This window comes from Coloeus monedula (assembly GCF_965178545.1).
Source record: "Coloeus monedula genome assembly, chromosome: 2".
In the NCBI taxonomy this organism is placed as follows: Eukaryota; Metazoa; Chordata; class Aves; order Passeriformes; family Corvidae; genus Coloeus; species Coloeus monedula.
In genome coordinates this window covers 84,868,041-85,012,219 of record NC_138782.1, presented here as the reverse complement: position 1 = coordinate 85,012,219, position 144,179 = coordinate 84,868,041, and the positions used below count along the sequence as shown (strand labels likewise).

General features: G+C 40.7%; 3 protein-coding genes across 26 annotated transcripts; 2 read left to right on the top strand and 1 right to left on the bottom strand.

Annotated features, from left to right (window-relative positions):
- The first annotated feature begins 5,459 nt into the window (after window positions 1-5,459).
- Window positions 5,460-12,432, top strand: PRSS35 (serine protease 35). Its single transcript, XM_082300390.1, has 2 exons — window positions 5,460-5,535; window positions 11,130-12,432. The coding sequence occupies exon 2, from the start codon at window positions 11,146-11,148 to the stop codon at window positions 12,382-12,384; it is 1,239 nt and encodes a 412-aa protein (XP_082156516.1). The 5' UTR covers window positions 5,460-5,535; window positions 11,130-11,145; the 3' UTR covers window positions 12,385-12,432.
- A 17,578-nt stretch (window positions 12,433-30,010) lies between these two features.
- On the bottom strand, window positions 30,011-93,249 carry SNAP91 (synaptosome associated protein 91; the record flags this gene model as incomplete). 24 transcript variants are annotated; one of them, XM_082299715.1, is made up of 28 exons in its annotated part: window positions 30,011-31,386; window positions 34,193-34,297; window positions 34,368-34,451; window positions 35,966-35,989; window positions 36,852-36,963; window positions 38,150-38,180; window positions 39,535-39,684; window positions 40,966-41,103; window positions 45,386-45,469; window positions 46,294-46,377; window positions 46,841-46,912; window positions 47,013-47,090; window positions 47,297-47,554; window positions 48,080-48,187; window positions 54,291-54,461; window positions 54,604-54,618; window positions 58,398-58,525; window positions 59,693-59,802; window positions 61,583-61,610; window positions 62,966-63,036; window positions 66,174-66,215; window positions 67,376-67,482; window positions 68,848-68,959; window positions 70,122-70,215; window positions 71,812-71,914; window positions 73,739-73,814; window positions 74,862-75,004; window positions 93,120-93,249. In XM_082299715.1, the coding sequence occupies 28 exons, from the start codon at window positions 93,247-93,249 to the stop codon at window positions 31,372-31,374; spliced, it is 2,673 nt and encodes an 890-aa protein (XP_082155841.1). The 24 variants fall into 24 exon arrangements, with proteins under 24 accessions (XP_082155841.1, XP_082155840.1, XP_082155859.1 ...); XM_082299714.1 differs by lacking the exon at window positions 30,011-31,386 and adding an exon at window positions 32,638-32,730; XM_082299733.1 differs by lacking the exons at window positions 30,011-31,386; window positions 35,966-35,989 and adding an exon at window positions 32,638-32,730 and having other exon boundaries at window positions 47,297-47,529; window positions 48,076-48,187.
- A 47,238-nt stretch (window positions 93,250-140,487) lies between these two features.
- On the top strand, window positions 140,488-143,316 carry RIPPLY2 (ripply transcriptional repressor 2; the record flags this gene model as incomplete). The annotated part of the gene is made up of 3 exons (XM_082277296.1): window positions 140,488-140,802; window positions 140,941-141,005; window positions 143,151-143,316. 3 exons carry the CDS (start codon window positions 140,488-140,490, stop codon window positions 143,314-143,316), a joined length of 546 nt encoding a protein of 181 aa, XP_082133422.1.
- Between the last annotated feature and the right edge of the window lie 863 nt (window positions 143,317-144,179).

Sequence of the window (144,179 nt, the reverse complement as noted above, 5' to 3'; positions counted from 1 at the left end):
AGCTCCATGTGTCCACTTGATTTGGTCACAAACTTGAGAGCTTTAACTCAGAAATGGGACTTCATCTGTTTGTGCTACTACAAAGTGAGGTTTTATTCATGTCTATTACTTACCCATATATCTAGTTCCTAAACTCATATTGTGAAAATCAGGTCACAATTAGAGGCCTCAACTTTCACATCCCTCCTTCTTTTGGTCATCTGTAAGTTCCTGTGTCGATGACAGCGCTCTCATTGCTCATATCCATGTGTCTGGCACCACAGTACTTTGTACACTCAATCCTAAGTGGATACCTCGCCAGCCTGTACTGCTATAGTCCATTGGTCTGTGCAGAATTCTCCTGAATTCTAGCGTTTGAGGAGAGCTAGCAATGCTGTTTGTCGTCCTCTCTGTCCCCATTGTGTGCACTGTTAAACAATTACGCAATGTATTGCAGGTTTTGCATCTTTTTCAAGTTCTCAAAGGCAGGGCCTCTAACAGAGGTCTGTTTCATTCAGGGTTTTAGTCTAACTGATCAGCACTGTGTCACAGGCACCTCTGAACAGCACAATAACCAACCCCACTGGTCCACAAAACAAAAGGGCCTCTGTGGCAACAAGCTGCCACAGAAGAGACACTACCATGGAGACTATTCGTGATCCTGCAAGAAAGATCCATTGTATTTCACATCCCTTTGTTCTGAAAGCAGTAGGAAATATCTCGCGTCCATTCATCACGAGCCAATGAGTTATCCCAAGTTTAGAGTTTGGTAACAGGAAAAGTGTTAAAACTCACCAAGGATAGTCTGCCTGGGATAAGAAGAGTAGAAAGGAAGTGAAACATGTATCAGCTGAACTGGAAGAGTACCCACAAGTACTCAAGATTCAACTTGGGAATTAAAGTGTGAAGAAAAGGGAGTTACCTGCACTATTCAAGTAATCGTTAGTTTTGGAGTGAAGTACATGTGTGTATGGGTACATAAGTAGAAGAAGGACTGAATAGAAAAAAGGAAGAGATTAAAGGTGACTTTTTGTGGGTTTTGCCTAAGGACAATGCATTTAACTTTTAATTTGGTTATAGGCGTTTGCATTCTTTTTTACATCCATGAACATTGTTTCAGTTTTCCTGACTTGCACCTGTCTGTTTTCCCTTAAGTAATATGTGGAAGAATATTTTGTGGGTAGGTGCACTACAAGGAATACAATCCGGAGGTTGCAGACAAGGCATGTTGATGCTGTGATCAAACAATCTTTGCATGTGTGCAAGACCCACGTGTTCATCCAGCACTGGAGGGCCAAATGACATTCCAGGAGCAGCTGCCCAGCCACTGCATCCACACTTAGTGTATGTTCCCCACAGGGAAAGTTGAAGTTCCTATCTCAAATTTCTACCTGAAAAAAAAAATCTCTGAGAATCTTACTTGGAAACATTTTGTAACCCATTTTATGGATGATTTACCCCAAGATAAGAATACAACAGTTCTGTGAATTCACTCAAACCTAGGCTACAAATCTGATGGTAAAAACTTGGGGATTTTTCTTTATGTTCTTTGCAGATATGCAGGAAGAATTTTGATAAAAGTTAGTGCATTCTTGACGTTAATGCAGATTTTGTTTTATTCTTTTCTCTGACTTCCAGGTTTTTTTTTAGTTTTAGGTGTCACTCTTTTCAAAGTTGAGAACATCTCTCAGTTAGTATATGATCTCAAATTTATTTTTGGAACATGAAAAATACCAAAAGGGTTCACTAATCTTCTGATGAGATAAAATTACTTCTGAAGGATAAAATTAGCATGCTGGGAAATTTCCAACAATTATATTTTTACAGCCCTACCATGTATATTATACAGTGTATTTTTAAAGAATCAGTACTCTGAAATATACATGTCTTATGTCTTCTGCAAAGTATATTTTGAAGAAAATTTTTATGTGATAATTATTTTTTTAAATATCTCATTATTTATGAAGAATTATCCATATTGTATAATCTTATTATTATAAGAAATAAAATATTAGTAATGAGAGGGGCATCCTGATTTTAGCTGGGATGGAGTTAATTTTCTTCCTAGTAGCGGGTCCAGTGCTATGTTTTGGATTTAGTATGAGAATCATGTTGGTAACACACAGATGCTTTGGTTGTGGCTCAGCAATGCTTGTTTTAAGTCCAGGGCTTTTCAGTGTCTCATGCTCTGCCAGTGAGGAGGGGCACAAGAAGCTGTGAGGGAGCATGGCCAGGAGAGCTGACCTGAGCTGGCCAAAGGGATATTCCCCACTACAGAATGTCATGCCCAGAGTATAAACTGGGGGGAGTTGGCCTGGAGGCACAGATCACTGCTCAGGGATGTGCTGAGCTTCAGCCAGTGGGTGGTGAGGTCTTGTGCATCACTTGTCTTTCTGGTGGTTTATTCCTCTGGTTTTTTTTTTTTTGTTTTTTTGTTTGTTTGTTTGTTTTTTTGTGGTTACCTCAATTTTTCTCACTATGAATATTATTATGGGTTTTTTTGCTATAGTGTCTTATTTTATTTCAATTATTAAACTGTTCTTATTTCAGTCCATGGATTTTAACTTTTCCGATTCTCTTCCCTATCCCACTGGAGTGGGGAGAGTGAGTGAGCAGCTGCGAGGGGCTTTGTTTCTGGCTGGGGTTAAACCATGGAATAGAATTGAAGAAAAAATTGTTTAAAATAATTTAAATTTGAAATTTAGATTCCAAAATCAAGAGTGAGGGGACTGATGGGTTGAAAGCACACTGATCCCGTCACCCAGAGTTCAAGAAAAGAACCTGCACCATTTGTATTTTATGAAAAACAGGAAAGGAAGTATGGGACAAGGGGATCAGTTTTTCTACGGGTGACAGGTTACCAATAACAACTTGCTTTGTGCTGCACTATTCAGCGTATTCATAAAGGGTCTGGAAAAGAGATGAGTAGTCAGGTCACAGAGCCTGATGATGCTATCAAATTATTTAGGTTAAAAAAGACGAGACAACCTTGATTATCTGCAGAAAGTTTATGGGAGTGACTGAGCAATAAAATGGCAGTGGAGTTCAGAGTAGATAAATGCAAAGTGCTGCACAAGAAGAAAAGGGCCCTTACTTCAGGTATGAAATGTCAAGATCTGATCTGGTCATTATTTTTCACAAAAGAGCATTCTGGAGTATGAAAATGGCCCCATGGGAACATCAGCCTGGTGATCACTAGCTGAAAACAAACAAACAAAAAAACTGCTAAGTGTTAAGAAACCAGCTGAGAACAAAACAAATAATGTCTTTTTGCTGCTGCAAAAATCCGTATTTTGCTTGCAGCTTCTGTATAGGTAAAGAATCATAGAAATATTGGTTGAGAGGGACCTCTGCAGGTCACCCAGCCCCAACCTTTCCCTTGAAGCAGGACTACTGCCAACACTAGATCAGATCAGCTGTGGCTTTGTTTATGTTAGTGTTGGAAACCACCGAGGACGGTGATTCCACAACCTGTCTGGGTAATTTGTTCCAGTGTTGCATGTTCCCTTTGGTGAAGAAATTTTTCCCCATGTCCAATTTGAACCTCCCTAGCTGCAGTTGCTGTTGCTCAACATAGCTGCCCAATGCAAGCAGTTGTTGCTCCTTGTTCTACTTGCCACTGCCAAGAAGTGTTTGGCTGCACCTTCCTTCAGATGCTTTTCTGGTCCCTGAACTCCAGCAATAGGATGGAAAACAGGAACGTTTTTGATGTAAAACACAGCTAACTTAAATAGAATTCTTCAGGGTGGGAGAGGAGTTACAGAGCATATGATAAAGAACTAGTGAGCATCAAATGAAGCTAGCAGTAGCCAGGTTGAAAAGACACTAAAAGAGGCAAGATTTTGCACAACATATGTTTGACCTGGGGAACTTTTTACCAGAGCAAGTTGTAGATGCTACAGATCTATGTAGGTTAAAGAGAGGAAGTACCTGACAGAGAAATCCAGTGAAGGTTACTAAGGTCATAGAAACTACATCTGCTTCAGAAATTTCTGAGTTTGAAATATTGGTGGCAGTGAAAGTGCTGCAGGGGACTATTACCTTCAGTAATGCAGCCTGATATTGTCTAGCAAAGCCCATGGTCTCACGCAGTGTGGAAGTTCTTATGTTCAATAAATTGCTTGTAAAACTTAACTAACTTACCCTCATTCCTGTCTTGCCTTGTTAATTACACTGGGAATTCTTCTGCTCATTTACTTAGGCACATGAATTTTATTATTATTATTACTATTATAGTTATTATTGTTATTATTATTATTTCACTTTGTTATTAGGTTGTGGATACAAACAACAACAAAACCAGAGCTGCAAACGAAATTTACATTTTGAAGAAATGAGCCTCAGTCTTCAAAATGAAACTGCAGGCTGCAGTTTGCTGGCCAAAGCCTTCTTTCCAACCTGTTTACATAATTGGTTCCACTAAATTTTGGAAGTTAAGACTTTTAAAGGAAGGATATGCCTATGATTAAAACAACGAAGCAGCACTCTGGAGATCTCTCTGATCTCCAGCAATGCCACAAATTTCCTGCTGGTTCTGGCAAATCAATGGTCCTTCATTTAGCGTGAAACGAGTTTTCAGCAGATGAGCTCAATGGAAGTGCTCGGGTTAAGCACTTGCAGAAGTGCTTGGTGAGGGTGCTTTTCACTTTGTTAATCTGTGTGGCAGTATGGCTTTGGGGAGGACCCTGTTGTAGTGCCAGGGGGTGATCCAAGGAGAAGAGACCACCACACAAAGCTTTCTGCCTTGGGAGGGGAGACCGCAGGGACACCGAGGGAAAGGAGGAAGGCAAAGAGGAACAGAGTGATGAGGAAAGGAGGAAGGTGCTTCTCACCTGGCCTCTGAGGCCCTGAAGAGCCAGGGATGGTCCAGAGGAGGAGGGCGGGGGGGGGGGGGTCCCTTAGGAGCGAGGCGCTCCAGAGGAGCGAGGCTGGGAGACAGGGGCGAGGGCAGGGAGGAGCGGGTAGCCTCGGTCCGTGGGAACGCCACTCCCCGCTCCTCGCCTTCCCCAGGAGCGCTCCGGCGGGTCAGGGGAGCGGCCCTCCCCGCTGCCGCCTTGTCCCGCCATCCACACAGGTGGAGCGGTGCGAACCCCGCCGCCCTTCCCTTGGAGCGGGGTCCCTCCGCCTCGCCACCCCGGCCCGGCAGCCTCTCCCGCCCCGTTCCTGTGCGGGTCACCCCGGCCCTGCGCTCGGCGCCGAGAAGAAGCCGCTGCCGGGGCGATGCGCCTCCCCGCCCCGCAGGCAGAGCCCGTTCTTCCCTTCCCATCAGAGGAGACACCGGGATCTGCCTCCGCTCCCCTCGGCCCTCCCCCTCGCGCCCTCCCGGCTTCCTCCCTCTCGCCTTCTTTTTCTTTCTTTTTTTTCTTTCCCTTTTTTTTTTTTTTTTTTTCTTTTTCCATCCCCTCCCCCGCCTGGGAAGACCTGGCCGCTCCCCCCGCCCCGTCCTCAGTAGCCGCGGGCGCTGGGCGGCGGACGAGCGGCGCGGAGCGGGGAGCCGGGAGCCTGAGCCCCGAGGCTGCGGCCGCCCTCCCCTCCGTCCGTCCTGCGGGGTGCCAGGTATGACCAAGACCCTTCTCGGCGTCGGCCTCGGGGGAAGAGGCAGAGAGCTGGAGGGGGCAGGAGGGGAGCTGGGGATGGGGGCTGAGGGGGACTGCCCGGTGCCGGGGACCGGGCAGTCCGAGGTAACCAGTGTCTCTAAAGTGATAGATTTTTGCGGTGTCATTCTTCCTACGCGGGTCGTTTTAAAATATGAAGGGGCTGAGCGATGTAAATACCTTGAGTTTGGCAGCTGAGATGCGTTGTTTAAAAGTTCCTGCCTCTTTAACCTGATGCATATATTTTTGATAGGACTAAAACGCCACGCGTTTCTCCGGTCCTTGTTTTTCAATATTTGGAGCCGGTTTCACAAGACGGCTTAACGGGACTGAGGCAAGGGACATATTTGTTGGGTTTTCGGGGGTTGCCTCTGTGCTGTGCCTTCTGCGGAGAGCAGGCAAGGAGCCTCTTCACCCTTCAAAACAAACTCTCCTTTAATTCTGATTCATCCCCTCAGTATTAGCGCTACCATCTCCGCGCTCCTCTGGAATTGACACTAATTTCATCCAGACTCGTCACTGCTGGAAGCAGATTTATCTTGGAATAGCAAAAATGAAAGAGCCGTGCCAAGGTATTTAACTTGCAGGCTTTGTAGAGGGAAACTCCTTTGGATCCGGCGCGGAAAAGCAGAGCCTCCTACGGAGAGCAGGACACGGGGATGGCTTAGGAGAGATAGAGTTAAAGACTTACTCCCCAAATCCTCGTCTTCTTCCAGGATAGCCCTGGGCTTTAACACTCGAACACATAGGAGCGGCCGGCAACAGCGGAGAGGGCAGCGGGAAGGCGGCCATCCCGGCAAAGCCCTCCCGTCCCCGCCGCTCCTCTGACCGGTTCCCGGTCTGTGCCCGCCCGCTGCCGTCCCGGGGCCGCTGCCCGCCTGGCAGCGCTGGACCCCCGGAGCCGTTCAGCAGCAGAGCAGTGGCCTGGGCGCGACCTCGTTCCCCTCCGCCTCCTGCCGGCCCGGAGGAGCGGGGAGCGGATCCCGGCCGCGGGAGGGTCGGGAGGAGCGGCCGGGGCGCGGGGCTGCAGCCGGGCACGGAGCCGCTGCCGGCGCTGCGGGAGCGCCGCCCCGCGGCCGCGGCGGGCACTGCGCCAGAGGGGAGCCCCGGCCAGCGCCACTCAGCCACGGGCCTTTATTTCCCCCGCGTGTGGGGTTTCAGAAACGAGCTGTGACGCCTGCCGCGTACAATTAGTTCTTCCTATGAGTACTGAAGCTGCCTAAGTTTTGTAAGAGCCAGGAGCCGCAGTGGGTTTTTTTTCCCGCAAGTCAGAGAGGAGGACAACATTCATGCACTGCTGTACTAAGTGAGCACACCTGGAAGAGGGAAGGGAGGAGAAGTGGCAGGTAAGATTAGGGCAATGGTTTCTTCCAGGGAGTGAGAGATTTCAAAAATTTGTTGTCTATTTTGCTTTGTCAGAGTAGAACTTTGAATTCCAGCTTTCAGGTCATTTCAAGAATAAGACCAAAAGCAGTTAAAGGAGATGGTTACTATAGCAGCCTCTGGTTTTTTTATTGCCTGAAAATTGCATTTAAAATTGTGTAAGCTTAGTTTGAAATGTGTTAACTCTCCTCCAAGAAGAAGGAAACCCCAGAATAGAGGCTGCACTGAACAGACCAAGATAAAACACTGCCAGGAAACTGGACTGAACTTTTCTTCTCTCTGAGCTACACTGATACGTAAATTCCCTCTGTGGTAGCCTGAAGAGAAACCTCTTCTAGTTCTGCTTGATTCTAAGCCTTTTCCTGAGCATCTGAGATGCATTCAGCTGGAATAAGGTAGGTTATAATAACAAAATATTTGAAGGATATCCTGAAAAATTAGGTAGTTCTTGTCCTGTGGATGCAAGAAAGGTTTAATGTTGGAAGCAAGAAGTGAAAGAACTGAAAATAGTTTTACTTGTATGGATACGCCTGGCAGCTGGAATGCCACCAAACAGGGAGTCCTGTTATCAGCTGGGTTTGGAAACTAGAGGAAGAACTTCAGCATTTTCATTTAGCTGGGAATCTCTCTCACTTTCTGGTTTCCATCTTGTCTTCTCTGAAGCAATTCATCCTGCCTTAAAGAGCTGACTCAAGAATTCCAATTACTGTAAGACAACCCAAAATCTGTATGGGAAAGGAGTGAAGGAAAGGAGAGGGCAGAGGGGCTTGGAGGAAGAGTGGAGAACAGCATGGCAGAATGGGTAACATATTGAGATTGAGGGTTTTTTCTTGAAATCAGCTTGAAGCCTTCTCAGAACATTTCCTCCTTCCTCTGGAGGCTGTATTCTTTCTCCTGTTCTCCCACCCTGCAATGCTGTCTTTGCACCCATCGACACATTTACATCCTCATCATCTGGCAAGAGGAGCCCTGTGTTTCCCGTTTGCCAGCAGCCTGTACTGGACCATGGCAGCTGCTGACATTGCCCATGCTTGGAGTCAGCCTCCCTTAAACAGTAGGGATGGGGTTAGTAAACAGATCTTAAATGCATGGCTGGAAACGACAAAGCTGCCTAGCAGGACCACTGCTCTGGTCTGTAATGAGAATTACCATGTTTATTAAGTTCCTTGAACTTCTTCCAGTTATCCTGAAGTGTAGTTAGTTCATTCCCAGTGACAAGTGGTTCATTATAAATGAGGAAAATCTTGGCTTCCAAGACTGCCTTTGTAAGCAGTGAGCACTTGAGTATCGTGTTTCAAATGGAAGGCTCCAAGGCATCTATTGAAGGTTCTGTGCTTTGACTGTTTTCTTTCTTTCTAAGAGTGGCAGAAGGGAGCCATAGTACTCCACTCATTTCCTTGCAGAAAATCTCTCTATAAAGCAGAGAGAAAAACATGGACTTCCCTATAAACTTAGTTATGAGTGCATCTGGGAAGACTTCAGCCATCACAGTGGAATGACATCAACCCAGACTTTCTGTATGAACAAGCAGTTAGTGACTGAACTTTCCTTAGGGCTCACAAAGTTCAGCTACAGAGGAAATCAAATATCCAGACCCTGAGGAACAGCTGAGAAAGGGAGGAGTATTCTAGGGAAAAATAGAAAAATCATTCTCAAGCCTAACATTAGAACTGTCTTGTTCAGCAGGTATATCAGGGCAAAGCAAATTTAAACCAGCTTTTCTACATTAATATAACATTAGTTATCCTCAAACCATGCTAGTTTGTGACAGGCTGGAAATAAAGGAGATGCTTCCTCATGCAACATGTAGTTAAGCTGTGGAACTCCTGGATGCAGAACATTACGGCTACAAAATTTTGTATGTATTCAAGGGAAGACTGTCAAACTATGGAAGAGAAATTAATTAAGGTTTCCTTACACTACAGAAATTACCTCTGCTTTAAAGTCCACCAGGTACAACTGCTTGTAAGTTAAGAAACCACGAGGGAGGAGGGGCATACATGGTTGCACTCTTCCTGTCCTCTACCCTAGGCAACCACATTTAGCCAGTGTCAGAAACAGGATTTTAGGACAGGCAAGCCTTTAGTCAGGCCAGAAAGGTATTTTTAATGTTCTCGTTATAGTATTTTTTTATTTTGGCACCTTCTAACTTACCCATAGATACGTAAAATAGTCATTCTTCCTCAGATTTAGTGCTAGTTGAGCGATAACCGAACCAACACTTTGAAGGTAACTTTGTATATCAAAGTTAATGTTTAAATGTGCACATTTCTGCTATACCAATAAGCTAGACTGGTGTGAACAGCTGGCATCCCTCTACAAAATCTTGTGCCTGGGGTGATTCTGCTCTGCTTTCAAAACTTCCTGATATCTTTTCATGTGACCACTTACACCCCAGAACTCAGACCTGTGATCACTGTAATCTCCAGAAGTTCTAGGAAAGTCTACACATCTTCTCCAAAACCTGAGTTAGCTACTTTAAAGCCAGGGAGGGTTTCTTTGTGCTGTGAAATGTGGTTTATATATGTGTATATATATATATATATATATCCTAGTAAGTGGACTCCAGCTCAAAGTTGTTGTTCCATTCTGGCAAAGGTGAAAAGTGTCAAAGCTATGCTAAAACAAATCCACTCTCTGATTTTGGCATCAGAAGCAACAAGCTGTGGTTGAACTGTAGTGCTTATTTTAAGTTTTAAAAATTAAAATTATTACTTACTATAGACAACAAATCTGTCTATAGAGTAAAGATGCCTCAAAAATCATGTCACTGATCCATTATACAACTTTGAAAGTGATATTCCCTCTTCTTTTTATATGTTGCACATATACCCCTATTTCTCATGCTAGATCTTCAGCTAGCCTGTAGACAGGCTGTTTCACTGGAGAGCACCACTTTTATTATTCTAAACTAAAATTAAGGAAAGTGGTTATATTTGGCCTGGCCTACACTGCCATTGCAATGTTAACCAGAGAGCTTAACCACATACAAATCCTTGAATTGCTTGGCTTTTAAAGTTTAATCATAGACCCTTTCTTTCTTCACTGCTGAGGTTTCCATGTAATTGGAATGAAGGATGTTGGAACTGAGCACAGGTTTCCCAGTGGCAGCCGCCAGTAGTTGGATAATGCCACTGACATCAGTGCTGCCAAAGGAGAAAAATGGTCTTTTAATGTTTTGAGCTCAGAATCAAGAGTTCTGGGTTCAGTTTCTGGCTCTGCCTCAGACTTCTAACAATTTTACATTTTTCCTGCATGTTTCTCAGCTACAGATGGGAATAATAGTGTTTTTTGTCTTTCCCATTTAAAATATTAGCTCTTGGCGTGGTGCATCACCCCATGTAGGTGGGGCATTCCACATGTGACCGTAAGACACAGCACAGTTCCTACAGCCTTTGTGGGATCCTGAAAAAGGCATGTGATGAGTAACCAGGCTTGTCCCTCCTACTTGGCTGAGCTTTGCTGCATGTATATGTAACCAGGAGACTCTTCTACACCAGCAACATTCTGCTTTCCTCACTTGTCTGTCTGTCCTAGAAGACCTGGTTTCCTTGGGATAGCAGCTAGCAAAGTGCCATTTTTCATACAGACAGATTCATAATTCTCAGCTGGGTGGGTAATGGAGAAGCACTGGTGACTTTTAAGTCAGTTAAAGCCACTTTTTGACCACTTCATGAAAGAGCACAATTGGCCTGGTTTCCCAAGAGTTCCTAAGTCTCACGAGTGTAGTCTGTCTATCCATCTCTGCTCGGCTCCCAGCTTTTGAATACACTGAGGGTTTTCAACTATGTTCTACCTTCAACCATATAGCTATAGAAAAGAGAAGCAGAAACATAATGTATAACTGCATTCCTTTGGAATAAATAAAACCAGGATGCTTGACCAAGTGGAATGACTCAGACTGCTGTCCACTGAGGGAAAAACAGGAGGTTTCATCTTCCAGTAGGTAACTCAGCATGGATGCTGGCTGAATTATCTGCACCCATCTTGCTAGAAACCATTGGAAGAGTCAGAGGCAGTACAGGGAATATATGAGGCATTTCTATTTTGAGCAGAGTGTAGAATTCTGTTCCATTAATGTCAGTTCTAAAACTGCATGATTATACTTAAAGATGTTAAGATAACTGTGTATATTTCCAAAGTGTATTTTCAAATCTCTCTTTCTTGTTTTAGAAAACAATAAAATAAAATGGAGCACATGTTACTGCTATTCATATTTTTCATACCTATATTGGGTCTCAGTAATGGAACAGAAACTGAACAAGATTTTACTTGGCACTTAAAGAAGATTCCCCAGATTGTGAGAGAAAGAACTTTCTCCCTTGACAGCCCTAAATTTGAAGCAAAAACCAAATTAGAGCTGAACAGTGTATGTGGAATTGAATGTCAAAGAAAACTGCCAGTGCCAAGCTTGTCTGACTTGAAGAACCTCTTATCCTATGAGACTGTTTTTGAAAACGGCACACGAACCCTGACGGAAGTGAATGTCCTCGGAGCAGTGCTTGACCCAGCTGGGAACACAACCACACGAAGGCCTTCAAGAAAGAAGAGGCAGATATATGGAACAGACAGTAGGTTCAGCATCTATGACAAGAGGTTTATGACCAACTTTCCGTTCAACACAGCTGTGAAGATCTCCACCGGCTGCAGTGGCATTCTCGTTTCCCCCAAGCACGTGCTGACAGCAGCCCACTGTCTGCACAATGGCAAGGATTATGTCAAGGGCAGCAAAAGACTGAGGGTGGGCCTGATGAAGACGAAATCCAGAGGCAACGGCAGGAAACACAAAGGTGCTAAAAGAAGTAGGAGAGAAATTTCTGCGGCCAAAGAGGATCCCAAAGCTGCCACAGAATTAAGACAATCCAAAGGTGATGGGAGAAAGCAGAGGAGATCTGGGAGGAAGCAGGGGACCTCAGATGGCATGCCCTCCTTCCAGTGGACCCGCGTGAAGAGTACGCACATCCCGAAAGGCTGGTTTAAGGGTGTCTCTGGGGATATTGCCCTGGATTATGATTATGCTGTTCTTGAGCTCAAGCGTCCCCACAAAAGGAAATACATGGATCTGGGAATCAGCCCAACAATCAAAATGATGCCTGGGAGCATGATCCACTTCTCAGGTTTTGACAATGATCGGTCTGGGCAGCTGGTCTACAGATTTTGTAGCATTTCTGATGAGTCCAATGATCTGTTTTATCAGTACTGTGATGCTGAGCCTGGCTCCACAGGATCTGGGATCTATCTCCGTCTTAAGGAGCCGAACAAAAAGAAGTGGAAACGCAAGATCATCGCTGTTTACTCAGGCCATCAGTGGGTGGACATCAATGGTGAACAGCAGGATTACAATGTAGCAGTCCGAATTACTCCTCTCAAATATGCCCAGATTTGCTTCTGGATACATGGGAACGATGAGAATTGCACACAAGGCTGAAGAGAGCTGAACCTCCCTTGCTTAGCACCCGCACTGCCATAGAGTGAAAGTCGGCCGCAACAGTTACTGGAGGAACATCGCTCCGTGTCAGAACGTTTTTGAACTCAAAGCTCACAAGTAGTGCTATGGTGACTTGAGGAATGCTGAATTGCTGGGGGGGGATAGAATTGTGAGACAAAATATTTCTAATTGTAATCAACCTAGTACGCACTTAAAATCCCAAACTATATTTATGTTTGCAATTGTGATAAATTCAAGTCATTCATGAGGAGAAAAAAAAATGGCTGCACTTGTTTGTCAATTTTTTTTTCCCCAGGGGAAGGGTTGAAAGATCTCAAACTGATGTTATTAAACAATATCTATTTTTTTCCAATGGATTTACTTTTCTCAGGGTTCTGTTCCAATTCTTCAAATGCAAGTTGTGCATATAGCATGTTACTGTATGTGCAGAATGATCCAGAGAACTGCATGAGAACAAGACATTATTCTGGCATTCTCTAAAGACCACAGGTCCATGTTGAGAAGCAGCTCTATAGTTAATGATTGTTAGTTTGGAAAACTTGCTCTTCTGGTTGCTGCAGGAACACTCCCATGGAAAATCCAAATTTATGTAGCTGAGGGTTACACCTTAAAGACAAATTCACTTCATTGCTCAGTAAAAACGGCAAAAAAGAAATCAACAAACAAAAGTTTCTATGCTTGGAAGAAGAAGACATATCTGGACATAGTTTAATGCCTTTAAATATTCTTTGAGAAGCTATAGAAATCTTAAACACATGCATTTGCCTTCCAGTTAGTATTTGGAGAGTTGTAGGTTTAGTTTCCAGTCAAATGTTTAGCTTTACCATTGGGAGAAGTCACTGACTCCTGAAGTGGCTACTTGACAATCATTTGGAGCTTCACAGATGATATATTTTTTGGGTGCTAAACATTTCTTCAGTTTTTATAAATTACTTTTATACGAGTTCAGCTTCATAGATAGGATAGTATGTATTAGACTGGGAGTTGGAAATCAGTATTTTAGTTTGGATTTATACATTTTTGAAAAGTGGGTGGTTTTAATCACATTATATTCAGACTCCACCTCAACATGATTTGCAAGGTGAACTAAAAATTTCTCCCAGCAAAATTATAGCACCTTCTGAATGGTAGAACTATCCTGTGCATTATAAAAGGTATCTTAGATAGAAGCAGTAGTTAGCAAATAATTTGGTTCAATGTGTTTGCAGAACCATGTATTTAATGAAGACACAATCTGAGCTTGACTTTTACACATCTTTAAACACAAACCACCTTCTTAAAAATTGTTGTTGATTGCTATACAAGTCTATATCTTTTATTTTATGTCAAGATTTTGAAGTACACAGAATTGTTATGGTGCTATGTTACTCTAATAACATAAAAAGATACTGTGTCTTTCTGATCATATCCTTTGGGTTTCTATACTTTTAGAATATTCACCACCATAATATTTACATTTTTTTACCATAAATTTATGCTGACCAAAATACATTTTCTTCCTGTGCAGGAGAAAAAAATACAACAAAATTTTAAAATATTATTTGTTTGTTGGTATCTTTAAAATGTGCTTGTAATATCTTCTGATGGAATAAGATGATTTTAAATAACCCACTCTTTTTGTAGATGATTGAAAGCATATAACCTGACACACTGAATGTGCAGGCAACTTTGTCCTATTATTGCCAAAGCATAAAAATTTAAGACTTGCTTCCATATCATAACCCTAACAATATTTCATTAATTGGAAGAGATCTCACTTTAAAGGAAACTATTTCTTTTAATGTCAACCTTTCCAGGGAACACTCAACTTTTCTTCTTTTATTATTTTTAAATTTTATTTTGTGTGATTGTTTGCAGAAAACTAATAATAATTTTTAAAGTTTAGAAATAAATCTCTAAGATTTTAGGGTTAATTATTTTTTATTGTTGTTAACATCTCTATTAACACATGTGGCTTTGCTGACAGTAATTTTAAATCACCTCAGTACAGTATTTAATACTCTTACTCTATGCAACAGACCTATAATATTCTTTAGTCAGCTCTGTAATGTTTTTCTTAAGTGCCTTTTTCCTAGTTACTGTGACAAATAAGGTACCACATTATTAATCTAATACAAGACAACCCAAGTCCATGGATTTTTTTACAATTGTCATCATTGTTGATTTGGGTCTAAAACTGATCAAGATAAGGGGACTTAGTAAATTCCTTGGTTTGTTGAGTCTTATTTAAGCGTGCTCCTTAGAAGAAGAAATAAAACCTATTTCTCTATCAGTCTGGGAATTGGGAGCAAGGTAAGAATGAAAAATGTTGATGTCAGCTTTCAAATGGTCTTTTTATAATAATCATCTGCTGTAAATATCTCAGCCACAACCTGAGGTTCTCATACCAGGTTGATAAAAACCCTTTGTTTTCAGAGAATAAATACTAGATGCTCAGTGCTTAATGCGGTGGTGCTAAGAGATTAAAGAGGTTGGCCAGAGCAACATGAAAATTAATTTCAAACAAACAAACCAACCAGCCTCTGTGTCTGAGTGCACATGCACAAACACGTGCAAATAAACAGGCTTGGAGAACACACGTAGTTTTGATTGAGTCAGCACCTTCAGGCCAGGGAATGCAGGTACAAGAAGACACAGACAAAATGTTTTTCCTGTTGTCTCTGCATGCTAGGCAACATTTCAGTCTTCCAGTTGGTCTATTAGAGAAGGAAATGCTCTGTGTATGTATTGTGACTATCTATTACAAGGACTTCTGGAATAGTTCATAAATCAAGTACTTACACGCAATCCCAGGAGTTCAGTGTGCTGCATAGAGCTCTTAGTACCCACCACTGCAAATGGGACAAGAATTTCTGAGCCATGACCATCTCAGATTTTCTTAAAGACCTGCAGTTACTATCTAGTTATCAATGAGAAAATAGGAGGAGGAAAATACGATCTCAAGAGATCAGATCTTGCTGTTGTCTAGGGCACTAGCAGCAAGGCTGCGTTTCCAGCCCTTGTGATGTTTCCCTAAAGGATTTTTCCGCTGTCAGGTACCAGGCTGTACATCATTTTTTTTCATCAGTACTAATGCTTTTCTATAAGAGTTGGTATAGTAGACCTTTTTATTTAACTGTATTCCTGGCTTTAGGTAAAAACAAACTCCGGCAAATCTCTTTTCTCCTAGAGGGCTACTGGAATTTATAAAGTGAATAAGTAAGTTTTTTCGGGGCCAAAGATAAACCTTGTATGCAAGCTATTAACACACCCAGACCAGGTTCTGCAAGGTATTTGTGGATGTGTTTAATCTGAGCCTCTGAGACACACAGTGGAAGTCAAGGGGGTTATCTGCAGTGTGAAAAATTTAGTCTCAGTTTTTACTAACTTAGCAAAAGAAAAGCACAACACTACATAGGAAAATTATTTGTTATATGAGGTGTAGAGTACCCAATACTGTAATAATTGCTTAAAGAAACTCCTTGACTCAGTTTATAACTTACCATCTTAATTTTGCAGATTGATGTGTCTGTATGGAGTATGAGTCAGCACGAATATGGCTTAAGTAAAAAAAATAACTCATCCACATGTGGAGGAAAGAAGCAGCTGGGGAGTTCTTTCTAGTCTGCTGATAAGGGGTGACCTGGCAGCAAACAGCAAATAAAACAGAAAGAAAGAACAAGTAGATGGTATGAAAGACCAGGAAGATGGAGATGGTATGCAAGGGATAAAGAAAGTGTGCAAAGTAACAGATGAAATGACTGCAAGGTAGCAGAGGGACCCATTGTGAGAAAGAGTAGGCAGCTGGTCAAGACTTAATGGTATGAATTAAGATGTGAAATTCACAAGTTTCATGAACAATTTTTCACTGTTAAAGACAGGGCTTTTCTTCCCAGCCAATAGCAACAAGGAAGGGGCTGTGAGAGGACTCAGGTTGTGGCAGGGAACACTAGCAGGCAGGGGGTTTTGACCCTGATCTACAATCCATGCCTGAATTTGCAGGGATTATGCTTCTGTTCATTTAGGGTCCTTGGAAAGCAGCATATCTGTGTCCTGACCAAAAGTCTTGGCAGTATGAACCTCCCAGTACACCGGATCACCAAGAGTGGAGTGAGTAAAGGGAGTTTCTCAAGCCCAACCTTTTGTTGGAATTCCTGTAAAGGCTGTTCTCCACTGGAAAAAAAATCCAACAAAAAATCTCAGACTTGTGGCATTTAAATGTTGGCTCCATTTTTTGCATGTATCTAGAAATTCTAGGTAATAAATTTTTTTCAAATGTCTTCTGTTTGTGTTTGGCATTTGTAGAAATTTAATCAACTCCTTCTAATTTTAAAGCACAGATTATTGCAGATACTTCCATCTACAAATTCCTGGATTAAAGAATGACATGGTGGGGCGGGGGGGGGGGGGGGGGGGGGAAGAATGTTATTAAACTGAAAGCTTAAAATTTCACTCTAATCTCAAAGGATTTGGAAGTATATTGGGTACCCTTTGCACCAGCCTTTTGCTCCAAGTGTCAGAGCATTTAGGTTAAAAACCTCCAGAAGCAGCTGTGAGGATTCTTTCATGTTTTTTGCTTTTTTAAGACTGACAGAAAACTTTGTATTTTTAACTGTGCAAAATGACAAGCCATTTGAGAAAATAAATGCAAACCTTTGCTCTGTTAAGATATTATATGATGCACTTATTATGTCAATAAATATTTTCTGTTGTTTTTCTTTTCCTCTGTCATGATGCAGTTTGTTAGCTCTGGCTGTGTTACACAAACTTCATTTTCTAAGTGCCTGTAATGATTTATCAGTGAATCATCTGGGACTTGGTCTTATAAGATATTAATGTCTCTATAAATTTGTTCTGGGAAAAAAACCTCCCTGTCTTCAAGATTATTACTCCATGAGCAAATTTGATGAGTAAAAAAAATTAGTTCTGCAAGGAAATGACTCATAGTCTCTTCTGCAAGTTATTACTTCTAAAATAAGTAATTAGTTCTGTTTCTGCTATTTGCTATAGTTCCACTTTCTGCCTCAGAGATCTGTTGAGCCAGGCCAAATTAGAAGTATGTAAAATATTATAATATTGGTTCTTAGAATTATCTTAAATCTGTGCCCTTGAAACTGGTGCTGATTTTATCTCTGACAGTAAAAGGAGAGATTTTTGGCAAGGCCAAGGGCTGCTGGAAATATTTAATGGAAAGTTAAGAAATTATTACAGCTGTGATTAACAATGTGTCTAATACAAGCAATATTTACCAGGGGTCTGGCAAGGGTTTACCCACCAGCTCTTATATGGGTCCTCACATGGGGGAGAAGCTAGTGCCACAGGGAAATAAATTGGATTGAAAGATTTGTGACCTGGAAAAGAAGTCCGTTTGGGGCTGGTAACAGGATCTAAATCTTTTCATTGCTGAAATCTACTTTGTGCCACCATCTGGGAGAATGTCTTGGTGCCTGAGAAATGTTTCTCAGCCTCTGTTCAGGGAACACAAACAGAGACCCAGGGGTGACAGCTGTGTCCTCTGCAGGCCATTCCCAAGCCACTGGCACGGATGTGGTTTCTTTGGTGGAAGATATGTTCCAACAAATGTTATGAGTCGCACACTCCCAGGGGCCCTGGGGGGCTTGAACTGGAATCTTACCCAAATGTCTATTCAGCCCTAAAATGTTCCCATACAACCCAGATTCTTGTGCAGGTGTTTGCCAGTCATACTCCCATTTCTCATAGTCTTTAACAAATGCTCAGAAGGCCTTCCCCAAATAATAGACACTCAAATCCTCCAAAGAAGTGGCACTTTATGCTGTTTATTATGCAGGTATTCCTGATGAGTCCTTCATTCCTTCTGCTTCAAATATATCTTTAGACCCGGATAATGGCTAATCCTTCAGTTGTTATTGCTTAGAAAATAGATCAGATATACTGGAAAAGCCACAGAAATATTTACTTGTTCTTCTTGGTAATTATGAACACACCACACTTATTGCAGTTGCTATGGCTCTACTTCTTTTCCATGTGAAAGAGTTTGAAAACTTTGGATGAAACCAAATTGGGCTGGTTTTCAGACAAATTACTCCGCTGCCCTTTGGCTGCAGTTGCAGCACTCTCCCACCCCTCGCCTCCACTTTAATTTCCAAATTTATGGATTAAATGCTGTTTAAAGCTTTGCTTAATCAAGGATGAAAGCAGCCAGGAGACAGTACACAGCAATGGACCCTTTCTGGCTGTATCTCTCTGTGGACATTTTGAAACAGGCAGAAGAAGGGGACAAAAGAAGGCAAAGGTGAACCCCATGAACAACAGAAAAAAAGCACAGTGCCTTACTGAACGGAAGAAAATGTGATTTCTACTTTTTCCTATTGTCAAAGGCAACACTAGTTTTTGTATTTACAATTCCTTTGTGTTTTCTTGAATGATTCATCAGCTAAATATTTTTGGCTGTGTACAGGAATGAACTAACGGTGGTGGGGATACAACATGGCCTTGAGCACCAGCAGGGGCTTCCCCTCCCAAAAACACACGTAATAAAAGAGAATGCTAAATTACCCCAAAGGAAATTACTAGTAATACAAAGAGGGGGCAAAAGTCACCTCTAAGAAAAGCACCAATGGGATATTTGGGGAAAAAGTTGATGCATGAAGGCAATGGAGACTTTATAGCTACACATGGCATATGGGTTTTTCTGCCATGGTTGTCTGTGCAGGACATTGATGCATTCCAGAGTGGTGGTGAGTTACATGGTGAAAGAAAATCCACCTGCTAGTTGCCCATCCCACCACCCCGCAGCAAAAGGGACCTACTGTACTACCAAACTCTTGCTGCTTGTTGGGAGTTTGGGCTCAGACCTGTCCTTCATAAACAGTGGACATGAACAGAGGCTTCCAAGGATGTGGCCACTGACAATTCAGGTTTTATACATTTTGCTCTGCATCCACATGGAGGATGTATGATGCCGTTTTTAATAACAGTGAGTTGAAACAGTAAGCTCTTATAACCAAACACTGCATCACATTCTCCTCTCATTCACAGTGCTCAGTGTTGAAAGGAAATTTGACCCATTGCATAGTATATGTATTTACTTGTTATAGAACATTAAACACCAGCCAGTTTTGACCTTTAAATTTCTCTCACAAAGAAATAAAAAGGAAGCCAATACTCAAAAGGGAAAGTAGCTTTGTCAGTGTTCAATTTACTGCTCAATTTACTTCACTGCTTGCCGATTAACCTGGTACAACAGTGATCTGTGATCCAATAATGCTGCTCATTCAACTGATGGGTTTGAGTCCTTCACTTCTTGAAACTGCTTTTTCCTTACCAGTTCAAACTAGATAAAATCAGGCATCTGTGTGAAAACAGTGTTCACAAGCTTAAAAAACCCCACAAAAACAGCTGCTACTAATTGCATTTCATTATTTCATATCAGTTTCCAACTTCATTTCATTCTTTCTGCCTATCTTGGATTATCTCTGAGAGAGAATTCCACTTTTTGATTTTTTAAATTGTGCTCATTTTGGATTTCCACCTCATTTTCTACTCTAACACCAAACACCTAAAATTAAATTAAATTAAATTAAATAATGCCCAACCATTGCTATATAATGAGGAACTTTTGTTGCTGTTTAAGAGAAGCCACTTCAAAGTGCTAATAAGGTACCAGCTGCAAACAGAGAATGAAAGGCAAAATTATTGAAAGCAAACCAATGTTTATAGGTCTAAGACAACAAATCAAATCTGGAGCTGGAAATGCTTTTGTAAGCTTTGAGTCAATGTAAACACTGAAAGAATGCCAGCCGAAAGAACAATTTTGTGACGTCCTTGGAGAACAGCTCTGGGCTGCCCTGACAGCTCCTCCTGCCACGGATGCTGACTGAGGGAGAGGCCACAGGCTCTGCACCCCAGCAGGAAGCACAGGGTTTAATCTCCTAGGCACATCCTGCTCTCCAGAGGAAATTGATTTAATTTCACTGGTTTAAATGGCTGCAAAAATAGCAATGATTTGATGCTATTAATCAAATTATACTAACTGGGCTGTAAATGGCTCCTATCACAAGATTCACTGTAATGACAGTATCAAATAAAAAGCAAATGATCCCTGAGAGGGATATCTGCCTGTGTGGGATCCACATCTGCTCAACACCTGGAGAAATCTGGCAGAAACTTTCTCGGTAGCTGGCTGTGGGTGACATTTATTAGACCAGTTATTTAAGCCTACTGCTAAGCTAATGTCTTGTTGCAGCAGCACAGTCTTCTAGGGCTAATCCAAGGACAAAGCCTGGAAAAGGACAGCTATAGATGTTTCAGATAGGTCTTACCTGCAGCATTTCTTCACATACCATTTGCCAAAGAGAACATCACCACTCTACAGAAAGGGCAGAGTCTTCATACTCCAGTATATGCAATGCACCTCCCTTCCCTTCCCTTCCCTTCCCTTCCCTTCCCTTCCCTTCCCTTCCCTTCCCTTCCCTTCCCTTCCCTTCCCTTCCCTTCCCTTCCCTTCCCTTCCCCTTCCCCTTCCCCTTCCCCTTCCCCTTCCCCTTCCCCTTCCCCTTCCCCTTCCCCTTCCCCTTCCCCTTCCCCTTCCCCTTCCCTTCCCTTCCCCCCGACACGATTAAACAGCACGAATTTGAAACACTGTAAGTTTTGGAAAGAACTTAGGAAATGCCATGCTTCACTATGTCCCTATTCCAGCCTTTTTTAACACTCAAGGTGGAGCCAGGGCTGTGAGCACAGCCTGTTTGCCAAACCTGTGCTGGCCCTCATGCTCATCTCTTGCCACAGCTGTCAGAGCCCACATAGCCAGAATTACACAGTCTTGGGACAGAGGAGTGCAGCCACCTACTTTTCAAGGCCACAACGTAACTTTCTTTGTTTAATTTGGTAAAGACTAGGCTTCCAGGTTAAGTATTTTTAGACACATAAAAAGTCACATTTCTAGATCCAGAAGCCAGCTCCCTCTTCTTAATTTGAAAGCAAAATTTTTAAATTTTTAGGCTTGTCTGGCAACATCACTGTGGAACCAGCCCCTTGTAGAAACATGATAAAGATACAGCTCAGATACAAGATACAGACTGGTGAGAAACAAGGTTGCCTATGAAGCAGATAATTGCTTAAATAACTGGAAGACTCACAGCCATTCTTAAAAAAGATTTGACAGTGGTTTTTTCTACTACCTATTGACTGTGTGCATGGAAAAATTTGGTTTGGTTTGGTTTTTATTTTAGTAAGATTCCAATGTGATCTCTTAGCAGAGGGATTTTTAGGCAGCTCCACCAATTACAGTATTAGGATTTCAGCAGATAATACTACATGCCCTGGGGCAATACAAAGGCAGTAGTGATGCTGATGATGATCAACCTCCTACTGATGGGACTGGTTTTTGAAAAAAAACCAAACAAAAAACAAACCAGGTATTCTGGCCATTAATACCCACAAAACTTTACATGATAGCAGAGCAGTTCAGGGCTGTGTCCTGCCTCTCGTTATTGCCCCTTCCATATTCACAGCATGGTTCTCTTCCTTGCACAGGTTTCTTTCCCTTGCTACCTGTGTCACATACACATGCCATGAATGAGTGCAACTAGCAAGGAAAAGAGACCTGTGCCCTCAATCTGTTAATGCTACCACCATCCTTATCAGAGGCATCAAAAACTCTTCCTTCTGCCATTTCCAGCTACTTGCATCATTACATTTATTGGGAGACACCCTCAGATGGGCACATTCATCACGCTGCAAGCAACTTGCTGCTGACCCCCAAGTGCACAGCTGGGCTTCTCACACCAAATGCACAGCTCCAGATGCTTCTGTAGCGGGGGCGACCTCAAGCTTGCAATCCAGAGAAACAAGACATACACAGCAGTGGAGTTGTAAGTGTGATACTCAAACACAAGAGGAGCTGATGATGCTGCCACAGCCTGTGAGACCCTGATCTTGTGCCCATGCACTGCTGTGTCCTGTCTCCTCCCTCACCTCTCCCATCACTCTCCAGAGACCTGTAGCTGCTTCTTGTTTCTGTCTCTCCTGCCAGGTGCATGAGCAAGCCACACACAGGAGAAACAGAGTTTGAGGATCCTGCATTTGAAGGTCTGAGGAGGATGAATAGTCCCATCTCCTCCAGAGCCACTCTGCCCTGCTATCTCTGTAGCGTGCTGAATTCTCCCGGGACAATTCTTGATGCAGAAAGAAATACAACCAGATGAAAAGCAGCATGTGGAGAGACAGTCAGGCCACAGCTTCCCTCTTCCTTCCCAAATTTCTTCCATTTCTATAAAGATTCAGCAGTGCACTGAGTCTTATTAATGTCACAAAGAGCCCAACAGTAATGCTCTATAATGGTACTATTTAAACAAATTTCTCCCTTTTAAAAATTTTTAAAATCACTTCATTTTAGAATTTTTATTTCTGTTCTTCTTTTATTTTTTTTTCCAAAATGGCTACACACTATGAACCAATGTATGTTGAAACCACAGCCCACCAGGAAGGTGTTTGAGAGCACAGAGGGGCATAGGATGACCATGGCCCAACAGTTCAATTCTGCTGGGGAAGGCAATGTGCCACAGTTGAACAGAGTGCAGAGACTGAACCAAGATTGAACTGGTATCTAGAAAACTTGATTGGCAAGGAAAGTTCAAAGACAGAGGGCATAAACCAAAAGCATGACCATGATAACTGTCCAAATACCATCACTGCTATTGCAAAGAACAGAGAGGGTATCCCTGTGGACAGAAGAAATAACAGTTCAACATGCAGCAAGGAGTTGCCAGGTAATAGAGCAAAAAAAACCCAGCAGCTCTCTCAGGATGAAGGTGATGATGTTCTTCAGTGGTGTTTGGAAAGGCTGTGGAATGACAGAGGTGTTCTAGAAAAATCTGCTTTGTATTACCCAATTTTGGTTTTAGAGCAGGGGAATAGAGTAGATATATGTGATTTCTATCTTATCATTCTGCCTAGCAGTCTTAAAGTGGAAACTTCATGTGCTCTAAATGCATTGCCTTTGCAGTGGAATGCAGAAAGCTGTGTTGGTCTCGCTTATCTGTAGCAGAAAGCCAAATTTTAAATGAAACAGTATGCATAGTTATACTGATCTTTTATATTGGCAATAAAATGCTTTGGCTAAGAGAAGAATATTGTATTTCACACTAGAGTCTGTCCCAGGAAAGCACAGATTGGATCAGCTTAGCTCTTTAGTTTGGCTAGGGAAAAATTATTTCATTTCTGTTGTGTCTCTCCTCCATCTCTGACAGATCTATCAAAATACGGATTTACAGTTCAAGTTTCCAGCCACTGTAAGTTCAGTTTCGAATGGAAAAGCACAGCTGGCATGCTGAACTTTATTACTAGAAAAATAATATTTGCAAAGCCTGCCAGCTATTTTAAAGGTCATTAAATGACAGAAGCACATCCATGACAGGCTCTTCATGCAAACTGTGCTGAACTGGGTTGTAATTACTTCATACATGAGACCAGCTACTTCATTATAAGATTTCCAGAGCAACCACTTGTAACACTACAGTGGTGTCAAGTTAAATTTGTTAAAATATAAGTTAGGACTATTCCTGTGTTAGCCTCAAAGGGGTAAAGGTACAGCAAAGACAGCATTTTCTGGTTTGAGATGGGAGATTTTCCTTGCTAATGGCAGAAGCAGTCCATGGGATACAGCCTGGCTTAGGTGTCACTGTTTCCAGGGCTTGCAACTCTTCTGCAGTTCTCTGTTTCTCTAAAATACCCAGCTGAATGGAATGTAGATGATTTGCCCCTTTTCTCAGTACATGCTCCTCATCTAAAGAGAGATGGAGGTTGTTAGTGATATGTTTGCAAATTCTTGGAGGTATTTCTAAAAGCTGTTTTAAGCACAAACCACCAAATCCAGCCTTCAACACCTGCTGGGGGATAGAAAAAAAAAAAAAAGCTGTCTGAAAAATCCACAAGCCAGGCTAAATGATGGTGTAGGATTAGAGTCAATCTTGATGATCAGTCATGAAGCCAAATGTCTAAAGAAACAAAATGTTTTAACAGATACATAAGCCACTTTATTACAATAAATAATTTCCAGGATTCTAAAATCCCAGGGAAATCATTCCTAGATGCAAAATACGGTATTTTGGGTGGACAGAACAGTGTAACACTTCTCTAAATTACATTTTCCTTCACTGAATGTATATGTGCAAGACATATATATCGAGACCTAATATTACATCTTGGTAATCATCAAGAATGTAATCTGTCAGGCTGTGTTTTAAAACCTCCAGGAAAACACTCTCCACTTAGGAGCCACAAGGTGCACTTTTTTTAGATAACTGAAAATACTGGAAAAACCAGGTAGGCTTAAGTGTACGTGGACACAAGTATTACCTGTCCCCCATAACATGGTTAAAGAGCTACTCACGAGAAATAGGTTTATTTAGTATCTCAGACTAAGAAGTGTATGGAGCATTAGAGAATTATACACACACGTTGGTTTTATAATTACAACTTACAGTCCTAAAAAATAGCTGAGCATTTAAATAGAAAAGTCTGCTTATTGTCACTGTAATCTTTTTATGCTACTTTGAAAAATAACAGTATTTTTTGTATGGTCTCAGTTAATCAATGAGAGTCAACTCACTTGTCTGTACAAGGACTATGGTAACAAAGTGTTTTCATGGGAATATTTTGGATTTTAAAATATAAAGTTCAAAAGAGAAAAGAAAATTATCCAAATAACCAGCCTAATTTAATTTCACGAAAGTTTAGGAAGATGCTTAAAAACTGTCCATGCACGAACCCAGATGCACTGCTGGGTGATCTGTATACAACTGGAGTTAATGGAGTTTTATGTCAATTCAAAATTAGGTTCAGTGTGCTGAATGCTGCCTTGCCTCTCTCCCTGTCTGGGCCTCGACCATGCCTTAAAGAATAAAACATTTCAGCCATCCTAAAGGAATCACAGGGCAGTCAAATATTTTGACAGAGAAGTGCATTTGCCTTGGAGCCAAAGGTTCTTTAAGCAAATTCTATGCAAGCAAATCTTGAAGAAAACAAAAAGAGGCAAGCAGCTGGATTTCCATCAATACCATTTCTGAAATGAGAGTGACAGGAAAGTAATTTGTGCACAACACCGCAAACTTTCACAAAGAGAACTGCAATACTTGGGACCCAGGCAGCAAGGAAAAGTCACCAGCGACCTGCAATCTTAAATGTATTTAATTATCTATATTTATTTGTGTAATTAAATATATATTCAAAATCAGGACAGCTCAAGTCCCACAAAACACAGAGGTGGGAAAGCTCAGTGTGTCTGTTCACCCCTGAGCAGCAGGGGTGCTAGACAAGGTGCTGGATACTGTCAGGATGGGATGGAGGTGAGCTGGGAAATGGGGATTTCAATACACTGCTGGAAACATCTCTTTTCAAGCACAAAGCGGATGATGTGCTCTATCTCCCAAAGGCATGTCCACAGAAATAGATCCTAAACCAAAATCTCAAAGTGGCTGCAGCCTTGTGAATTTTGTGCAAAGGCAGATTCAAAGATGCTGTATTACCTAAGTCAGAATTTTGATAGTAAGACAATCCTATTTATGAAGTATGCTGGTCTCAGTATTACTATTTTTCCCTCTCTTTCTTCCTTTGTTAAAAACTTAGTTTTTCCATGTTTCAAAAGAGAAGTAGTCTGTTTTCTCTCTTGATATTTTTCAAAACAAATTCAATACTGCTCTTTCAGTTGGCTGGAGACAGAGTGGGATTATTCCAGATTGATCAACCTGGACTGACAGGGTGTAATTACAGACTCATCGTAGACACATAAGGCATAATCTTAGAATTATCTTCAGAATTTAACTTGTCCTACTCTTGCATCTCAGTAGCATTTTAAAAAATCCCTTTTATTTATATGCAGACACAGAGCATGGAAGGCTATTTCTTTTAAAGCTCAGCGTCTGCATGGAGCTGTAAATTGTTCTTGTGTGCAAAATCTTTTTGCTGACATTTAATATCCACACTGCAGGCCTGCAGCAGCTTACAAGGCTGAGGGCATAGAGCTGCCCCCTCCCTGGGGTTACTCTGTGCCCACAATGTTCCTGTGCCCACCATCTTCCTCAATTACAGACAACCGGCAGCCCCAAGAGCAAGAACACACCATCTATCCCCCACACCACTCCCTAGTGCATCCATCCTGGCCCTCTTCTCCTTCCCCTCCTTAATGCAATACTATCCCCTCTCCCACACAGTTAGCCTCTTTCCAGGCCTAGATAGGCAAAAGTACAGACAAGGACCATGGAAAGGTGATGTTCTTGAGAGGGCAGAGGAGGATCCCTCCTACCCTCTGTCACCAAGATCCCATCAGTCCCTGCATACTTTCATGGGCAACAACTAACCTATCTCCAACTACCAATTTAAGTCTGAAAAATTGGCTCAGATTTTGCAGGACGTGTCTTCACTGGTGCAGTAAGAGGTATGAAATCTCTGCTTCCAACAGAGTGGGAGAGTGCTTTGGCAGGACCTGCAGGACCTCTTAAAAAGATGGCTACTTTAGGGTTTTAGGATATTGAGGTAAATGGAGAAATCTCTTCCATCATAATAAACTATATTTTGAAAATATAGCTCAAACTTCATCATGTTTGAATGAGCATTTGAATGTAGGTGCTTTACAGTGCTGTGCAGGGTGGACATTCACCAATCCTTTCACAGGTTCTCCAACACCATCAGAGAAGATGTTTGCTCTCTTTAGTTCTTGCAGTGGATGTCACACCCATACACACATTTCTTCACTTGTTTCAGTTTCTGTTTCTGATCTACCACTTTTGGTAACTCCCAAAGGCTACTATTCTTACACCTCTAATTGCATGCAGAGATGCCTTGGGAAATGAAACAAGCATTGGGCTTCTGCTGCCCACACCACTTGCACAGTTTAATTAAGGGAAAGGGAAGAGGTGGTTAAGCTTTAGGAGCCAAGATCTGGAGCAGAAAAAATAGCAGTGCTGTCTGCTTTAAAATATGTATAGCCTCTCTCCTTCTGTAGTCCTATCTCTGAAATTCTTACTTCAACCCTCCATTATCACCCAGTGTCTGCCACTTCCCACACTGCTCACAGCACTAGCAGTATATAACACATGGAAAAAAGATTTTCTACTTTAATAAAATTTCTGTTATATTTCAGGTCCTGGAAGATCTGAATCACTAACTCAGTGTATTATCTTTGTGTCGCTGCCACTACTCCTACCACAGCAAGTTTCAGTTGGCTTGTATAGGCATTAAGAATTACTGTGATTTTTTTTTCTCCCCCATGCAGAGCAAGTTACTTGAGCATGCAGCTCTTTTTCTGAGATGAGTGATGGGGAAGGGGGGCAGGAGCAAATGTTCATGCCACAAAGACATAACAATGTCAGCTGTGGCTACTGGACATTTAATGAACTAGATGCTGTCTGCCCCCAGTAAGTAGTACTTCATAATACTGAAGTCTCAAGTACATTTACAAAGCAAATCTTCCCTTCTTTCCCTCTCTTTTCCCCCCACCCCAAAACATCTTTTGCTCTTGACTTTCCTGCTTGTTTTTAGGGCAAGTCGCTAGCCTTTGCAGCTGCCTTACCAAATCTTAAGAATGGAAGTTCAGGTAGCAGCCTGTTTGTGCAACCAGCCTGAAAGGCTAAGGTGGTTCCCAAGATCTTAGAAGACAACAATTTGGCTCTCACCATCCAAGCTTTCATCTGTGGAAACACCAGCATCAATTCAGAGGTCATCAACTCAAGCTACAATACATTTACAGCTAAAATTTTCAAATAAAGCCAATTAAAATTAATGAACAAATGAACAAAGAAGAGGAGTAGGAGTCAATTCTAACTCCAAACATTCAAAAAAATGAGTCAATTCTGCAGAATGAGTTGGATTTTTTTTTCCAAACCTCTGCAGTAAGCTGAATTCAGGTTCTCCAGGTGTTTACCACTCCTTAAGGCACTCATGGCTTAAGGGTGAGCTACAAATCCTCATGTGGCCAGAGGTGCCCACTTTTAAAGAAGCCAGCACACAGGACAGCAAGAACTTGGATAAGGGACATATCAGCTGTCTGAAATCTGTCCTCCCCTCATGAAAAATGCAGGGAAGGAGACAGTTTCTTGTCTCCACAGATGGGAGCACTCCTTCCCACCCACTCTTCCCTACAGCTCGTATTGAAAAGTGGTTAGTCATAGCAGGACACAGACACGTTCGTGCCTGGGTGATGAAACTCAGATGATAACAAGAACATGTTCTTGTCTACAGGCCAGGAGAAAACCACGTGGTTCCCTTGCAAGCCAGATTTTATAATGCCTTTGTGCCAGGGAGAGCAAGTCATTTTTATTTAGCCTTAGTCAGCATTTGGGGAAATACACGGGTTTTACTTCCCACAGTAAACAAGCTTCTAGATGCTCTTCCACCAAGCTTCCTTTTTGTCCAGGCTTCTATTTGTTTACAGAATAACAAATCACACCCCCCCTTCCCCCCAACACACACCCCCCACACACCACACACATGAACAGCTGTTGGCCATGAGATCTAGACAAAACTAACCAAAATCAGGACCAAGGGCTGTGGACATGGATGAAGCTAATGCAGAAAGTCAATTACTCTGCAGCAGGGGCACATACCTGGCAAGGAGAAAACCCTCACCCTGAGGTCTGGCCCCTTGAAACACGTGACATTGCAAACACTCATTTGCAATTTAGTGAGTAGTAGCTCAATTTGAGTAGGACACTAATGAACTGGTCTAAATGTATTTACTTGTTTGGCTATGATTCTCCTCTGAAAATGCTGTCCTCACTTTGAGAAGACATGCACAACACAGTGCTAAGAAGTTGAGCATTTCCTGCATTTGGCAAGACACAGCACTTAGGCAGAGTAGGAAAAACCATGGTGAGCCTTTCTGGGGGTGCAGTTACAGACCTTGTTTGGGTCTTCATGCTCCAATAGTGAGGAAACACAGCAATTTGCTGAGCATTACATATTTTTAATCCAGAAAATTGGGCTGCAACTGTGAGCTCATCGTAAGGCTGAGATATAAAACCAATGCCCCCTTTCTCCTGCCCTTGAATGCTGCAGTGCCAGGTGGTGGCACTGTCACACGGGGGTTCTGGGGTCCCCCAAGCGCAGCCCTGCCCCCCCCACACCCTTCCACCCAGCACCCTTCCAAGGAAGGCCTTTATGGTCCCAGGGCAGTCCCTGTGTCCAGGAGTGTGTTCTTACTCTTGGTTGCCATACACTGGGGCACAGCTGAAAACAGCTGGGAATGGCAGTGAAATGAAACTACTGATGGGGTTATTCAGATAGGTAAAAGAAACCATAAAAAACAATCCTCTAGCACATGCTTGGTAATTCATTGGCCATAAAACTTGTGCAGTGAGTGCAGAAAGCTGTAGGTGTGGCATTTAGGGACGTGGATGAGTGGTGGAGGTGGCAGTGTTAGGTGAACAGTTGGACTCCATGATCTTAGACGTCTTTTCCAATCTAAATGATTCTATGATTCTATAAAAGTCATTCCCATATGCAGCAGACTCATCAATCAGTAAACACATTTTTCTCCTCTCAAAGTATATTATTGTGTTCAACATCTTAATGATTATGAAACTGGCAACAATATATTTACTTTGATCAAGGTGTTTATTGCATCTCAGAGGGCACACATGCACTGGGGTTTTCTGTTTTTCAGGGGGGTTTTTTGTTTGGGATTTTTTTAAACTGAAATACAAAGAAAAGCCATTTTGAAATTAGCTTTTTATAGAACTTTCCCATTACAGTGTATGTTATCCCCACAGCAAATTCAGATACAACCACTTTTAATGGTACCATACATTGATTAAATAGTTCATTTGAAAGACTTTAGGTGAATCTTTCCAACCCAATATGCTTTTACAGAGAACTGCCAAGCCACTTGTAACACTGATCAACAGTGACCTCATTGAAGAGTCAAGATCTTACACCAAGCCATCAGCAGAAACAGTATGAGAACAAATAAAAATTAAAGAAACACAGTATGTACAGTAAAGGGCATGGATCTCTGGATCAGAATTAAATCTAATCACCAATAGTACAAAAGCTACTCACAGCGCATTCGGGGCAATGAGAAAACACTATCCTAAGGCATACACAGGTAAGCACTAAATTAAGAGATGTACGGAAGAACTGAACAGAGATGGGTAACATCACTTGTAATGTTTTGACTACAGATATACCAAAAAGTCCTCTCGTATTTGAAATCCCTTAATGCCAGCACAACTATGGTTGCTTTTTCCCAAATACATGGAGAGAAACTGACCCTTTACTTAATTTTCAGTGCATTTAGCAAGAACTGATAAATATGCCAATTATAAATGCAAAAACTTAAATAACTAAACGAGATTTTAAAATAAAAACAGCAATAAATATGTTATTCTTTCAGATATGATTTTTCATTCTTGGTAAATCATTGAAAAAGTATTTGCCATGGAAGTTTTCCTTTATATTACTTTAAATTATTTTAACATATACAGTGCCACAAAAATAAAACATTTTTTTTCACGACAATTGAGATTCCTGTGACTGGAAAAAAAAGTATTCTGCACAATTTCTTAAGTATTTTCTTTACTATCTGGTGTTATCACACTATGTTTTGTAACAGATAAAGGAGAAATAGAGGCCTAGGGAAACTTTGGGTGTCCTCAAAAAGTTATATACATTGAAACCTTCAAAAACCACAGACATTGCTCCAAATGGCTCACCAAACAACAGCTGCATAATCTGCCCCCGTGGGATAGGTTCAGAAAAGCACTAGAAGGCATCAGAAACATACATCCATTGTTTAAATTGTAAAACACAAATAACCCAAGTACACAAATTTCGAGAGAGTAGGGATAACAGCTAAGGTAGTACACATTCCTAATGTTCACTTTCACAGCTGTGCTACACGTTTCAGGAGGAAGAGAAAGTCTGAGTAAGCACTGGGTTTGGTACTGGTGGCTCACTTTGAAACTCTGAGCATCCATTTGTAGACTCCAAACTCACGTTTTTAGCATCCAGTCAGAAAAACCGCAGCTGTGAATATAGAAAAGTATTGGATGAAAACTGATACAATGAGTTAGTAAAGCATGTTCTAGAAAGAGCACCAAATCTGCTCATCCCTTCACAGCTCAGGGGATTTGCTATCAGACTCTAGTGAAGCAGCAGTCTTCCCACAGCCAGTTATGAATCTCTCTATCATGAATACAAGTTGACAGCAGTGAGTCCCAGCAGTGAAGGTGTATCTCCACTCCTGGCCATCCCCTGGAGGTGTACCTGCCAAGTGCCAGGTACACCTCCCTAGGGCTGGAATTTGGAGAAGGGTGGAGCGGGACTGGGAGATGTCTAAGAGCAGCCTGAATCACTGCTGCCAGCTCCAGTGCAGAGTGGGCTCAGGACAAATTTTAGAATTAAGATCTAAGAAGGAAGAAAAGTGACTCATGAAGAAGGCTTTAAAGTTATGTAATGATTGTCCTCTCCTCACCTTATTCTAGTCACATTATTCTAGCCTTCATTATAAAATGCATACCTTACTTCTGCGCCATTATTTTTTAATTGGCAATTAGTGTTTAATTCAATTTGATATTTTTACCTGGCCCTCCAAAACTGTAAGAATAATGTTTTGGCCTTTATTTCCTTCTATTACGCAGTACTGTTTTTTTGCTTCTCCTCCATTTTTCTTTACATTTACTCCTCTGTTCTTCCCCATTATTGTTCTACACAGCACTGCTCATGGCCTTAGCATTTAGAAAAGCAGTGCCTTGAAATATTGTATGGCAGGGGAGAACATCAGCTGGTACCAGTAAAGAGATGCAAACAACCTTCCCTTGATGACAAGAATACATTTTCCCCTTTTGATACCTTCACACCTATGATACCAAATCTTTTTCAACACCCACAAGACTGGAAGAAGCCTCTTCGGCACCTTTTCCACCCCCCAGTATTTGTACCCTGTTATCACTCTACATGTTTCAGTATTAATTTCAAGAAAAAAACCAAACATGAATCCTTGGACTGAATGGAAACAAGGCAAAAATTGAAGTTATACATTGATGATACTTCTTTTTTTTTTGCCAAAAGCAACTGTCAAGAAAAGTTATCTATGAGTCAAGCTTTCAGGCTAAAGTTAGAGACTGTGGACAGAGAATTTGGTTTTCATTACAGTGCATGTTCCTAGCTCCACAGCTGCGATTTTATCAGTCATTTTCATCCTAAACAACATCTGTATGCCAGACATGTACCACAGCGTGACATGCTCGAGCAGGCAGTCACAGAATACCTTATCATTTACAAGAAATCCTTGATGTTAAGATCCGCTAATGGGTCCTTTGTTGGAGGTTTCTTGGGGCTCTGAGTAGCAGGAGTTGGGCTTGGAGAAAGCTAACAGACGCCAGCCAGGAAGGCAGGAAAAAAACAAAGCAGATAAGAATACCCAAGCATTAGACAGACATAAGCAGTTCTCACACAAGCACATTGCAAGCATACAAAGTTCTCATTTGTCTGCAAGTTCAGCGTGGTGCTGTTTTGCTCAAGCATTGTTTGGGTTCCATCCTTACTACAGGGTTAACAATGTTTGGCAAGTTTAATAGATAAGGCTATAGACACTGCAGATCTGAATGAGCATAGCTTCAGATCACTCTGTCCCTGTAGGACAAAATGGTGTTAGGATCTTCAACCCAGACAGAAGACAAGACAATTGTTAGATGTTAAAAACCAAGGTGCAGAGCAAACCGAGTGCATCCTGCAGGGAGCGACTGAAAATCCCTGCAACTGGCAGTTAAGTACAAATTATTTGACACTGATAATATAAATAAGAGTCCAAACCAAACTGGAAACATGACTAGATTATACTAGGTTCCTCCTTTGATAGGTATAAAAATCATCAGTTATCCCATAGAAAATGTCAGTTTTCAAGTTCCATGCAACACTTCTGGCTGTGGTGGTCAAAGGATTCTCCCATTCTGTCCTTACTCCTCCCCATTCCTACCTCAAGTCAGGGCACAAGAAGTATTTTATACGTAGCCCTGGCACCTTGATGACCGCTCTTCTAGAAAAAAATTTCTGTGTCCCATATTATTATTCTTGGTAAGTGCACATACAGTTTAAGGTGGGAGGAAAAGCAAGACTAAATATATTCCTACTTAGAGCAGTTTCAAGTTCTTTCCATTTCTACACAGAAAACCTTGACAAGCTTCATTGGGAATGTAGTTCCTGACTTAAGAAGTGTGGTTCACTAGATGTTGATTGCCTAGTATTTGCAATACAAGGGGGGTAGCCTGGTTTCCAGGGTTACCAGTGAGATTTTACAGCTGCAGCATCAACTTCCATCTCCCTCCTTACTTGAAAGTCAAGATGGACTTGTGACTTAAAAAAAGCAAAATACTACAGCTAAATAATTTCCTGCCTCTCCTCTGGAAGGGCCTTTCCTTTTCAGTGTTATTACAAACCAAACTCTACTTTGAAATAACAGCCTGGAACAGGCATCATAGCTTATGCTGCATCACCTGCTGAGTGTAGCTATAGTAAATTTTGGTAGGCTGTGAACAGAACAGCAATGCCCGTGAGTTCCACCTTGAGCTTTACTCAAATATCACCCAAAACTAGATCTTAAATGTAGTTAGCTGAAGGAGATTTTCAAACTCATTCCACTGGTCTCATACAAGGCAACTGAAATAAAAAATCAAGGTGGTTCATGTGGTCTGCAGCAAGGCAGGCAGCTGATCCTTTACTACATCTCATTTACAGACCTAGAGCTAGAGTTGAGCTGAGACAATGCACACACACAAGCTACTTCCTAGCGACGTGGAGAGCAATTAAACATTCATGTAGCAGCAAGGCTCACCTGTACACCAGGGCCAGTGGCGGCTCCAAAGGGGGGCCTCATCATCGGCTGCCCGTACATGACCGGCTGTTGGGGCATCATGGGCACCCCTGCACCTGCTGGGGGCTGGAAACCAACACCGAGTCAGCAGGGGTCTGGGGGAGGGAAGGAGAGCAGTGTAGCAAAAGAGACTCACCATCCCAAATGCTGCTCCTGGCTGTGGGACAGGTGGAGTACCTCCTGCGGCAGGAACAGCACTTGCTGGAGGCACAGCTCCCGCCTAAAAAGTAATTAAAAAAAAAAAAGGCAAAAAAAGAGCAAAAACCTAGCACCAACCATCTGGAAACCACACAGAGTCTCCAGCATTCTCAAAGCTGTTCTGGAAAGTAGGACTGTTATGCAGCACATATGCAGCCTCAAAACCACAATGCTTCAAAGAATGAGGGAGCTGAATGAGTCCTTATGCACAGCTTGTTTCTTCATAAGAAAGCAAGGATGACAGACTCCATTCTCTTCATGAACAGAGTGCATTTACTGACTACAACTCAAAATAGGCCCGAGAAAATGCACACTTTGCTCCTCCTTCTAAAAAGTGTAATAAAGCATCCCAATTTCAGCTAACACACTATGGCACTTATTGTAGCACTGTATTTTAGTAGAAGCTTAAGCGGATTGTAAAGCTAAGGGAAATAGCTGCTATAATTAGTTTGCAGTGAAAAAAAGAATAATTATGTACCAAGATTCACTGAAGTTAAAGAATAAGTTCACGCACTTAAACCAGGATCAGAATCATTACATACTTTACAAAGGACAGTTTAGTTTATCTTGATATGCTTTTCATTCATATGCTGGACTTGTTATGATTTTCATTCAAATAATACAAGGCAAGAAAAATTTTATCTTCCACTAGAATTCAGGAAGAGAGAACTGTTAGTTTATGAACTCTATTCCAGTCTGAAGGTTTTCTGGGGAGCATTTCAGTTAAAAAGTGTACTGTGCTAAGAGAGTCCCCAAACTAAAACCAAGATCTGGACATTCAAGTATGTAAAGCAAGAAATTAAACCACACGGGTTGATGCTATCAGATGCAGTGATCTGACTGCTTTTACAGGAACACATTGTAGCTCAACATCCAATTAGGCAGATGCCAAGAAAATGGCCACACAAACTGAATCTGCTTTTGCCTCTAAGCACTAGGTCACTTGAGGAAATGGGCTTTGATGTGATTCTGCTGATTTTAAAACTGGAATTGAAAGGTCACAAGGAAGGGAAGAAGAGACCAAAACGTAAGTGGTTCAACAGTGACATGAAGAAAAGCTTCATTTTTGCCTTCGTATTTACTCTGCCTGCAGACGTGGGTTTCTTTGGATTCAAAAAGTACCTAAGTGCATGATTTTTAAGAAATATATACAACACATATATTTCATGAAATGCTATCAAAACCACCCAGCTTCCAGAAAAACCAGTTACTTATCAGATGGTAAAATCACTACAAGATCAGGCTGATGCTACAGAAGCTCGAAATTTCAGCCAGTACAAGTCATCAGGTAGTTCCCATCCAAGTAAAGCAGTGGAGACATCATTTTCAAGCTTACAGTACAGAAATGGTTAATCACTACTACCATACTCAGCCCATTGGCTGAGAATTGCCTGTTGGACAGACAGTCCAAGAGGAGCCATGTTAGAAGCTTCTAGCTAGTTTTAAGCCAGCAGTAATAACTGTAGTGCAGGTGAGGTGTTGTTAGTATCTTCATGTTTAGTAAGTGCAGTAAGAGATCAAAAAAAATTCACTTACACTGTACAGTACTGCCCAGCCTTTCTATTAAGAAAAAAAAGTTGACGTTACAACTAACACATTAGGTGAAGTACAGGGAATTCTTGTATCTTCCCTAAGGTTATGGAACATGCTCAGGGTCCTATTAACACCTGGATGTGGCAGCAAGGAACTGAATTGGTCATGGCCCCCCTTCAGAGTTCTTTCTTCCCTTTGCCAACACAACCTTGTTCAAATGGAGGCTGTTTTAAGCCTTGTGAGACATTTGATGAGTTACGACCCCTCTTCAGATTACTTTTGTAGCTTACTCATGATCAAGTTGCTCTTGTGCCAATTTTAGATTTTTAGCTCAATTTGACCCTCTTCTCTCAAAATTAGTGCCTTCTGATGCTTTTTTAGAGGGTAATCTCACCTTTCCCAACTGCTTTACCCTCCTAAATAAGCTATCCACTCTTGATCTACATCAGTTACCTGATCAGTATGAATACTGTGTAGTCTTGATCTACTTCGTTCAATAAAACTTGGGAAAAACCTATATATTTTCTCTCCTTATAATACATCAGCTGTGGATCGATAGTGTTTTATTTTGGGTACTTGACCTGGGTCTGATCCTGGCAAGGCTTACATGGCTAATCACACACTTGGAAATGCCCACAGGTATTAAATGTACATGTAGAGCAGTATCTTGATACATACACTAGTGTATTTTTCATTTACTACTCGATGGTTTATTTATACCAGCTGTAACTCAGTTCTTAAAAAGTCTGACTTGAAACACTCATATAATTTACACTGAGGTAAACTGTTTAGCTTCAGTAGACTGGAGCAGTGCCTACATGTATGCTTGCACAGTCTCATCAAATACTGCAAGTCCAACACCAGTGTTGTCTATGGATTAACCACCTACCAGTGGACCACCTGGGACACCACCAGTTGACCAGGTTGCAGGTGCTACTTTTGGCTGCCAGTTCGCTCCTCCTGTTAACTTTTTCTCTCCAGCATTCCACTGAAGGTCTCCCCTAACAGAGAGGGAGAGAGGCAGGCTATTATTTGCATACTTCCACAGTGAAAATCAAAACCAGTTGCAGCACACATTAGCATTAGACGTGCAGCTACATTAGCTTATGGTGTATGTAGTTATTAACAGAAAGATATACTTTTAGTGACACTCAGTTTCAAGGGTTGTTAGCAGTGGACGCCAGAACACTCTATGCTGAAGTCAGTTACATGGTTATGGCCTTTGTGGTGAGAATTAAAGAGAAGTTTTACTTAGTATTGACTGAAGGTAACATATCGCATATACCCTTGCAAAGTAGGAAGAGGGACTGCTACTGCCTATTCTACTGGGGCCAGGCAGGAGAGCTGCCTGCTAGATGTCTTTGAAAGGCCATTTCAGTGCTGGAAATCTTGCTCAGACAGCTGAAGAAGGAAAGTATTCAGTTCTGCAAAAAGTTGATAGATACAAGACAAACAAATCATTCACAGAATAACAGGGCTGTTGCAAAACCAGGTTTTGTTAGAGGCTGCTCTACCCAGAATAAAACACACTATTTGAACAAAGTAGAATGAAGGAAGCTACATTTTGGGGCTAAACCTCACAACGTGTTTGTACATATCCCTCCTATCGTCTCCACACAGGCACAAACCATTTTGAAGTCTTGCATACAGAGGAAGACTCAGGGCAGAAGCAAGCAGTTAGATTAAGAAGATAAAAAAAAAAATGCAACGTTGTAAGTATTTCTTTTTGCAAAAAGAAGCTTATCATGCCAAGGAATGAACCTCTTTTCTATTTTGGAAGTATTTCAATGCCTACACAATAAGTACATCCAGCATCTGTAAAATATAACAAAACTATTACATATTAGCATAGATTATTGAGGGGAGCTATACAATTTATTATCTGGACTATTTGTTCATTAAAAGCTGCTTGGAAATCAGCTATCCAACATGAAGGCAGTAATTACAGAAAAAAATATTTCTAAGACTCAGATTAAAGACAGCAAGTTTATAAGCTGTGTCGGGAACACTGAACCTTAATTATTCAGTGAACCTGTATAGAATAGAATGCTTTCTTCAGAATTTTTCTGGACTGGGAGGTTGGGGCATAAAACCAATTCATTTTTTCTTAATAACCACTGAAATAGATGTAGGGCTATACAGCAGAGTAGAAAACTTCCTTTTATCTTTAAGCAAAGTTGAACTTACTTTTTAGAAGTAGTACCAGAAATTCCAAGATCTGAAAATTGTAAGAAAAAAAGGAAATAAAAAAGAAACCACATGTTTAGTAAATTGAAGCCTGTCAAAGCTTAGATTTCACTGCACCCGGGCTTATCAAGAGCGAAAAATTTTTGGCTGTCTTCATTCAGACAGCATCATAAGACTGGCCACATCTACCTATTCTTCAGGACAAACGTCTGAGAAACCCTGTGGATATCTTGCAGTTGAGAAAGTCATTTTTGCTTCATAAGCAAACCAAAGTAACTATATTTAGGTCTACGAAATGCTAAGTTTTTTAAGAGCACCAAACTATTTACCATGAATGACAACACTAGTTTCTGTTCCTCATTACACACATGGAAATAAAAAGCTGTATTCCACATACACATAAATCTGGACATTGCCTGTGAGTTTCGAACTGTTTTATCTGCTCTGTCATACATGGAAACTCCAAATGGTTTCTGTAATTACCCTTTGGAAGAAGTCTTATGCTGAATTTTAAAGAGTACTCTTCTCACAGGACCAGTATAAGTCCTGTAAGTCATAAATTGCTATTTGATTTTCTCCTCCAAACTTGGATATACCAAATGACTTGCAGAAGACGTTTCAAGGGATTAAAAGTCTTGCTAACTTCTAAGCACAGTATTTTCTCCTACACCTAACAGCCATGTCTGCATCATAAGATCAGTTTTACCTTTGTTGTGGTGTGTTTACATATACTAAGAGAGTATTCCTTCTATACAGCCCTCCAAAATACAACTTCAGCAGGATTACACCTTAGCCTAGGTGGGCCTCTGTTAGGTTTTGAGGGGGTTGCAGCTACTGATATCTAATTACAAAGGCCCTAGGCCTTTTCCTACTACAGGAACATATTTTAGTTTAACATTTCAAGAACCTGTTTGGTAAGTTCTCTGTCTGAGAGAAGGCCTGTTCTTGAGTGGACTCATCACCCCCCACGGCTATTCTTTCTCTCATTAAACATGAAGTCAGCTATTTGTGTCCACCAGCTTTGCTGCTTAAACTCCAGTATGCCATCACACACTTTGGACAATTTTAATTTTTCTACTACAGAGGGGCACATCCATTAAGAGTCTGATGTGCCTCTGGAATGTACCTGGGATGGTCACACATTACAAATCATACCTACCAAAAAAATGCCATTATTTGACTCAGATCTTGGGCTCAAAGAAGGACAAACCCAGGCTATGTGAATCAGCTATCTGAACCAAGCCTTATTCTTGCCAATAACTTCCCCAATCTCCCCAGCAGAACAGGAGGAGAGTGAAGCAAGCTAAAATATACAGGTATTTGGCTCCATGGAAAAGCAACATAGCTGCATGCCACACCACTTAAAACCAAAATTTTTCACTTACTGCCTACTAAGTTTGCAAGAGACGAATCAAGATCACTTCCAAGGCCTTTGCTTGCTGCTGCAGCAGTGACTGTTGCTGTGGCTGTAGGTGCTACAGGTTGACCAGAGGGAACCATAGTTGGCATAAGAAGATCACCTAAGCCATCAAACACTGGAAGTGAAAGGAAAGTGAGTTAGAACAGCAACTGTGATCAAAAAAGCACTGCCTTCTACTCTGCTGTTGCTCAATGAATACGGCACAGACAACCACATCACAAGTCTTACCAGAACACCATTTGACATTAAAAGTAATGCCAACAAGGGCATGCATGTCATTTTACTAGACATTGAATGTACAGTAATCCTCAAAAAGCTATACCAATGAAAACTAACATGAGAAGACATGCCTAAAAGGAATTTAATTGGAGCGTTGAATCTACATATATACAGCACCACTTCCACATGACACTATTTTTCTTACAACCATCCTTACAGAGATGTCAGATACACACACATTTGTCAGGAGATATTCATTTAAAGGTTTTTAAAATGAACATCTTGCTGCAAACACCAGTCAGAATTACTGTGGCAAAGGCAGTCTTATACCTTGACATCTCACAGCAACAGGATTGGCAGTCTCAAGATGTTACTATTCACTTGCAAGCAGCGGGGAATCAGGAAAACCTATTAACATCTTATGAGATCAGAAGGAACCAGAACCATCCACACTGACAGTGCTGTTCTCCTTAGCCCAGTCATCTAACTCAGAAGTTTGTTTCTTAGATCCCTTGAAGTCAAACTGCTTGGTACATCTCATGCCTGAGTTCTATCTTCTGATCTGTATTTGAGGTACATGCTAATGTTAAGTCAACAGGGAGGGGTAGCATGTGCACTGGCAAGCAACCAAATAACCAAGCAGCGTACTATTTCCATCTTTTTTCTTGTACGGAGTTAGAACTCACCAATTTTAAGTTTGTAGCAAGGACCCAGCATGAAAAATATAGAATGGAAGAGATGCAAACAAAATGATAGCAATGATAAAAGTTTAAGCTCATAGTCAGGCAAAGAACTCTAGGCCAGCTTCTGTTGTGTGTACCCTCAGGTGCCATGCAAGCTCCAGAGCACCTTCAGCAGCAGTGGCAAGATGACTTGCCTGTATACTTGATTTACAGAGTAGTGTTTTCCTTGGGTAACTCCTGATTCATGCTATCAAGCACATGCAAGGATGATGTATAGACTAGTTTGCTTTTTACTGACACGCTAGAATAAAAAATGGATATAGAGAGCTCTTGGGCACACACCAGCCTTATCACCACCCTGAGGTTCTTCCAGTAGAGAAAGAAAAAGGACGTCACTGATATTGCTTGTACTCAGAGCCCAAATATGATGTCATTAACTCATCTACCACACAAAACACATTAGAAAATTCACAGGAAGAAACCCTGTGGCTCACCTGATGCATCAAACGAACTGCCAGTTGTTGGAGCTGTCGTCCCAAAAGCTGCATCAAAGTTAGGCTGTAGTAATCCAGTTTGAGCTGGAGTGACTGGGGATGGTGATGGAGAGGGAGCAATAAAAGAACCTCCAAAGCCTTTAAAAAACACATTAAGAGAGGTGAGGACATTAGAGTCAGCCTTGTTAGACTGTGTTTACCAAAACCTCAGTCTACAGAGGGCAGAATGATAGAGACAATTATTACTAGATCATTTTAAATAACTCAGTACTACGCAAGCATCCTTGGTGTGCCAGGTATGACCATGGGAATTGAAAGATTTTCTGACAGTCACCAATAAAAACATTAGCGATTTTAATTCAGATTTTTGGAGAGGCAGACCAACAGAGTAGAGAAGACAATACTTCTGTCTCTATACACTACTGTTCTAGGGAAACAATATCACGGGCAGTATGCAACAAACTATTAGTTCAGAAAAAAATAAACAGAAGAGTAACTTGAGAAATGTATATGATCACTCATCAACTACTTTGGAATCTCAATTCATAAGGCAGTGTTTTACTAATCCAGTTTAGCCTTTCTCACCATCTTAAAATATCCTGGTTTTCCTGGTCAAGATGTCTTCAAGCTGTCCCTCTGCCCCCATGCCAAAGCAGGGTCAATTGTACTCAAACCAAAACCCTCCATGGGGAAATGAGAGTGGTGTGCCATCACTGGGTTCTGGGCAGCAGCCCAGCAACTTGCTGTACCATCAGAGACAGGCTTTAGGTGTGGAATGCCTGGCCCATATGAACAAACACATTGGCCCCAGACACAGCTGGGAGAGGGAATGCAAACCTGACTGTGCACTGCAGGTCCAGGAGAAGGCAACCTGATTAGAAACACCTCAGAAATTGCACCTCTCAGCTGAAGCTTTCCAGCTTCCAGGTAATGACCGAAAACACCCTGATCATAACCAGAACTGGTCCCTTCAGATGCCACCAACCAAGAGCACCAGCTGGAGCCAGGGAACCAGGAGGAGGAAAAGCAGAGCAGCCTGCTTTCTGCACTCAGAAATAAAGGATATGTCAGCAGCCTAGGTGAGCTTCCCTGTGTTTATTAGGCTTACTTCAGTATAATGGAACCAAGAAGCCCTTATAACCCAAATCCAGCTCACAGCAAGTCTCATGCTCACAGTCGCTAACCCTGAATATGGAAAAATGCACTGGGATCAGAGACCTGCCCTCATCTCTCCATGGTCTGTTCTTGACATGAGTTTGTCATGAAATAATGTAGGTTGGAAGGGATCTCTGGAGGTCAGCCAGCCACACAACCTGTTTAAAGTCAGTCTAATCAAATCAGGTTGCCCAGAGATTTGCCTTGGCACTTCCAAGAGATCTTACTGACTCTCTGGGTGGCCTGTTGTCCTATCAGACCATTACAGTATTTAATGAGTTTCTCACATATATTGACTTTTTTTACTATCTTTGTGCACCTCCAAGAAGAACCTGGCTAGTCTTCTCTGTATACTCCCATGAGTTTAGACATCTATAAGGATTCCCTTTTGCCTACTCAGGGCTGAATGAGCCCAGTTCAGCCTCTCTGCATATGTCATATGCACAAGTCACCATCTATGTGGCTCTCCACTGAACTCTGTCATGCCTTGATCACCCACATCAAGAGATTCTCTAATACATTTCCAGATTACCCGTGCCCAGCCACATTCCCTATTTCCCTTCCAGCACATACTATGGTGGTTCTAGTTGTCCAAGTGCCAAAGCTTGTGATAGTGATGCTTTCTCCAGCTGCCTAAAAAAGGCTTCCTCTACTTACCTCTTCTTGAGCAGGTGGTCTGCAGCACATAGCTGCTGAAACATGACTGACATGTCACTAGATCATCACCTGCCCCAAAGCAAAGCTCCATGCATTCAACTATCTGCACAAAAGTACTAATTGCCACAGAATCAGACCAGAAGCAGATTGACCAGACCCAAGGATGACAAAGGCAGTTCACTGCAGCTATTCCTAAACCACAGGAGCCATCTAAAGAGATTGTCTTTCCACTTCCTGAGTGAGAACAAGGAGCCTGGCAGAAGGGTATGATCCAGTTAATAAGATTTTTTTTTAGAAAGTTCTGTAAGCTTTTGCAAAGCCCCAGAAAGTGTCTGCTTTTCCAGCTATAGCAGAGAGGACTCCCCAGCTTCTGGTGAATATTTGTATGATGACTGGTCTTAATTCCATAGCTTTTAGCCTTGCAGAATTAAACAGTAATACCAGGCACAGAAGCCATAAAAATTCTTTAAAAAACAAAGTTCCTAGTTGTCTACAGATTGCAGAAGACCCCAAGAAAGTCTGCAGAAACAGCAGTAATTGAGTCAGATGTGTTGCCTGGACACCCCCAACTGCCTGATTTTGAGGTTGCTTTTACACAGTCAAGGAAGATTTCATGTAAGAACACGTTATTAGAGTACATAGTGGGACACACAAGGACACAGTTTAATTGGATAGAAAGATCTAGAAAGGAAAATGGCTAGACTGTTGTATTTATCAGCATAGTTCTAGTTTTGTCTGCTGAAAGGCTTGGAGCAGGAAAACATTTCTTCGAAATTTCCTAAGCAAGCCAAGAAAAAGCAGGAACTTAATTGACAGCAGAACACTTAAGAAAATTATGAATAGTAAGGATACTCATTACATTATGCATATAAACACACAGTATAACCAAAAAGTCATAAACCATGAAGGACAAGCCTTCAGCCACCATATGAACTCCAGACACTCTTAAATTTAAAACTGATTACACTGCAGGCTATACATCTGCCATTATCTAGAGTGAACAAATGCTTAGCAATATGCTGCAATGTTTATAGACTCTCTCTGTCTGCCAAAAAAAAAAACCAAAAACAAAAATCAAATCTACTTAGAGCCCTTTGGAATGTATGTTCAAAGCATAAATAAAATAAATTTTTTAAAATCATCTATTAACCCCAACTGCTTCAAGTCTGCTTGAGTATTTTGACTTAGAACATCCCTTTTATAATTTAGGTTTTGATTTAATGCAACTCATCAGATTCAGAGAGCACATTGATGAAGTGTAAGCCATCTGGAGCACAATTCCTACTTGCATTTAAGCTTAGTTATGGTTAATGACATAAAATATTTTGTATTGTAATGTTTGCATAAGCAGAATTATCTTCTGTCCTACAACCTCATTGCACTCAGTCTCCTGACAACACATGTAACTGCAAAAGACTGTCATGATTCAGAATCTAATAGTCAAAACCTAATCTACAGCCTTAAGCCATCCATAAACTAACTAATACAAAGACCAATTGAAGCAATACGGAAAAAAAAAAAGTAGTCTTCTACCTTAAAATCTGAGGCAGTCTGTCCTAAAGCTTTAGAATGCATTTACACATTATGTCCCAATTTAAGAATCTGGGTTGCTGATTGAGAATGGATGCGTGCCTTATTATTATCCAGACAACTTCTTCCTTCCTGTGGCACAAACAGACAATCTCCACACTTTGAGCAGGTACTTGAAAATGTAGTGATAACCTACCCACCAATTCTACAGATTGTGCTGATTTTGGCTGGGGCAGCATTAATTTAAAGCATGACACAAATTCACCATTTAGAAACATGGCAGAATTTAAGGCAAGTCTTCTACAATCCAGGAGCGCATGTGTTGGGATTTTGCTCTCTACAAACTTCAAACTGGGATGGGGATGAGTCACAGCTGTTCAGCACAATCACTGTAGCCACTCCAATACATGGTATAGCACAAATTTTGGAGAATAGTACACACAGAATTCAGCTTAAGCTGCTTATCTGTAGGATGCAGACTAAAATAATACAGTTATCCAGCCTTTGATAAAGGGTGTGACAGTGATGCCACATTCAGCACTAGCAGAGACCTCATCTCACCCAGTATAAGGAGAGGGTCTCTATCACTTCTCTTCCCTTGTGCTCTCATTGTCCCACTCTCCTTGGCTAAATGCAAGGCTGCTGTCAGCCATTTAAGCTACTAACATTTAAGTGTTCAACCTGCCTCAATTAAAGCAACCAAACTGAATGAACTCGAAGTTTAAGTAGCAGTAAGGAACAAGAAGCATAGCCTGAAATATTGCTTAACTTTAGTACTGCTGAAGACAGCAAAAGAAACTTTAGGCAGACACTCATACTCAGTGAACAGTACAAAAAAATAAGGCTATGTGGGAGGTAGGAAAACAAAGAACATGGAAAGAAGACAGGAAGTTAGCTTGTACTTCAGTATATTGCCTCCCTTACAAATCACTCTAGTTTTAACTAAAACATCTAAAGTACTAAGAAATCTTGTGAACAAGTATTTTATTCCACTATCTACACCCAAGGAACATAAAAGATTTCAAACACATTTCTCAGTATTGCTCTAAAGTAACACGTTTTTCGAATTCTTTATTACCAGCAAGTAGGTCTGCAGAAGCTGAGGAACTAGAAGCAGCCTGGGTTGTTGGCTGGGGTTCAGAAGCACTACTTCCAAAAGCATCTAAAGGGAATTCCAGAAAGCATCAAGAAAAAGTGAGGAGTTCAATATTAAATACATCAATTCATCAGTTATCGTAAACAAAAGATGACAAAAGAATAACCACTTCATAAATCAGAAGAAGAAAATGAAACTGCTTGGCCATCCGTGTTGCAGAGCAGTACCATGGATGCAAAGTTCAGGTGGAAAAAAGGATGTGCAACAAACCAGCACTTGAAAGATATCTCTTCTCTTTTATTTGGGCCTCTTCTCAGATACAAATCCCAGCATTCAAGACAACTTTGGAGATGAATGGATTGGTTGAAATCACATGAAATCTTTTTAGAGGTATTTCTCACTAATGTTTGAAATTCACTGCCTCTAAGCACCACTTCTGCTTTTAACATGCCTAGAGCTGGTGGTGCCCATCCTAATTTCCACCTTGTCAAATCCAACAAAGATCCTGTGATTCAGATATACCCACTTTGAGACAAGTCACCCTCAAAACTTCAGCTGCTTTGAGAAACAGAACTGAGAGAAAACAGCATGACCACAGAGATTAGCAAAGAAGAAAAGGACAGAGCAGACTTTCACTGGACAGCTGAGGAAGAGCCACACATGCACTGACTGAGAACAGAATGGCAAGTGTCATGACAACAGAACGACCACGCTGACAGCTGATTTGCAGTTCATTACGGTGCAGTTGTAAGAACAGGACATGCCAGACTCAGCCCTAAGGCCACACAGAAAAGTTGTGAGAAGGGGAAAGCCGCAGCTTTCGCAAAGCGCAAAGGTAGTTGAAATGAAGTGATTCAACTCTGAAGTGGTGAGGAAACAAAAATACCCACCACCAAATAGGTCAATCACACCTGAAGAATCCACCTTTGCTGGAGAGGCAGCGGGTAGAGGAGAGGGGGCTGCAAATGCATCCACTGCAGTAAGCATAGGATAAATAATATTTAGTATCAGCAAGGCAACAACGATAGCTAAATATTTCAAAGCTACACGGGCTCCAACAGTTAGAACCACAGATTTGGTAAATTTGGGTAAGAGTCTCCAGAACTGCAAACAGAAAATGTTACATTTCTCACACAGCAACTGAAAACCACAGTACTTTAAAGAAAACATTGCTTATGAAACATTTTCTTATGCTTAGAGGAGGATTTCCCCTCTCAACAACACTTACTTACTGAACTTCAGTGTCAGCCACTTCATGACTTGCATCTTCAGCAAGTGCACATCTTGTGACCAAAGCAGCAAACCCAAAACTTAATATTTCCTAGTATTTCAGTTTAAAGGTGTAAATTGGCAGTAAGTTGATTTTTTTGTTTTATTTTTGGAAAAAAATCCAAGCCCAGGAAGTCTGTGGAATGGCCTGTGAAAACAAGCACTCACCAGATAAGAGATCACCAGTGAGAGAACTCTCAGGCACAGGAGAAGCTCCAGGTTGTGGAGATGAAAATGTATCTTCCAGAAATGAAAGAAAAAACAAGAAGTATCACTCAACTCAGTTTACACCATTGCACAGCCTCAAAGCAGCAGAGTATCGGAAGAATTCTCTCTTTACCTGTACCAAAGAGATCTATGCTAGGAGTAGCATCTGGCTTAGGCGCTGCAGGTGCATCAGGAGCAGACTCAAATAAATCTAAGGCCAAGAACACAACACATCTTTAACTCATTTTTGAAAGGCAGGACTGAAACAGAAGTTTCCAATTTTGCACATCATATTTGAAATTAATAGGCTCTCTGGTTTGAAAGCCTAGCACACAACACGCATGCAACAACGAATTGTTCATTTGGTACTCCTGACAGATCAATCCACCAGAATCAAAGAGTTAAAAACAAAATTACCACCAAATATATCTAGAGCAGGAGGAGCGGAGGTGGTGGCGGTAGCAGAAGTGGTGGCAGTAGTGGTAGTGGCAGTAGCTGTAGTAGCAGTAGCAGCAGCAGCAACAGCAGCAGCTGGAGAAGGAGTTGTTGCAGGAACTGGAGTGGCTGCACTAGTTGTAGGGGTAACTACAGGAACAGCAGTCTCTGTTGGCTTCATAGCAAAGAGGTCCAGCTCAGGAGCAGCCTCTGCACTACCTTCGGATGGGGCAAAGGGGTCTTGTAAAAAGGAGAGGGGAAATATATGTGTATGCATACTTAGGATCAGTGAGGGAGGAAGTCAAGAACAAAGCAACTATAGGCAATGCACATACTGCAAATACACGCACGCACACGGAGGAGGTCGCTCTAACGTCTAGCTTACTTATCCAGACATGTTACTTAAGTTTTTCTAAAATAAAGACTGTCTGAAAGGCTGAGCAGTTCTAGTTACTAGAGGGGAGAACTTTCAAAGGCTGTTTGATGAGGCCAAAAAAACAAATATAGCAAAAGACTATCCAGGCTACTGCTTACAACTCAGCACTGACAGAACCATTCATTAGCACTACCAATAAACACAAAGTCACTGGGACTTGGAAACAGGCAGTTTTGTTAAGCATGCTCTTCAGTCTAAGGTTTGTTTTTACCAATTGCAAACACTACAAAATTTTCAGGAAAACACACTGCCATGTAGTTTAAACAAAAAAGAAAAAACAAAACAGCAAAACAGCAAAACAAGAGACTATCTAATGACATAAAACCCACCATTTCCTGAGCATGCATCAAGAGCTGCTGCTACAGGGGTTGGGGTAGCTGGTGCTGCTGCCCCTTCAGCTGCTGCAGGGGCTTCCCCAGGAGAAGCTGCAAAGGCATCTTGGGTGCAATTTAAGAACAGAAATTAAAAAAAAAAAAGAATAAAGAGAAGAAAAATATAATAAAAGAACCAAGTTAAATTGCATAGGTAGATCCCCTTATACAACATGAATTACTCCAAAGCAAGACAAGTCATGCAGCGCAAAACGCTTTGTCTCTCCCCCAACCCCACACAAGCAGGTTCTAGACAGGGTTTGCAGATGGAGCTTCTTGGGTTGCCCACAATAAGCACAGTGAGTGTAAAAGAAGGCATTATTCTCATTGTATAAGGGTTCAGAGCAGCATGCTCATGTACTACCCAAAATTAACTAATTAACAAAATTAAAACTTAAGAGCAGATGTTAACAACTTGCATGCTCAAAGCCTGTATTACATGTGACTAATCTGCAACTGTGAGTTTACTTGCATAGTGCTTTGCACTGTTATGAGTAACAATCCAATTACTCTGGCAGATATATGCATCTACCATTTCTAGTCTTTGAGCCAAGTCAGTCATGCAACATCTGAAAAATTGAACTTACTTGTTTCTTAACAGTATTCCAACTGGATCTTTCTGAAGCCATAACCTGATGTATAGGTTATATTTACTCAGCTTGCTTCAAACAGATCAAGATTGTTCATCTTAACTGACGGCTGGCCAGCCATAGCCTGTCTGTTCTTTCAGGATCACTTCTAGGCCAACCAGTCAAGTTAGGGAAAACAACTAGTTTGGGGTTTTGGAATGACTTGCTCATGAGGTTTCTTTGAACGTTTTTTTTGTCTGCCACTTGCTTTTTGCCTGTTTTTTTCTTTTTGTTTGTCAGTTCCTAAGTGGCATGCTTACATTTCAAGCTATGAACAGCATTATTTCTAGGCTTAAACCAGCATTTGTGCTCTTAATTCTATGAAGTAGCCCTAATGGACAGTGCCATTTGGACTATCCTCATAGGCAAGCACATTCTTCACAAAAAAACCCCTGCACCATGAGGATTAAATACTTCAAGATGCTTGTAAAGGACATTTTTCTACTGCTACAAAAGTTAGCAAGTTTAAAAAAATCTGTTAGGGAATACTGCAATTGCACTGTCAAATTAGCACAGGAAAAAGCTTAACATGCTTTAACTTGAATGTCAATTTTAAAATGAAAACAACAATTTTAAAAACAAAGTCGTGCCAGGTAATCTAAAAAAGCTCAAAAGAACATGCATATCGAAACTTCAACAGAAGAGAAGAAAGCCCACGAGTCTTCTACAATAGAATTAAAATGAGTTAGTAGCAAAAAAGGCCTGCTAATAAGCCATTTCAAATATAATTCTATTTTCCAAGTAACAGGGTTGTTCAACAACAAAACTGGATGGCAGTTGTCCAAGTAAAAACATCAGAACATCCCAGTGTTGTATGTATACCAGACACTGGCGTGCACCACAGGGAAGGAATTCAGCACTGAACTGAAGAGTTTTGCATCATCCTGCTCGAGAAGATGTTTTGTGTAACGCCATGTGTGTTCAGTTTTGCTCTACAGGGTCAGCTTTCAGATGAAGGGGCAGCGTGGGCTCTTTTGAAAAAACATATTTGTGCCCACACAAGCTTGTAGGCCAACAGCACAGACATTGGTCAACCCCACTTATAATTATTTCCCAGAATGAAAGGATGGACTCCAGATGACATCTAAGGCAGAAAATCAGAATGCATAGAGCTAGTCATTAGTTCTATGTTGGGATCACTTCAGCCTCAGAGTGACACCTACTCCTGTCCAGATGTAGGCTATTGAAGTTCCACATGTAACAGTCATAGATATTCAGGTGGGCACAAGTTCCTTCCAGCCCACAGATGCAAGGAAACAGATAGTTTGGCACCAGCTTTATTATTTACTGACAGTTCTGAGTAAGGTTCTTGCCAAGCGTTGTAATTTTTTATAGCATCAGACTTGGGTTAAATGGCAGGTGGGATAAACACCTAACTTCATACTGGAATCTAAATGAAAAATGTCATAGTAAGAACTCTTAGTTACTCTGAGAAGTTCAAGAAACCTACATGAACATAGTGACAAACCAACCTGAAGAGGTGACCCTACAACCCTCAGTTTAAACCAAGGGTTTGCCATTGGGTTTTTCTTAAGTTAGCACTTATTCTTTTCAAAAAGCTCTGCTGCTCCCGCACAGTTGCCCTCTGCTAAAATCCAGCATAACATGCAAAAATGGATACAATTAAATCTGCATATTTTACTATTAAAAAAAGGGACAGTTTATTTTCTTTTTTGTTCCTCCATATTGGTGTAGTAACCCTACATTTGCACATTCAGCAATGCAAGAGATTTTCTCCCTTTAAAGCTGTTACTGTATTCATTACATTTTTGCATCTCCTGTTTCAAAAACGAATTCAGCTTTTGACTTCTAGAATCAAGTAACATATGGTCCTCACTTGAATTTCTTGACATCCTGAAAACTTAAAGGGATGTTGCTGAAACCTTTGCAAGTTCACACTGCATGGAACATCTACCAGGAGTGACAGGTATGTATTATGTACTGCACTACACTTGAATTCATAAATATAGCTCTTACTGAAATAATGTGCAAACAAGGGCTTTTCAAAGTTGTTAAATACTGAAGCAGTGCTTCCCTACATCTTGTCTGCAGACAAAGTGTTCTTGCAGAGTGATCTCTTTCATCTCATAATTTCAGGCTTTATTTGATGCCACAGCATCAATACATGACAAATTTACTCACAGAGATGATACCACTGACTTATAATCATCAATGTATTACGCAACAGGTGAAACAATCCTGTGGAAGTCACAAGTAGAGGAAAGATCATTGAACTAAAGTGCACACAAGAAACTGTTTCCAGAGTTTTCTCCCTCTTCATTACTTTTTGATATAGAAAATCTGTCCTGAGTTAAAAAGAATTATTTCACTATGCTCAGAGCTAGGAAATAATAGTAATTATGCAAAGTGTCTGTTGTTTGTTTGGGTTTTTTTAACTATGTGCTAGCTTGCTATACCAGCATGTGCCAGCACAAGGTACATTCATTAGCCCTTTACTGCCAAAAGTCTTCATCACTTTGCCTGTAGTTTCTTTACAGGGAAGACCATAGTTCTGTCCACTTACAATTCAAGTCATCTTAATGCCTCATAACTGGCATTTGCACAGTGTCTGCCATGACTTGTTACTTGCACTGATTACAGAGTAATCCCACAACAAAATGTAACTCAAGAGCACACTACACATGTGCAAAAATACCGTGCCCAAATTCTATTACTGAGTGCCATATCAAGGTATTTTGCCTTTGTTCTATCTTTGCATTTCTCCCTCTCAGGAATGATTCCAGCTGCACTTTGAAAACAGCCTCCTCTTGCCCATCTTTGAAACACAGTAAGGAGTTCCTCAAGTTGGCCCAGGTAACTGAAAGCTTGTCTATTAATCAGACTGAGTTCTTTAAAAAAGCTATGCTAGATCAATCCTGCATTTCTCATCTGCTTTCCAATACCATATTAGCAATGAAGACATAATGCAGAGCTTATCTCTCCAAGACAAAGCCCAGTCCTAGGCAGCATGCAGGCTCTTATCAGCTGAAGTGTCAGCCACACAGTGCAGTCAACAGTTATTCCAAAGCCTCCTCTGCTGCTTCTTCCTTCAGCTTGGCTACCTCCTTCCTGCAGCTGTCAGCTTCTTTCCCTACACAGACACTCCCTGAAGACTCTTTCTCCTGAGATCACTGCTCCTGTACCTTCTCCTACCACACCTTACCACAAGAAATTGTGTGAAGCACTGGCAAGCTGCAAGAAGTTAAGGTGACCTTGAAGACTGTATCTCCAGCACACCTCAAAGGTGAAATACCTACTTAATAGGATTAAGTGTAAGCATATCTAGCATCACAAAAACTAGAGAGTAGCAGTGTCTGCCCCAAAACTACCTCTTCTTGCACAGTCTTAAGGTAACAAGAAATGTTAGTATATGATGCTAGAATACAATTACAGCACAGCCTTCAGGGGAAAAAAAAACAACAAAGAAAGAAACAAAAAACCTCAAACCATGAGCAGAGAGATGGAAGTTCAATGTAAACTCATGGATCTTAAAAGGGTCTTGAAGTTTTTTTGAAAAGTGGGTGTCTTGAAGGCACTGCAAAAGTATCTTTACTGCTGAGTGTGTTTAGAGATTTCTCTTCTTGAGAACCAGAGGTTTTCTGCTATCATAAATAACAGAACCTTGCTTCATTCTGAAGTGTTCCAGGGGAAAAAAAAAATCAGTATGCATCTAATATATATTCCACTGGAGATTTATAGCATTTGAGAGACAAAATACATTCTCTTTAAAGGAAGAGATCAAGTCACAGAAGTCTGCATACCACAAAAGTGAAATTCTTTCCCCACTGAAGGGTGAAGCTCCACTTCTTAACATGTGTCACTAAGTTATCTAATGATCAGTTAAATCTCTAGAAACTAAACACATCCAGGTCTTTGCCTGACAAGCCTGGAGGCAGGCATGTGATTTGGCAGCAGCTGTTTTTCCAGGCACAGAGTAGTGGAAAAGGTAGAAAAGAAGATTGCATCTTGTTGCTGTGGTACTGGAACAACAAGCACAAATAGGTGTTTTTCTAATCCTGTTTCAAGTTCACAGTGATTTCTATCCATTTAACTATTGTTTCATTTTTCAAAAAGTCCTATACCTATTACTAAATTAATTACTAAATTACTAAATTAATAGTGCAATTTGAAGGTGTGGTATCCAAGACTGGCTCAACCTCAGTGCTTACATTACCAGAAGTTTCACACTCTATGCATCTGCAAGGTTGTTAATGAGCACAGGCCCTGGCTTCTGCAACAGGCTCCTGAGAGCAACCAACATCAGACTCTCTCTCGCTCCTAGTGGCATCCAGGACCTTGCCCATGACAATTTGAAGCTACTTCTCAACTGGCTGATCTTGTGGCACTTGGATTATTATCAATCTTTGTAAAAGGAGGGGTAGGTAGCATGTAGGAGCTGTATTCCTTTCTTACAGCTTTTCAGCACTTTAATGGGGGATATTTTGGTGCTGTCTGTTGAAGCCAGTCCTAAACAACCTTCTAACTGGGAACTTTCAGTCTTTAGGAAACACCTTTGCAGTCAAGCTGTTTATGTATGAGACCTCTCCGGCACTCCTGTCAGTAGAAGTGATAGATAAACAAACCCCACAGAGAAGATACTGGAATTCAGTCTTGATAGCAAATAAGTTATTACTTATTCCTGACATCCCCCTGTCATACTGGAAGTATGCATGAGAGAAGAGAAAACTAGAAAAACAGAGTGGTCAGGTGATTTTAAACATGTTAACAGTTTGTAAACGAGAAGACTTCTCCATTACTGGGCTAGTATATTGTTCAAAAGAAATGTAACTTTTGGCATGCTGTTGGGAAGCCTCCTGCTCCACAAGAGTAACAAGAAAACTGACAACATACAGTGGGAAATGTATTCTTACTCAAATGGATAGCAGATAACATTAGAAATTGAATGAGCAGGACTAAACACTAAGAATATGTTTCCTTTTTTCCTTTACATATTATTATTTGCATAGGTGGCATTTAGTACAAATTCATCAGCACTTCAATTTACTGCAAATATTTGTGAAATAAAACCCAGATTCAAGACTGCTGAAGTACAGTAATTTCAGCTGGCTCTATACTCGATTTACAGGAGATACCCAAAAGAAACACAACACAGCCCAAGCATGACAAGTAACAAAGGGGCAGGACACTGTCACATCCATCCTCTTCAACTATGAGAGCACAGCTGCTTTTCCTAGAAATTGTAGTACAGTGCATATTTATTGAATAATGTGGAAAAAAATTCCTGCTTACTCCCATGTGGACCTGAGAACTACTGTTCTTAGCTGTTCAATCATATGGTAACTCAGTCTTAGGATTTACAGTTTCCCATATATTTTTCCATATATATGCAGAGTCTATTAGCTAAAAGCACAGCAAACAGAAGTAGTTGGGCAGTTTATATTTCCTGTTCCATCTAGCACCCAACACACAGGCACTTCTGATACAGCTGGTTAAACCAGAGGCCTTGCTACACAGCTGAGCTCAGTATTGCTTCAACTGCATCATGAACTGGTGTAGAGGACTACAGCAACCCAACTAACCTCCAAAGAGATCCACTTCAGCAGTGGCAGCAGTGACAGTGGTAGTTGTAGCGGCAGCAGCCGTAGTAGTTGTAGTATCAGGGGTTGGAGCAGTAGTTGCAGTAGGCTCTGAGGCAAATGGATCTGAAATCTGTGGCTCAGAGGTAACACCGGAAAGTGCAGCCAGATTATCTATATGCAACCATGTAATGAAGATCAAACAGGAAAGGTAAGGGGAAAGGCAGAGACCACAATCACTCAGCTCCAGAAAGCTGGAGCTTTTAGTAAGGAGTCTTCACATACAAAGGTCTTAGAAATCAAAAATACTACTCACCCTCTCCCAAGAGGTCTAGTGATTGTCCATTAAAATGACAGCAGAATAAAAAAACAGAGCAATTAGCAGAACTGCCAGATTGAAGATGTTCTTTAGCCAAATGTTCATTCTAAATTACATGTCTAGGTTATGTCTACAAACATAATTTCTACAATTGCTTTTCTAACATTCAAGAAGTTATTCTGACATGACAAAGCTCAATCTGTTTAACAACTCTTCAAAACAGAACCAGTACATGCCTAGAACCCTTCACAGAACAGGCACTAAAGCAAGGGTACCTTAGCAGCGAGCAGCTTGCAAATACAGTGTTAAGTTACTTCAGGATATGATAAATGGCATCCCTAGTCCCGAAATATATTCCGAGAGACAAACAGGTGGTGGTTCTTGGACTTGGGACAACTGTTAAGTGCTAAATAAATAAATAAATAAATAAGTAGAGCAGCTCCTCTTTGAAAGCTTTTTCTGCATTTATGATAGAGCAAACATGTTCTGCAGAAACAACTAACTCTGTTAACACTTGCTATAAGGAGTATGAATGTTGACAGCATAAGCATAAGCAGACTGGCTCTGCTCCAGCTTTGGTTCCTTAGTCAACTGTTTCTGGAAGCCAATGAAGCATCTCTAATGACAGACTTTCCTACAATTTGATGTCCTCTGAGATCAGCCAGATTGAGCTCAAACACAGAAGTTTTGCCTACATAAAAATCAACCACAAGATATAAAAACATGTGAAAACTAATGAGTCTGTCCTATCAAATTTTTATTCTGTAGTTAGGATAGTCTGAGTTCAACAACTATTTGTTTACTAACCAGTAGCTCAGTGCTGCTCCTAGATTCATTGCACACATAACAGGGTCATGGGTTCCTCTGATCCACACTGAACAGCAAGCAGAGTCCTGATGCTTGACTGTGGGTCAGCATTTGGAAGCAAAATGATTTGAGCAGGCATAGCCCTATCTTCACAAATTTGTCTTTATTTTACAACACTTGTAAAAGTGGCAGGAAAAACCTACATTTAGGTTCTTTACAGTGTTCGTAATTAGTTCCTCGGGCAAGCTCTACTTGAGACTGACTGCACAACTGAACTAAGTCAAAACACCATTCTGAAAGAGCAGAAGAGTACATTAAAAATGCAGCACTCTGGTATCCCATTACTGCACACCTGGTGGATGTCTCACAGTTAGACTTGAGATAAACAAGTGTTGGCAAACTTTTAAGTTCTATTAGCTTAGTATTCAATACCTTCTTAGTATTCAGTTATGTTATAGAACTTAATACAGTGGAATTACAATTATCCAGCACCGCAATCTACGCTTAGTCTTAATATGGGAATGATTAAAACCAGTGGGGTTTTGTATAGTAATATTAAAGGAACAATATTGTTAGCAAATCCATGTTCTAAGGCACACAGTAAGGTAGTTCAGAGCAGAAATTCAAGTCAATTTGCTTTTACATCCAAGAGTCAAACCTCACAAAGATGCAGACTTCGACCTACTGTCTTTTTTGTAATACTATAGTCTACTCTGCCTGCCAAATACCTATCTCTTCTTGCAGTATGCTGCAGGCAGCATATTACCCTATCTTGAGAGAAGTGTAGATTTTCACGTTATAGTTCATTTGCTAGATGACATATTGTGCATTCAGAAATACAGTAGGTATACAACAAAATACACAGTGTACTGTACATACCCCTAAATATAGTCCACTATACTGAATATACAGGCAAAACACAGAATCAACACTACCAGTGAGACTGAGGAAAGCAGGATTATTTATTGTTGACATGTATTGATTCTGCACCATGAAGTATTTGATGTTCACATTTTCCTGGCTATTCTGAACTGCAGCACTTCTTCCAGCTTCCTCCCTCTACTACTATTTTCTCATGAGTTTCCACATTAACTTGCTGTAGCCCAGAAGAATAAGCAGCTCAAGTGGCAGGGAGGCATGGTTACACATCCTCCCAAAAGTCCTGGGTGGAAGGAAGGTCATCTTGTCCAGCCTCCTGCTCAGAACAACAGTGCTCCCAACACCAGATTAGGTCAGTCATGGCTCTGACTAGTCAGGTCTTGAACAATCTCCAGGAATGGAGAGTTCACTAGCTCACATCATGGATCTGCCTCAGTACTGCCCTACCCTCCCAGTGAAATATTTTTATTCTTTCAGAGAGTTAAAAAAAAAAAAAAAAAAAAAAAGCAAGCAAGATTCCAGGGCAGTATCAGGTCATCATACCTGGACTACTGCCAGCAGTAAAGCAGCAGACAAAGCTGAAGCTTACTAAGTTACCAAAATGCTATCCTGAAAGATAAGTAGTCTTGATGAGGGTAGTGACAATTCTGGCCACAGGAAAATAGTTAGCTGTCCTTTTCTGTCATGGAGCAAGACTAGGTGCATTACTAATCAATTTTAAAGTTTTAGTAATTCAGAGGAATAAAAAAACCTCAGTTCCAAACTATGGGTGTTTTGTCCAAAAAAGAAAAAAAGCAAACCAAATCAGCCTACAATTTCCATGCAAAGCAGTACTTTAAATATTACTGGCTATTTATTTATACTTCTATTATTGCAGGAATGAGCAACTGCTTAAAAAAGTTAGCTCTTTCATGCTCTTTCAAACATCTCAAAAGCTTGTATTTCAGTGCTTGGCAATGACGAAGTAAGACAAATAGGACACAATCAAAATACTGCAGAATAATTAGTCCCAGGCATCTTAGAATAGATGATTCTTTGGTCTTGCTTTCTGGGTAAGATTACCTCTCTGTTAATAAAATTGACATTTGCTGGGGAAAAAAAGAAATTAATTCAACAGATTAAACTGGAATATGCAATACAATGTCTACATGGCAGCCCTAGCTATCCTCTCATAATGAAGTGGCTGAAGTACAATGTCATCTGTAATGAACTACAACTAAGAACGGAAGCAGGGACTGCAGAAGCCACCAGTACCCAGTATGAGCACTGACAGCAGAGTCAGCATGACTCAGTGTTGCATTCCTGCTGGCAGAGGGCTGATGAGTTCATTAAGCTGCCACACAGGATCTCCTAAGATTACCCCACAATGGGTTTACAACTGTGCAAATTAAATCACATTTACTGGCCTAATTCCTTGTTTTAACAGGACAGGAGTGAACACTGCCTACATTTACTGTGGTCTTCCAGATCACCAGCTGCTAGGGCTGCCTGGAACAACAGGGTCAGATTTCAGAGAGCTGGTTAGCTATTCCTGTTTGAAAGCAGTTAGCCCTCTACTTCTATTTCCATATTATTATTCTAAGTACACAAGGAAGATACTTTATTAAAATATGTTACAGCTTCTCAGAGGTAATCACACTTGCAGCAGAACTAAGTTGCAACCATTTGCTTTACATGCATTTTTGTTTCAAAAGCTATTTTTGTTCCTCCTCCTATTGATCTGTGGGCTTTGCTCTATGAACAGAAGAGCTGGTTTCTGCCCCCACCCTGCCAATAAGCACATAAGCAGTTCTGGTTCTTCTGTTTTGAAGTGCCTACCCTACCTGCTCACCTTCATCCATCCCTTTCTGCTCACTTTTAGTCACATTTAGCTGGCTCCCCCAGCTTTGCAGTCAGGCCCTTATAAGCAGATTATACTATTATGCATATGCCTGGAAAGAAAAAGTAGCCTTATGCTGCAAAGGGATGCCTGACTATCAGGTCAGCAGAAGCCTGGGAGTGAGTTGGGAACATCCTGCGCTAGCAGAGGAAGAGGCAGACTTCAGCTCAGCCAGGCAAGAAGATGGAGACTGCAAGAAGAGATGCTGATAGTGAGGTTTCTCTACCTCCCCATGAAGTGCCTCCAGCAGCAGCAGCAGCAGCAGCACCCACAGGAGCAGGTGCTGGAGCTGCCTGCCCAGTACCAGCAAAATCTGGCTGAAGATCCAAAAGATCACTGGATGGTTTGGAAGAGCTGCCAAGAAAAGGAAGAGAGACATTAAATACTGGAGGAATTTGCCATTTCAATCAATTTTTTTTAAAAAGTCATGACTGGGTTATAGGAATTAACCTTAGTTTGGATGAAATAGAGACATTTTTTTCAGGCCTTAGGATTAGAGAAGTGGCCATAAGTACCTCTAGTGTAGTGAGTCCCAAGAATACATTACAACACAGGATGGGAGCCTTAACTTACTTCCATTTCCTGATAATGACCTTGCAACAGACTACAAGACGTACAATTATTTTAAAAAAAACCCAAATAACCAAATAAAAAAAAACCCAACCCAAACCCAACTAACCAAACCAAAAGAAACCCCACTACAACACCCAAACCAGAAAATGCAAAATCCCAGGTGGTCCCTAAAAACAGAGAAAATAACTGCTGTGACTGACACCAGCACCATTCTACTTCCATATTACACCAGGCCATGTCAGAAAGCAAGAAACCTGCATCTCCAGGCTATAAACAGGCTGCAGGTAGAAGAGAACTGGCAAAATTTCTGTGGGTTACGGCAGTCAGGTAATTACTTAGGAAACCACACCTTGTTCATCTAGAACATTTAAATAACAAACAATAGAAGCTCTTTCTTCAGGGAAGTTCTTCACCTGACACTTAAATTAGTTACATCTTACAGACTTTTGGGTCAAGCTTAGAGTTTTTACGCCTCTGGAGTTCAATCACCTGGCTCTTTACAATGAGCAAGAGTGCTTTGTTCTGGTTTTGAATTGAAAGCAAGGTTCAGATTTTCTCACAGGTAAAATGTTTATTTTTTTTATTTTAACCTTCAGAAGTTCATTATCTTTGTGCTTCATTAACTGATTGGAAAAGCAGGAAAAGAGAATTCAGCAGTTTAGAAAGGGATTCCTGAAGGTCAGCAAAGACTACTTGGGATTTGCACATTACTTCAGTTTTTCAATTAGAAGTTTCTGTATAGTATTTTTGGTTTTCGGTTTTTGGGTTTTGTGGGGTTTTTTTTGTGTTAAGAGTTTATTTGTGATCTATACTGGTAGAATAATGTAGATCATTGAAAACTGATGTACACTACTTGTAAAAGAAGCAAAGCCTTTCAGGCAAGCCTCCTGTTGTATGACTTTGGAACCCACACCAAGCTCAGTAACTGAAATACACTTTTTAACTTACCTGACTGGAGCAGCTGTAGATGAAGTTGCAAAAAGATCAACTGGAGGAGATGTATCAATAGTTTTTGCTGGAGTAGAACTAGGAGATGTAACAGTTGTGGCTGGAGAAGACTGGAGAAATATTTTAAATATACATTCAATATCCCAACATTTCTTCACAACCAACTCATGCACAGATGCACATACTTTAAAAACCCAATTTTGACATGAGGCCTTTTTATTGTGAGCTGTTCTCTCCTCTGAAAGAATTTAAGGAAGACCGGGCTAAGTTTTCAGATGGTCGTAGAGCTGAGAAACCCCAGGGTGACTCCAAAGAGGGAAAAAATTTCTACAAGATTTGTTCTAAAGGGGTTGTTTCTATAACTGTCAGACTCTTCATGTTGTCTATGGAATTAAATAGTTGTTTGCCCTCAACAGCACCTTAGTAGTCTAACCACAGAAATGGTGAGAGAAGAGAAATGGTTAGAAACTAGTTAAAAGTGTGTTTGTAAATCTTCAGAAGAGCGCTTAAAGAGCCATCAACAGCACTCAAGGTTAAGTCCTTGGGAAGATACAAAAGACAGCTCAGCCTATGACTTTGCTTCATCAGCTCCTCCAATTCTGGATAAAGATACTTCAAGTATGGCAAGGACAGCCACCCAGGAGAGTATATCTCAATTCCTCTGTGAACTTGAAGACTCAAGTTACCTGGTAGAGCGTCGATTTAATTCTAAAAGATACTATAAGCTTTGGTACAGCATCTCTCATGCTAGAGAGAGCCTTTTCCTAAAAACTGAAAACAAGTCCTAATTTTAGTACTGTTTGCCATTCTGACCACTTCTAAGAAGGAAAAAGAATGGCAAAGGTGAAGAGATTTTCTTCTGAGTTCTTCTACTGCCATCTCATCATCATAACTCTAGCAGATGGGTGTAAGCTTTCTAGACTCTCCTCAAAGCTTTAGTAAAGTTTGAGATTATAAGGGTCCCAATCCCTCGTGTGCATGAAGGAAGATGTGGTTAAAGTTTTAAGAACGCTTTCTGAACCACCATGTAGTTCTCACTAACTGCTCTCGTATTAAACAGAAGAGTTGGAGGGGGTATTTTTTGCTTGGTTTTGTTGTGGTTTTTTGTAAAGGGCTTTTCAGAAAGAAATTTAAGAACTTTCTCTAGAATCAGACACTGACCCCCCTGCCTTAGATTCAGAAGATTTCATTGAGTTTTTCCTGCACAACACCCATTATGAGACACAGCTATAGCACCTGGCAATGCTCCAGGGATACCAGGAGATACTATTACTAACACCATAAAGCTCATTAGTTTATCTGACACTCAAACCAAGGCATCTCCACTGGCAACCCTTGCTTTAAATTAAGATCAGCAGTCTCACTAATAAAGGTCATTTCTGAAACTAAATATATTGGATGAAAATTTTCTTTTCCTCCTTTCTTCCTGGCTTTTCACATGAACATGGTTTTAAAAGAGTCAGAACTTCCTCCTAAAAAGCTGCAGAGCAGAGGGAGTGAAGGAGTAAAATATTTGGAGGAGAAATACCCTGGAGCAAGTTTCTCAGTGACATGAGAATTAAGGTGGAGTGAAAGAAAAAAAAAAAAAAAAAAAGGGAAACGGAGATAAAAATATGTGTATCTTTTATGCTTTCACAAGGAGCAATCATCACACCCAGGTAAAGTTCCTTAGCATCCTGATGGTACAAGCACCGCAGCCCTTCAGATCAGTGACATGCTCTTACAGGGCCATTATTTATAAAGCCATTAAAAGATGCAATTTTGTCAATTACGTGGCAAAGTCTAAAAAGTAGATTAAGAGATGGAAGTTTAACTCTTTATGCCCTTACAATGTTCTAAACTATATCACCTGAAAAAGAATTATCTAGTATAGCAGCTGGCAGTATTTACCTTGCTCAGAGGAGAAGGGGCCCCAGATCTAGAAAAAAAAAGGGGATTTTCAGATAAGTATAGTTTAGGTCATCAAAACTCCTGCAAAAAGACCAAAACCTAATCATGAAAGTTCTTTGAAGACCTCTTCAATTGCATGCCCTTTACGTTTCTCAAACTTCCATGTGCCACTTTAGACAAGGAATGCAAATTTTACTTCAAATCTTAAATTAATCTTTTAAGCTAACTAGCATCAGAGGATTATTCTGCCTTTTAAATAAGCTCTACTAAATGGAGGAAAGGCAGAGATGCATGCAAGTATCTTGCTTTGGTGCCTACAGGACCCAGTAGGAAAGAGTTACATGGGCAAGGTGTCACTATATTAGAAAACCATGCAACAGCATCAGAACACCACCAATACTAAAGCAGTTATCTAACATAAGTCTTCTGAGGATGTATCAGCAAATTTTCAAAGTCTGCTTTCTTTTAAAGAAAGTCAGAGTTACTTGAAAATAACTGCATTTAAAAGTATGAAAACAGTGAGTTGGAAAGTTCAAGCTGAAAGTTCTCCCACATGCACAAAAATCACACTAACAGTAACTGACAGAGCCTTAATCATAACTTAAAATGCACGTCAGTGCATCTGTTTGCTTTCATTATGAGGTATGAAAATACTGCTACATATTTTTAGAGCTACTTTGATCTAAGAGATGAAAGGAGGAATTGAAGATAAAGCTGCACCAGTATTGAACTAGCATCCATCCCATAAGTTACTTGAATTGGGTAAGTCCTAGGAGCTGTAGAACAGATTACAAGATTTGCAGATCTTCTAATCACAGAAATGACAAAAAAATAACTTAATGACTATATACAAAAGCAAAGAACAGTTGAGCTCAGTTCAAAGAAAATATCTAAGTGCTCAAGAAAATCTTTGAAAAATACACATAACCATGCCAGTAAGCAAGTGATATGTAAAGGTATGTACTTACCCTTCGCTAAATTGCAAGGAAAGCAACAGTAAAAGAGAAAACAGAGGTTTAGCTTAATCCTTCCTAGATTTAGCCATGGCAAGTATCTAGCAAGAAGATGCAAAACCATTAGAAAAGAAATAGATTTTGATGATAAAAGCCTTAGCAGCATGCAAACCCCCAGTTCCTTCAAGTTTTCCTGAAGTAATTTTACCTAATTTTGGAAAGTGTCTAGTTGCTCTGTGTGTTTCCCCCACTACCAGTAATTAAAGAAAAGGTTGCCATTAAGATGACTTTTTAAAAGGAAGGAAAAGCCTTGTCTTACTTATTTTCCAGCTAAGTGACAGAAGGAGGTTGGTGGAGGCAAACCTAAACATGAATTAATCTCACCCTGTCACTCCTATGCCTAGATACATGGTACAACATATATACCTACTTGTTGCCAGGTTTTTTTCCTTCCAGTGAGTTTAGATGTTGCTCAAGGGTCTCCATGAGACTGCTGGGAGCCTTGAAAGTGAAAAGAAAGATACACACCTCAATGTACTGCAGTGATCTAACCATACTTTGAAATCCAGCAGCAACTTCCCTGAAGCCCACTGTGTGTGCTCATTCAGTTACTTTACTTACATCAGTGTGGAAATAGTGCATTTCCATGCTAGAAGTATTCAGGCAAAGCCAGTTTTTAAAAAGATGTTACTGCATCCAAATTTGCAGAGGGAAAACGTCTACCTCCACTATGCAGCACCTGAAGCCTAAATCCAGGATGTGCTGCTCATCATGCTTTAAAATCAGTGTTAAACACTGACAACAGCACAGGCATCCACAGAGTTAATGTCAAGATTCACAGGTTCAAGGTCACACTTTCAGCTTTGCTTGTGGTCAGACCCCCAACACCTCTTTCATGACCAGAGGGTTAGAAAGCATTTGCAGCCTAAATGAAACAAAGTTCTTTCCAATGCCCCCAGAAGGAGCTACCTTTAGCTCAAGACCCCCAACATCAGAAAACCTTATAGCTGTTCTTAGCAAAATGGTACCCTGACACAGGTTACTGTGCAGCTAGATCGAAATGCAGAAAGATTATTATTTTAGACATCTATAAAAAACTAAGCTTTTTCAGGCCTCCCCGATTTTAGGTTTTATTTTAAGCAACTTTTTTGTGGTCAGCAGCCAATACCCACAGGCACTTGCTGTTACAATGGCAGACAGAAAAAGTAGTTGTAAATGCACACTGGGCTTAGCTATTCCAGTATAAAAATAGAGTCTGGATAAGTAGACTCCTAGAAGATCTACAAGCAGAGAAGAAACCCTTGAGAGGTACAGTAGCATATAATAACTGAATATTTCATCAGCGTTACAAGTTCATCAGTTCATCAGTCTCTAAACAGGGAATTCTCTTTATCAGTCTCTTTCAGATCAACCACAATTCCTGACAGCAATATCTATGATGTTTTTCATAAACAACATCTTTAATTTCAGGGCAGACATAATTATCAAACAAGTCAGTTTGTGATGCTTGAAAACAGACTACTCACTGCTCCTATACTGAAAAACCAGCAGACTGGCTGCATCAGGTATTTCAGGATGCATAGCACCTGCTAGTACCAGTGCACAGCTCAGTGTGCATGCAGTGTCTGCATATTGATTTTAGCATTAAAACCAGTAACTTAACACATCCAGAAATTTAAAACGCTCAAAATAATCTTAAATGACATATTGAGTTTAAATACGTCCTACGTACACAAGCAGTGAAGAGACATCTTGACCTTGCTGCTTTTACAGGCATATTTATTAACTTTCAATTCATTTGGGCATAATAAGAATTGGTTAAACATAAGTGACCTAGTTAAAAGAATTCTCCAGCAGAAAATAAAAGAAGAACGGTAAAACAAACTAAAAAAATCCAGACGGATTCAGACTTTTACATATTCAAAAAGGCTATATTGTAAGATACAAGTTGTGTGACTTTAACATGCAAGTAAAAGCTATGTTTAAAAAAAAAAAATTAAAAAAAAGGATTGCATGATTTACTGTTACCAGTTACTTCTAGACACTTTAGATAACTTTCCAATATACTAGTCAAAGGTTTCTTAAAAACCAGCAAGGTAATACAAAACTTATCTATCCAACAGAAATCAGAGAAGAAGCTTCAGAAAATTTCTACCCAGATGCACCAATTTGGAAAGGAAATACTACCTAGTACCCAATTTGCAACACTGAACATTGCTTAATGTCTTCTAGATGCTGTTTTAACATTAGATAATCTATCAGTCAGCCTTGTGCTGGAACCTTAGATTTGGGTTCCCTACTAGCTACTAGGGGCAAAACTGTCATACTTTAAGAAATGCTAGTAAATAAAAATGAACCAAGATTTTTTTCTGCAAATATGCCTTCTCAGTCTCCAAAACTTTGTAGCCAAACTATGAAGTCCAAAGAAGACGATTATCAACTTGGATTGCACTACTGGGACCACTTGTCTGGATTTACAGAGTATGTGCACACAGAGTTTCAACACAGCCAACTTCTGCAGAATACCAACTATTGCCAGGGCTTGCTATAGAAATTTAGGTATACCATTGATACTATGCAGAATTATGTACTAATTATTAACTGAAATTCAGTTTTATTATTCACCTTTTATTTATTTCTCTCTGAAGTATGCTGCTGAGGTCTTATACATAAACTATACAGCATGTTTCAGGCTAGCCTTAGCAAGTGAGTGCCAAGCAGCCTTTGGGAGAACACAGCTGTGACAGACTACCTGAGCAGAGACTGAAGTGGTCAGGAAGTTGGATGAGATTATCACAGTAGATCCCTTCCTTCCAAAAGAACCATTGTATTTTAAAGTGTTGGCTCACGGGGTGGAAGGGACCATCCGGCAGCCATAACTAAGGCGCTGCTGAGCAAGTGCGGCACTGACTGATGATGCAGAACAGGCTGGCACAACACAAGCAGAAGCAGATAAAAATGCCACAGAAATTTATAAAGCATATATCATTAACTGGGTTTAAGGTGATCTCTTCTGGTTTAAGGACTCAGTTCATCACTGACTGGACTGTGTTAAAAAAGAGCCCCTGAGGTACAGAATTAGGGGAACATACTGTGGCAGCTGTTTCAGGATTAGGTCTGGTATTGCACATGCTGCTTTTCTCTGCTGAAGGAGTGGCCAGACTTTATAGGCCCATTGTATATGAAATCCACAAAGATTATAACTCTCCACCTTCTCATAACATCTCACTTTCAGAATTTTTAAGTGGCATTCAACTAAGAGAAACACTATTCTGATGCTGATTTAAACCAGGCTTTCAAGAGGCTATCGAGAACTGCATGAACAAAAACTATATGAACAGTTGGGGTTTGCAGCTGCTCAGTAGTTTGGGTTGCTCTTCTGTTCCAGTTTTACTGGCATCAAAACTGCCACAGGTGAACTCTTCAGCATGGACCTCTTCCTCTAAGTAAATATCCTCTTCACATCAAACACAAAGCCAGGCACCCAGGCCAATTTGCAAGTGATACTTAAAATGGACCAGCAGCTACAGCATCTTAGGTGGCATGCCTTCACCAACATTTGCATTCCTGGTGTGCTTTCCTAATTACAGAACTTTTACTTATTACACAAATCCAAAAAGACTGCAAGAGAAGCTTACCTGTGTAAGATCAGGTATATCACCTTTGTCAATCCCAACTTGCTGTGGAGATAAAAGAGTAAAGGTAAAACCTAAGTGCATTATTCCACTGCAGCAGGCATTAATTTTCTTCAAGCTATAATGCACTCTGTCTTTAGAAAAATACTACAAAGTTGGAAAGCAGATGTCCATCTTTCCAGCAGCTACCTTCCATAACCTGCAGCAGGTTTTTGGTTTTTTCCCCCACAAATTAAAAATCCATTTAAAATAAAAGGATAACAAGATGGAGCAGGATTTCCCACATGTGAAATTCATACTCTATACTGAAATACACTGGCCATATACCATTGTCTCAGAGGACAGGAAGTTAAGTCTAAGTCTGCAATCTTCTATTAATTGCCCTGTTGCTTCACCATGGTTCTTCAGAGTGACTGCTAGTTCAGCTTTTGCAGCAGAGCAGCAAGCTCCAGTGCACCTTGTAATCCTGAAGCAGAGTCACTATAACCCCTGTCCAGAAAAGCTGACCTAGGTCCCTAAAGTACTTTACTCCCTCAAGTTCAGTATTCATATCTGACATTACAAGACATTAGGGAATCTATTAGGCTTCTCCATAGACAAGTGAATTAGCAAAGAAACAAACTTTTTATTAAGCTCATTACTGCTGTTCCGTTATAATGAAGTATGAAACGTGGAAAATGTGCACCCTGTGCCAAAGAGCCAACTACCACAAATGAGAATCCAGCAAAGGAGTTAATTAACCATGTAATATTCCTATTATCCACATAAGAGGATGATAACAAGGAACAAAACCAGGAAAATCTCACATTACAGTTAACCTAATGTTGGCTGCAAAAACTAAAAAAACAGATTTAAAAAATCTGCATGTTTTTATTCCCAATTGCTGTATCTTCCTCTAATATTCAAACCTGTCCTAGAAGTATGCATTTATTACAGCATTTCTCAGAAATACTGGTACATTTGAAGTCATGTCATCTATTAATTTAACCAGGAAAGTTGAGTTTGGCTGCACCACAGAGCCATGTAGAAGTCTTAAGCAGGGCTTAACTACAAGACCTGAACAAGCAGATCCAAGATCCAGATCCGTTTATACACACTGAGACAGATGCTTAACAAGTGCAATTAATACTTTGCATTGGTGCTAAAAAAAAAAAAAATCACCAAGTACTTAAGTGCCAGACTCCAGAAGACTGAAAGCCACTTACCTCTGCAACTTTAAGAAACTCTGATACCCTGGTCATTCGAGTTAGAAATCGTTTGTAGATTTCAAGAGCATCTTTACATTGTCCCTTTTTCATTTCAAAAAATTTCTCTAAAGAAATAATGCAGTAAATTTCAGTTAGAATGTCTCACATACGGTCTTACATCTGCAACTCTAGTCTTCAGAAGAATCACCTTTCAAGAATATGACACTACATTAACATTTACTGCTTGGACATTAATCTAGTGGCATCCCTCTTGCCTACTATAATTTAGAAGCTGGGCTTGCTGAGCTGCTAAAGAATTATATAGACCATCAAACTGAACCCCAACTAGCCACAGCATTGTGTGTGATGTCAACCACTTTTTTAAAGACTAGAAAGTAAGCAGATGAAGTAGCTACCCAACTTAAAGTTCAAAATAATTAAGGATACTTAAACATATATTAATATATGTCCTCTCCAAATTGTCTTCACTCAAAAGAACTGCACTTTTTCACTTAAGTAGTTCTCTAAGGTCCACCTGTGTCCATTATTAAACACAGCTGCCACATATTTCAACCTGAACTTAAGCTTTAAGCAGCAGTAGACAGTGAAATTTCAATTGAATTTTTATGCCCAACCCATTGTGTCATGCTGGTGATCACACCAGGCTGCCTGAGCTTCAGAACATGCTCATGCCTCCTTTACACTTTGTAGGCTGATGGTAGGTAGGGTTCTGGAGGGGATCCCATTTTGGAATTCATGCTTTCAGGCAGATCAGGAATGTTATTCAGGAGTGTATTACTTCATACAAGGCTACCACATAACTTTATCACTCTCTACAACTACCTGAAAGGAAGTTATAGCCAGGTGAGGGTTGGTGTCTTCTCCCAGGCAACCAGCAACAGGACAAGAGGACACAGTCATAAACTGTGCCAGGGAAAGTTTAGGTTGGGCAGTAGGAAGAATTTCTTCACAGGAAGGGCAATTAGACATTGGAATGGGCCGCCCAAGGAGGTGATGGAGTCACTGTCCCTGGAGGTGTTTAAGGAAAAACTGGATATGGCACTCAGTGCCATGGTCTAGGTAATAAGGTGGTGTTTGGTCACAAGTTGGACTCGATGATCTCAAAGGTCTTTTCAAACCTAATTGATACTGTGATATATAACAGAAGAATGTGGGCATCTTAAAAATGCAAAAGCGTCTAACCTTGTGGGACATATTATGCATGCTCACACAGCACAGTACACTTCCTTAAGCACAGAGATAGTCAGTGTCTTTAAAGTAAGCATCTACACACTTTTAAGGGCATGTGATGATCCAGCCTCAGATGACCAGTAATGTAAGAGGGTGCAGCTTAAAATTTTCTCTAAAATCAGACTAGAACAGTCAAGATAAATGTAGCTTTAATGGAAGTTAAGTAAAAAAACTGAAGCAGACCTGAAACTGATTCTTCACTCGCTTATGGTATGTGAGATACAAGCCAGGTTACTTACCTAGTAAGTTAATAACCCCATCATTGTAGCAAGCAAAAAGTTTGATGAGATCTTTAAACAGAAGCATGAATGCAGCATTTATGACACCATTTGTCAGTTCATTTGGATGAACCTACAAATAAAATACCAGTTATTTACAAAACAAGCATCAAATGCAATCTAATATTTTGGCTCACACCAGGTATTTGGTGCTGTCACAGACAGAACCAAGCACTGAAGTTTTCATGCTAAGACACTAAACAAAAGCTTTGGTTAGCAGATCAAGGACTGCTTTCCTCATCACTCCAAAACAAACTCTACAGCAGAGGAGTATCCACAGCAACATCTTAGTCTTGTCTCCTTCACTTATCACGAAGAAGAGGAAGGCAGAGATGCTATTAATGGTTTTAATGAAATGGACAAAAGATGTCAGTTTACAGCAGAGCTTAACAAAAACTTAATATTCTATGAGATAATGTATTTGGATTAATGATGTCAAGATCCTTTCTCACATCAACTTAGGAAAGAAATATGTGCTCATTTATTAAAAGGTCTTTCTTTTCTTAAAAATATCTCCTGAGAGCACTATCACAATTCCTATGCCATTTAAGGAATGGAAAGCACATTGTGAGACATGTACTTCTAAGCCTTTCCTCTGAGAGCTGGAGTAGGCTCTGCCTTCCACCTCAAAGTGTATCTTGCTGCCCACCAACAGAAGAAGCAATTCCTTCAAAAACCTCTTTGAAATGTCACACTGTGCCTCCCACAACAAATGATTTTTGTTTTTATCCTTAGGTAAAATAAACAATCCCATCAGCATTCATGACATGATAAATATATTGCATACACTTATATATATGAACAGCCTAGATGAAACTTTAGCCAATTTAGTTCACAGCTGAAAACAAGATGAAGATTTTGAGGAAGTCAAACAGTGTTCATGTGGTATTGTAATGGGCTTTTCCCTCCCCCCAAAAGAAGCTGTTTGCCAAAGACAGAAAAGAGAGTTTTCAGTCTCCTTGTTTTGTCCATTTCTTCCCCCTCACTGATGCAGAAGATGAAACTCCAAGTTCCCTCTCTACAAAACCCAAAGTGCAATCTTTACATTTCATACATATGGGCAAGGGCCATTCTTTGGCCACAATACCTCAGTGGGACACTGAAAAGGGGATTTTTTTGGCCCTCCATAAGGGATGATGAGTAAAGCATTACCTACAAGGTGAAATGTGCTCATTATAATGAATCATTTATAAGTAACTGCCCAGTGTTAATGCTAGGTCAGCTTCAATACATACATCAAATTCAAGTAGTGCATCAATTTGTTCCTGTAATATTGGCATACTCTTCAGCAGCTTTTCAGGAGCCATTGTTCTCATTACACCTTCCGCTCTGCAAGAGGGAATACAGATTAGAAACCATGCTGTTTCCTCTCTCCCTTCCCCAAAACTAATCTGTTGTCTAAAATTTATGCTTGAAGCACCTATAACTCATTTTAAACCATTTCAAAAACACAGTCTGATTCTCCTTCTCATGTCATCATGAGAGCTGGCATGAAACATACTTCATCCAGCCACTCTTTCTGACAGCAGGTGAGGAAAGGTTTTGTGTTAGAGTGATGAACAGAAGAGATTGATCTCTTTACGGAAAGATGACACTGGGAGCTTAAATTAATAACTAGAAATACTACCACAGAAGTACTTAGACTGATACACTTTGTGCACAAAGTTTGTTATGTGTAACTAATGACAACTCATTGCTGACACGTCCATGGATGTGTAGCATTTCTTAAGAGTCATCCATAGTCTCATAGCAGTCTCCAAGCATGGTCATTTTTATCTCTGGTTATGACAAGCCTGCAAAACCATGGTTATGTATTGCCCTGTTCTGGCTGCAGACAGGTGTACATATGCAGACTGGAAATGCATACATACTCTTACTTATTTTATGCTATACTCTGAGGCAGCACCTTGTTCTGAGCACCAGAAATAACAGGCATAGAAAGCCTTTCCAGGAATTTACAGAAAGACAGGAACAGTAGGATCCCCAGCAGCCCAAACTTACCTTTATTTAACATCAAGTGTGCAAGAGCAAACTCATATGATCCCCACTAAGGGAATGGCATCCACCTACACAGCAAAGCTGCCACAGTAGGCCTTACACTTTCTGGCTGTTTGAGAAGCAGGAGAGAGCAGCCTGGTAGTGATGCCTGCATCAACAGGTCAGAATCCCAAGCTGCAGAACACACCAGAACTGCCAGAAGGATCCTGTATGCAACTCATGATTAGCAGGAGCATCTTTAATATGCAGTCAATTAAGCTGCACCTTCAGTGGGTGTTAAGCCACTTGCTGTGTCATCTGTGCTTCAAGAGAAAATCTAGAGCCCTTAAAGTCCCAGCTAGCAGAATCAGAGACCAGAAAAAAGTTCTCATAAATACCAACATACTACTCTGGGCTGGGTTAACCTTTTTTTTTTTTTTTTTAACACAGTTCTTGTGGGAAATAAAGCAAGCAGTTTGCAATGTTATTTTGTTCAGTTTGCAACTGTTTCCTCTGTTGCCTGCTAAGAACTTCAGGTGTTCACTTTAGGCTTTGTTTGCAATCAGCCACCTTTCTTAGGGCAAGTGTCTGGAGAGTAATGAAACATCCTAAACATAGTTTTAGAGTGTTTCCTTCTCCAAATCCTAAACACAGCCTCACTGCTGCAAAATTTAATTAGGGTCAGATTTAAAGCTAGCACTAAAAGCTCCCAGTTCGGCGAGGCACCTACTTTTGTCTTCCGTATTTGCCTTACTACCCAGTATTTCCTATCCTCTTTGGGCAATTTTTAACCAACTACAAGTACTTCAAAAATCAGGTTTTTCATTGTAGCTACACAAAGCATATAACAACAAAGTCACTGAGAAACTAAAATTAAGTGTAATGCCACAAATAAGATTTTCATGGGTCAGGCAACCCTATTAATTTACGTATCTAAACTTCGCTTACCCTTTCTTCACTCTTGCAAAGTCAAACGCCATTTGTCTGTAGGAAAATGCTTTTTCATTCAAGTATCTACTATAACGCCTTATAAAGGTGGACATGTCATAACCTGCAAAAAACAGTTACGCATTTTACATTTGATTGTCATGCTTGTTTAGAAGTTCTTTAGTAAATGATAATACACAGCTGCCAGACCCCAAGATTGTGTGATTTCTGTTACACTATGCAGCTTCACATACAGAACAGGCAGCACAAGACATCTTTCAGCTTCTGAAGAAAAACCAGTAGTGGTTCACCAAAACAATCTACCACTGTCCTCTACTTCCAACAGATTCATGCAAGGCACCAGTAGCATGGTGCCTGGGGAAACCTGCTGGAGGTCTCTACATAGTTATGGGGTAATATTACTTCATGGCAAAAAAGTTACCCCTCTATTAACAGGGAAAAATACCAATTTAGCAAAAAGTTTCTACTGAACTGGTACAGTTCTTGGACTTCCAAGATAAAGCTCAAGTTCAACTTAAACACTTTATATTTTATGTATATTAGTCACTCTGACTCTTACATGGACCTTCAAAATTCCCCTGACTAGGTTTACCGAACAAAGAAATTATGATGGAATCCACGGAGACTAGTGCCTTCCTTGAACTGTTAAATCAGAAATCCTCAAGGCACATAATACCGTACAAGGTACCTCAAACTTCAGTGCCCTTTAAACCTATGATATCTGAGCAGTTAGTTTTACAGCCTGTCCAGCAGTGTTTCTTCCTCTAAGCCACAGAGATGTGTGCAGAAGGCAACTCATCTTCTTCGATTCAGGCCCCTTTTGGTTACCTTTCTAGAAATCCACACCCCTCAATTCAGTCATTGACTATATTCTCCCTTAATATCTCTCACCATTAAGTAACCCTGCCAACTCAGGCAAAACACTACCAAATCTGATGCCTCATTATCTATAACATACCATGTATTATCTATGAAATGGCAATTCAAGTTTAAAGAAAGTAGTGAAGAACACAAATGCATGAATCTAATGGAATTAATTGCTGCCAAATATATATATATATATATATATATATATATATATATATACACACACATATATCATGTTTTGCTTAGATGAACACACTCTTAGTATTTGTTTAGCTTTGTTCCTGCCCTGTTACCATGTCTAAAAGATGCTAAAGTTTTTTTGGCATCACATGTCTACATCAAGAGATGAAGTAATGTGGCATTGCTTTGAATTTTCCCATTATTGTAGCATTCCTGTAGTATGCATACAATCTACAAATATTCTCTGACAGCTGAAGAATTATATTTTCCCTCTTTTCTGGTAGAGCCACCATGAAACAAGCTTTTCCTCTGTTAATTGGAGGCACAGGAAAATTCACTAATAATTCCAGCATGAAAAGTAGAAAAGCAGGCTTTGTAAGATTCAGAGGGAACAAGTCCTTAATTTCTGCCTAGACCTTTCTAAATTCATGACTCAAATCAAATCAAAACCAACCAGCTCTTCTGGTGCCAACAGCCCTACCACTAAGCAGTTACAGATAATGCCTAAAAAGCACAGTGCCCCCAAGCAACTGAATCACTATTTAAGACTGAGTAAAACCCAAAAAACTAAATGGAAAATTATCCATTTCAACTTTTAACACCCATAAGAGCTAAGGAGATAGCTGACCCAGCCCAGATTTCAACCAGCACTTGAAGGATTTGTACAGTTTCACCTTTTGAGTAAAAATATTGCAGGAGATGAGAAATATTGTTCTGAATTTGTTCAGCAGTTCACTTGTGCTCCTGTATTTATTAAGTACTTATAAAAAGTCTGCAGTAGCACATTTTAATATTATTTACATCTTAAGAACAAAGGAGCAAATTAACAATAGTATTTTATTTAAAATCTTGTTGAGATTACAGACATAAGTAGGCTTACCATGAGATCCACTTTTGTCCAGAAAATTGCTGAGATTGAACAATGTGTTTCTAGATGCCAGGTACTGAATAAATCTCTGCAACACAAAGTCATTTTTCTTATCACATGCTGCATCTGAAGGTTTTGTACCTTCTAGAAGCATGATTACTTTCAGCATACAACATGAAATCACTGATTTTTGTCTTAGCCTGCAATACCTTCCTCAAAACTTTTTTTTGTCCATTCAGATTAACTACTTTTAGTCAGAATCTCTAGTAAATGTTCTACTGTATATATAAAAAATAGATTATGTGCAAAATACAAAATACATTGCAAAAGGAGCAATAGAAATGTTTAATGCTCAGGGATTTGAGGGAGCAAAAATTTATCTGCTTACAAAGCACATATCCAGGCTAGTCCCAGACTTCTCAATCCATCAGCCCTCTGTTTCAGCCAAGCTGAAGGCCTGTTTTAATAACAAGCAAGGCCCCCCATCAAATACAGGGACTAACAGCCTGAAACAGAGAAATCAGATAAGAATGTTGACCAAAACTTGGAATGGAAAAATAGGAGTAAAAACTTACACTGTGAGAAGTTCATTGCATGAAAACACTTTATATACAGCAGGGAGGAATTGTTTCACAGTCATACTGAAATTCTTTAAACATGCTGTCTCCTTTTATGCAAACATATGTGCCCATTCAGGTCAATGAAAAGCAAGGATAAGGAGAACTTGATCCAAAAGGCTAAAGTTGAATTTACAGCTCTAGAGATATTTTAACATTTATGCAGAAAAAACAAGTATTTGGATGGCAGTATACACGCGCCACAACACCAACTCTGACCTTAGTCAAAAAATCACAGGTAGTGTTTAATCCTGTTTAGCTCTGTTTTCACATTCAGTGCATAAATTGTCAGCATCCTGGCACAGGCTGCATCTTGGTCTTATGTTATGGTTTTATAAATGGAGAGACAGAAAACCAGTCCAACTCTGTTGCTGAAGGTAAGTTTTCATCAAGAGTCATTCTTGCCCTTTGTTCTCAGGTCCTTACTGGTTCAGACAAGATGCCTCTGCACTACTACCACTTTTGGCTTGGAGTGTGTTCAGTGCCAATGTGGCCTTGTGAGAGCTGTTAACACATACCTCATTGCCATGGACCATTAGATGATGTGTGGTGACTAAGGCTTTGAATACGACCACCCAGCTACTGTTCGTTGCTCGTTCAAAAAGCGTATCAGCCATCTGAGGGATATTCACATTTGTTTCATTAGTTGCTTGGATCAAGTCTGTAGGAGAGAGAAAAGGAAGGCATTAGGTGCTAAAAATATGACAGAAAGTCTGCAGCATGGACCAGTTCTCAGCCCACCAGGCTGCAGGCCGTGGTTGTGACAATAGGAAGTTCAGTGACTACATTCCACATTTAAAGAAAAGAAACAAAACCAAAAAAACCCCAAACTGAAATTATATTAGAACATGCTGACAGCAACAGTGGTCTAATTCTTTCATCCAACAATTCTGTCCCGAGCTATGACCAAACGTTTCTCCATCTTTATCCCAGATGAAGTTAGGGTGCACAACATCGTATGACTTTACTGTTTGCAGGTTTTTAAGTTAATTGTCACAGTTCGTTACCTCTGGGTTAGAGGAATAAGTACAACTGAATTCTTCACTTACAGGTAGCATGTCAAGCACACTGAACCCAGTCACATCAGCAAAAAGAGGTATCTCCAGAAACAGATACTCTAGTCATCATCCAGAGGTTGTTTTAATCAGCAAGCTCCAGCACACCTCCTAGAATTTCTACAGACCCAGAAAGCAGAAGAGTGCATTCAGGCATGCATTAAGACCTCCTCAACAGTGAGAAAGAACACCAGGAATGACATTAGTTTATACTGAAGCAACTGCACCTTACATAGAAGAAATAAGGCATTAGACTGTCTTAGGGAACAGTAACATACAGCTTGGTGTCCTGGACATTAAGAAGATGTAAACTTGCACAGAAGAGTGCATGAAATTAAGGTAAGCAGTTAAATCATAAACAGTAGGGCAGTAAGCTTTCCACTATCCTCTATATCCCACATCTACTGATAGGATCTGTGATTTACTACATCACCTGTCATCTACCGACTCCAGTTAGGCAGCCAGCAATTACCTTCTACGAGTTATCACCTATTTTTGAGACACACTTGGAAACTGCATACTGCAACTGCATGACCAAAACCCGTGTGATGCCACATACAGCCCTAGGAAGACTTCAGGAGACAACTTTATGCAACAACAAGAGCACCAAACACAGATCTAATTGTAGGGCCAAGGCTTAAAGTCTGAAGGCCTAAGCAGGAAAAATTTAAAAGTTTAACTACTAGACTAAGCATTATCTGAAATGAAAATACTTGTCTTTTCCTCAGAGGAATCATTGTTAATGATTTCTTCCCCACCCCCAGACTAGAAATTTTCCTCCAACTATTCAAGTCATTCAGTGATTACAGATATTCTACCTCAAAAGCAGACAGGGTATTTTATGACTGATCCATGCACACCTAAACTATGCGAGTCTACAAGAGGAGTTCAATCCACTAGGACAGCAGGGTCACCACTTTGCAGACTTCCTTTCCCTCCCCTACATAATCCCATGCAATGGAGAGCATTAATGCTGCCAAGAGTGGAAAGTCAAGGCTCAACATTAAACTACTGATTCTGCCTTTGCAGGACAGGAGAAGCAAAGAGGACAAGTCTGTCTAAACAGATCAGTGAGTCACATCAGATACGGAGACCCACCTGCTGTGTAAAAGAACCCACACTGCTGCAGCAGAAGCATTCAGAAGTTCAGGTTTTGTTTGGTTGGTTTGGGTGTTTTTTAAAATCCTAGCACGTAATCTTTATGGGTTTTTTTCCTTCTATTACACAGACTTACTTAAGATCTAAGAAATCTCAAGCTCAGAGTCACAAGCTTGGGAAAAACACAGTGCTTGCTTGCACATAAAACTGTCTATTGCATGTGCATAAAAGCTGCAAGTTGCCTTCAGTTTTAGGCCAGGAGAATGATTTTCTGGGATGAGACAGGAGAAAAAAATTTTATGATCTTTTTGCTAAGTTTGTATTGAAGATGTTTGTTGTCATGGCATTTTGTTGTCTTGGTTATGGATGTTGGGTTTGAGTTTTTTGCAGAACACCTTCTGAAATGTGTTTATTACTATAACCTCAGCAATACTACCCTTGAAGGAGGAAATTCTGCAGACCAAGTATTATAGTAGTAAAGCCATGCTATTGAATGACAACAGTTCAAGATCACAGAGCTCTAAGAATTCTCCTTGAGCTTGTTGTACAAACAGGCCAATGATCTTTCACTCTGTACTGCTGATTAATGCATTACAGAAGACAGTGGTTTGTAAAAACCTAGAAGCAAGTCACAAGTGGCTTGCTCACTGTTTACCCTGCTCAGAGACTTTACTGCAAGTGACAGCATTTGTCTTATTAATATAAGGAAATGCATCAAATTTGTAAGCTTTCCGTCTTGGGCTTCAGTATGTAGATTTCTGTGAAAGAGGGACACTATAAATTGTGTATTCCATCGGTGCACTTTAGATAATGAAACCTCAGAGGAATTCACCCACAGAAATTTTGGCAATGGAGGCAACAAGGCACTGCTGTATGATGCCACAGCACTGCTTCTGAAGTCACTCAGTCATTCCTGTCTCCTCTCCAAAATGCTGCAGGGTACAGCATCTCAGACTGCAGCCCTGAATGTTTTAGGACATGAGTAATTATAGTGTACAAAATAGAGAGGCATGATTAAAATTAAATCTACTACTTTCAGTGCACAGAAAAGAATTAAACCATGCATGAAGATGTCACTTGTCATCTGAGGCCAGAAAAAGAAGATTGAGGGTGGGGGAATAATTCTTGCAGAACTGTTTCCCATTTAGTCACACCACAAAGATAAGGTATCCAAGTTTCCTGGATTTCTTTCCCCAATACCACAGCGTCTCAGCTTAACCAGCAACCATCAGCATCTGGAGTGAAGCAACAGCACAGCTAACTTTAACAAACTGAGCAGCAGAGTTCGGTGGCTAAGCTAAATTTTAAAATAAGAGTCAGAAAAATTAATTTACTTTAACATGGTAAGGAAGAACAGACACAAGGAAAAAGAAAGCATATACAGGAAAAAAAAGTCTAGAAACTACATCTTCAAAACACACAGATTCAGACATTTATGGGTTGGACAGTTTACAAAGAGACAATAAAGCTTAGTTTTCCAAGGAAGTCACAGGTACATTTGTTAATACAAAATAGGGAATATTAAGAAGTAACAGATGAAGAACAACTCAACAGAACTCATATGAAGCAATCTTGCAAAATTGATTCCATTTGGGGCACACACAAGTAGGGCAAACAAGGATTAAAGGTACCTTCCTGAAGCAGTTTCTGCTACTGCAGGCATCCAGTACACTGACACCTAATTCCCAAACCCAGACACTGAGCTCAAACACCAATTCCAAGCACAGTAAGAAATCAGGAATTGTACTGCAGTAGCAGCAAGTGCTTTTATCACAACTTTCACAGAAGTGATTGGAGAATGAAGACCTATATATGCTTTATTTGAATCCATTTGTTTACTGTGGGACTAAATTACAATTGCCAAATCACAGCACATGATTTCTCCTATTCCCTCTCCTCACATTTTCATAGCTGCTATTTTAAAGACTTCTTCAATTAAAGACACGTTTTTTAATTATAATTTTACTTTGATATACTTTTTCTAGTTAAGCTTTGAGATGGAAAATCAATGCACATAGAAGAAATAAATGGTTGTCAATTCTCTGACACCATAACTTAAATCTAAACAACAATCTTTAAGCTCTTGGACAGACCAATTTTTACACCCAGACTTAAGACAACTGAAATTTAATCATACTCTAGGTTTACTTCTCTTCCCTAATTAACACCTCCATTAATAAAAAGACAAACCTGCCTAATAGAGGAAGAATGGGAGAGGCTTCAGTGAGGCAGACTGAAGTAAATTAAGCTCTCTCTTCATGGCATTTTGAAGAGCCCACTAAAAGATGGGACTAGCTTAGTGTTTATTAAGCCCATAAGGTGAAAAAAGGGAACAGTAAGAACATTTCAAAGGTTTCAGAATTCCAGACTCTTTCAGTCTCATTAAAAACTAGTTTCTAGTTTTTTGTTTTCTTAAAGAGAGAGATTATACAATACTTTAAACAATCTCTCTTAGTCCTCTGCCTTTCCAGATTGTATTCTGGATCTGGGCAGGGATTTTTCCTGGTTTGTTTCAGCCTTCCCCCCCCCGCCCCCCAACTCTTTAATAAGCAGACCTGGGATTTCCAGTTCATGATTAATTATTCACAATTTACATTTCAGTATGCAGAGAAACAGCAGCAGCACACAAGACCTCCCTGTTCAGAGGAATATCAGTGCCAGCTCAAGAGCAGCTGTCATTCCAGACTGAATTAACACACAAGCTGCCTCAGCATCTGAGCTGTGTCATACATTCAGTTCCCAAACTTTGCCAAATCTCTCCAACAGTATCCCCCTTACAGACCTTCCTAGCTATTACTCAAATGCTACAAATAGTCTTCAGGATGTTTTTTTCTCACTTGTAAGTATTTAAATAATGCCTTGAACCCATTGAAAAGGAAATGCAGGATTGTTCCAAATTCAGGCTAGCCAAGAACAGAAAGAAGTAGCTCAGAGTAAGAGTTTTCAAGCATCAACTAAGAAAGTTAAATAGGCAAGTAAGAGTACAGTTCCTCCCCTGCAAGACAGAACTGTATTAGGAAGCTACTACCGCATTGTGCTAACCAGTGCAAGAGCTGAACTTCCATATCTACAGACACCTGACCACAAAACAGTACTGGAAAGCAGAACAAAGTTACCAGTTTCTGCTTCCACAACAATTGCTCATAAGAACATTAGATAATTTGAATGTTGTTGGCTTTGACTATCAGGCAATTCAACGGAAAAGAGTTTGGAATTCATTTCTGAGAATATAATTTATCATTTATTCTTTTCACTTCCAGCTCACCCTGTCTACACAAACACACATGTTGATCTGGCTTGTAACAATCACCCCAAGCAGAACAGCAGTCCATGCTGTCTCGTCCTTCCTCCCCAGAAGTCTGCCTCAAGGGTTGCTGCATCTCACCTTGATGCCAGCAAGCCTACCCTTTATCAAAGTCCAGCATCTTTTAGATATTGCCTTGGAACCTCCATGCCTATGCCAACTCAACAAACCTAAACACAATCTTCCACTGAGCACGTGCTCTCCAGGTACTATAGACTCCCAATAATGCAGCTGTAGCCCTCGGGGGACTGCTACCTCCTCTCTCCAGCCTTACTTCAAAGATCTCCTCCTACCAAAATATATCTCAGACTCTTGTGAGGACAAATACTTGCTGCAGATCCTGAAGTTTTAGAGGTCACAAAAATCAATCTTGGAACCACACAACAGCACCCCACACCAAGTTTTTATATACAATTTCTTCCTTTCTGCCTACTCACAGGCATATTTTACTACCCATAGTATTAAGTGTTTTGCAGAACCTATCAATCACATGAAGGGTCTGCAGACAGGGTAAATGACTGAGTACGAGCAAATTTCTCTTGAAGCATCCTCCAATTTCTCTGCCTGAGAGTTTAATTAGCCTTAGAATCATCTTACTATCTCACTACTCCTTTTTAAATACAACGTTGCACCACCTCCTATAGCATCAAATACCTATTTTGAAACAAAGTGAAAAATCTACTGCTCATACACATTGCTGGATTTTATTCCAACATACTTCCATATGGTTTGCACCCCTCCTTAACCAACATATCAAGGCAAGTTATTTGGCTTTAAGTCACCTGCAAAAATCACCCTAGCTCATTAGCAGTGTTACCTCAGTTATGCTGCACTTGTGTTCCCTCTGGTCCTTAATTATTTATATGTATGGCTTTTCCTCCTGAGAGGTTCAGGTTCAGCTCTCTTGGAAACAGGAAATAAAAGCCAATCACCAGATGGTCTTCTACTGGATCTAAAAGGGTGCAACCACAGCAGCTGTCTCTCTAAGTACTTAATAATGGGGGCAAGGCGTGATTAAAAATATAGATCTTGCTTTAAGCAATTCCTTCAAGTTTCATGAACTATGAATATTTTTTACATAAAAGAGAAGTTCCCAGAACTCAGAGCTCCACTGCCTCTGGGGGAGAACAGCACACACGACCTTTAATGTTTACAAGGGGAGTAGTACAACTGAAAGGAGACACTCAGGCCACCAGTTTTAAGGAGCTGTCACTGAGGTTTTAAGTATAGTCTTTAAGACTGCTAATTAATTAGCAATTAATTTATTTTATGAATAAAGTCTGAGACCTTGCTGACACCCACGACCCAACCAGTCAGAAGAATAGAAGTTTCATTTTTACTCAGGAATTACATATCTGGAGTAACAGCAGATAGGCTACACAAAATTTCTACTATAAACATGCTACGGAAAGCACCTTTTTAACCTCACACATATGAAGCCAGAACACTAAACAAAGGGGAAGAAGCCCCATGGTCCAAGAATTCTGCCTGCTTTCTTCCCAACTACAGCTATCACAGCTTTTTTAAGCATCATCACTGTAGGAAAAGTATTAGCTATTAAGCATGGAAACTTTTCCCTGTCCAAAGTCATAAGAAGCTCAGTCTTGAACCTCGTTTGTACAGAATTCACTCACTTTGAATACCAAAGAATCTGTCTCAGGCAAAAATACAAGTTCAGCAAAGTGGAGGAAAGATGAGAAATCACAGCTTTAATGATCTTTTCCTCTCACCCACAGAACCCACTTCCAATCCTCCTTCCACACAAATCCTGCTCCACAAGTAGCTCAACAGAAACATGCATTTTTCTGCTCAAATACAAGAATTAAGCATTTCTGCTTAAGTTGATATGAAACACCAAGTAATTCTGGAGCTAAATGTGCCACTTCTCTATTTTATTGATTTACTGGAAGTAAGAGCTGAGCCACAAATCATCATTGCACTACCTTTTTTGTATAGCCCTTAATAATTTAGGATACGCAAAATTCCATTTGGTGGACACCAACCAAAGGTTATAAAGTTAAAATATAATAGCATTGTCTTGGAGAAATGCTACTTCCCATCCTATTGTAATATGGCATCTTAGATGCCAAACTCTAGGGGTAGAAGAGACATGGAAAAACTGCGCTAACATTACAAATAGCTTTTGACCAATAACTTTGCATGAAAAGGAACATTCATCCTGCATGGCAAATCTCAGACTGCATTCTACAAGACATTTCCTTCAACACTTCAAACCTGGAAGCCTTAACCAAAATACACATTAATTTAGAGATGAAACTGCAACCACCAGCCAATCTTCTGCCAAGCCTTCAAATCATTTATTCAATTTCCTCTAAGGGAATTGTTCTCTCCCTCCATGCAAGCATTAAAGTGACAGTTCTCTTGCATCCTAGCTCTTGCTGCAAACAACAAAGCAATTTTAAAGGCATTGTAGAGTCACAAGATTATTGCTTAGAAGGATAACAGTCAATAAAATCTACTGAAATGACTACTGTCAATTGCCTACTGACATTAGGGACATCCACAACCTGATACCAGGATTCCAGCTGTGGCCTATGATTATCCTTCCATGAAAGTGACCAACCCCTAACATTACCTGTTGGTTGTATCAACTCATAACTCTTGTCACTTGGGTGCTTGCTGGAATAGCAGTAACAGGATCAACTTCACCTTTTAGCGGAGAGTACAGCTACACTAGAAACACAAGGATTTCATGTTTGCCTCAGTTGCACTGGGCCATTTACTGTAATCTCTGCACTATGGCATTTTCTAATCAGCCTTTACATGCTGGGCTGATCTTACACTCCAAGCATATCTGTCAGAAAGTGATAATCAGCTGAGGCATGGTAGCAGAGCTCTTTCAGTTGCCATGCTGGAATCTGAGAAGAATTCTACACCCAAATTATCTCCTTTCCTCAGAAGACCATTTGTTTTTAATAAACTTGTAGAAATGAAACTATCACTAGCCTATCAACTCTGCCTAGAACAGCAATTTGTAATCCCCTAAAAAGCTGAACAAGACTGAAAATATATTGCAAGAAGCCTGATGTTCCAGCTCCAGTACTTAGCTGTTACATGTTGGGAATACATTAACAAAACAAAAAAAATTGGGTGGGGATGAGAAAATGTGCAAGCAACTTCAGTGCCATGGTAATTAGCTACAGACTTTATGCTAGAAAGAGATCAGTTGGGTAGGCAGCCTCAGAAGATGACACATCTTACTCAATACCCAGACCATGGTCCATGCTTTTCCTACTCCCTCAGCAGGATTATTCTCAGAGCTGTCAGTTTGTTCATCAGTGGATGCCACAGAATGACACAACCTGAAATTCTTCACCAGGAATGAAATGCCCACAACCATGCAGGCAGCCCTGTTGAAAACATGAACATACCTGTAGGAAAAAGAAATCAAGAGTCATGCAAACCTCTGCACAAGCCAGTGCAACAGTATGACCTCCTGGAAGCACACTGAAGCAGCTCCAACTAAGAGGCAAGTACTTTCTAACACGGTTGCTATCATTTCAATCCATTGTCTTGTATCCATGGTATCTACCATGAAGCAGAAGAGTTCCTAAAACCAGATGGCTGCCTCATATGTGAATGTTGTGCCTTAAAACAGTCTTTTTAACGAAATGACTGATCCTTCATAGTTAAGAAAAAAAAAGGCAAAATACGAAACCGTGCAATTCCTTGATGTCCATTCCCTTGCACTACATCAGCTAAACAATAATCCTTTGCTTCTGCCACACAGGTGAGTTTAAGTCTCAAAAATTCTCAAAAAACTAAATTCTACTTCCAATAGATTTGACTCTTCAACATGAGCCAGGCAGCCTTTCACATAATGCAGATTTCCTGATGTTGCAAAAAAACCCAAAATCTGCTAAATTCAATGGAACATCCACCTGAGAGGTAGAAGATACAGTGAGGACTACTAACATTTAAAAAAACCTGACAGTATTAAGTAGCTATCTACAGTTGGAAGTCACCAATGCCTCTGGATGATGCATTTGCCACTGGCAGTAGAAGTCTCCTATCAAGCTATTGATGAGTGAGGAAGTTGGAATCCATCACACAGGCTCACACCCAGGCAGTGAAGCTTTTTGCCGAGTCAGATCTCTGGATTGGAATACCCAGAAGTGCCAATTTAATTTCTAAGCATGATATAGAGCATGATATTTGAAAGGTAGTTTCTCATAATACTGTCTAAGCAATTTCCAGCTTTTGGATTAACAAGAAGCAGCTCTTTAAACTCACCTATTACAAACACAGCAAACCTTGCCTGTTAACACTCTTGCCATTCACAAACAAAAAAGCAATCTGAAATTTAAATCAACTTAGCAAAACCAGAAAAACTCTAACGTAGTCTTTCATAGTCATTTCATAGAATGAAAGATCAGATCAGAAAGTCACAGGCAAGGCTCACATATGAAAATACCATTGTTTCACTTGCTCACAACAAAACACAACTCATGATAAAATGTAAATGTTTTCTAAACACTGGCACACTAAATATGCTGAGTTCCTTCTGGCTTGCTGTCTCTTAACAGAATGTACATTTTCCTATAAATGCATTTAGATGAAACTATAAAATTTAAATTAAGAGCTACAGGCACAATAAACATACTTTGGATTCCAGAGTCATGCAACAGGATCCAAACCCAAGTCTCCATTTGAAAAGGTTGGATTTGAAAACTTCAGGGTTGCTAAAGGACTGATGCAATGACAGGTTAACGTTTTCATCTATATTTGACCTATATGTAATGAGAAACAGCAGCCTTCACAGGCAGGAAACAGACCAGCTGGCTTGTCCCTTTCACACAAGTCCTACACTCCCTGGAGGAAGAAGTGAAAGGAAGAGTCCCGTTAAAATCAGTTTGAACTCACACTGAAGTGCATCTACGTCGGCTCCTCAATAATGCTTAAGACGTGCACCCTCCTAGTGCTGTCCTGCACTGTGGCAGGATCCCTGATCACTGCCTTCTTCTGAGGACCTTCCTCTAAACTTGTCAACTTGCATACATTTAAACAAGGTGGGCGACAAGTCAGCATGTTTTATTCATGCTTTGAGCAGTCATGTCTTTCTCTCACTTCTGTGGACGACCATTTCAGAACATTCTGTAAACTATCAGAGTGATTTAAGATATATAACAAAACTATGCCAGAGGCACCAGGAGCCTGCCAGGCTCTGCAGGCTAACCCCTGACCATCTGCTATGGAAGCACCTGCTGCCATCGTGTCATCAGCACTCGTGCCAAGCCAAGAGTCAGTTTGAAGTGATGTACTGTACTGTCAGTAGTCAAGCCACAGCCTTGTATCACTTCTTAGGACAGAAAAGTTTAAGACACTTTCTTGAAAAGACGTGTCCTTTGGTCCTTTATTTGTATGGTACAACAATCTTAGCTCAAGTAGACACCAAACTCTCCAATCTACCCTTAACAGTGTTTTGCATCTCAGCCATAACCTAGTCTCCTAAACACTTAGAAACAATGAGCAAAGAACATTGTTTTCTTTTTCATTCCTTCTCTGAGTCAGTAAAGCAACCTTGCCAAAGCATATGGCTTAACTGTTTTGTTAGAGCTCTGTGGTCCAATTGCAACACAGAAGTTCCTGCCAATTTGCTTTTTACCTGTGGTAATTTTGCATATTGGCTTACGACCAAAAGGAGTTGATTGCCACAAGTCACACTCAAGCAGACATGTCCTGTCAGCAACCTGCAGTTCTCAGTACACATGGGTGGCAAGGTTTGGTGGTCTTCAAGCATGATCATGTCTATCTACTCACAAAATCCCCTCTACAAAAACCATCGTAACACATTTGAGTTTTATCAATAGCTAGAAAAAATAGACTCTAGGAAAGGCAACTGACTGACATGCTGCCTCAGCTCAGATGGCCAGAGTAAAAATTACATAAACACACAACATTAGCATAACATCAGGACCTTTTAGCATCCAATCCCTTTCATTAAACTAATTAAGATAGAGATATAACCTACAACAAAGCATGACATCACATTATCCTGGGCAGAAAAGAGAAACAGGAGGGCATTTAGGCGTGGCTGGTCCAGAAGGAAGCGCTAATATTGTGCACTGCCATTTCCTGTGCCTACAACTAAACTGTGAGCCTCAGATGCCCAGTGAATGCCCCATTTGCCAGCAGCCTAGAAAATGCTGTTCTAGTATTCCACCTACATTCATTTCAAGGCTGATGTCCAATATCACTTGTGATGCTAGTGCAGATGGATAGTATAGTATATTCCCCCTCTTACTGAACTACAGCTCTCAACTGCTTCAGTAAATGTGTTTCACAATCTAAAGAGAAGACTTTATGAGCACAAGCAAAACATGTTTTGTATTGATTTTGAGTATTTTCAGCCAGCTCTGAAGTAAACAGATCAAAATAGCAAAATTAAAAGCATTAAAAACTGTTTTAAGGGTCTAGCACATGGTTTGCAAGATTCCAGAAAAAGCAGACCTTACCATACTCTGCAAAGTGACAAGCTAGCCTGCGCCAAGTATTCCAGTTGTCTTCCAGCAATTGCCAACATCTGGTTTATTCAGGTTAATTTAAACCACCAGCTCTCATCCAAGCAAAATTTTGGACAGAAGGAAAACCAAGCATCCGTGCTGAATCTGATGGGGTGTGATACTCTAATATCAGCTTACCAGTGAGGCTTCACACTGCAATCTTGCTGGTACTGCTGACTCAGAGGAACAAAAGTACTGCTGCAAACCCTGCACTACAGACCACTGTCCGCAAGGTTACCAAGAAGGCTTCTTCTATCATCTCATTTAGTCTGAGTTCGGGGTTCAGTCCTGTGCCAGGTGACCCATCCTTTCCTTTATATGTCCTGCCCTGAGATTCAGACCCTGATTTCCTGCCTTGCTTTACTCCTTGCTGTTTAGTTTTTATGGTATTTGAAACCCCTCTCTCCAAACCAGGCAGGATACTATTCCTAATCTGCATGCCATGTGTTGAAGCGTGGAGATTCAAGGTTTATCACTCACTGGTGAGACCCCTGTACTTACGCTAGGCACACAATAGAAATTGTGCTTTTCTACCCTTACCAGCATCCTGATCTGTGCTCCAAAAAAGGAACAGGGCATGGTAACTTAAGGATACTGTTTGGTACTGTTTGGACTCACCTTTAGGCTACAGTAAGGCTGAGGGAAGGGATATAATGTCATCACTCCAGCCCCAATTTTTCCCCATCCTCAGAAATACTGGAGCCAGCTCCTTCAGCAATACTGTATGTCCACAGCTGACTGAGGAAGGTCTATCCCTTTATTTTCTTCGGTGACAGGGAATGAACTCAATGTACAAGGCAAGGTTTTGGTAGCACTGGGAAATGCTGGAGCTGTGACTTCTGACAACAGGGGTCTCTTCCACAGGTCTCAGAGGATATCTGCTTCAGCACCATGGAGTGCATCCTGTACCTTCTGCTCTACCTCTAACCTTGGTGTACCCTTTGCCATTTCCTTTTCCCACTTCCTCTGTCTGTCAAGTATTTTCTGCCTTTTCATGGGTTTGTTTACCTTGCGATGCCACAAACTTGGTGGATGGGCTTAGCTGGGTATTGCAGCAGATCCACCGTGGAGCTGGCTGTGGCTGGCACAGAGCAGGTCCTTGTCTCTTCTCATAGAGGCCAGCCCTGCAGCCAACAACTTGTCACAGACACCCAGCACTGGGGAAGGCAAGCAGGGCAGGAAGAGCAAAAGAGTCTCAAGAATCTTGAGCAGCAGTAGAAAAATATTAGAAGCAGTGTGCCTCTACTATACTACCATTTCTTCAAAAGTAGGAACCGTGACGCAGGAAATTCTCCTCTTTGGCTACCAATTTCTCAATCCAGCCAGAAGCAGAGAAAATGAGTAGCCTTCAAAATGCTTTATGCCCTTCAAAACTATGCTGTCATCTACTTTTAAGCGCTTCAGGGGATCCTTCACATGACAGAGACACAGAAGCATGGGCTGACCACACTTACTGAGCATTTTCCTGGAGACTTCACAGAACTCCTCACTAGAGTGACAGGCCCATGTATGGCATGCACAGAAGATACAGGGTTTAAGAGTGAGGCTGGGAAATCAGAGACATAGATGAAATCAAAACACAGAAAATCAATCAAATCCGCATATTTTTGTTATTGTCATTTAGAAGATGTTCAACTGCTGCCACCTCAGATCTAAGAGAGCAACACTATGAGATTATTATGAAACACACTCAACTACTAAATAGAAGTCTCTGGTCACTGGGATCCTGACCATCTCATAAACAGCTACTCCATCAAGGTCTACGGTGGAAGTCAATACAACAGAAAGACCTGACTTGTCCCAGAATTTGTCATCCATGACCTTAACAAAGCATGTTTAACAGAAAGATCTTTCTTACTATTGAAAAAGACTAAGAATACATGCCCTCAGGACTAGTCAATCTTTATCAAGTTACACTGCTTAGATGAAAAAAGTTTAACATTACAGTGCCTACTCACTTTTCTGTTCCCTCATCTTCCCTCTTCCTTTTCTTAGGCATTGCACCATAAGACAATTTGCACACAGAACAGTTGAGATCCACAGGATGAAGTGATCCTGCCCATATTTCAACATCTGGATCTTAACATGAATTCAAACTTCTACTCTGATTCAAGCATATTTTGAAAAATTAGCTAAGTCTTAGCTTGATTAAAAGGGCAGTCTTCTCTTGGAATTACACATGCCTTAAAAACAGTATGAGGCCGGGGGAGGAATTGAAAGTTAATGCCACTTAAATACTCAAGAACAACTAATCTAAAAAGCCTTCTTATTACCTCCCCTTACCCATGACAGACATTTCTACTCCTATTCAGAGATCTACATGCCTCCAAATGAAGTGTGTCTTCAATACCCTTTTGGGAAAGGACATGGTAGAAGCCCACAGAAACAGCCATTCAACACAAAAATTGATGATGAGTCCTTACATGCAATAAATGTGCTAATCCAACATCCAATAAAGAATTAAAGAAAATAACTGCTTGCTTGGATTTTTTTCTTTTCGGGTGTGAGAGCAATTCATTGGGGTGACAGAGGAGCTCACACTATAACATCCACACCAGCTATGACAACAAAAGCCAAGACAGAGTATTCCAGCTGATCTTCAATGGTAACATTTAAACAAAGTCAGTTTTCTCACACACAGAAACTGTGACAAATTACTGCAGTACAAGATACAGTGAGACATAAAAGCAGTTGCATTAGTAAAGTGTGAAGGATTAAGCCCATTGTGTGCAGGGACTCCGTGCTTGGCAATTTTCTTGATGATTCTCCCACAGCCGTAAGGACCGAGTGTCACCTGGACTGCAGAGCAATGCAGTACATCTGCACTCCTCCCACTAGGAAAGGGCCACAAGTGCCAACACACTTGGAACACTCCCCAAAACACTTAAACAGCAAACTACTTCTGAAATATACACATCCTGGTCAACCTTATCCTTTAACCCACCGAGTCAACAGACACTGAAGTCTAGGGACTCGAGGCAGTTCCAGTGACCCCCACCTTTCCCAAAAACAGAGACAGATATTCCTCAGGAATAAGACAGAGGTTTCTAAGGCTAACCTGTGGGACCTAGCAACTTCATCTTTATGAGCCTAGGCAAAAAAGTTTGATGCACTGCTTTTGGTCAACAGACACTTCTATTTCAACACTGAAGACCACAGTGACTCAAACTTGTTAGGTCAGCCGTAGAGATTGCAGAAGGCAGAACACTGCAGGAAAGAAGTGTCTGTATAAGCAAAATACAGACACCACCCTGCAAGTTCAGTTACCACCATGAATTAAACCATAAACTTCTTTTTAGAGCCTCTCCTTGCCAGGTACATGCAAATATGCAAAACTAAACTTGGGATGAAAATAAATTACAGCAGATACACAGGTCATCTCCACAGCCACAGAAAATCAAATCCTGATCTTCATCTGCTTTGCTTCCACTTTTCACAAACATCTCCCAGCTCTTGATCAGGCTTCTGGGAGGGTCTTCTACCTTAAGAGAATTATTTTGAAGAAGTCAGGAGACACATGTGGTCTTCTCAGAATACACACTGCAGAACTTCCTCCTGCTGCAAAGCAATTCACTCAGCAAAATACGTCAAGGAAAATCCCAGCCATTTTTATCATTTTCACAAACAGGAACTTGTTACAACCACCTGCAGATGTAACAGCCTCACTAGTTTTCAATTCACTTCCCTAAATGAAAACTTGAAGGTGTGTTTCTGAGTGAGATCCTATAAAAAGAGCTGAGTTGAGATCAACTACTTTCCCCTCATCTATCATGTGTTTTCACATTTGGAAGTCATGTTACTTCCCTTCTCCAAAAGCATCTCCCTCTTGATACCATCAGAGTCGTTCCCATTTGAGGCTGGAAGCAGTCTTGTCCCACACAATTAAACCCTTGGTGAAGCCTTAACACATCTTTCAGAACAATTCTAAGAATCAAACTCCTATGCTGTGCACAAGGATTGCCTTCCCACTTGAATTATAAGTTTATATATCCTTAATGTAGCCCATATGCCTCATTCACCCACTCTGCAATGGCCCTTCTCACTGCATCAAAATAAAGTTCTTAATTCCCCACTTCTTCACAGGAATAATAATTTAGCTAACAAACATTGGTTAGATGAGGGATAGGAATCCATATCATTGTGGTGATTTTAAGACAACTTTTGGATGCCAACAGTTTTAAAAGTCCAAAATGGTCAGAGCTCAACCGTCCCAAACCATCAGAGCATCCTAGCTTTACATTCCTTTTCCCCCCACAGGCACTTGAGAAACTCATTTAATGCCATCTGGCACTACTTCCAGCAGTTGCTGCAAATTCACTAGTAGGAGATCTGGAGTTCAAGCAAAAGGTAAATCCTGTTAATAAGCATATGATAGCAACCAAATGATACTTTAGTACTTCTTTACAAGACAAGCCTGTCCAGCACCCAGAGCCCACACCAAAGGACAGCAGCATCTATATTACAGTCTGTATTTGAAATCTACAGGAAGTACAGAAAACCACACAAAAGCAAACACTTAGCAGCTCAGCTTTTCTACACTGAAGACATTAATTCTGTTCTTTTCTCCCTTCCTTATATACCACCTCTCACCTTGCCACCTATTATCTCCCTATAACCCTCTGGAATTAGTATCTTCTGCAGAAAACGTATGAGGACAGGCATCATTGTGTCCTATCCTTACAGGACTACTTAACCCATGTGAAATAGTTGATCTCTCAATTTCATTTACAAAGCCCAGTTGTTAAGTAGGGCAGTGGAAGAGAGGTTGTGTGACTTGACACCTGGCCACTAAGACACTAAATAAAATTATGGAGTTCCCTAAGGACACAGAATCCCAACATTAATACCAGAATTAGAGCTCTTCATGAAGTACCACTCCAACCATCACTCTCTGTGACGAACCTGAATTTTTAATCATCTAAATCCTTCATACCTTGACATAAAACTTACTGTAAGGCACTGGGAAGTTTTTACCTTTCATTCTTCACATCTTCAAATGCTACTTATCCAACTTGAAATGCACCCAGCCAGTTAAACTCTGAACTGTTATTTACAGCTTGTAAAATAGAAAGAAAAATGAGCAGGCATATGTCTTCCCAAGAAATGATAACTTTTCTTCCTCTTGTATGTGTGACATGCGGGTAGGTATGAAATTGTGTGGAATTCTACTGGCTTCTGTCTCCACTACAACCACTTTCTTAAGTAGTAATATTAGCACCAATATCCAAACACAGACCCTTTACAGTCCTTAATATAACACCGGTAGACTATTTCTACCTCACTTTAATCCTGCCTATTCCAGATAATACTTTTATTTATATATATGTACATACACACAGAAACACAGAGACACAGCATGCTTTTAAATACATGAGCTATGCTTTTTTTAAGCTAAAGCTTCTAGTAACAGATACGGTCTGTATAGGACAGTCCAGATAGAGCCTACAGACTAAAGAGTGTTGACAGCTACCACACAACATAGGACAGACATCAATAACCAAGATGATTTTTTAAAATATACAAGAAAACATGACAGAATACATGATATCACGACCAATTATCTATTTAAACAACAGTTTAGACTCCAGTGAGTCTTCAGCCAACGCTGCTTACATCAGCATTTCTTGGACATATATGCAAGAGTATCTAGATATACTGAAAGACCAGCCCACTCTTTGGCGCTTGGAGGGTAAGCTACGAAGTCACTAAAAGTGAAATCTGGAATTATTTTCCAGAAGTAATGCTACCTCCTTTTAACAAACACTGCATCATCAGAACTGTACTCACAAACACCTGCACCAGCAATATTTAGTAATGGCCAGCAGCCAAGAGACTGCCTGGTATAAAACCTGCTGATCTTCACTTGAAAGTACTTCTTACCATGTCCAAAAAAACCACGGGAAACCCACTTAGTTTTAGATATTAACACCTGCTGTTGATCTGTCAACTTCAATGCTGAACAGAGATACTAGTGGTAAACAAGGCCAATTAATATCATATGATGAAATTCTTTCACCATTCTACTACTTGCTGTCTCCAAGCAGGGACTGACAGTTGAAATGAAATCGTCAGGACGAAACATGACTAGCTCATTGTTTTCCAATAAATGTTTTACCTCAACCTTGTTTCATGCCTTAACTAGCTTATGTCACTCCAGAATACATCATAAATCTGAGATAAAGCCAACATACATCTTTAATAAAACATGATGCAAACTAGTGGATAGCTCACAAAGTTGCTGTCAGATATTTGGGACGTCAGCAACAGCCCTTAAACTCTCCAAAGGTTGTCCCAGTCTACAGCACGGCGTTATCCCAGTGCCTTGCCACTTAAGCACACCATCATCCGAACCTCTTCAGAAGGTTGTGGAGATGGCCCCACTCGAGCCCCACTGGTGCTTGGCCAGCTCTGGGGATATCATTTATGTATGTCTCATCCTAGCTTAATCCTGACAGAAGTAGGCAGCGACAAGTGTGCGTCCATTTTTCCCTGTGTCCAGTTCCCTCCCCTCTTCCCAAGCCCCTGCTCCATAAGGTGCTCTTTCCACTGTCTTCCTGGATAAAAGGCAAGAGGTCATGAGAAAAAAAAAATGGCCGAAAGAGCAGTATTATGCAATAAGAGAAGAAATGCAATAATAACTCATCCTCTCCTGGAGATTTCCCATCACCCTTACGCTCTGCAAGCTGGATTAGAGCAAGCCTGACAGCCAGCCGGCTCAAAGGCCCACTAGAGTGCCCTGCGGGCAGGCTCCTCAGCCCCGGGCCTTCGCTGGGGAAACAATAAAGGGATGCTCACAGTCCAGGTGCTTTTTCTTGGGCCCCATCACTTCATGCGTGGTGGCTTTGCAGACGGCTCTGGCTACGGCCGATCCCGTAACGCTGTACTGAGCAGCTGCGATGCGATCTGTCAGCGTCTGACCCGACATCTTCGAACGGCGTGCTGGCTGCTGCCTGCTCTGCAGGGGCGAAAGACACGGGAGGGGAGGGGGAGATGCCGGGTTTGTGGCCGGGGGGAAGGCACGGCAGGGACGCGCACAGGCAGGGGCACAGCCCCGCCACACGCACAATGGTCCCTCGGGCAGCCCGGCCCCTCCCGAGGCGCAGCCCCCCCGCCCCGTTGTGTAAGCCTCTGCCTCGCTAGAAGCCGCCTGGGGCAGAAAGAAGGGTATTTTAGGCGTTGCAAGGAACGCATGAAGGAGAAATAATGACAGCAGCTGAAGAAGGCTGCACACAAACACGGTGCGAGCCCCCGGGATGGGGGGAGGCAGCCCGCCCGCACCTGCCTCGGCAGCGCCCGCCCCACGAGCCGACCCGCGGAGCAGCCGCCGCCGCGCCCCGGCCCCGCTGCAGCGCCCGCGCCGCCGCCTCCCCGGTGGGAGATTATGGCACCGTTGCGCCATGTTCTGCCCTCCCGGTGCCTCCCCCACCGCCACCCCCGGCCCCGACAGAGACCCCCCCCGCGCCGGGAAGCGGGGCGCCGCTGGATGCGGCGGCGGCGGCGCCCAGCGCCATGCAGCATCTCTGCGCGGGGGGACAGCAGGATGGACCGAGCGCCAGCGGCCGACCTGTCAGCGCGTCCTTCCCTCCCGTCCTCCTGCCGCCGCTCCGGGGAGGGCACTGCCGGCCCCCGCCGCGACCGCTGTCCGGCCCGGCCCGGCCCGCTGGCGAGGAGCCCCGCGGCGCAGCAGCCCCCCCCCGTCCCCCCGGCCCCGGTAGCCCCAGGTGCCGGGCGGGCTGTCCCCTCCCGCCGCCGCCGCCGGGGATGCGCTGGGCGTCCACGCCCGGGAGCCGACGCTGCTATTTCCAGCCGGCGGCTTAATCCTCCCGCAGCCTAATCCCCGCGCTACTGCCGCAGCAGCGCCGCCCCCTACCCCGGTGCAGAGGGCGGGACGGAGCGGAGCCGAGCGGCGCTGCCGCCGCAGATCGGTGGCCCGGCGCAGTCAGGTGACCCCGTTCCCCCACCCGCATCCCGCTTCCCGGAGGTGGCGGCGGGGACGGCCGGCGGGAGTTGCTCCCACGCGGGGGCTGTCCCGGTGTGGATCCGCGGCTGGGGGGAGCCGAAGCCTCTGATGCTTCCCCCGTCTGCATCATGGTCCTGTCGTGAGCGCTTAAAATAGTGCCTTGAGGGATCCCAAAACTGCACATAGACGAGATTTCTCCAGAATATTGTTATGATGTTATTGCTATCAAAAACATCTGAAATATGTCACCAGAAGGGTTTTCTGTCTGTTATCTAAGATACCCTAAAGGTCTTGGTTACAACCCAGCTACACTCGGGAGGATATATTGCTACAAATTTATTGTGTAATTGAAGCATACCAGAGTGATCCGTGGAGTATTGGGAAATGTGGCGTACATATATTACCATAAAGTGGCTGAACTTAGTTTTGGAGTAAAGTGATTTAAGTGGGTGGGGTCTAAACGAAATGGCACTGGTAGCAATTACTTCGAGCTGCCGGAAGAACAAATTTCAGAAGACAATGTCAGTGCATGTTATTAATTAGCTGGAGAAAACATTATGTACAGTCAGTATTGAAGAGTTGTGCACACCAAGTGATAATTGGGTTGTGTTGCATACAAAGACATATGGCACCATTTTCATTTGTTATACTAGGAGCAGAACACTGACAAGGGATGGTCTGTGACAGTATGAAACAGCAGCTTTTTCACTACTTAATTCTTTTTTTTTTTTTTTTCCCCTAACAACACAGAGCTTTAAAAACCCTAGGTAGCCTGAAAGCTTGGGAATGCTGTTAAAATAATGTTCAAAAGTTCAAGTTATCTTTTCTGTGGGAAATCTCTTCCAAAATAGCTGTAAAATGGGGTGCCTTGGACCACTGAAGAAAGGTGTTAGGATTTTCACATTTTCGGTATTGGTTAAATCTCCTTCATTTTTGCAGAGCAGATAGAGATTTTTGGATTTCAAGATTCAAAATTTTTCTCAAAGGCAGTGCTTGAATATACAGAGGGATTTAATTTTTAAAAAAAAGATGTTAAAGTGTATATTGCTGTTAGCAGTCAGCATTAGGAGTCTGCAAACTTTGAATGTTCCTGTAAGAGAGACTCTCATATTCCAATAGCAAGAATGTGTCCGTGATTCTCAGCTCTATTCAGTAATGAGTAGCAAATAAATAAACCCTGGAGCTGCACAGAAAGATAATACTCTATTCTTTAGCATTACTGTAGTACACGTTCAAGTACAGACAAATTTTAGTAATATTTGGAAATTGTTCCTGTTACCACAGACATGTTAACTTCAGTGCCTAGGAATTTGTCATTAATGGAGTGATTTGTGGCAGCTAGAAGCATGTCTTAGCAGAGGTACACAAACAATTTTTCCTCTGTACTTCACAATCAGTTATTGGGGTCATACTCCCAATTGATTTTAGAGGAAAGAAACAGTTGGGATTTACTGATAATTTGTTGAATCTACACAGCAGAAATTTAGAATGGTTTTATTTCCTGCAAGCAAGATAGTTTTCAACTTTATGCTAGGCAAAGTATTTAATTAGTGATGCAACTTTTATTAATGTCTAGTGTACATCTTCAGTGTGAAGGTCTGGATACTTTCTGAACTAGTCTGTGTTGTTATCAACAGTTACTGTCACTGAGATTCTCATCTGTGTCACAAAAAAATGTGATTGTTAATACTCAGCTAATTTTATATCTTCACATTGTCAAAATATTGAACCAAAAGATAAGTCAGATAATCTGTACTATTGCCTTAAAATTTATGCAGCGCAAGCTGAATTTAAATGCAAGTAATAAAGAAACCCTCCAGTATTTTGGTTATAAGGCAGCAAGTCACGATCTCAAGCACCCAAAGGAACAAATCACCAGAGTGCAATTACAGAAGCCCTTTAAGATTTTAATTTATCTGCCACTACTTGCATATTCTTCAACAAGTAATGAAGGTAATGAATAAAAAACACTGTGAAAATTTGTCTTATTTACATCTGTGTTGCATTTGCTCAGTACTGCTCTACATAGGACTCCCCTATTTCTTCTTAAAGTCAATGGATGGACTTCCATTGACTGCATACAAAGATTTTGTTGGGCCAAACCAGGACCACTTGACCTGAAAGTTTATTGAGGTATTTCAGGCAAATCTCATTCTTGACAAGCATGTTATCTGAACTTTTGGTGCATGATTACCTCAATGAAAACCTAAGGTGCTTTAAGAAGGGAAGACAAGACGACATTAGTACTCTTAAATTCTGAGTAAGGGGATGTGATCTACTGGAGCTGTATTGCTCTTGGATTTAAAACCAACCACCATCCCCCCAAAAATAACCCCACCCCACAAAACAGGAGTTCATGTTTGTAGTAAAAGCCGTGCAGGAAGTAGGAACCATCTTGAATAAGGATGCACCATGGAGGGAGCTGCCCGGGACTTAATAGATGCAGAGTTGGGGTTACCATTTCACAGGATCGCTTTAGATGAAGTCCCAAGAAGTTGCCTGGTGTGCTGGCTCTGTGAAACCCAGGATCACAGCTCGGCTGGTGGAATGCACTGGAGGTCTAGATGAGGGCCACATAAACCGCTAGAAAGGGTTCTTGCTGTTAAAAATAACACAGAATCAGTGATTTTTTTGTTTACTGTAACTCTGCTTTCAACTTCATAATGAAAACCTTAAAGAAGAGCAGATATATTAATGACAAACTGAATAGTCATTTTGAGACACAAAGATCATTATTAATTGAATCTGAATTGAGAAAAATATAATTGGCTTGTGTTAATCTCACATTCAAGCACACATATGGAGGGAAGGAGGCATGTCGAAGGGCTGATTCATCACACCTCACACCTGAATTCTGCACCAGATGTGCTCATGTCTTGGATGATGTAAAGCATGTAGACTATTTTCATGCACTAAGGTGCACTTGAAAGCTGGGGGTTTCTCACCACAATCCTCCTTTTCTTTCCATTTGTTTCCTGGTTTCTTTTGTCAAGTCTTCCAGTTCTTCAGCCAGCTTTGATGCCCTTTCTGGCCAGGCAGAAGTTTGGACCCCACCCTGCCTGTGCCTGAGCCTGCATTCAGGCCCAATGCTGTTGTTCTCCTTCTCCCTCTTACTCTTAGGGCCAGTGGTACAAACAGAGCTCCTGGAGAGGCTGGCTGTAACCATAGTGATAGCAGCAGTCCTGAACAGATCTGTTTAGCTCTGGGGAGGGGAAAAAAAAGACTTTTCGAAGGAGAAGCATCCTCCTGACTTTGTATCAGGCTGATGGAGCCAGGTAGTTTGCATTATGCTCCCTCTACAGCACATGCAACAGAAGTTGCAAAACAACAGTTGGTACTCAAATCATGCAATACTCAGGAGTTCCTGTGCTTTTGCTGTTAAATATAACCTCTTTGCTTGGTCTTGTGTGGGTTGTGTCCACAACAGTTCATTCAGCCTCTGTACTCACCCTCCTTTAATGGCAATTGTTCCAGTAGTTCCTTTGGTTGCTGTGGTATAAAGCAGCAAAAAGAAATTCAAGCAGGTTGTCAATTTTCCAGTCAGAATGATGGTCTGAGAAGGATGTAGCCTCAATGTGTTTGTACATCCCAGGTAGAAGGTTCATTACTTAGTGGTGGAAAACCACTTGAGCTACTGAATCTAAGAGAATAGCAATACACAGTGGTAAGGGTACAGGCTTGGAGGTGTGAGTATATACTCTACATCCCATAGAAAATGCCTTTTTTGTGTCTTTGAAGGACTTTGAAAATTAAAAAGTTAATTTAGATAAGAGAGAGAATTAATAGAAGAGAAAAGTTACACAAAGAATAGCTAACGAGCTCTCTTACTGCTCGTTAAGCCATGTCAGAGTGAGGTCATGTTCTGCAGAATATGGAGTGACTGCATATTACAGAGTTGATGGTTATAGAAAGGTGGTAATTGGCATGTTCTGTACAGAGGAAAAAGGTGTGTTCCTTCCCCTTATCCTGCATGCTGGTTCCCACAAGGACTATCTTAAAATCTGTATTATCTTAGAGACCTCTTTTGACTGATGTATTAATGGACCCCATCATCCACATCACAAGGATAGCTTTTGCTGCTGGAGTGGCTTTTGGCTTATGTCTGGCAATAACACTGAGGCTAACAGACCAGAAAGGGGACAGATGGACACGTTTATCAGAAACGAAGCAAAAGTCCTGTAATCATGAAAGTCAGTACCTGTGAAACTCCTCACTGTTTAGTATTGATTTTGGTCATTAATTTTGTAGTCCTGATAGACCTTCCAATGCAAAAGTCTGGAGGTATGAAGTATATTGCACTTCCACACAACAGTTTCTGGCTAGGCTTAAATTTGTCTTTTTGGGTTTTTTTAACCTTTTCTTTTACAATGAGCACTAATCTTTTACAGATTTATTTAAACAAGTCTGTGTACCAAAAGCTACCTAACTTACTGCTTCTATAGGTAATATGTATTCTAATAATGTGGAAATAGCAGCTTTCTATTGATATAAGACTGAGGGGAGAATTAATTTAAGAAAATTGCAAGTCAACTCAATACAAATGTTTTGTATTCCATTGAAGCTGTTGGTATTGGAAAGGGGAACATTTATCAAAAAATTTAGGTGGAGTCATACTGAGCTTCACAGACATCATGAAACAGATTTGCAGGAGTATAAAGAAACAGATAATTTAGTACTAATTGACATTTTAAATGTATTACTCATTGACTAATTGACAGTCCTGTCTTTGAATACAAAGTAACTCTGAAGGCATTGATCCCAACTGTATCATTTCCTCAAAGACAGAAGGATGCGGCCTGAAATAAAATCTAAATTTCATCTACCATTGAAATTTTGATCTATGGAACAACAAGAGACTTTTAAGCTACCTTGGCTTTGTGGACATTCAATTTTTCTTTTCAAGCAAAACCCCTTTTTTTTTGGTAAAGGTGTATTATTTTGTTATTCATACTGACAAAGTGGCAGCACTTTGCTGTAAATGGTAAATTGTTGTATTAATTACAGTAATAATTGTATAGCTGTAATAATTGGATTTTAATACAACAGTGGTTGTATCCTGACTATGACCATCATGTATAGAACCAGGGATGCTTCACTGATTTCTGTCTGCTCTACCAGCAGAAGCATTAAATGCTGTCTCTTACATTGAGAACAAGTGGTACCAACTCTGCCTGAGAAGCAGCTAGAAATGATTTGCAAAGGAGAAAACTTCTCTACATTCTTCCAAAAAGAAAAGGTTGTAAAGAGAAGGAAATTCCATTTCTTTGCTCTGCTAAATCAGTAAAGGCTGCCATCCTGAAGCCAAAGCCTTGTCTCCCACCTGCTTCTCTGCCTCTTGGCAAATCCCCAATTTCTGCAAAAGAGGTGCTACTTTTAAACAGTAACTTTTAACATGATGAGTACTTTGCAAATTATGTGCATTTACAGCATTTTTTAATTTTACACGTAATTTACAGTAAATGTTGTGATAGACAGAGAGTTAGGCAAAAGCTATTAAGACAGTGGGCCTTCAGCCAGGTCCAGGAAGGGTGACCTACCTTCTCCTTAAGAGCTCTGCCAGGTGATGTGAACTGTTTATTTGAGCTTTTTGACATCCTAGAAGCAGATTTTAACCAAAGAAGAACTTGGTGTGTCATAGAAAGAAGCTGACCAAAAGAAGGAGGCTGTAGGAATTCAGTACAATGATAATAATTTTCCTCTCGGTCTGTGGAAGTGTGGTACCATCCAAAGTTCAGGACTGAGCTTTCAAGCACACACTCCCTGCCCTGTGTGCTGCTGCTCTAGGCTCAGAAATTCCCAGCTGTATAGTAAAGTGACAGTCAAAGCCTTCTAGGAAATTTCTGAAGTTATAATTTCAGTGACAGATTTGTTCAGCAGAAGTTCAATAGATGCCAGATACATGTCAAATAAGAGTACAACTTTCAACCCAGAGGGTAAAATAAATTTTAAGCAAAAATAGATAAGTATGTATTTAATAGGAAAGGGAGATTATGAATTGTGATACGTTATGACCAAATATGACCTCTGTTCACTTGAAAAAAAGCTGGTTTAGGCAATTAGATATATGAATGTATGCTAAAACTTATATATGCAAATATGTATACCATAGTGATTTTTTCCTGTTTTTAGCAATACTTAATCCATAATCTTTTAATAGTTTGGTATTTTCAGTGCACATTATAATTTTGCTAAGGGCTGTGAGCCTAAAACTCAGTCTGCTAATGTAAGATCAAATTCTTCATCTATTATGCGTTTGAAGTGGTAGTGTGACTGGTATGGCTTAGTGAGTTCTCACTTCCTACTCTTCCAGGCTTGAAGCTGCTCTTTAACTGAATCTGTACACCCACAGAAGGACACTTTTGATTGCACTGGCCTCCAGTGGCAACCTAAGAACCATTTTGGTGGTGGGATGTAGTCAATCAAACCTTCACTCCTCCTTCTTGACTTTATGACTCTCGCATTTAATTGGTCCTTCTTGCACAATACTGACTGTGTCACAAGTATATAAAAGACTAAGCCCTTCTGATTTTGGATTGCTTCATAAACTAGGGTCACTAACAATACTTTAATGCAGTCAAGTGCATATATCTAGAAGCAAATCCTATAAGATTACTTGCTGGAAAGCTTTTACTCTGAAAAAGGATTAGGGGTCACTGCAGGCAAACAACATATTTGAACTTTCAGTGTGATGCTGTGTGGAAAGACCTTGTCCGACTTAAGACTTTGTAATCAGATATCCCCAACAGCACTGGAGTGTCATTTCCATTTCTATTTAGGACTGGAATAACACTGGCACTACAAGACTGCTTAAACTCCTATTTTCATGTCCTCTTAATGGAATTTTGAGAAAATGCATTAGAGTGTTAGAAGGCTCTTTCTGTCCTCCTTATAATGAGACCCTGCTTTCTTTCCCATGAGGTATTCCTTATTTCTCTCCTTGCATCTTCTTGTGCAATGATTTTCTTGTTTCATCAAAACTGCTTATACTTGAAAAGAAATCCAGAAAAGCCATCCTCAACTTGAAAATTTCAACTATAAAAAACAGGTTCATAGATTTGGCATTGAGGAGGTGAGCTCATTTTATTCTTTAGACTGTGGTAGGAATGTTTCCTCGCATGCTACACAGTTAGCTGATACACAAGAAAGCATAATTTCTACAGGAGGTGCAACACCTGACCTTAGTGAACCAAATTACTACTTAAAGAATATGCATCAAAGTTGGTTTCTTCTCGAGTTTAGTGCAATTGGATAAGCACATTGTGGAGTCCTCAAAATATAAAAAAAATACTAATTACAGTAAGGAGTGCTTAAGCATCATCCTTAACAAAAGCCAGACTGCATTTATCCTGCTGCTGTGGAATGCTCAGTGTAGGAGGAAAACAATTACCTGTTAATTACTTTGAGTTCAGAAAGAGAGACAAATATTTCCTGATGCCAAGTTGGATTTATCCTGTGAGAAGAATAAGCCCAATATTATTGACATTTTCCAATCTTTATTTAGGTATCTGATGAGAGAGTTCTCTAGAAGCCCTGATTGCCAGCACTCTCCTTGAAAGTGATGGTATTATGGGTATCTCACAGCTCTGGAAAGTGTTGTTTTTTTTAAGATTCAAAGATTGACAGGAGCAAGTTATTGACCTTACCTCAGATTAGAAATTACATGTGTGAGAGCTAATAATGTGCTAAATTTGGGGTGACTTAGAGAATGCAAGGCTATAACCAGAAAAATGCAATGCTCTTTTAGCATGCACACTTGTATATGTAGCCTGCATGGTTTGATCAAGAAATGCTGCTTCCAGTGGGCAGAATAGTGAAAACAATCTCCAGAAGGAACTGTGATAAAGGAAGTGATAATCCAGTACTTCCTGAGTGGGGCCACATAAAAAGAAGCATAGCAGAGCCTGCAAGAGCAAGAGGTTAAAGATGATTATGAATTTTTATGCTTGAAAGGAAGGAACATCCTCTAGAAGCAAACATGGATTGAGATCGCTATGTAGACAGACATTGCCTAACTGATCATGTCTACTGGGCTACTTATTTATATCCCTGTGTATACAATTAAGTGCCTATATGGAAAATTTCAGTCTAAAATAATAACTGATCCACATCTAACAGGAGCCTCATTTCTACATGTTGTTAATAGAAAAATTACGGCCATTACTGAATAATATTGATTGTTGACAGTTTTGCTTGACAATGTAATTTGCTTTAGCTTTCATTTCTATGGTGTTTTCCATTCAAAGAACACCAAGTGTTTCACAAATGCTAATTTAACCTCCCAGCTTCTCTGTATGGAAAGTAAGTATTATTACCCCCAGGGACTGCCTTCTCTTTGTGTCAAGAAAGTGCTCACCACGTTGCTGGTGGTGCTACAGACCTTCCATAATAAGCTGTTTGCAGCACTAGACACCTAAGGAGCAGAACCAATAAAAGACTATCTTTGTTCCACACAAAACAATTCTGGTAATAAATCTCTAGGCACTAAGTCTAAAAGTGGTCAGGAAAATGCAGCTGAATGAAATAAATTCTAAAAAAGATGCAGCAGGGGTGTGATAGAGAAAATATGTATACTGTGTTATGCTCCATTTATATTTTGGTGCACAAACATTATTGATAAGCACATGGACAAACATACATGTGGCTTTCAGGTGTAATTGCAGTCAGTAAGCCTTACCACTGTACTTTGCAATTGAGAGTATGGAAGTTCATCCTTTTGCATCTTTTTTTCTTTTTTTTTTTTGCATTTACAGTGTCAGACTTGGCAGATCAGGGCAGAACACTCAGTATTTGTGGGTGTTTCATCTTGATGAGCGTGAGTGGGACTACTGTAGAGGGAGGCTAGCTCACTGCATAATGCTAACATATTTACATGTCTTTTCAAATAATAGATCATATGCATTTATGTTCTTTTAGTAAGCATTCATAGAATAAACAGATTTTTCTCTATAACATGAAGACACTGCTTTTTACTTACACAGAATTTCACCTGGATTATAAAGCTCTTTGATAACTACTCATAAAAAGACAGAATGTGCATACTTTTCATTTAGACCATGTGTACATGTTAGGTACAGTAATAGTAGAGTCATCATGAAATAAATTAATTTTTCAGTGAGGTGAACTGGTCTTTCTCTCTCCATACTGACATTGGAGAGTTCACTGAATCAATTATGAAGGTTTCATATCCAGAATGCTTGATAGTCATTCTAATTACCAATATTGACATTGGAACAGATGTAATGAAGTGGAATAACTCATTTACATTGCATCTTGTCAACATCATTATTAATTTAAACCATCGATTTTTGAAGATTAAAAGTAGCTTTTGAGGATCTGGATTGGCAAACGAATAACTGAGCAGAATAATGGAGCTGCCAATGCCCTTTCATGCCACTCCTGCCCCATAAATGATCTGAAAACCTACCAGGATCATCCCACAAGTATTTTTAGTGGAATAAAAACAACATATGGATAGCATGCTGTCTCTTTCCAGCCCCTCATCAGAAAAGATGGCTAATCTCAATCGTGAGTAACAGTAATGGGGATGCTGCAGCCCTTCATCATGGTTTTTCATCACCTGTATCAGCCAGAGAGAATTTTAGTGGTCACTGCAATGCATCAAATAGACCCTAGCTCAGCTGTAGTGTTGAAGTTAGGCCTAAATTATGTGGTAAGCCTTTATTTAAAATGGTAGAGCAGTCTGTAGAGTTAATTCATAATTTAGAGTTTACCTCAGTGTTTAGACTGTTTGGATGATACAAGGCAATGCAGGAATGTCCCTGCATGCTCTGATTTTTGGTGTGTTGGTTGTTTGCTGCACTCAGAAATCCTTGAAATGTTATTGAACTGCCTCAAAAACAGCCTGAAGGGGAAAAAAAGGTTTCTTCTGTATCACTGCTCACAAACTGGAAAAAACAAAATCAGAACTCTTTAAACTTTCTTTTCCATTGTGCAGTGCCAGAAAAGGATAATGAGGTAACACATTTTTGCCCAAATAAATCAGATGCAGCCAGTCTTGCCCCATGCATCCCTCACACACTTACCTTCCCTCTAGTTACCTTGGAGGGTTAATGTCTGATTGCATTGTTTTACAATTCAGCCATGTTCTGGTTCACTATTCATGTAGATAGTTTTTATATAGATGCTTTATGAGAGCATAGAATATAAGAGAAGAGTATATAAAAGTACAGAATAGAAATCATTCACATTTGACAGATTCTCCCCATGTGCTTGATGCAGATGTAAAAGAAGAACCTGGGTCTTACAGGCTTCATTACAGTAAGAGCTTGCACAAAGGCTCTGTAAGAATGGCAGGATTCTTCTGAGAGAGTGGGGTTAAGAGAGGCAGAACTCTCCAGGAAAATCAAGTATAAGTGCAGGAATCCAAATAAATGTTGTGGGGGGTGGTTATTACTGTTTTGTCGTTTGCATTGTTTAGGGGTTTGTGGAGATTTTCAGAAATGCCTCTATTCACAGATCTGGAAGTCAGGTTTCATTATAACCTCTGCTGTCAATCCCGACACACACAAAGCTGTAAGCAAATAAAAATTCCCTCTGAAACTCACCAAGACATCTTTAATTTTGGCACTGGGTTTGCTGATTTTGAACAATTGGATGAGGTGGATTCTTCATGATCTCTCAGCACTGTGAGTCTGTCAACTTGGTTCTGGTTCATGTTCAATCCACAGCAACAATAAAATTGTTTTAGTCTTTTCCAGGAAAATTATATAGTCGAGGTATCTGTTCAAGTGCATATGCATCTTCAGGTTGTGGTTTGTTCGGGTTTTTAAGCAAGGGTAACTAAACTTTGTTTCTCCATGTAACATACATAGCAAATAAAGAATTAGGTCATATTTCTGAGTGGATTTAGATATATTTCATCTTAGGTCATTATATTTCTGTTTTCCCAAAAGGACAAGACTAAATAATATAAGATTCATAGCAAAGAAAATAAAACAGGATTTTCTTAAAGCAAAAACAAAAACTGCAGTCAACCTGCTTCAAGCACCCACTTAAAACAATAATGAAAACTGCAGTGAATCTGCTTTAAGCACCCACTCGAGGAACAAGTGAACCAGTTACTTAACATTTGATGATCTAAAAATGATGTGTTGACATATACTCGGCTTGAAATCAGTGGAAGGTGCTTTGGGGATTGTATTTTAAGAGGAGGTTTCCTAAATAGATAAGACTGTGATGCTTTTTACAGTATCTAACATGTAAGTATTGTCTTGAAATAGTAAAAAATTAGAAAAATAATCACTGGGGGAAAAAATGGTAAAAAATGTCCCACTGCAACTGGTGAAACACAAGATCATTGCAGAACCATTGTTCTCTGGCTCTTACTCAGAAGGGTGAAGTCCTTGTCTTTGGCTGTATTTCCTATATTCTATAAACTTCTTCAATGCTACATGTGGTTTTAGTTCTCATTTTTACACATGTCACTATTACAACAGAGAACATTGTGCTAGCAATGCCAAAAGTGCGAAGAGATGGAGATTTACCTCTACGAATGCAATTAGTTTGTTGAAATTTGGACACTAAGCTAAGCTATTTATCTGCTTTCCAGCCAAGAAGTGGCAATTCCGAGCTACACTCTATCTTGCTGTAAAATAGATGTCTTCATAAAGATCAGACAAATCCTGCATAAATTTCTCCCCTGACAATAAAGGAAAGCCAGGTAAGGAGTTCACACACAAATATCCATGGTGTGGGCACCTAAAATGACCTAAGACAAATGTTAGTCCTAGCTTTACCAACTGAATTTAAATTCTGTGGCCTTTACTTCCCCAATAACACTGGTGGTTTTTTGCTGAATGAATCCTGCAAAGCAGAGACAATGGGATAGGGCACTTGAAAAATATTAGCTGTGCAAAACACATAACATACAGGAATCTGGACGGTGTCTTTGTCCAGTGTTTTTGTATCCATCTACCAGGGATTTCAAGAGTGTCAGTAATTCCTTATAGCTGACAGTTCCAAAGGCTGCTCAAGTGCAGGATGAACACCTGGTCTTCAGCAATAATAAAGGCTCTGGGCTGTATCAAAGGTCAAAAAACCTGAGACCTGCTGAGCTGCTGTAAATACTTCAGAACATCCTCCTTCGCAGCCCTCTTTTATGGGGAAAAAACAGTTTTAGAGAGGGTGAATTTAGAGCTCTCCACAAATCCTGAGTAAATAGGCTTTAATATTCTGCCTTGAAACTGAGTGGGAGAGGTGGGGAAAGACAAGGGAAAGGAAATTCCTTCTGTTTTGTAGACGCAGATGGAGAAGGAACAGGACATCTGCTTCTCCAGCAGGCTGCAGTAGTGGCTGCTTCCATGGAAGAGACCGTCAGGAGGGTTTCTGACCTATTTGTGCCATGTGCTTTTATCTCCTGCTATTTACATGACCCAGTAATACCAGAGCAGAGAAAGTTATGATGTACTGTCTGCATACCTGTTCCAGGGACTTCCCACTCACACAGCTCCGCATCACACAGGCAGATGCCCCCCTGTCCATGCAACACTGTAGGATGGGTAAAAGAGTTTTACCTTAATATCAGCATCCCATTCCAGCAAGTAGACTTTAACATGACAGGTTTTTCTAGAAATACAACACTAAGATCTTCATCCAGCGTAAATCAGGGTTGTTTTACCTCAGGAGGAGAAACTGTCTGCAAAATTTAAGGAAGGCACTCTGTGCTGTTGTACCCAGTTTTGTGACACTTAGATCCAGTGGCATCTCTGTGTCTGTCAGCTGGCAAGGCTGGCAGAAGAGACACAGTGAGAGACTGTGTGTGTGCATGAACATAAATGTGCAAACAAGCACATGTAATGGTCGAGAAATTTTAGAGGTCACAACTGCACAAACCAAGAAGGTGCCACAGAACCTACGAAGTGTATGAAGATGTGCTCACATCCCAGCCCTCAGTGCTGTTTCTTAGCTTAGAAAAATGGAAAAAAAAAATCTTTCCTTGATGTAAAATAGAATTAATTTTCCTATATGTAGGCACCAGGGAAACAATGGGTAGGAAAGACACAGGTCATTGTTTATATCTACTGACAAGTCCCTCCTTGTGGAACGTGAGCACTGATTATAGGTAATAAAGGTAATAAGCTATTCTTTGACATGAATAAAAGTTTTAGAATTTGAACCTAAGAGAGCATCCTGAATATGTTTAGATTTCCCTTCCCCAGTTTTTGAACTTGTCTAGAAGTGCCAGACATAGATCATCACAACATAGACTGCTCCAGCTCTCTTGCAATCAAGAGCCAATACAAAATCTTTCAGAACTGAAAACAGTCATTTCATTTAATGTTTCTCTCTATGATTCAGCACCTTCTGTGACTTCAAGATGCGTCTGATTGCTGGAAAATAGACATATTTCTTGCATTTAGTTCTTTAGCTTAAGAAAGACCAATGTTTTCACTGTCAGGGAATAAACTTGAATAAATATTCTACCTTACGACTTTTTTTTTTTTAATTTTTTTTTTTAATTCTAACAGTTGACTGATAAGGTAAATATTTCATTCCAGATTACCATGCCATGTTTCTATAATAAAACTAACTGGTATTTGATTACCAGCTAGCCAACATTCTTGCCACAGATTTTGAAGCCCCAACCAGACACAATACTAATTCTACTATCAAAACCAATTGTGGAACAATTCACCACTCTAAACCTTTACTCAGCCCAATCTGCACACATGTGGGAGAGGCTAATCTTTTTTTTTCTCTTTTTTTTTTTTTTTTTTTTAATTAAAAAACTGTAAGACCAAGGAACAGAGTTAAATATGACATTGATTTTACATTCTTGCTCTCTTGCTCACTCGGGATAGCAGTGCTCAGGGCATGCCAGGCAATACTTGTTTAACATGATTCACATGTTCCTATTTTTTTCTCTAAAATCCAGCTCATTCTGTCATTGGTAGGAACAATATCAAAAATATAAACCAGTGCGGTAGTTAAGGTAGCTAAGGGTATAATATATTTCAAGAGTTATTAAAATAAGCTATAATTTAATTCAGCAAGCTAGCAATCAGTAAAGGCTAAGTCTTATTTTCCTGCTTATGTGAGTTACTACATTGCAATGAGATTAGTCACCTCACATAAGTAGGAGTTGGTTCTGTAATAAATCTGCAAACACACACCAAAAAATTGAGTTAATCCTGAAATACCATTTTCAGCTTGCTCTCATTGTGTCTCTTTAATATTGTAGAGGTCTCCTAGCAGTGACAGTTTTAACCTTGGCTCTCCTGCTTTTTGAGAGATGAAGTCAGCCCTTCATCTGAATGGTTTTTTCATAGTTTAATATCCTCATCCGTTTTACTTGTAAGCTAGGCTAAAAAAAATGAATAATAAATTCGATGAGAGCTGGTTAAAGAAAACATTGCATTGAATCTGGATTGCTCCCAGCTGTCTTAATTGAACAAAGAGAAATTTCCCAAATACACCTTCTATATTGGCTGACTGCCTTAGAACTTCTCTGAAGTTGGAAGAAAAGTCCTTCCTCTCCAAATTAAAACACATACTGTAAAAAAATCCAAACTATTAAAATCTGTTGTGTGAAGTTATACTAGAAATAATATAAAACAGATTCTTTCATTACACTAGAATTAGGCTGCATTATGTGTCTGGATTGGTGTTGGAATAGATAACAGGATTCTAGCTTTTGAGATTGTCTAATTTTGTGTATTGATAAAACCCTGTTTTTTAAAAGAAAAAGTTCTGGTTTTATTTGGATAGCTGTAAACTTTTAAAAGTACCAGCACTATTTCCTAGTGATGTGGAAGTTGGTCTTGCAAGGTCTGACTCCAAAATGAAGCTGGGGCTGCCAATACCTGAAAGCAGTTGAAGAGAGACAGCTGGTGGTCTCAGAAGACTCAACTGGAGCTTGGATTCTTTGAAGATTAACCCAAAATGCTGTGTTTCATCAAGCCACATCATCCCTTTTATATATTACCCCATGGTCTGTTGTGGCCACAGGTCTGCATAGCCTGATTTTCCAGCAGCAGTTGGAGGGCAGTGCAATAGCTAAGTTGATGACTATCAGTGAAAAAAGTTCCACCCTTGTTATATCAGTGTTTCCTGACAACGGGACAGTGTTTCTTCAACATTAAGCTGCCAGGGAATTCCCTCTGGCGATGGGAAGGTACTGTAGGAGAGACAAAATCAGGCTGGTGGTGGCAAAGCCTTAGAAGGGCTTTTCCTGGGGTAGAGGAACAGCAGCACAGAGGTTGTGAGCAGTTGGCAGCATCCACCCACCATGTGCACCTTGAAACACAACATCCATGCATCATTTTGCAAAAATCCCGTGTAAATTAGCAGGTTCTGGTTTTGCCTGTTAGGGCACTCCTGGGATGGGGTCTGCCAAACCCCACCAGTGAGACGTCCAGGACCTTACAGCTTGCTCTGTAATGCAGTGTCACAAGGCGGCACTTGTGGAACTAAAGGCAGCGGTTTGTATGTCGTGTCTAACAAGAGCCTGTGCTCCCACCACGAGACCAAAGATTCTTTTCTCTGTGGAAACTATACCTGCCTCTCAGGAGCAGCAGGAACATGTGATTTTCATAGTAAATAAGCCCAAGCAGAGAAAGGCAGCAAAAATATACTTCTTTAAAACAAAGGGGAGTTATTCATTATTATCTGTACATGGTATTTCAGTCTGCTTGCAACAGCAATCTGCCTTATCTTCTCTAAACATAATTCCCTCTACTTGTCACATAAATTGAAAGTTCATGGAAGCTGCAATTTACCATTGGGTATATGGCAATTACACCCAAATTGCACTGAAAAATTAGTATACGTAGAATTTAGTTTGCAGAGGCATGTAATAAAAGGATGTTTTTAAAGAGCTATTCAGGCTCTTAAAAGTTAGGGAGTGCCAAAATTAGAAGAGCAACTGGAATTTAGCTCACTTGTGAGTACAGTTGGTAATATACCTAATGGCACAGTCACATCCCTTTGCCACAGTGCTCCTGCCTCATTTGTCTGGAGGATGGACAGACCTCACTGAGGGGAAAGTAATGAAATATTCCACTTCCAGTAAGCTCAAGTATTACTTACACATTTTTAACACAATTATTCAAATCCTCTATTGAAATACTAATCTCCTCATGAGATTTACTGTGATGATCTCTTTGCAATATTATCACTGTTTATCAACACTATTTAATGTATTCTTACAGCTCTGCTTTGAGGTTATTCTTCCCTTAATTTTATGTCCAGGGACCAGAGACAGAGAGACCTGAGGAACAGATGTTAAACCCAGAATTATCAAGTATTATCTAAATTTGAGTGCCCAATTTTAGAAATTCAGAGCCTGATTTTTTTTCTGTTCAAATTGCAGCTAGCAATTTTAAGTGCAGCTGTGAATGTTCAGCCTTTTTCTAATTTAGACCCAGATGTCTCCAATTGGGCCGCAAGAAAATGTAAAATTACAGAGGCAGGGATAGCATCAATCTCTCGAGGGCAGCATTCAATTGCCCACAGTCCCCTGCCTCATTTTCTGCACATTTTATAACTTCTGGAGCTTGTGAAGCAGGAGTCATGCTGACAACTGCTAGAACAGACACATGACCCTGAAACCCTCTTTAATTATTTGATTGCAGATAATTTTTTCCCAGCTTATTCAGTGCAGAGAAAGAATCATCTTCAGAAAAACACTGTAATGCAAACAGAGCAGGTTGCACATGCATTTCCCACCGATTAAGAGCCTCACTTTGCAAAGTCTGCCTTCTCTAGTACATCAACAGGAATATCTCCATGCAAAATATTGAAATAATTTCTTAATAAAAGGACCTTTTATCTTTTTTTTTTTTTTTTTTTAAATTTCTTATCACTGCTATGTTTTGGAGAAGAATGGTCGTGTGGTGAAAGCCTAAGGCAATAAATTAGGAAATTTATTTCCAGAATCATTTCTGCCATAGTCTTTCTTAGTGACCTTGGGCACTCCTTATCCTTGCTGTCATTCCCTTTCATCATCTTGAGGTTTGGACTAGCACAAGGGCTGCTTCAGGGTAGTTTTGTGGAGCTCAACTCATTATTGTTGGTAGAGGGTCAGATTCTCAGGGTGGAATGTGCTATGAAAGTGTGAAGTATTATGCAACAGCATGCTGCAACAGAAGTGTCAAACACAAAGTGTTGTTATGAAATACTAATAATGGCATAATTGTATCAGGAGATAAGCCTTTAAAAAATTGTTTGTACAAGATTTCTTTATTAATATCACTATTTTTCCTTGGCCTGAGCATGATGATCTGGTACCAAGGCCCTGATGGCAAATATGAAATGTGCAGCATCACTGCCTGGCTTCAGAGCTGTACTACCAGGAACAAGAAGTAAATACACGTGTGGGACTGGGCTGTCCTACACATTAATCTGAACTACTTGGTTACCTGCACCAAAATATATTTTGATGTAGCCTAAAACAATCTTATACAAGGAACAAAAGTACCCAAGCTTGAGAACAAAATACTCAAGCTGTGTCTTTATGAGGGCTATGTGTCCGGGACAAGCAGACTAGCAGCTCTCTGGGAGAACCCAGCACCACACAGGATGTGCTTGAATGGGGTTGCAAGCAGCAGAAGTGTGAGAAGATAATGCTGTAGGTGGAGCTGGTGAGATGGATATCGAAATACCACAGAGTCCTTTGACCATTTTAGAACACAGGGGAGAATGCAGGCAAAAGGCACAGAAAAAAAATAATTTCTGGCAAAGGGTCAGAAATCACAGTTGTTGGGGTTGATGTTAGAATTTTGTAAAGAGATTAAATTACTCTAAATTGGTATCTTTCTGGAGAAAATATGATAGGTGGGATAAGTCTCTTCAATTGGGAAGGAAAGCTGTAACAAGCCAGTGCCTGGAATTTTAAACTAGGCAAGCTTAATAGGGTAAAATTCGGGGGGTTTTTAAGGGGCTGGTAACTAATTATGGGACTATGTCACCACCAAGGATAGTGGTGGATTTTTTGTCCTTTAGGAGTCACAGCTTGGATGCCATCTGGAGGATAGGCAGTAGTCCAAGACAAAAACATCAATATCAATGATATACAGGACAATCTAATGATCCCTTTTGGCCTGACACTCAAGGAACTGAAGTTCACAGGAGTTCTGCCACTGACTTTAAAGAAGGCAGGATTTCATCTTCTGTTCCCGAGGCTTTAATAATAGAAAAGGTATTAATTACCTCTGCTCAAATGAAAGGAGTCAGAGTGATGTGCAATACCATGAAGAAAAGCTGCCAACAGAAAGCAGCAATGATGCAAATTGAAACCAACTATTTTTTTTTTTAGTGAGTATTTTCTGCATTTCAGCTGCAGAGTCTCTTGAAGCACATCTGTGTGGTCAGTTCTAATTATAGAACACTTCTGGGACATAACCCTGCATCCAGTTGGAACCAGAGCTGCATCAGAGACTTTGAAAAGCAGCAGATGAGAGGGGGAGATCCTAGTGATCCAGATTTTGCAAAAAGAATGGATGCAATTTTGGTAATTGAAGGCGAGGGAGGTTGTCAAAGATGGGTCAAATTGAAGGTCAACTGCGTTCTCAGTGAAGAGAAGCAGGATTAACGGCAGTGGATAATTCTGGACTCTGGAGATGACTGCATCTCTGTCAAAAAGCCAAGAGAAAAGATAAATTCTTCTACTTCAGCGGGGTTGACTATTGCTTCAACTTCAGAAACTGGCTTATTTGCACCACATTTTATTTGCATTGAGTTGCACTGTTTTTTCATGATAGTTGGAACTGGGACATACGAATTTTGCATTGCTCTTTCCTGGCATGACCTACATTTTAAAGGATTCACTTACTCTCAGTGCTTCATCATCTCCTTATCCAAAACCAAAAAAGGTTTTTCCTCCTGTTGAAGTAAATGGACTTGTAATTGCCAAATATTACCATCCTGTCATTTGAAGACCAAACCTATTATTCCAGCTGTAAGTTGCTCAGGCTGGCTGCAATGTTTACTACCCTTACAATAATTGCTCTTAAAATATTTCTCTATGTGTTGATCAGTTTCATTTTCAAAAGCCAGACATCTTTTCAAGACATCTATACACAACACTAAAACCACAAACAACGCCAGTTGAACCATACCAAGAGTCACTTCAATGGAAATATTTGTATTTTTAAAGTTCCTTGCCCCTTGCTTTTCCCCCTTCTGCTTTTTTTTTTCCTTTTCTGTCAGGTGGTAGGAGAATGACAGCATGTCTGGCTGGTCCAGCTGTACTTCTACCTCTGGGCTAAACTGGACAATAAGAGGATATTTGAGTAAAAGTCTTCTTAAGAAATTTCTGTGATTGCTAGACTATTAGGGGATAGTTTTACCATCACTGACCAAATTCAGACACTCATGACAGCACCCTACCCAATCCTATTTTCTGTATTTTTGATATTACAAAAGCAATCAAAATCCTTATAGGCGCTGCTGTAATGTTACATCTACTCCCCTTGAGAAGAAAAGGTCCCAATACGACAATGTTTTTTGTCATTTGACAGCTTCATCATATTAAACCCTCTCTTCCAGTGTCCCTGCACCCACTTTTCATGTATTCACAGTTGGCTTTTATTTCTCTTTAATATTCTTGTATATTTTGTGTATTGTGGATACACATCTCTCTTTTTTTTTTTTTTTTTTTTTTTAATTCCTACTCCCCAGCTACATTTATTGTTTCTATTACATGTATATCTCTTAAACAGTTTAGGCAACTAGCATTGTTTCATTGCATTTGGTTCCTAATGATCCTGGAGTACTAGGGAGCCATATCTTTCTCTAAGTATCATCATTTTCTAAAATACAGAAAAGTAATTTAGGACTTATTTGCAAAGCAAATGTCACAAATAGTGAGGGGCTTTCAAGTTCTGAACCTTGAAGCCCCTGACTAGTAATATTCTGGCTCATGTGCAGTCTAAAGCAGTGTTACTATCAATGTGACACAGCTGGTCCTACTCAAAACACAGGAATGCATCTCACATCCCCTTTCTCTGGCTCACACATAATATATGCAGATGCACAACACCTTCACTTGAGTATTTCATTAGAAACCCCACTGATGCCAGGAGATGTGCTGCATGGGTAAGCATCAGGTGACTGAAACTATAGATATGGATCTGTAGACAATTTTTTAATAATTTGGCCATTTAAATACCCAGTTAAAATACCCTTCTTTTAAATTCAGTAGCAGTTCCCACAACCTAAACTGACTAACCATCATTGCAGCCATTAATCATATCAGTAGAAATTATTGGTGCAATATTATGAGTAACTGGAGGAAATTCTGAAATCTGTTTAGCGTAGACTGCACCAGCTGTTTGTGGGTTGTCAGTAGCTCAGAGAAGATGGCAATGCAGTCAGTGGGATCCAGCTCAGGACAATACATCTGAATTCAAGCACATACTGTTGCCCACACACAAGCATCTAGAGCCTTTTGAACATCCCTTGGGCATCCTGCTGGGGCCTCAGCTCCTGCTGCGGAAGGGTTTGGGTCTCCTGCAGAGACTGTCATTGCTGTTGCATGTGGCAGCTCTGTCTGATGAGTGAGATACACAGGGGTATCTTGAAAAGCACAAGGTGTTGGTGTGTGGATGCTGCATCCCACTCCTGCCCTCTCTCCATGGCTGTGGGAGTTTGGACAATTGTCTCACATGTAGACTTTGATATGCAGACATCTATCCGCAGGTGTTTGCATCCTTCCCTGTATGCCATTGAGGGAGAGAGATTCATTTCAAGAGGTTGTTTAGACATACCTAGGGCTGGTCCTAGCTTTGATGTGCTCTATAGAGCACGTTTCTCCATGAATACTTTGGGAGGTCTCACAGCTGTCCACAAATTCAGAGTCAGACCCTGAACCAAGAGGGAGGAGAGAGAAGACACAGACCTGTGCCTTGGGCTGGGCAAGCTCTCCAGGCGGTGTTGGATTTGTGCACATGCCCTTGCCAGCACCACTGACTGCTCCCCCCAGAGGAGCTGCTGCTGGGGCAGGAGTCCATAGGCAGCACTGCCAGCAGTGCTTGCCAAGAGATGAACACACAGACCACAGACACACTGCAGCACAGCTGGGGATGTGCTTGTCCACTCAGTGATTTTTACATCTGAGAGCTGTCTTTTCAAAGCCATGGGCTTGGCCAGACAGCACTCCTAAAACAACACAGCGATGTCTGGCTGTGGCACTGAAGGCTGGCTGTCCTTGAGGATGCATGGGAGGAAAAAGGGGACGACACAGCAACTGATGTCTATAATGAACATAACATTTGTGTTGAAAAACAAATGCTGCATCTTCTCTAGCACCACGCTTCCTTTTCTTCAGTAAAGAAGAAACTAACTTCCTAACTTCCTATGAAGTTTCCTTACTCCATGCCCCAAATTACTACTCTGTGCTTTGTATACAAAGGCCAATCTGAGAAGTATTTAGCTGCTCCAGAAGGTACTAACAGCCTTTAGGAGCTCACCTGCAGCATCAAAAAGCTGGCAGAGAAGCGACACATTAATATCCATAGACAGATATAAAGGTGTATTGTACATCAGTTTCATTGCTGATCTCATTAAACTCATCCATATATGCACGCCTGTCTTCCTAAAATGATCCTGGGGTGTGGGAGCCAGTCTCTGGCCATAGATGGCACCAAACAACCACGAGCGGAGCAATCCCTTCTTACAGATGAAGCAGCCGGCTGAGGCTGCAGCTGGGGCAGCCCGAGCAAACAGACTGCCTGCCATGAGGTGCCAGAAATGGCACAGCTTCTTCCAAGACACGATTCTGTATATCCCCCAAATCAAATAACCTTTCTGAGTGACACATTTATTTTTTACTGTTTAATTCTCCTCCCTACCCTCAGGTTATTCCTTTTTAAATGCAGCAGCATAAAGAAGGTCCTACCACAGTCATGGATAAAGAATGTTGACACTTTGAAAAAGCGTGGGATGGGACCAGTGCTACTTTGAAGACCTAGCAGTCTGAATAGGTTTTTGCATAGGGTTGTATGCCATGAAGCCTAATTTTTACATTTTCATGCAATTAGGTGAAGTAATCCTATTCATAAAATGATGAAGCTGTATCTTAAAACCTGATTACTGGTTTTTATTCCAACAATAGTTACCTGGATGTGTTACCTGTGTTTCTCCTGTGCCTCTCTGAAACTTAGAAAGTTTTTAATTTCCAGCCCAAATTAATTTGTGGTCATGTTTTTCTTTTTCATGTCTCTATCAACTTTGTGTTCTAGTTTAAATAGCTCTTCTCCCTCCCAAGTATCTCCTGCTCAACAGAGCTTCCCACCATTAGACAGTGTAACTTGCAGCCACAGGGTCTCAGGCTTAGGAGAAAGATGTTTTCTCTTCTCTCTTTCACTTTCATACCCTGAAGATATGCCTAGAGATTTTCCCTCCTTGTGTCCCTACAAAATATCCATCAGCCATTGGGGCTAGAGCATAATGGACTGGGTAAAGGGCTTATAAAGACATCAGCTTGATGAGGCCATCTGGAGGGCAGGAGTCAGGTAAGGCTGGGGGAGGGATGAGTAAGGAGTAAACAGGCAAGGAAAGAAGTGAGGGCATGGGATCTCTAGGGAAGAGGTGACAGGGTTGAGCAATGGTACAGAAGGCTTGGGGCAGACTCTCTTCACTAGCTTTGGAGGCTTCTCTCATTGCCTGTTGCAGGCATACCAAGGAGATTAGAAAATAGACATTTTGGGCCACATGTGAGGTCAAGGCCTTTCTCAACTCACTTTGTGCTATTACCTGTTGTCTGGAGCCTTGCCATTAGGGTCATCAGTCTCCTGCAGCTCACCAGCCTGATAGTCCCCTGACCTGCTGGTGTCCACAGCTCTGTGCACCTCGGAGCACACCCATTCACCAAAGCTGACCACTAAACTGGATCCCAGTGCTGATCCTCCATTATTTCTCAGAATACCCTCTCTAATCATTTGCTTGCCTTCAAGCACACTGTGCCATTATTCTCCATCCCTCCTTCTCCTTCCCTCCTCCTCAGTTATGGTCACCTTGAAACTCCCCTCACCGTGCCTTCCTTGCACAGTTGAGCTAACAGCTTTTTCCATTTGGAAGGCTTATTACAAAATTTGCAGAGGCAGAGTCAGGCTTCTTTCCTCTCTGAAATAGGTAACTTATTTTGAAACAAGAAAAGTTAGACAAAAATTAAACAACAACCTGATGAACAGGCAACACTGGGGATTCACTTGCGATACTTACTCAGAGGTGGGCAATGTGTACTAAAGCATAGCTACTATATTTTGGTCCAGCTTTACTACTCTCTTTGCAAACTTAATTGCACACATTAAGTGATGTTTTCTGTATCCTTAGTTAAGAACAGAGGCTAGAAAGATTGCATATTGCTGGGTCTGAATGTCTGCTTTCATAATCCTCAACTCGGATGCACAGATTACATCTGGGAAGACTCCTTTCCTTTCATGACATGTCCATTTCATTTTAGTCAATTAATATTGACTGATACGGAATGATTGCTACTGGAACTAAAAAGGGGAAAGTACTAAATAAATACAGAAAAAGGATAATCAAATTTATTTTGCAAACACAAATTTGGATTTTTAAGACTTTGTTTGGGTATGTCATTGAACAATAGGCAATAAGTTCCAGAGATCAGGCATTTTGTGTGCATTCTGTAGAACACTTTAGCTATGAAATCAATTATAGTTGTATTGCAAGTTTAGCCTTGGTAAAGGTGGAACACAAAGTGCAGAAGTAGAATATTAATTTAATTGACTTAGCCCAAAAATTTTGTACTAACAGGGACTCCCTCTGAATTAAGAAAAGAAGACAATATTTTCAGCTTCAGTTTGGAATTTATTTTGTGTAAATTTCTTCACAGAAATTAAGTCCAAATCAGAGTACCAGATTAATTCACCTGCAGATTCCAGGACACCTGGTATCAAACTGATGCCTTTTAGATAGGCTGAATATTATCTGCTTTCCAAAACCTAGGAGCAGGTTTCGTATGACCTCAGGCAGTAAAACAATCTCCACATGCACAGGCAGGTAGAGAGTTCCCAACGCCCTCAACATGCCTGAGCTCATGGAAAATGAAAAGACTCCTGTCAGGCCCCAGAGGTATTTGGAGCATGTACTGAGGGTGGCATGGAGGGTGTTAATTTTTTCCTGACCCTGAAGCCTTGAAGCATGAGATTTGATTACAATCATTGTCCCATTGCAGAGCTGCAGAATTTATGACTATTAAGAGCACAGCAGAAAGTTTCCTTTTCTCTGTAGAAGACCACTGGTGGGTACATAGGGTGACCCTCAGATTTGAAATGCACACACACACACACAGAACTTTCCCTACCACACCCACAGGCAAGAGTGAGACAACTAATTCACCTGAAAGCATGTAAGCAGCATCTCTTTCTCTCCTGCATGAAGCGTTCAGGCATTCACCACTCTCTCTGTTCAGCTAAGGTCAGAGGGAAATTCCTGAGCCACATTTTGCTTCTATTTCCCAGGGTGAAGCCACTGCAGCTTCTCCAAGAGAGACATGGTTTTCCAATCACCTCCCACCTTTCTTTTGTGAAAGGTTTTTCCTAATCTCTGAATTATTTGTGGATCTTTTCTCAAGGCTGGTGCCATGTGGGCACTTTCCCAGCTGGGCTGCATGGGGGGCAGGTTTGCCCCCTCACTTACAGGCCACCTTCATCCTGACATGACCTCTCCTTCCTTACAGCACCATGATTTGTCTTTCTTATTTTCCCATTTCTCCTCCTTGGAGCTGCTGATTTCCAGCATATTCTCTTACACTGAAGATGTGTAGAAATATGTTTTTCCCCCAATAACTGGATCTTTCTGTTGTAGATGTCAGAGCAAACCCTACTGCATCGGGACCATGCACACAGCAGATCCAGAGCACTAAGTAGCTGACTCCTAGTACACTCTACCAATGCAATCTTCTAAGATCCAAAATCTTGCCAGCAAAGGCTTTGTGACTCATCCTGTGAGCCATCAACATAAATGCTGAATAGCCTTGCACCAGACACTGAGTACTGGGAGACCTATCAAAACTTGCCCAATTCATTGGAGATTTCCATTCTCATTTACCTTGAGACCTGTCTGTAAATGTCTGGATTTAGCACTTGCCTTCTTTCACCAGACAAAAGCTTTTAGATCTAAACATATAAATAAATAGATAATATAAATTAAATATGTAAATATATATTAGATACATATTGATATACTAAATATATATAAACTTTACCAAAACCCAAGCAGATGATGTTGACATATTGTCACTTCTGCCCAAACCGTAGCTAAGTCAAAGACAGTGACATTTGATTTAAGAAGATCTACCTGCCATGAAACCATGACATTGATTACTTGCATTTTTCATAGAATCATCGAATCATCAAGGTTGGAAGACACCTTCAAGATCATCCAGTCCAATCATTCACCCAGCAATGCCTCTGTAACCCCTAAACCACTAAACATCATCACCCAGCATCAGATGCAGACACATCTCAAACACATTTCTAGCCTCACCTCTTTGCTGCTACATCCTTATAGAAACCATTCCAGTGTTTTGCCTCTTAGGTTTCATATCTTCTTCCCATCTTTTTAATATTGCTAATGAATATAATGAAATAGTTCAATACATTGAAATATCAGTGCTAGTAATGAAAAAAAAATCTTTATTTATTTCCTTTAAAATCCTAGGTGCGAAATTTCTAGGATGGTATATTTGAAAATGCATAAATTTGATAGGCACTGCTTTAAATTTTCCCACGTTAATTTTACAGAAATGAAAAAGGAAACTTCTGTGCCAGCTGAAAATTTGTTGCTGTGGTTTATATTTTTCTATTTGCCTTTACAGTCTGAGCAGAAAACTGGTCCTTTCATACAGCTGAAGTATGCAGAGCAAATCTGAGCTTCATGTGAGAGCTTCACACAGAGGCTTTTAGGAAGCAGCTTTGGGGACCGTCCCTGCCACTGCGGTGGTGGGTGCTGGGGCTGCCCACTGTAGCACACATTCCTCGGTACCTGCCACACTCACTGATGCCCAGAGCACACCCATGGCTATTTCATCTTCAGCTTCCTCTCGGGAAGCAGCTATAAACTGAATACATTTCAGCTACATGGTTGGCAGGTTTGCATCCTGATCACATGTGATTCAACAGATGATTTTCCTAAGCATTTAAAGAGCTGCAAAGAAAGCAACGTTTCTGAGTTCAGTACTTTAATCACTGCTTAATGATGAACTGTGCCTTTTCTCTCCCCAACACTTATTTCTGATCTTCAGGGTGTATTTAAGCACTACAAAATTTAGCAGATTGCCAAGCACTTACTGTGTATCTTGGCACTAATTGCCTTACCAGTCCTGTTTGCTCTCCACAGTTATTACTTATGATGCCTATGTGAGGCCTTCCCCCAGATACCTTAATAGATATTGATGTTATTGATGTGGTTTGAGGTTATGACTGTGGTTTGAGAACTCTTGCCTCTGTTGCTGTAGGGCATTTTGATCTCAGATTGCACCAAATACTAGTTATCTTTTTTTTACTGCATTGGATTTTAAACCACATAGATGTTTGTGGATTACTTAAATCACTTTTCCTTCAGTGTGGAAATAGGCTTCCTACAGCTAGCTTGAACTCATCACTTGAGGGGAGTTAGAGGAGACATCACAGTATGGCCACAGTAATCCTGGGAAGATGAGGCTGGGGAGGTTCAGGATCACTCTGTGCACTCCAACACTTACTACATGTGCTACAACCACCTTTGGTTGTTTCTTGCCACATTGCACAATGACAATCAGCAGGTTTTTTTCCTCTGGACTATCACAACTAATGAAAAATCACAACAAAAACCTTGCTGCTTCATAGAATGATGTAACAATTTGTGTTGGAAGGGACTTTTAAGGGTCGTCTTAAGTCCAGCCCCCTTCAATGAGCAGGAACAGTTTCAACTACCTCAGGTTTCTTAGAACCCTGTCCAACTCAACCTTGAATGTTTCCAGCGATGGAGTATCCACCGCCTCTCTGGGCAACCTGTTCCAGAAGCTTGAGAAAGCTTCACTTGACCTGAAGAACAAATATCATGGCATGATATGAAAGCTCCCAGAACTGCTTTGATTTTGTTCTCTATGGATATGAACCCAAGCACCAGCCGCTTTAACTGAAATATTAAAATAAATCCTAGAGGTTTTCTACATTCAGTTGGTTTTGTAAAACACTTCTGATGCTTCACCAAAATTGTCCACAAGAGCTAAACATGTAGACAAATTCATCTCCAGGTAAGATAAGCTCAGATATGCTTAAATATTGCATTATATTATTTTGGACTTTAATTGCCTGACAACATCTTTCTAAGATAATAGAGCTTTGAAGGCATATGTGTGTGACCTTAACTCATTCTTACTACGTTAGAACTTTCATATATAATCTCTTACCGCTGTTAATTGAGACACATTCTCAGGGAAGTTACACGATACTAAGTGGAAAAATTAAAATGAATCTATTTTTCATCATGATTAGCTGTGTTCCCAGTACAAGCTGAGAAATGCTAAAATATGTTGATTAAATGCTGGCATAGGTGGGCCAAGCATGTGAATCAGGTGAAGAACAATATAAGCATAAACATATAATTAAAGGTGAATTCTTTGTCCGAAAGGAACCCAGCCAGCCCTTCAAGAAACTGCAAAACCTGAGAAGTCTTACCAACACTGGAGCTAAGAATGAGTTAAGAGCAGTTACTGATCTTCCATGAGAGACCATGACTCGAGAATTACTCCTCAGTGGCAGCTGGATCTGAATTAATGATTTGGTTTTAGTAAGTTTAAAAAAAGATGTTCATTTCTAACGTGTCTAAGCTAGTTGAGCAGGAAAATAGAATAAGCATTAAAGTACAGGACATGCTCAAATGAAACACTATCACTAAAAAGCTTTTTAAATCAAGTGCCCAGTGCAAGTAAGCCAGCAGTAGAACAAGATAAATGGGCATTTCTGAGACTTTCTGTATGGCTGAGAAGCTAAAAATATGGGTCCTGATTTGTGACATTACAGAGCTTCAGCTTCAGTTTTGTTGCATTAGGTGCTCCAGTATCCCTGTGAGTACTGGCCTCTACTGAAGTTAACCAGAGGAGATTTATAGGGGAGATTTAATTAGTATTTAATTGGTATTTAATTAATATTTAATTAGTAATTTTTTTTTACTTCTATCTTAGATTCAGTTACTAAGTTTCCATTTTTCAGATTTCTTATTTCTTCTTCTTGATATCATAAAAAATTAAAAACATGAAAAAAATAATCATAAAATGTAACACATATAGTTGTACTCTCGCAGCCTGCAAGCCACAACTTTGATGCTCTAATGACTGGCACAAATGTGAAATAAAAAAACTTTAGGATAAAATGCCTTCAGGTATGCCTCAAATTGAGATTCTCAAGACCTTGCTTTATTTTTTGGCTGTTAAAACTAGCTGTAAGAAAACAGGATCTTTGTTTCTTAAGACTTTGTTTCCTTCCACTATTTCTTTCCTATACTAAGCCACAGACTGTAATCCTGTTGTTACCAACAGTCTGTCGTGGGAATATGATATGATGCTGTTCTCACTGACGGCAAAACGTGTTTCGGCTTAGAAACACAGGGAACCGCATTGTATAATCTCTTTCCTCAGTTTATATGACATAGAGTCGAGTCAGCCCTAAACTATCAAATGGGTAATGAGTAAAATGTTGAGATAAGAAATTAGAAAAGAATTAGAAAGCAGAATGTTCTGGGTATATGAGAAATAATCTCAAATTAATTTTTTCAAGAGTGTCAGTACCCCTTATTACTGAAAGCTAGTTTGTGCACCTGGCTCAATGTGTTCAAATTTCTTATGTAAGGCTCTTCAGGCTTGAGACACAAAGTCAGAGATTATGAACAAAAATTTCATCCTAGGCTCTATGCTTTCTGGCAGAAGCACATGATGTGCAGTGGCAGGATCTCCCAGTCAGAAGGGCACCAGCACTGCTCAGCATAGCATGGTTCATGACAATGCAAAGGGATGCTCTGGGAACTGAACGAATCCTCAGAACCAGCCCTATGTCATTTGCTCTCTTGCCAGGGTGTGACTCCAGTTTTTGTACTATTTCATTGCAAAGAAGTCGTGACCTCTTTCAATCACAGCTGCTGTTTTCCTCCACTTCCCTCTTGTTAAATCAATATTAGCACGGGCAGTGAAATTTGGCTCATGAATGTTCACATCTAATCTTAATCTATTAAAAAATTGAAAAGAAAAAATAAAAACATCAATAACTGTACAGACTTTTTTTTTTAATTAGACACAAGGATCTTTATCAGAAAGGAAAGATTACATGAGAAACAATATATGGAGTATTGGATGTACCACAATGATCTGCAGATTTCCCACTCAGCTTTTTGAGCACCTGGAACAAAGAATGTATTTTCAACCTATTTTTGTTTTTCATTATGGAAATATACAGCCTAAGAAGAATGTTACACAGAATCTCCTTGGTTTAGGAGAGAACATAAAGATTATGCTCACCTTGAATCATAGGTTCTGGCCAATAGGAAGACAAGAAGTCTCTATACTTCCAAGTAATCATAGCTGCAAACTCTATATTTTGCTTGCCTCATTTCATGCATTGAGTTGACTGAAGGCACAGCGAGATCTGCTCAGAAGATTGTCAACGTTATCAAGATACACTCCCAAGGTTTACAGCAAGGAAGGAAAATAACAAAAGCTTTAATACTACCAGCACAGTTAATGAGGGAAGAGATGTAGACAGCACACATCCAGCTTCTTTTCTCTGCTGATCTCTGAAGAAAAGACAGGTCATTCTCATACTGATGAAATGCCAACAGGTGGAGTTAAGATTGGAACTCCGGAAAGAAACAAGACATTGTTGGAAATAGGTCTGCATAAGGAAGTCTTGAAAGCAAAGGAAAAACAGATGTATATGTTTGAGTTACAAAGTGCATTTTAACTACCTAATCTGTGAATGAGGATCTTGAGAATAGTGTGACTTTCCTACTCCCAGGACAATCTTCCCACACCAGCATGGCCTGGTGCTTCTTGATAGGCCATTTTCTGAGGAAGTTGAAAACCTGAGCTTTAGTCCTTTCAGTCTGAGATAACAGTCAAACAGATATATCCAGGTGCAGAACACAGCTGAGATCTTCCACATGGTTTATAAGGATCAACAACCCTGATAACTGTGGCAGATAAAATGGACACATCCTAGAGCGGACCACAGTCCACCCTGCCCTGTCCCTGAATTTAGCACTCCAAAGGCAGTGACTTGTTTTTCTGCTCAGTTCAAGATACACAACTCTGTGAACATGAATAGGAAGTTCCTGTGCACATTACGTCTACAGCATTTTAATTGTAATATAATTTTGAGTTTCAGGAAGGCTGGTCAGATCTGAAAATGTAAAGAGAACTGATCCTGATGATAACGATAAGGACAAGTAACTAACAAAGGGGCTCATGTTCTCTTAGACAACGGCCTGATAATGAAAGGGAACAAAAGAAATGTGATGAATGAGAGTGGGGCTCCTAAGAGGAAACAAAACACATTTGCAAACAAAGATAGTGAAATAATAGGGATACTGTAAACCAGTTGGTGCTTTCCTGCAGAACCTAAAAGACACAAAATTCACATAGACCAAAAGGGCTGATTGCTAAACATGTATGTGTTTGTAAACAGGGTGTAGTTTGGAGTCAGGAAGAGTCAGGGCTGGATGATGTGCTGACTGAATGGAAAATTAATTGGGTCAATTGAGCCTTAAGCGCTCCTAAAACTTCAAAGACATTTAAATAATATAACTATCCTGTATTTCAAATGAAAAATAACCTTGGACACAAGGATTTCCCTATTTTCATATTTTGCAAAATGAAATTTGAGACTTAGCAGTAGAACACAAAATGGCAAGCATAAAAACGCAACAAGTGAATCTGTGTTTTTTGGCATTCAGTTTAGATGAAATAGAAATAATAAAAAGTGTCAAGACAAGTAACCAGTTCAAGGCCTGATGTCTTCCAGTTCAAAGAGAGGCAGGTGCTTCAGTTTCCTTTCACAGAAATTCTGACAATATAGAAACCCCTTTAGCTTTCTTTGTCTCCATTGTAATCAAAGGCATAAGAAACAACAACAGAAATCCCATGTTACCATATGTGCACTGCCGAGCTTAAATAAGGATTAATTCAAAAGCAAGAATTGCTGCATTTCTGATGCATCACTGGGCCAGTGTGCAATGCAGTCATCCCCACAGTGCTCCAAAGATGCCTGGCCTAAAACCCCAAGGGAAGCACCTCAGACACTCCAGCAGGCGCCCAGGACCTCAGCTGTGCTGCCACTGGTCAGGCAACACTTTACCACATGGTAGTACCCAAATACTTTTCTCACAACTGAGTTCATGGCTGTGATGTTGTTCCTCTCTGAGTATGGCCTGAGCAGAGCCATTCTTCCCCAGGAGACCCAGGAGCTCCAAACATGTGAGATCATGTGGCACTTCCACAGCATGAGGATGGATAATTCCTGTATGCTTCTTCTGCACCCCCACCTCAAACACCAGTCAGCAGTTAAAAGAACAACACGAATGAAGGGAATTCTGAAGAGTGGAGTGTTACATAGCCCCTCAGATGGAGAGGAAGGTCTGCTGGGGCAGAGTGAGCAAGTGGCTGGTCTGGCACAGAGATGCAGTCAATGGTCATGTGGCAAGGTTGGCTCTTAGTGATCAATATATGAACTCACATATAACCACATATGCATACATGTGCCTTTTACTTCTCTGCGTAAGATGTAGATTAAGTAGGTACTGACTTGGACAAAAGTAACTCTAGCCCCTCCAGACTGTGACAGTGGGGCTGCAAAAATCTGACCTTCTTCTTGTTAGTGGGGAATAACTGCAGATGTATGTTCTAGTTACTTGAGGGTTTGAGTTTTGTTCACTTTTTTTTAAACTGTGGGAGGCCTATCCAGAGCCTTCTTAGCACAGATCCTCCCCTCCTTATCCCAAAGAAATAGTTTCACTTGTTGACACAAAAGATTCCTCTCATAAGATACAGAATAACAGAGTAAAGTTACTTTCCTAAGTGAGTTGTGTGATCAACACATGCTAGAAAACCCTTCAGGACCATGTTTGCATTAGCACTCTGAACTATTCCCAAGCTGAGACCAGAGCTTTGTGTTTGCTCAGGCATAAGGGGAAGTGTTAATGTTTACTGAGTCAGAATGCTGTTGCTTAAGGAACTTAATTAAATTTATCATTCTTGGTCCATGGTGTCCCACATACAGAGCACCAGATAAAGGCAGATAAAGACAACCCCATTTTCTGTGTTTTTCAAGTAACTGTGACAAGTGAAAGCACCAGGCTGAAAATGACCCTATTCTAGTAACAATTTTTCTTACCAAATCCTCACTATAAAAGAAGAATGTGGAAGTGGAAATAATTGAATTGTGCATGGAAATAGATATATTTCATATGAATGAAAGATACTTATCTGCATTAAAATAACCTGACAGAGAGCTGCTGTGCTTCATTCAGTTAGAAAGACTTGATATTCATGTTTATTTTCCATTTACAAATGAGAACCACTGGGGTATGATAACTTAGCTGGAGATGTTCCTCTTGAAATTTTCACTTGGAATCCAGCCTGGTTTGCAATAATCAAAGGTTATTATCTGATGGGTAGAAGTGGAGAAAATAGTATCTTGGGCTTTTTCTTGCAATTTTTAAATTACTTTGGTTAGAATGTGAGAACAGCAACCCCCAGACAGGCCTGTCCAGTTCAGTCTCTGATGCTGGATGCTGAGAGGGATGCGATGGATCTGCCTTATCTATGTCTGATAGTTTTTTAAACTTCCCTATGCTTTTGGTCTCTGTGACACCCTCTAGCAATGAGTTTCTAATTTTAATCACACATTATATGAAACAGCATCTTCTGATAATTTTAAGCCTGTGATGCACTACAGCTGTGCAAAAATAGCTGTTTACATTCTATATCATTAATGACTTACAGATATCCAATAAAATTCTTTTAGCCACCTTTTTTTTTTTTTTTCTATGCTGAAGAGTGATATAAGAGAAATTAGTCCATAGTATTTCCCCCCCATGACTAGGTGTTGTTTCCAGTCTGTGATCCTAATTGCTGCCTAGCTGTACCTTTTCTAGTTGCACTGTATCAGTGGAGCTGAAGTCCATGCAATACTCAAGACACAGTTTCGCCAGTGGCTCAAAGGGTGGTATAACCATGGTTTCTGTTTCATTTTGATAACTGCAGTTAATGAGTTTCTGATAAACAATGCTTAGTTCACTGGTGAAGTGTGACTTCAACCTCTACAAGCCAAGCTTACTCCCTCACATACAAAGCATTCACCTTCTTTTGTGACTCTTTGTCATTCATTTTTGACTAATTTCACCATTTTTAAGCAGCTCCCTTCTTGAATTTGGGATGTTGGTGCCTTTTCCATTTTTGCAGGGATACTGAATTTGAATACCTTAGAGTCACTGCTACAGAACTATTCTTCCATATTCATATGCAGAAATATTTCCTTCAAACTGCTCAGGATTAAATCAAGAATAGCTTTACTTCTTGTGGATCATCTGACTAGTTGGGCCAAGAACTGAAACTATTTAAACCTGTTGTCTGAATAATAGCGTGCTCTGAACTCCTGCTAATCCCCCTGCAGACAGCAGCGGTCTCCCCTTGCACCCTTGCAGTCTTTAATCTGAGGGTGCTTTGCAGCTGTTGTCACCATCCATGTGAGTCACTAGAAGCACAGCCTCGATCATCAGGTGGATTTATCATGCTGAACTTTACCCACTGAACAGGTAAATGTTTTGTCAGTTTGCTAGGCAGACTCCCACGCTTGTCATCAACAGAGAAGGACAGGCATGCACAGTGTTGCTGGTTCTACCAGCTTTGGGATGGGGGGGCTGTCCTCCAGATTGTCCAGGCTAACCTCCCAGTGCAGGACAACTGGTTTTTAACTACTGTTCCTTCTTGGATAGGAAATTTCAACCCAAATTGATTTTACAGCACATATTCACTCTGTTACCAATGCGAAGCTGAGCTTTCTTTTAACAAACACGACTGCTCCTCTAATGGTGTAGTCTTCTCTGTTATTCAGATGTATTTGAACTCCACTGTATTACAGTAAAACACTGATTATTTTCTATCAGATGCCTATTACTATAAACATTTAAAATTAAATATTCCAGTTCACTAACCTCTGTACTCAGACTCCCAGCAGTAACACAGAACACTTTCATGTGGAGTACTGATCAGACCCCTGTTTGTATGCCTGACTTCTCTGGAGTGTTTGCACCAATCTTTGCTCGGATTTTGGCATCTTCTTTCAGGCATGCAGAGTGTTTTCAGTATTACCCTTTCAATAATGAGTCACTCCAACTGGCATGCTCTCCTGCATCTGCCACCTTGTCCTCAATCCTCCATTTTAAAGCACTCCTGCAGTCTTTTTTTCTTTTCTTTTTTTAATCCTGAATTCTAGCCCTCTACACTGAAAGCTGGGATTTTCACACATTCTGCATTTGCGTCTATTCTATTTACTGGCGTGATGGTTCATGGAAATAAAGACTCTGAAACACAATACTTGAGATGTTCAGGGAATAGAAATCTTAACTGATAAATAGGGATCTGTGCAATGTCCTCACGGGACACTCAATCATAGCAGCCCAGTTCAACAAGAGAGCAGAGAGACATGGTGAGTCTGTCGATGTTGCTGACAGACTTCCTTGGTACACATCAGTTTGGTTCGAAGGAACAGCAAACACAGTTTGTGCATAATTTATTAAAAATGGAGATGCGTGTTTTTAAATAAGCAAACAAAATTCAATTATTTCTCAACCTGTACACAGTTATACAAGAGAAATAAAGAAACAGGCATATTTTCAAACACAGAGATGAACCTTTTGAAGTAAATTATTTATTATTAAAAATTATATCCTTGGCTCCAGTGCTCGCTGAGGTGTGCTATTAAGCTGAGCTAATTTCTTGTGTCTGCCTTGGAAAGCCATTACCCCAACTGTCACTGTGGTTTGCATGCACAGCACAGAGGAAGACACAAAACCCGTTTTCTCCCCCTCCAGAGAGTGCTCCCAGAAAGCTTTCCAGCCTTGAGTTCCATTACAGATTTGTCCTGCTACTTGGCCTGTAGGGAATCCCATGTCCATGTAAAGCCCATGAAAATAACAAAGCCTTGTGTTGCACATGCTCCTTCTCCACTGTCAGCCTTACATGCATACTTAGGGTGTGCAGGGGAGGCTGAGGCTGATGCCATTCATAAATCTAAGCCTTTGCAGAATATTCACAGTGCTTCCTCTCATTCCACTACACCAAGGGCATCTTGAATACAAGGGAGGATTAAGCATGGTCAAGCCAGTACTTTTCAGGGGCATCTCACCCCTTACACCCCCCTCCAACCACCCTCACACCCCTAAAAATTGAATTCTTCAGAAAATTAAAGGTATTTGTATTTATGACTAAGAGTAAGAAATTGAAAACTCCATGTGGAACTTCCTGTATGTGTTGTGCGTGCATAAACCCTTGGGTATTTCACACAGAAATTTTGATTATAATTATAGTACTAGAACATTTCTATCTGCCAAAGCGTCTGCCTTGCACCTGCTCTCCTACCACGGAAAGAGAGCAATGAGAGAAAACAGAAGCTGCATCAGCACAGGAAAGAAAAATAGTAACCTCTTTAGAAAAGCACCATCAGTTTTTCTTCAAACATATTTTTTCTTGGCTTCAGTGTGGGGAAAAAACAAGCATGGATCTTCCACCATTTCCCTGCTCATGACATAAGCAAACTCATGAAGGGCATCTCAGCTCTACAGCTCTTTGAAGAATTGAAATGAAAGGATGGATCCTCAGAAGCTGGTATTTTCTCTTTGTCTGACTGAACAGTAACAGGTCTTGCAGTGTCATCACTGATTTTCTTTCCCTGCCTCTGAATGGAACGTGTTTATTGGCACTATGACATCAGATGAGAGTTCATACGGCTCCCTTACAGGTCAAAGTAAAGTCACTGCAGGTTTTGGAGGGAGCCAGGGCAGGATTTAAAACTGTATTTCCTTTTGAGGCCACCGAATCCTTTCTAGATTTCCCGTGTGCTGCCAGTTAACATGAGGTTTTTTCTGATAAAAGCAAAATGGGCACCTGGAAATGAAGTCCTCAGCTACTCTGCAGTTATTACATAGCCCTGGGTTTCATACATAATGAAAATGATACATTAATATATGTACTACTATATGTTCAAATGCAAAGAAAAATACTTTGTCTCAACAAAGTGCTTAAGAATGCTTATGTACAAAAGTTGCTTTAACAGAGCACTCACTTAATATTTTTAAAAATTATGCCTAGCACTCCGTATTCATGTCCTCTTAATCCTCTCTATGTAACTCAGTAAACAAATAAACTGATTAAAACCCCCATCATTAAATATACATGTTTCAATGTATTTAAAGTATTTATTTTAGACAGAAAGGTACTTAATGTGCACGTGAAAACATATTTTATTTTGGAGTATTTGCCAACTATATGAGAGATCTCTTGCAGTGATGAGAAAATGAATACCCAAGGTAATAATTTCCACAATTAGCTCTGCCTTTCGGCTGAAAAATGCTCTTAAAATTCTTTGTGTTTTACATTTCCTCTTAATAGCAGCACCATTTTAAAAAAATACATATTTTTTATCACTTTTACTTAGGAAGATACATCTGACAAGGTTTAGATTTGCTATTTGTCAGTTTGCAACTAGGTCATATATACTCAGGTGAAAGTTAATTTACTATGCAGTTCATATATATGTAAAAATTCCATATATATTTCATGGTACATATATAAAAAATACATGTATTCATGGATGGTAAGAATATAGATACTCTCCTATATGACACATATTTTATATACAATATATTTTTACAGTATAAATATAAATATTGCTAGAGATAAATATAAATTCTGTGAAGGTGAAAAAAAGAAACAACAAGAATTTACAATGTCTATTGTAGCCACAAAATATTTCACTAACCAAAAAAAAAAGAAAATTGATAAGATATAAACTGTTATTTTGAAGAAAGAACCAGTTTGGGAAGACGGGAGGTAAATGTAATGGAAAAATTTCAGACTCTTTTTTTATACTCATGCTGCAGTAATGCCTGGAGGCCAGAGAGATACTTGGCTGACTAACAAAATGCTAATTATTCAGAGACTTCTGTTTCACAGAGAAAAGCCACATCAGTAACTTGGAAAGCGGGATCTGTGGAATTCTTAAAGCGTACTAATGAAAAAAATGCCAGGAGAAAATTTAAAAGATGAGACAGTAAAAATTTTTTAATAACGTGATATCACACTTACTTGCTATCCTGTATTTCATACTGTGAATGCTAGGATGTGCAGGAATGCAATGTCTCATAATGAGACTGTGGCAGTAGGTCAAACAGGAAAGAAATCATAAAAATGTGAGCAGAGGAAGGTGATTAAGATATTGAAGATGAACTTTAGAAACATTGTGATAGTGTTCTTCCAGTTCTTCAAAAATTACAAATTTATGACTATCAGAGAAAATTTTCAATCATCTACTTTGAAACTTTTACCTGTGTATGATACCTGTATCTGAGCATCTATACTCAGGTCAAAACCAAACGTTGTACCCCAGAGTTTTCTGCTTGATATAAAATATATTGAATATTTTGATAAATTTAATAGTAAATTTGATAGCAAATAATATCTTGAATATTAGGTCTGGGTGTATAAAGACATGCACAAAGGGAAATTAAAATTAATTTTGAGGGAAATTAAAAAGGGGAGGATCTTAGGCAAAATCTCCAGATGGAATACACCACAGACACATATGTCTTACAGATAATCATGTGTCAAAACAACATTATAAAGACTGTGAGAGTGAGCACCAGAAAGTTAGAAAAATGCCAGAATTATGGTTGTGTGCACAACTTAAATTTGGCTTGCATGTGTATATGCATTATGGCAGTCAATGGCACCACCACCTCCTTTTTTTCACAAGTCCCTTCCCTCTCTCAGTGCCCAGAATAGGTGATGAGAAGGTATTGACTGGCTTTTTAACATATCATTTGTTCTCTGCACAGCCTGCACACTCTGATGGTTCTCTTGCATGGCAAAAACAAGACAAGATTTCATAATGCTGCTCTGATGGCCAGGGGACTCAGACCTAGGTGATCTTTAAGGTTCCTTCCATCCCAAACCATGCTGTGATTCTAAGATTCTGCAGTGCCAGTAACTGTGGTGGCTGCAGGAATTAAACAGACTGCACAGAGCCTTTAGGGACTACTGCTGCCATTTTATACCAGGTAGCTAATGTTAAAAAGGCTCTTTAAACTTGGCTGGCCAGTCTGAGATAATGAGGATTTCCTTTTTCCATAGCCTTGAATAATATAGTGCTGCATTTAAGACATGATTCTCATTAATTTCAAGTGCTGTTATGAGCCTCAGATCCATAGTGTTCAAGCTATTTAGGACACACAAATGCAAGAGGGAATTTGCACTTGCAAACTCTGGGAGGGCTAGACTTAAACACTTCTACAAATCTTACTGCAGTCTCTCGTATCAGACACACAAATACAGAAACCTGTCATTTGGATTCACATTACCTAGCTTGAGACATCTAAAAGCTATTTTTAAGCTAAACTAGGCATGTCAAACTGGTCATCTTTCAGAGACAGTAGAGACAGATTGTGCCAGAGAGCTTGTCATCTTGCCTGTCCTGTGCATTTTAGACATTTTAGGACATTTTTAGAAGACATTCTCTTCTTCTAGGACACAATCAGTTGTCTCTGAAGGTTTCTATCTAACAGCAGCCTGAATTCACCATCTTAGATTTAGATCACTAACCACTAAACACTTAAATTTGATGAGATATAACTCACATGTGAACCTCACAGAATTTTTTTTAAAGTCTCTGGTTTTTTGGGTGACTGACTGCAGCATTAAAATTGTTCCACATTACAATCTAGAGGTGAATTTCTATGTTGCACAAATAGAAATGGAACAACTAGGGGGAAAGAAATCATCAGGTCATGCAATAATATCACCTGGAGAGAAAACTTCGGGTCTATGATGCAGGATTTTGTTCCTTGAGCTAACAAAGTAACTGTTACTCGTACTTGGAGCTTCTCTAGAAGGTGATGGGACCTTTGCAGCAGATTTCTCAGGCTTTGCTGGAATAGGGTCTCCTGAGGTCTACACAGGCTTTGGAAAGGTGTACAGCTCCTCTACCTATTCTATTACCATCTCAATTCCCCTCTCCCTTCCCCTCAATGTACTAATATTTTAGTCATGTATCTTCCCAATTTTGGCTTTTCATCTTATTATTAACCAGTCCCAGGTTCTACCTTTCAGACCTCTCTTTAGATCACATCTGGGACCAAGACATCCAGGCTCAATGTCCTTCACTAAGAAGAACCTGTCTCATGCCTTTTGACTGTTTTCCCAGTATTTTCCCATTTTTAAGCACTTGGAGCTCTTCCTGTCCTCAGTCCTTCACCTCAATCTTCTTACCCTGTTAATGCTATTTCTCTCTCCCAGTTTCTCCTTCCATCCGTCTTTTACCCTTCACAAAACCTATTCCTGTCTGACATCACCAAGTTATTCTTTTCCAGTCCAAATTGTCCTTCCCATGCTCAATGTTTTCTTTTGCCAGCTCCTGTTGCAGTCATTCCTGCTTTGCTTCTGCAACCTTGCTTTTTGGTGACTGTCCTTCCCCTTCCCTCTTCCTGTTCTCTGCTGCCAATTAGGGACTGGATCCAGTCTCCTTGCTCAAAAATTGTCTGTTCTTCCCATATCCTCAGGCTGCCCTTCCCCATATCTACTGAAGCCTACTCCTCTCCAAAAAAAGGCACCAGAACTTTTTTATGTTGCAAGATGATCTCCCCATCCCTGGAAGTGTTCAAGGCCAGGTTGGATGGGGCCCTGAGCAACCTGAGCTAATGAGTGGCATTGCTACCCATGGCAGGGGGGTTGGAATTATATGATTTTTAAGGTCCCTTTCAACCCAAACCATTCCATGATTCTTGAAAATGGCTCAGTGATTTGAGCTGTCTTATTATGACTGCAGTCCCCTCCCCTCCCCCCAGCTAATTCCCCTACCACAGGAAAATTTAGCCCAAATAAAATTTGGAAAATTATAAGCAATGGAAATTGTGATTTTAAGGGTACTGACATGCAGCTTTAAAAACAAGTGATATCAGTATTTACCTTCAGTACCTCTGGCATTTATCTGCATCGTCATTAAAACAGACAAGCTAGCAGCCTGTACCAGCCTATTCCTTGTGTTCAGTGCTACCACTAGGGATCCCTGGGAGCATGCTCGAAGAAGTGCTGAAATTCTGACATGATGGAATTGGCAGCCTCATAACATCAGTCACAAGAAGCCAGGGAGGAACTGCAGGCTTAGAGGGTCTCTGTCAGCACTTGTGTGCAGGCATCTGTGTAAGAGCTTTGACATCCCTGCAGCGCAGTACAAGATACTGTGTGTACTCCTCTGGCTGGCACTGCTTATCTTTAGGACTCACATCCCCTTTCTCAGGTACTTGTCTGCCAGAGGTACAGCTCTGTTTCTTGCAATTCATTCCTTCCTGATAGAGGAATTCACTCCTTCCTGCTTTGTATACATCATGCTGCACTACATACATCATGCTTAGCGGCATGCATCCTTTCGCAGAGTTGATGCTGTGCTGATAGCTTGGAGAGACAAGGGAAATTGAACAACCACCACTCTGCCTCCATCACTATCTTTGTAGTCAGGAAAGCAATATATCTGAAGAAACAGTTAATTGAATGGAACATTGTGAGAGAGGAGATGACATTGCTAGGGACTGTATTACCAGAGGAGTCATATCAGGGCATTCCAATGATTATCTTAATTTCTTCATCTCTTCTGTCAATAGCTGTTGACTTCATTTCATTTGGCTGCCTCTCACTTATTTCCAGAGGCAAGAGGGCAAATCCTGCCAGTGCCACACTGCAGCACTGTGTGCTCCAACTGCAGCAAACACTGTGACATTATGCTGCATTATGCTGAGCCAGCCAGACACTTCGGCTGAGCCCTGGCATCAATGACGTATCAGTGTTTCACTGACTCCCATTCTATTAAAAGAGGTTAACAAGATTGGTGTTCAGCACTGATGTCTCTGTTTCTTATCTGTATGGAATGTAAAGTGCCCATAACTCAATAGCAATTGATACTCCTATTTTTTTAAAGATCCCTGTAACTGGTGGCTGATTCCATTACACATTCTCAGTCCCTTAATGTGCTGCTTTCCCATGTGGATACATTATCCTTTACCATTTGCCAGCCTGGGCCTGGGAGCAGAGTGCAGAGGGGGAGGGAAATGAGGAAGCCCAACCTGCTGTGTGCAGTCACACTTCGCCACATGGACATGCGGGGCTCTCACGTAGCTCTGCGTGTGCCACGAACACAGCACATTGCTCATCCCCCAGCAGATTCCAATGATCACCTCACTACAAAGTTTGTAACAGCATCAGTTCTGGGATAAATCTGGGAAAGCTGGAGCGTTTCAGTCTCATTGACAGAGTGGAGTATAGAGCTGTGTCCCTTCAAGTGAGGTCATTCACCCCTGAATTACCAGGGGCTGGTTCCCAATTGCAAAAAGAGGATGAAAAGATGTTCTGCCCTGGAATTGCATCCCTCTTTTTCACAAAGTTTTCCTTCCAGTGTTTCAGTTAAATAGAGGAAGGGGAAGAATAATTTTCTCCATAAAATGAGAGAATGATGATACAATTACAGCCTAATCAAAATCCAGAGAAATGGGGAGAAGTGGGATGGATATGCCCATGGAAGAGGATTCAATCTTTAGACCTCCAACATACCCCTCTGTAGGAATCACCTGGCACTTTGGTTTAAGTGGAATTACACTGCTTGAATATATACTGCAATTTTGTGTATAAAAAGTATGGAAAAAATGCACACCAGCAACAGGATGAGCACAACCTTTAGTAGCCAAGCAATCATTTTATAGCCATTGGTATCACTGGTAATGTAAATAGACAGACTGCTGATTTAGTTCTGTTCCTTTTTTTTTTAATTAAAAAAGTTAATTTGCATTTATTTTATTTCTTGGAATCTAGTTTGGATCTCATATTATTTATTGACAAAAATAAATAATTTTGTGGAAATGCTGAATTAAGCCCCCCTCCAGATACATTAGGTCTTTTGAAAATATCAAATCCAAATAGTGGTAAGGATAAAGGTTGGAGAAAACATCTGTAGTGGTCTTTTTTCTTTGCAAATTGATATTTTGTTTTCAAACTATAGCAGAAAAAAGCTCTTTGTGTCATATCACAATAAAAAATGCTGAAGGCCTCATAAAAAACCACTGCAAAGTTTTCGTTAAATTGTCATTGCGCATAGATGAACATATATCAAAGTCGTTCATAAATTTCCTGTGCAAACTTTATTTTAGTGGGAAAAAAAGAGATCAATTTATGAGCTAACAGACCAAATATGTAAATAAATGACATATGCATGCACAGTCAATATCTATATGCAAATATCAGGCATACACTTTATTTCAAAACCTGGTCCTAAAGTGTTGCCAAAAGTGAAAGCATCAAGGTGAAGCTAGGCTATAAAATAATCAAGATCAAATTTTGTCTGTTAATCAGTTTTCTCAGTTCAGTCTCAGTAAGCAGAGGAACAGTTCCACATGTTTGACCTTGCTTTTGTCACTAAAACAAATTCCTGACAAGGTCCTGAAGCCAATTCTCTCCCTGTATCAATTCATGCAATAATTTTCATGCAATGTCCCTGCTTAACTAATAAGTGAGAGCTCTCTCTGCCTTAAGGGAGGTGAATATGAAGCCAGCTGAGTGTTCCTTGTCCAGATATTCCCATGTCCCAGTGTGATTAGCACTGTCTTGTCAAATTTAGCTCTAAGCCATTTGTGAACACCTTCTTTGTTTATAGTAGCACACTGAAATCTGCACAGACCTCTGTGTTTGCTTTTCTGTGTATCCTATTAACAGTGTACTACATTTCAACACGTCATACTGCAGAAAGCCACAAAAGCACTTTTAATCAATTTAAACCAAATTAAAAAAATTACTTTCATTCTGGAAAAATACTGCTTGGTATAATTCTGAGAAAACAAAACTGGGGTTTAGTTCTACTGTTGTAAATTCAGAGTGCCTGTACAAGAATTTTTGTGCTGCATTTGAAATTCTTCAATTGCAATTTTGTACAAAAATCCATATAAAAATCAAACCATGGCTAAGCAGGATTGAACCCTGTAAATGACCAGCTATGATCTGCTTGGAAAGTAGTATAAAGAAATTTTTAAAATCTATAACCTTGAGAGAAATTTTCAAAAAGCTGATAACTGATCAAAAGCCCAGCTATTTTTATTATTGCGTAAGAGTAATAAAACCATAAATCACAATAGTTCAGTTTTCATTCCAGTATAATAAAGCACAGTGTATTAGATCCTGATTCCCAGCCTTCTTTTCCTAGAGGCAGTCCACTTATATATGTACAACCAAGAACAACCTTCAACTCAGGACTTGCACTTTTCTTAAAAAGTAGAAATACAAAGAAAGCAGGAACTAAGGGGGAATATTGCTTTAGTTAAATGAGTCAAGAATGCATGAGGGAACTGCCTCTATCAGTCCTCATGTTGAATTCAGAGCTATATATTCCACTACTATATGCAAGGAACCAGTTTCAAGTGTATTCCATCACTCCCATTTCACCAACTATTTGTTCAGCAGCTGTATGTAGCTCCTGCCTGAAGAGATTTTAGCACGATGAAAACATGGCTCAGATAGTAAATTATCAATATACTGTTACTGTGTACAACCTGCAGAAGAGACAAACATGAAAAAGCATCTCCTATGCCTGATTTACCAATTTCTAGCCTGTATTTCGAATGGGAAGATAGCAAAATGTTAAGGGTTTGTTTTGTTTTGTTTTGTTTTATTATGTCAATGATAACAAGTTATTATTGCAAAGACAGACTTCTGTATTTCTCTCAATAAACAGGACTGCACTACTGAACTATAAAGCCAAGAAGATTCGTACAGTGTGAAAATATGCAGGGGAACAACAGCTGTTAGTCATTATTTTCTCCTTATCCTTTCAACACCTCTCATTCAATTTGCTCTCTAATGGGTAAATCACACTTTCTCCCTAGGACATTTTCTCATTTCAGGCAGGTACTAAAAAGAATCCTGAGACAATTAAGAGTCTCAGTCATAGGTCAAAGACGCCCCATCTTTTGTTGCTTTCACTGTAGACATTAAAGCTAATTTTTATGCTTTATCAAGCAGCTAAAGCTGATGCTGTGTTCTCCTAGCCCTTTGTCACTACTAATGTGATGGAGGATGTTCCTGCTTTTCTTCTTTAGACAGTAAACCTTGCCTCATTTTTTTTCTTACACAGCCTGTGTTAAATTTCTCAAAAGAGAAACGCGAAATATAAAAATTATTGCTCTCACTTCATTTAGGCCAACGAAGAATTTGACATCAGACAGCTTTTAAACATTTCTTTTATGCTTTACCTCATCTGACAAGCTTCACAGTAGCTATTTGGTAAAAGAAGAAAAGCAGAAACAATTTTGCTTATGATCACATTCAGTTTATTGCACAAGTTACTATACATTGCTCTATTCTCTATTTCTTAGCTGTAAGACAAATATGCATTGTAGTTTGAGCCTTTTGCTCACTCTGATTTTAATTAATCTGATTCTAGGCCACAGTGAAAATGAGGCAGGGAAAAACATAAACAACTACAAACATCACATCCTACTAAACTGGATTTTTCACTGGAAAATACATTTCTATTTATTAACTCTTACAGTCGTAATTATAAATTTTTCCAAGTGGCCACATGGCACAAATCTCCAAAATGACAGAGTATGTCCACTGGTGAAGTTGGAATGTATCACAGCATGCACAAGCTTGAATGTGTGCACTCTTCCAACTATTTCTTGTTCAAAGTAAGTGGTTTGCTTTTCTTCAGAAAGGCAAGTCAGTCTACATCTGGTTTTGACTTTAAGATGTGAAAGATGAACCTGATTACATTTCCCACACAGCTTCTAATATGCAACATTTTTACAATTGGTACTGCTGGTACTATTTAGTGAAATGGATTGTGCTGAAGATGTTGTGGAGAAGGCACAAGCCTGTAGCTACTCTTTTAAGAGTAGCAGCCACTTGCAGCGACTCTTGGGCAGTGCTAACTCCTTATGCTTCATACAAACGCAAAAAGGCAAAAAACTATTCCAAAGAGTACCTCAATCTTTGTGGTACCTCAGTAATGTGGGTCTTTAATGGGACAATAAATTACCTGGGGTTTAAGCCCTCCTTCAGCATCTAGGTCAGCTCCATCCCATCAACCCTCCTTGAGGCTGGTATTATTACTGTTTACCAGCAGTAATTATAACCTGTTTCTGCCCCTCTCACATGCATCACTGATTGCAATCTCAGAAAGAGAAGGGGAAACAAAAATAATAAATAAAAATAGAAACAAAAGTAAACTCCCTTGGTACCGGGGAACATGGAAATGGTAGGAGCTCAGTGTAAAACCTTGCACGTGTAGCGACAGCATCCAGTGCTGGCAGTGGAATGAAGTATTGAGACCACATGAAAAAAGAATTAAGGCAGGCACTCTTCCTCGGTAAAAATACCGTATTTTAAAAAGGGTGCGTGTGCACATATATATATATATATATATAACACCATCAACGTTGCCTGAGGGGGAACACGTCAGGGAGCGCACTGTGGCTGACGCGTTATTGAGTAAGGACCCCTCCAAAGAGCGTCATGTTTTCCGCCACCCCGGGATGGGATCCCTTTGTCCGTGCCTGCTCCCGCGGGGAGCGGCGGGCGCTGCCATCCGCGGGCGGGTCGCGGTGCCCACACGCCGTGACTCGCCGCTCCGGGGCATAAACAAACACGGCTGGAACAACAAAAGGCCGCGGCTGCGGCGGCCGGACCCCGCCGCCGGGGCGCAGAGCGGCCGGGCACGTCCCCAGTGCCGCCGCCGCCCGCCCCGTTCCCACAGGGCTGCCCCCGCCCACCCCCCGGCAGCTGCCATGTGTCTGCTCAAGTGCGATTAACACCGACTCGCCAAATCCCCCCCACGCCCGCTTCCCCTCCCCGGGCCATTTGGGGCATGCACGCGCCCGCGCCCCGTGTTTACACGACGGCGCCTTCGCGCGGAGCCTTTTTGTGGATGGCGCTGGCAGATGAGCCGGGGGAGGTGGGGGCTCCGCGCCGCGCAGCGCCCGCCGCCGGCTATAAAAGCCTCCGGGCCCGCGGGAGGCAGCGCCAGGCGAGCGGCCGCGGACCGGCGGAGGATGGAGGGGGGCTGCCGCCCCCGGGCGCTCTCGGCGGCGCTGCCCCCGCAGGGCTACTCGCCCCTCTCCTCCTCCCGGTGCGGGGGGCGGCCCGGTCCTGCCCTGACGGCCTTGCCCTCGCCCCGCAGCCCTGCGCCTTTCTGGAGACCGTGGGTGCCCGCGCCGGGTGAGGCGGCCCGGCGGAGCAGCCCCGGCCCCACAGCGGTGAGTGGGGGGCGGCGCGGCGGAGCATCTGCCGCCGGCATCGCCGCACACACGGCCGGGAAGTCCCGGCGGGGCGGGGATGCTCGGGGAGGGCCCGGTGCCGTGCCGGCGGGCTGACCTCTGCTCTCTCCTCCGCAGCCTCACAGCCCCGGCGGGCTGGCGGAAGCCTCCCGAAAGCTGGCGCAGTACACGCACCCTGTCAGGTAAGTGGCAGTCCCCATCTCCCGCCGCCGGTTCCCGGGGAAGACCTCGGGGCACCTAGGGGCCCGTGGCGCTGCGCGGCCAGGAGGGAGTCCCTTTCTCGGCAGGGTAGTGCCGTAGCACTCGCTCTCCCGCCCCTTTTGTTTCTACCCATATATTTATGTAGATATTAAAGAGCCTTGGGAGTGAATTTGCCATCGATGTGCTTTTGAACTTACAGATCTTTGTGCAAATGATTGCCAGGACTCGTGGATTTAACATCTTTGAGGCGTTGACGTCCCTCTGTGGTGTGGGACTTATGACAACAGTTATATGGTGTTTTTTGGTGGTGGTAGAGTTGGCTGAAGCATCTTGCTACTCATTCCTGCGCTCAGGATTAAAAAAGGCAAGGGGGCGTAGTTCCTAGGCTGTGTTGCTGTGCAAACATCCAGCGCCATCCCAGAGCAAGGAAGCAGGTGGAGGCGTGGGAGAGAGTGGCAGGAGGAGAGGGTATGCACTGGCTAAGCCACCATTGCCGAGGAAAATACTGGTGTATAACTACTGCTTTAATGACGAAGGTAAGGGTAGTATCTCTACTGTCAGTTCTGAAAAGGAAATAAAGAAAATAACAGCTGAATCTGTAGGAGAGTCTGTATTCAGAAATGCTGGTAGCTGTTGCAAGGTACTTAAAATAATTGCCCAGGTAGTTTTTCCAGATAAGATGCAGCTTTCTTTCAAATCTAGGCTCTGATCCCTCAAATACTGATGCACCAACTAAGCAACTGTACAGGCAGACTTTACTGTGACTGCTCCAGTGCTTAGGTTTGAGTGAATGCTGTTGCAGGGAACATTGGGAATGGAGACCCGTTACAAAGCCGATGTTAGTGACTTTGTGTTGCCAAGGAAGCAGTGTTCTGTTAAACAGTAGCCTAGAAAGTATTTCCTGTAATTGCTAGAAAGCTATCTAGTTCTGTTTCTTAATGCATTTCTATTTTAAACAATCTGCAGTCAGCATTTCATTATGTTTTTTAGTGTGCTAGTCTCTTGGCTCTTAGGACTTCCATGGTCTGTTCCTTGTAGCTATTTCCAAACTGTAAGCAAGAGAGGATGGTAGTTGAAAAGTAACAGGAACTTGGAGTGTATTAATTGCAATTAATACAACTGCCCTTGCTAACTGTGATCTTATCAGCCTATTTTGTTAATTTCTGGACACAACACTGACTGCTTTAAAATCTACATCAGTGGGACATCCTCCTTAAGGAGTCTGTTGATTCTTTTTGGAAACAAAGATGAAATATCAAGGTCTGATCACCCCTAGACCTTTATCATTCCTTTGAATTTTACAATGGTGTGAAACAAGTATCAACAACTACCTAGACTGGGGACCTTCAGTAAAAAAACTACTAATTTGATTCAAATGTATTTTTGATCCTGTTTGACACCCATTATATTCCCTAGGAATAGTTCCAGTAGGGGCAGTACTACTTGGATCAGTAGTACTGTGTGGATACAAAAATGCTGCTAGCAAGGATTTCCTTGCTATTTTCTAAGTCCATTAGAGACTTTTCTCTCTCACAGAGATAGTGGAAGAGTAAACAATGAAACACCTGCAACCTTGAAAAGTCTTGTTTATGGTACAGTAGAAAAATATTTTGACAATGGATGTTCTAGGATTTTAGCCAATCACCCCAAGGGGTGGCTGATCCTTGGTCCAGTTAGGCTATGAAGAAAAAGTCTATAAAAGAGTTTGTAAAATAATTAAATAAATCAATCTTGCTGGACAATTCCTGCCTGCTGGATCTTCTCTCCTCCTCCCTACAGCTGCGGGACATGGTAACATACCCTAGGGCATTTTAGTAGTACTGTTTATGAGGTACTGGAGTGGGAAGTTTCAGATGCAGGGTCTTGGGCTTTAGTAAAAACTAAAACAAAGAACCGCTGCAAAACTAGCACTCTAAATGCACCTTTATCTCTTCAGATGAAAATAAGAATCCAGAGAATTTTTTTTTCCTAATCAAATGTAGAAAGCAATTTAGTAATTGAGCGTGTAAGGAAAATTTCTATAGGATGCTTCTTTTAATAAAATTTCACTTTGGTTTTTTGCATGTCAGCCTCCAAGTACATAATACATAATAACAATAAGCAAATCTATTGTATACTTGTTTCAGACTATTTTGGCCCAAATCAAGGTGCTATGATTACTTGTATCAGGAAGCTGAAGCACTTCTGAAAAACTTCCCAGTTCAGGCTACAATTTCCTTTTATGAAGATTCGGATAGTGAAGATGATGAAGATGAACTGGAACAAGATTCAAGAACAGAATCAGGTTGCTGATTGCAGGGAAGGCCAGTGCCACTTCTAAGATGTAATTTAAACTTAATATAAATATGTATTATAGTATTTTTAAAGATAATTTATTTCTATGTAAGTTATTCTTAATAAAATTGAGATGTCTTGTAATTTTATCCGAGCCTTTCTCCTTTGTTCTGTTCTTGTCCTGGTTTAAGTGGGGAAGGTATTGATTAGTATTTTAGTATCTGGGGTCCTACAGTTTGTAGATCATAAGCTGAATTTTTGAAGCAGAGAACAGATGCCTTACTTTGAAGGCTCTATGGTTACGTGACTTTCTCAAAGTCTGAGGACACAAGGAAAGTTTGTTATTGTGATTTAGTAGGCTCCATATGGAAGTGTATTGAGGAATCATTGGATTAAGTATTCTAATTGTTTTGTGCCTGCTGTTACAACAGAGTTTCAAGCATTGGAGAAGAGACAATATAGCTGTTTTCTAATTGGAGAAAAGAGCCCAAATTCTAATCTAGTTCTTGTTGTGTAGAGGTGTTTGCCTCAAGTCAGTTGTGCTCTCATGTACATGTACTGTATTATACATAAAAGTGGGAGTTTCATACTCCATTTGTCCATAAAGTGGATTCCAAGAAACGAGAAGAAGGTCTAATTGAGTTGTTATAATAGTGAGCTTGGTTTTAATAATTGAAGCAAAGCTTGGTACCAATCATCGTGAAGGCAAAAGCCCCTAAAATAACAACAACAAAAAAACAAATCCAAAGCTTTAAATTAAAGGCCAGTGCCTCTGTCAGGTAGAGCCTGTGTACTTACCTGGATCTGCCCTTGCGTGAGTGCTGTGTGTGCTGCTGCAGGCCGCGTCGGCTCAGAGTGCCGACACCGTCCAGGGAGTGCCT

Bases quoted from the DNA above. Each gene is read 5' to 3' on its own strand.
- PRSS35 (XM_082300390.1), top strand. From the start codon at position 11,146: ATGGAGCACATGTTACTGCTATTCATATTTTTCATACCTATATTGGGT.